We start from the raw sequence: 129,941 nt of genomic DNA on the forward strand, positions 1-129,941 counted from the left end.
TCTCGGAAGTAGAAATGGGAACTTCCATCCCAGTGTCCATGCTCTTCTTGGGAATTTGTTCCCTGCTCCAGATTCTGGTGGGCATCTTGCGCCCCATAACCTGTCAAAGGAAGTGTCCAGAAGGGAGGATTTCACAACTAGAGGTCTTGTTTTGATGTTGGTGCCCCTCCTCCACCAATCAACCATTTGGGAAGAAAGGGGACCATTCCCTTCTCAGCTCAATGGGAGACCCAGGCTGCTAGAGTCTAACTCAGAACTTGCCTTTATTTTTTTCTGTGGGGTGCAGTGCAGCACCGCTGCAGGGCCAGACTGAGTCCATATCACACGCACAGACTCAGGCCTGAGCCCAGGCCCAGGCTCTGTACGGATGAGGGTGTGTTCACCTAAGCTATGTACACACCTGAGAGCCAGCCACACCTCTGGGAGCCGCACTCTCCAGAGCAAAGGCATCAAGCCTGGCTCACTCTGAGAACTGGGTCACCTCTGCATCTTTTCTTTGCAGGATTCTGGGCCAAGCCCGCCACACTGTCACCTGGGGACAATCATTGCCTGCAGGAAGAGGGGTGAAGGGAGAGAGGTCAGTGTGGACAGAGAGGGACAAAGCTGGGGGTTAGAAAGCACTGACTTCCCAGGTGACCCTCTCTTTCCTTGCTGTGTGTTAGCTGGCCAGCCAGCCTAGTACCCATCTGTGTACACCTGCCTCCAGCATATCTGAGCTGTGATGACCCTCTTACCCAACCATCCTGCAGAGCCAGATGTGGCTGCCAGCTCAGGCAGGCTCCACTGAGGCCCGTGCTCTTTGCCCTGCCCTGCCTGGGAGGCCCTGCCCTCCATCCTTCTCATGCAAAGAGAAGGCCAAAACAAGAAGAAAAATGTGTGTAAATTTCCCATCCAGGTTTTGGGAGCCCTCTTCAGATTCTGTTTCAGGAACACAGAGGTAAGCAGTCAAGGGGTCCCTTTTGGGGCTACTGTGGGCTTGCTCAATCCAAGATGTACCTCCCAACTCCAGGCACCTTGAGCAGACCCTTTCTGCAACCATTTCAAGAACGTTTGCAAAGCTTTTTGTCCAGTCAGCCCAAATGCTCCTGAAACACAGAACTGATCTATGCAACCTTTTCCCTGATTTTGTAACCAGAGTGCACGTGCCCACACCCACTCTCACACCTCCACCAAGTGTTCCCAAGAAGAATGCTGTCCACAGGGTAAGAGGCCACCTGGGGACCTCTTTTTTCTTTCTTTTCATTTCTAAAATTCACACCTAGTGTATCCAGTTAGGACAGTAGCACGTGGGCCACAGCTCCTCTTGGTGAAGTGGTCCTTGGATGGTCAAATATCTCCTAACTCGGTACAAATAACATACTCTTTCATTTTTCTCAGCCAGTCACTTCAGGAATACCTTGAAAATACTGCAGGTTCCATTCTAGACCACCACAGTAAAGTGAATACTGCAATAAAACAAATTCTTTGGTTTCCTAGAGCAGGTAAAAGTTATGTTTCCACGATACTGCTGCCTGCTGTGTTGCAATAGCATTGTCTAAATTAACAATGAAAACGCTGGCTTAAAACTCAACATTCAAAAAATTAAGATCATGGCATCCAGTCCCATCACTTCATGGCAAATTGATGACGAAACAATGGAAACAGTGAGAGACTTTATTTTCTTGGGCTCCAAAATCACTGCATTGGTGTCTGCAGCCATGATTTAAAGACGCTTGCTCCTTGGAGGAAAAGTTATGACAAACCTAGACAGCATATTAAAAAGCAGAGATATTACTTTGCCAACAAAGGTCCGTCTAGTCAAAGCTATAGTTTTTCTAGTTGTCATGTATGGATGTGAGAGTTGGACTATAAAGAAAGCTGAGCACCGAACAGTTGATGCTTTTGAACTGTGGTGTTGGAGAAGACTCTTGACAATCCTTAGGACAGCAAGGAGATTCAACCAGTCCATCCTAAAGGAAATCAGTCCTGAATATTCATTGGAAGGACTGATGCTGAAGCTGAAACTCCAATACTTTGCCAACTGATGCGAAGAACTGAATGACTGGAAAAGACCCTGATGCTGGGAAAGATTGTGAAGGCAGTTGGAGAAGGGGACGACAAAGGAAAAGATGGTTGGATGGCATCACCAGCTCGATGGACGTGAGTTTGAGCAAGCTCCAGGAGTTGGTGATAAACAGGGAAGACAGGCGTGCTGCAGCCCATGAGGTCGCAAAGAGTCGGACATGACTGAGCAATTGAACCAAACTGGACTGAACAATGTACAAACCTTAAAGAACACTGTATTGTTCATCATCTGAGCCTTCAGCAAGTCATAATCTTTTTGCAATAGCAATACCAAAAATCACACATTACCATAACAAACATAATAAAAGTTGAACTATTGCTGGAATTACCCACAGACACAATGTGAGCAAATGCTGCTGGAAAAAAATGGTACAATGAAAGGTTACCACAAACCTTCAATTTGCGAAAAATGCAGAATCTGTGAAGTGCAATAAAGCATAGCACACTAAAACAAGGTACTCTTGTGTTTGAGGTACAATATTTGGCTTCCAAGTAAATCACACACACACACACACATTTTGGGGGAGAGTTTTATTAAAAATTAACAATGTCCCTGGCTAGCAAATAGCTCTTTGAACTTCTCAAGTTTTCTTGTCCCAGTCCCCTCCAGTGGATCTGGCAATTGCAAAGTCCACAGTGAGGGGACGTAGAGAGGACCTGGCTGGGGGTGAAAGTCAGCCCTGATTCTCAGGGTGGACAGGGGCCTGGGCTTTACACATAGAGGTGTTGAGAGACCCAGTGTGGTCAGGGCCCAGGAATGGCACACAGAGCTGGGGAAGTGCCTGCAGGTGGAGAGGGTCTGGCAGAGCAGGCTTTCTGAAGAAGGGGTTTCCACCGGTGCAGATGAACCAGCCTAGTGCCAAAGGCTGGGGAGGAAGGGTCAGAGGACAGAATTCCATCCAGAAGAGGAAGAGCAAGAGCAACAACAGTGGACCTAAGAGAGGGCCCCTGGCTGACAGGGGTGTGGAGGGAAACGAAGAGATCAAAAAAGAGAAAGAGCAGATGGAGAGAGGCGAGCTCCCTGTCCACCGAGGTAACCTGGATTCTGGTGGCCACGGAAAAGTTTTGGGAATGAGAAGCCCAGCCGCCCACTGGTTACCTGGCTTCATCACTTCCTCTCTGTGTGACCCTTGGCAAGCTAATTAATCTCTCTGAGCCTTGGTTTCCTCATTTATAAGACAGGGATGATTAAAAAAAAAAAAAAATCCCTGGGAGGATGACTGGAAGGGCTGGCGGAATGACCAAGCGGTAAGCGGGTGCTGGCACACCCTGCCCTCTCCGTAAAGGGGTGCCCCTTACTACCTTCTTTGGGAAGAGCTGGACACATCGCCTGGCGGCGGGTGATTCAGCTGGTAAAGTGGGTCAAATTAGCCGGAAGATTTTTCCATCCCAGATTCACACTTCCTGTGGAGACAGTTCCGAAAAGGGCAGGCGAAGGTGTTTGTAAACAATAAAAGTGCAATTCAAAGGTTGCCGCCGGCGACAACCAGCGAGGCTCCCGGCTGGAAGCAAGAGTCGTCTCTTCGCTTGGGGCACGGTCTGGATTGGGCAGATATGGACATCTTTCCAGTCTTCCCTCACTGTACAACACACACACAGCCCCTCTCACCCCCAACCACGTCCAGCAGCAACACCCAGGGTCTCTCTCGAGGGCATGCCACGTATATTCTCGGTGTCAACCAGCCGATGGAGCTGGAGGAGTGAGAGGAAGGCTGGGTACGGGGCTGAGGGCGGTAAGGGGCCTAGATGGATTCCAGCAGCTCCTAAGGAGAGTGGGGGTCGCTGGCCGGGGAGGGGCGCAGAGAGTCCAGGAGGCCGGGACGGCCAGGTCCACAGCGCCGCCTTCCCGGAGGAAGGCGGGGGCGGGGAGGAGGGAGCTGGAGGAGGCGGAGAGCGGAGGAGGGCGGCGCGCTACGAGGTTATTTGTGGTTCGCTTTGATCCCGAGGGGGAACCTGAAACTCTCACATTCCTGGCATAGCAGCCGCCTCCGGCGCGGGCCGACCCTGGGGCTGCGCGCTGGGGCTGAGCCGCCAGAGCGTCGGCGCCTCAGCCGAGAGCACACCTCTGCCGCCGAGCTGAGCTGAGCCGGGCCGGGCCGTCGGATTTGACCGCTCGGAGCACTCGCGGGCCGCAGCGGTAAGAAAGGCCTCTTGGCGCTTCGGGGAGCGCACGGGGCCGCAGAGACGCGCTCCAGCCCGGCCTTTTCCGGGAGAGGGAGCAGAAGCAGAGCGGACCCTGAGTCCTCCAGGAGCGGTGCGCCTTTGCCCGCAACCGGCGGGGCGAGGACAGCTCCGTCCGGGGGCGCCTTGCAGGTCCCCTGGGAGCTCTCGCAGGCGGCGCAGGTCCGCTGGGGCTGAAGGAGGGGACAGCCCGTGGGCAGATAGGAGTGGGTGTCTGGGAGCGCGGATCTGGGAAGGAGGCGCCGCTTGGAGCTCAAGTTGCAGGGCCTGGGGGCTAATTTGGTTTGGTGTGTGTGTTGGGGCGGGGGGGGGGGTGTTACAGGTGTCTTTCCTCCCTAACTAGCCCAAGAATTCCTCTTTGTCTTCCTTGGAAAATCCTCTCCGGAGCCACGGTCTGGCTCTCACTTAGAAAGAATGCAGCCTGCCGTCCAGCCCGGTGACGTCAGCGCTGGGGCATTTGGAAAACAAAGAGGGCTCGGGAGGGAGGGGGGAGGCGGATCCACGACGCTTAAAGACCTCTCCGGACCACGGTTACCGTCGTCCGCTCCAGGCGCTGCGGCGGCCGCAGGGTGCTCGTGGTCAGCCAGGAGTCCGGGTAGGGCGGGATCCCTGGCTGGGGTGCGATCTGACTTAAAGACCCTCGATTTGGTTCCTTGGGCCAGAGTGAGCCAAGGTAAAGGCCAGAGTTGTGTGGTTGCTTCGAAGCGGGTGTTTCAGAGAGCCCCGCGCGCTAGCGCAGCAGGGATGCACGATCCGGGTCGGGGGCGCGGATTTTAGTGACGGCTTAGCTGTGTGCATCTGAGAGATTTGACTGAGACAAACGAGGAATGAAAGGCGCGGAAAGTGTTCCCTGCTCCCAGGCACACTGTTGGGGGAGGAGGAGGGCTGGAATCTGTCCGGAAAACTGCATTCTCCGGTCCTTCTCGGCTGGAGTCAGCCCAGACAGTGTTTAAGTTAGGAAATGCCCCGTGGATGAAACGCTAGGGCCAACTGATTCCTGTTTGTTTTGCCTCGGGTAACTCTAGAGTCTTGCATCTTCTCTGTGAGTGTGTGTGTGTGCGCGCGCGCGTGCGCCCCGTGTATGTGTGTGCCCCCTGTGTATGTGTGTGTGGGGGTGGGGTGGGGAGGGATGATGGGGTCCCGGGAAGTCTGAACACCGAGATGTCCTCCAGACCCATCTCCCTCTCCCCAGTTCTGGGCAGCTGGGAGGAGGGAGTGGGTTGGGAATGGCTGCTCTGCCAGCCAGCCAAGCCCTAACTGGAGCCGGGCATTGGGGCTAGCTCTGTGGCAGAGGAGGGGCCACACTCCTCCCACTGTCCTCCTATATACACAGGACCTGTGGAGGTGTGGGTTTTGTTTGGTCTTCCCTGAATCCCAGTTTGGAGGTTTGTGTTGGAGAAGGCTGTGGAAAGGAAGCCAGGTGAGGCGGGCAGCCTTCCAGGCCATGAGCCACTGGGAGCGCAGGCTCAGAAGGGAACACCTCCCTCAGGAGACAGTCTCCCTGCAGCTTAGGCAGAGTCACCAGCCCCAGGTGCCTGCAGCTCCCGCACTCCTTCAGTCAACTCAAGCAGTCTTACCCATGTCAAGATGCTGAGTGCCCATCCTCTCGTACCTAGAGGACCATCAGGCACTTCCAAGGAGCAAGTGTGTGTGTGGCTGGGGTGGTGATCATAAAATCAGGGACAAACATCGTGCCACCCTTTCTTTCTCCTGGAGCACGTGCGCGCTGTCAGTGCACAGACTCTGTGCCTGGCCCACAAACCTTGATGGGTGGCACCTTTTCCCCTCCTTTTGCAAAACCACTCTTAGTGTAGTCTGTCTCATCTCTCATCCCTTATTCACCAATCCCGATGCATTTTCTCCTTCCTGTTCACCTTGCAGAGTGACTGCCAAGGTCATCCCATGACAGAGAGGGCTCAGCAGGGTAAAGGGTTGTGAGTTAGCTGTGCCAACGCCATGGTTCAGGCATGCTTCATGCTGTGGGGGCTGTTTGCCTAGGGCTTCTACCGGGCTGGTGCGTGCATGCATGCATGCTCAGTTGTGTCCAATTCTTTGCAACCCTGTGGATTGTAGCCCACCAGGCTCCTCTGTCCCTGGGATTTTTCAGGCAAGAATACTGGAGTGGGTTGCCATTTCCTACTCCAGGGAATCTTCCTAACTCAGGGATCCATCCCACGTCTCTTGTGTCTCCTGCATTAGCAGACAGATTCTTTACCACCTCTACTGGGCGGGACTCATGCTTTATCGCCTGTGATAAAGTAGAGGTGGTGCAGTGGTAAAATATCTGCCTGCTAATGCAGGAGACACAAGAGCTTAGTGTTTAAAGATGAACTAGGCCTGCCCTGGACTTACTTATCAGGCTCTCTGATGGGAAGCTGACTACAGGAGCCTGAGGTTCCTGGTATCTAGGTTCCTGGTATCTATCTCTAAGCACAGTAAGTCTCCATGAATGTGATTATAATGGCAGTCCTTTGCCAAGGATTTACAGCTCAGTGGGAGCTCAATAGCCATTGCCTCTTAATTCTCAACTCCATGAAGCTAGCATTGTTTCTGTATTTCCGATGGAGAAACTGAGGCTCAGAAGTTAGGTGACTTGCCTTAATCAGTAGGTTGCAGCATTGGCAGTCTGATGGGCATGTGTGCCCCTCCATCGCCTTTCCCTTAACCAGACAGCAATGGAAAGTCCCCGTCTTTCCCATGTCCTCCCACTAAGTGCTCTTCTTTCTCTCCTCCTCAGGTGCTCTGGGGCCAGGTGCCACTGGCCTTTGTCCAGGTGGGTGTGTGCAAGCCCAGGGAGCATGAGGACGCTGGAAGACTCCTCAGGTACGGTCCTGCACCGCCTCATCCAGGAACAGCTGCGCTATGGCAACCTGACTGAGACCCGCACGCTGCTGGCCATCCAGCAACAGGCCCTGCGCGGTGGGGCCGGGGCTGGGGGCACAGGAAGCCCCCAGGCCCCCATGGAGATCATGGCACCAGAGGACAGTCAGGTGCTGCAGCAGGCCACGAGACAGGAACCCCAGGGCCAGGAGCACCAGGGCACCGAGACCCACCTGGCAGAGAACGGCCTCTACCGCCTGTGCCCGCAGCCTGGCAAGGGCGAGGAGCTGCCCACCTATGAGGAGGCCAAAGCCCACTCACAGTACTATGCCTCCCAGCAGGCGGGGCCCTGGCCACACGTGGGGGACCGGGATCCCCGTGGGCCCCCGGGAGGCAGCCGGAGGCAGGATGAGGCCCTGCGCGAGCTGAGGCATGGGCACGTGCGCTCCCTGAGCGAGCGACTCCTGCAGCTGTCCCTGGAGAGGAACGGGGCCCGCACCCCCAGCCACATGAGTGCCTCTCACAGCTTCCCCCAGCTGGCCCGCAACCAGCAGGGCCCCCCAGCCAGGGGCGCCCCCACTGCCGAGGGCCCGGAGCCGCGAGGACCTCCACCTCAGTACCCACACGTCATGCTAGCTCACGAGACCACCTCTGCCGTCACTGACCCACGGTACCGTGCCCGTGGCAGTCCACACTTCCAGCATGCGGAAGTCAGGTAACTGCCCACCTTGGTCTTCAGGCTCTTGACTTCCTTCCAGTGTAGTTTTCCCAGGGTGAAGAGCCTCCAGGAGGCTGGTGAGCTCCAGAGGAAGGCCGATGATACCCTCTCCCTCCCAAGATGGGAGCTAATGCTGGAAGGAAAGAGGGATTTAGCCAGGGTCACGTGAGAACTTAGCAGCATCCCTTGCTTTAATTTGGAGACAGACACCATTGCTTAATTGGCTGTAGCCTTCAAGTAACTAGGGTCCTCAGAGGCTGTCAATTAGAGCAGGGGGCTAAAGGTTAGATTTCAGAAAGAACTTGCAAGGACTAGAGTTGGGAATCTTTCTCAAATTAAGTGGGAAGAAGGTGGGACCTCCTCTGGAGGCTTCTAAAAACAGAAGAAGTCTTTTCTTCTTTGCTGTCTGTGATTTTGGGGAGGCATTCTTAAGTGGAGGCAAGGAAGAAAGGACCAGATGGCCTCCGTAGAGATCACGCCTCTCCTACCCAGGGGCAGGAGCTACCCTGGCACTGCCATTCATTTTAGTTCATGTTATTTTGTGTGGTCCATGGGGCAGGAGCCTGGGAGAAGGTTCTTGTTCCAGGTGAGCCCCTTTATGTGGAGGCTCCAGAGTAGCTGCGGGAGTAGGGAACTCAGCTTTTAATTCTGAGAGCGAAGGGAAGCCTTTAGAGGATGTGATTTGGAGTCCCTTTTCAAAAAGGTTCCTCTGTTGCTTGTAGAGAATGGATTCTAGGGGCATGAATGGAAGCAGGGATGCCCAGGAGGGGCAGGAAGCCCAGAGAGTTTTCAGAAATAAGGTTCCTAGAAATGAGGCTCTCGTTTGGCCCAGGGCCTTCTCCTGAGAAGCTGGCACACGCCCTTTTCACACGCCCTTAATTCCCCCCGCCCCCCACCCCACACACAGGGGTCCAGGAAACCCCAGTGGAGGGGCCTGAAGCCTTTTAGACCCCCTTCCTCTGGTGCCCCAAGGTTCAAATCCGGTTTTCTTCATGCCTGCTGAGTCCTCGTTTAGTCACCTGCTTTGCAACCGTGCAGCCTTGCCCGGGAAAGATGCCTTTCTCTGCTCTCGAGAAATGAGTGACGTGATGGCTCTGGAATGGAGGTGCCAGAGGACTGAGCCTGTGGGGTTTTGCCAGCCTCAAGGCCCCCCTGCCTTACCTCCCTTCTCAGGGCTTGGTCCTGGAAGAGTTTCAGAAGCTGAGTCGTGGTTTCTTCTTTGGACCATGCTTATTGAGCCCTGTCAGGAAAAGATAATGTCGTGGAAAGGAAGTCGACTGTTTGCAGGAGAACAAAAAAAGTGTGTGTGTGTTGGGGGGGAGCAAGTGTGAAGGAAAGGAGGCTCTATTCTTTCTGAGAGCCCAGTCATCCCCAAAGAATGCCATTTGTGTCTGCCTGGCCCGGAGCAGGGGAGCGAGTTGGAGGGAACCACCCCGAGGTGCCACACTGAGCAGCACAGGGAGAGTTTGCAAATTGCAGTGGGGTACCCTCTCAGCTCTCACTGGAAGCTCTACCTTGGGCAGGAAAAGAAATACATCTGCCAGCTTCTCCTTCAGCTAATCTGGTGAAGATTGTTTGCTGGGCGGGACTTAGCTTTGGGTCTAAGAAGAGCAGGGGAGCTGGAGTCAGGAGGGGGAAGGATGAAGGGGAGGGATGAGGGGAAGGGCAGGCATGGGTTCTGAGGCGATGGATTTGTCTGCGGCTTCTGGGACTTTGGAAAGCTCCTGGTGAAACTGAGGCAGTCTAGTTCTCTTACATCTGGAGCCACAGGGCCCCAGAAAAGCTGTGTGACCTCACATGCTCCTTCCCTTGACGTGGGACCTTGAGGGTGAAGACCATGACATGGGACCCCAGTACCAGAAGCCAGGAGAGCACTGTCCCTAACCTCAGGCTATTGTAATAGTTCACAGGTGGCTCCTTCACCCTGGATAATCCACTCTTTGGGTCACATTTACTCTTTGAGCAGAGAATAGGCTGTGGTCTCCACTAGAAGAGACAGAGGGTGGGCTGTCACTGTGGAGATGCCCACTGCAGGCCCAGCAATCTGCCAGGCAGATGTGGCCCTGACAACGTGCCTGAGGCTAGAGACTCTCATCCTCCTGACTGAGCATGGTCCCATGCACCACGGACTCAAACACTGGAGCCAGAATTTGAATGCCTGATCTGTCAGACTCTGGAGCCCAGACTCAGCCTGACATCTGTCTCACCACTCTAACCTTAGCCACAGTCTTCTAAAAATGTTTCTTCAAGGGGTGATGGGACTCAAAATAAGAGGGAGAAGAAGCAAGTGTGCTGCGTGGGCAGGTGTGCACAGAGGGCCTGACACCAGCAGTGGGAACAGACACAGGGTAGGGGGCCTGGAAGGTTGTGAGTTTCAGTCATGATGAGTGTGACCTCCAGATTCAAAAAGAGCTGCCTATGGCTGGGACTATTCAGGCTGATCCCCAAAGCATGGGCCACAGGAGGCTGGGCATGAAATAAGTGTGCTGATGGTAATGCCCTGCAGCCCTGCTTCCCTGGCCCTTGAGGGTCTTGGGGACACCACGTGGAAAGGCCTTCCCCAGAGGTCACTGCCTAATGCTGCAGGAAAGCTGTCTGCCCGGGAGGGCTGGGGCAATTCTCTGTGGCTCCGTGGGCTCTGAGGACCGTCTCTTCTGTCCCCCAGGATCCTGCAGGCCCAGGTGCCCCCTGTGTTCCTCCCGCAGCAGCAGCAGCAGTACCAATACTTGCAGCAGCCTCAGGAGCGCCACCCGCCCCCACACCTGGCCGCCCTCAGCCCTCCTGGGGTGGAGGGCCCGGCAAGCACCCAGGCCTCTTTGGCCACCTCGGGCAGCACCCATCTGGCTCAGATGGAGACTGTGCTAAGGGAGAACGCCAGGCTGCAGAGGGACAATGAGAGATTGCAGAGGGAGCTGGAGAGCACGGCGGAGAAGGCTGGCCGCATCGAGAAGGTAGGCCCTGCTGAGGCCTCAGAGAAGCAGTGGGGGCAAGAAGGGAACCCCAACAGGGCTGACCAGGGAGGGGGCTGTCAGAAGGGAGGCAGAGGAGTCTGAAGGCTGGTCTGGCTGGGCTTCTCAGCTGCCCCTCGGGGCCTCCCTCATCCCTCCTACACCCCTCCCTGGCTGACTCCAGACAGCTGGGGAGCAGCCGGCAGAGCAGGCCCAGAGCACGAGCAGTTGCTGCCCAGTGGTGGTTAGAAAGAGCCCATTCACCGACTCCCTCATGGTCGCACCCTTTCCCTGCACACGCCCCCTCCCGTGGACACCTCCCACAGAGAGCCCTTTGTATCCCCCACACAACAGCAAGTCTGTTCCAGGCCAGCCCTGGTCACAGGGAAAGCCCCTCCTCTTGGCAAAAAACGAGCGACTTATTGGAATCACAGGCCAGCTAGGAGCACGTGCGGAACCTGCCAGCTGCCAAGTGGGTGGGGCATCAGGGGCCAGGCTGGCCCTGTGGGGGGATGGCTGGAGAGGCACATACTCCAGGCAGCTCAGGCTGGATCTGGTGCTCCCTTCTTAGTGAAGGGGCACCAGCTGTGCACTCAGCCTTAGCAGGTAGCCTTAGGCTTTCTGTGACTGTCCCATGGTCTCCAAGATAGGTCCACTACCCCCCCCACCCCCCACCCCCCACCCCCCACCCCCCACCCCCCCCACCGCCCAGACCATGGTTGGAGCCTCAGTGCCTGATCCTGGTCCATTGTGCTCAAATTTCTCACTAGAAGCCAAACAAAAGGAAAATGCTTCTTTCTGGACACTAGGCACCAGGAAGCTGCCCTCGGTCACCCTGGAGGCAGCCCCTTCCAGAGAACGTGGCCTTGTGTTCACTCAGGACCTTGGGACAGTTGAAGGGACCCTGGGTTGCCTGTTCCAGCAGTTTGGTCCCTCTCTGGAGGCTACAGGCTGCAGCCTGTCCCACTCAGGCTAGGTGGGTTTTCTGCTGTGGCTTTGTATCTTCTCTCTCACCCTTTCTGATGGAGAGTCAGCGATCAGCCCTGGCCTAAGGAGGGGACTTTGATGCCATTGCCACCCTGGGAGCTCTTCCTTTTCTTCAGCTCTTCTCTCCGCCTCTTGCAGCTGGAGAGCGAAATCCAGAGGCTCTCCGAGGCCCACGAGAGCCTAACAAGGGCCTCTTCCAAGAGAGAGGCCCTGGAGAAGACCATGAGGAACAAGATGGACAGTGAGATGAGGCGGCTGCAGGACTTCAACCGGGATCTTAGAGGTGAGGACCGCTCATGCAGGTGGAGGGGCAGGGACCACCTATGGACAGCTTGATTCCACTGTTCTAGGACATCACTCAGAGTCTCTTGCCTCTGCAAAAACAGTACAAATCAATTCAAAGGGGACTAGGCTGAGACTCCTTGGGGGCCACCTTGATAGAGAGATGCTTGTCTCTGTGTTCTAGACCTTGGGGCCCCTCCTGGAGCTCTCACCCATGTGGCCCAGGGTGACCTGGGGCTTCCCTATGAGCCCACCCCCAGCTTGGAGAATGCAGCCTGACAGATAGTTCCCTGGTTGGGGTGGGGGGGGGTGCACCTTGGCAGGCAGCTTCACCTGTACTCAAACCTTTTTCCTTAAAATGTCTTTTCTTCATTTGAAACAGAAAGATTAGAATCTGCAAACCGCCGCCTGGCAAGCAAGACGCAAGAGGCCCAGGCAGGCAGTCAGGACATGGTGGCCAAGCTGCTGGCTCAGAGTAAGTAGAGGGCCCACTCAGGAGCCCAAGCAGAGGTGTGGCTGGTGGAACCAGGACAGCTCCTCTTCTGCCAAAGCAGGGCTTGGAGTGTGGGTTTACTGAATGCCCACTATGCACCCATCCCTGGACTGGTCTCGGGGGAGGGGCGGCTTCCCAAGGGGAGCAGGATCTGGTTCCCTGTGTACTGGGAAGATCAGTGGGTAGAGGGACAGCTGGGGAGATGTGCTGACCGTCAGTTTGGTGTCCTTTAGAAGCAGTTGAGGAGAGCTGAGCACTCTGGAAACAGGTGGGATGAGAGAGAAGGTAGAGTCTGAGTCTCCCGGGGGGTGGACATGTGGAAAGCTGGGGAGCATGGTGAGGCTGGGCCATAACAAGTGTTGGCACCAGCCGAAAATGGAGCTTCATGAACAGGGCAGCCTAAAGAAGGAGGTCAGGAGGATCCCCTAAAAAGGATAGTCAAAGGCTTCTTGAAGAGCGGATGAGTTCATTGTTGACTGGCCCATGCACTCACTCATTTGTTCCCTAGCACAGCCGTGCCGAGCCCCTGGCAGGTGTGCAGCAGAGCAGGAACAGGTCAGGAAGGTGCCAGGATGAGGTCAAGAGAGGTGGGGAGCTTGAGGAAGGAGCAGGGTCTTCCCACCATGGATTCCAGGGAACAAGCATAGCCTGGCCCTGGAGGACAGTGATGGGGGGGGGGGGGGGCGAGGTTCCCCAGCACCCTGAGAGAGAGGTTTTGTGGGGTGGTAGGTGAAGCAGCAGCAGGATAGTTCCAGTGGAGGTGGAAGCAGTTTGAAGGAAGGGGGAACAAAGGAAGCCACTAACTCAATAGTAGGAAGAAGCTGTAGCCATCAGAGAGGCGGTTATTGATAAGCTCCTCCTGTATGCGCTTACTGCCTGCTATAGTGATGTTTGAGTGTTTGCAAAGGAGTGCACTGGGCCAGCTGGTGTCTGGGCAAGGGTGCCTTCTAGGAAGGAGGAACCCCTCCAAAAGCTTACTGAGCCTAAGCTAGATGGTTGGAGGTGTCTGGAAGCAGAGAAGCAACTTGAAGACTGAGCTCTGGCTAGCAGCACCTACCTCGTTCAAGCAGGGCTCAGGCCTGGACAGGGTGGCCCCCAGTGGTGAAGGGCTGAGGGTTGAGGATGGGCAGGAGGTAGCAGAAGATGACTGAGGTCTCTGGGAGAGAGGAGATGGTGGTAAGGGCTGGGGAGTGGGGATAGCCCTGGGGGGGTCTCCTCATTGTCGGGAGAGGATGGGTTGCAGGAAAGGGGCAGAATGGGGCCAGGCTTTGCCAAAGAAAGGAAGTCACGGAGGGTTCCTGGGAGAAGGCAGGGGAGGGGCCCGGGGCTGGCCAGCCTGGAGGCGTTTCCGCTCCCTGGGGAGTGAGGCTGTTCTTGGCTCTGGGCTGGAGCCATTAATCTCGTAGCGGCGGGTGACCTGGATGCCGGGCATTCCTGAGCCCGGGCTGTTCCGCTGCGCGCGCCTCCCCCTCCTCCCGCCTCCCCCTCCCCCCGCACTCCTGCCTGCGCCCCGCCCGCCACGCTGCGGGAGGAGGGACAGTGGGACAAAGGGACTGGGACTTGCTGGTGGGGCCTCGCTTCCCCCATGGAAGGCCTCCTGCTCCCTCCACTGCTCCCCAGCCCATGGCCCCACTCTGTGTCTCCCGAATCTGCCCCCACCCCAGCCTGGAGGCGGCGGCACCCAACCCCCAGAGTTTTATCTTGGTGGCTGGGGATGGCCAAGGTCTCAAGCCTCCGAGCTCTACCAGGGCCTTCAAAGTCAAAGTGTTAGTTGCTCAGTCGCTTACGACTATTTGCGATCCCATAGACTGTAGCCAGCCAGGCTCTTCTGTCCATGGGATTTCCCAGGCAAGAATAATGGAGTGGGTTGCCATTCCTTCTCCAGGGCACCTTCCTGACTCAGGGATCAAACTTGAGTCTCCTGCATTTTAGGCTGATTCTTTACTGTCCGAACCACCAGGGAAGCCACCAGGGCATTAGAGGTGTGCAAAGCAGCAGGAACCTTCTGGAAACCAAAGGCTGGGTCCTTGATACCCTCCCCAAGGGCTGAGGAAAGCCAAACTACCCTTCCTTGCTCCTGACATCCAGAAGCAAGAATCCTCAGGAAACCAGAATCCTCAGAGAAAATGTCTGTGGTTGAGCTCACCTTTTTTCCAGAGTCAGTGCTTGAAGGAGAGCGTGGCCCCTATCACCAGTGCTGTTTGCTTTCCTACTAGGCAAGCAGTACAGACTCCCAGCTCTGGTCAGGCCCTGCCCACCCTGGGCATCTGGCCATGAGTCCTGAGGCCTGGTTCTCCCAGCCGAGTCCCCCTTGGGCAGTTTCTTCTCACCCGAACCCCAGATTCTGAGGCTGTAAGATGGGACCATCTAAGACTGGGATGAGCTGCCAGCCTCCGGCTAACTCTATAAGCTGTCCATCTCTGTGAAGCCTCTCAGGACAGGGCCATTGTCTCTGGGTCCAAAGTCCCAGTCAGCACTCCTGCCTGCCCCCTCCACCCCATTCAGGTGTCAGGCCAGCTCAGGATGAGAGGCCCAGTGTTACTGAGTTTCACTAACTTTTCCCTTCACCCCAAGGAATGAGGTGGGCCTGGGCCCAGCCTTCAAAAATTCACAGTGAACCAGAGCTGACCTGGGTGGGCCTCCTTCTCTGCCCCAGGGCCCGTAATTCTCTTCTGTTCCAGAGTCTATACTGTCCTCTCTGATAGGTATTTACCCACACGTGGCCCAAAGATTAAAATTAATTAAAATGAAATAAAATGAAAAATTTGACTCCTCCCTGGCACTAGCCACATTGCAAGTGCTCACTGGCCACATGTGCCTAGTGGCTGCTGCCCTGCTTGGCACAGTGTAGAGCAAGTCCGTTACAGCAGAAAATTCCACTCTGCTCTGACAGTGCTGCTCTAGAGATGGTGCCTTTGAGTCCATCAGGCAGGCCCCATGACAGGTCCCCCTCTGCCTTCCAGCAAGGCAGGCAGCCTGCACACTAGGGGTGGGGGTGGGGGTGCCTGGTTTCACAGAATAAGCTCTGAGGCCTCTGACTACAAGGGCCTCACGCCATAGCCAAGCAGCCTGGTTCTTCAGAGGCAGGCTAACTTTGATCCCCGCCTGGTAGCACCATTCACCTCCTATGATTCCTCCTCTTTAAGGTGGGGATCACAGATCCCGGACTGTCATTGGAGGCTTCAGGGGAATCAGATGTGTAGATGCCTGACGCCTGGGGCAGCACACGGTGCTTCTTCCACTTGGATGATGACCACGTGACAGTCCACCTGCGCCTCTGTTTTCTCATCTGGAGATGGGCATTGCGGTTCCTGCCTGCCCAGTCTCTAGTATCACTATGAGCCTGGAGGGAAGTTGTGAATGTGTTTTGGAGATGGTGACACCCAGCGCAGGTGGACAGTATCTCGGGCTCTCTCCTGGCAAGGCCGTGTCCCAGCAGAGGAGCAGTGTGGCCCAGTCATCACTGCAAGGGCCCCGGTCTGACATTCCCGTTTGCTCAGGCCTTAGCCTGAACTTCAGTTTCCTGGCCCATACAATGGGGTTAATAAGGGTACCTAACTCCTGTGTTACTGAGAAGATGCGGTCAAGCTTGAGCAGCGGTCAGCACAGAGCGTGGCACATGGTGGGGGCTCTGTGGGGCAGTGAGGGAGCTGCCGTCCCTGACCGGGCCCCTCCCTCTCTCGCTGCAGGCTATGAGCAGCAGCAGGAGCAGGAGAAGCTAGAGCGGGAGATGGCACTGCTGCGCGGAGCCATCGAGGACCAGCGGCGGCGGGCCGAGCTGCTGGAGCAGGCCCTGAGCAACGCGCAGGGCCGTGCGGCAAGAGCTGAGGAGGAGCTGCGGAAGAAGCAGGCCTACGTGGAGAAGGTGGAGCGGCTACAGCAGGCCCTGGGGCAGCTGCAGGCTGCCTGCGAGAAGCGTGAGCAGCTGGAGCTACGTCTGCGGACGCGCCTGGAGCAAGAACTCAAGGCCCTTCGTGCACAGCAGGTGAGCTGGGAAGACCCCAGGAGCCCCTGTTGAGATCCAGGCCAAGCCCTCTTGGAAAGTTAGGACCACCTGGGCCAATCTTGCGGAAGTCCCGTCCTGGCCCATCAGTCTCAGCAGAGGCCTTGCCTCTTGGCCAGGTGCCGACCTCAGGGACTCAAGCCTTGGGCCTCTATCCTCAGCAGCAGCCGGGATTGGCGCCCTTGGACTTTGTCCCTTTCTCTGGAGAAAGTCTCTTAGGAGCTGTGATGGAGGGGACTAGCCAGCTCTTACATGTCTCCCTGAGATCGGGGGTGGGGAAGATAGTCGCCCAGATCCTGGGCCTTTATCCTCACTTTGGTCTGTGTAAATAGCTCTCGTGTTTACAGACCAGATAGAGTTCTGTCTCCACTCCTAGCCTCACCCTTCCCACAGAGGTAGGGTGACCAGAGCTCCTGGATTGCCGGCGTCCGTCCTAGTTTATACCAGTTTTCCCGTGTCATTAAGTCACCCCTTCCTGAGTTTGGAGGACAATGTATATGGTCACTATGCAAAAGCAAACCCAATCTCCTCTGCACCCTTGGCCACAGGATTTGGGGCAAGGCTGTGGGGCCCTGTGGCTCCTCTTTGTCTCCGGCTGGAAGCAGGCTATGCAGAGTGCGTGATGCCAGCTGACCAAGCACTGGCCTCAGTGAGATTCCTCACATGGCAGTGAGGATCTGCGGCCAACACACGCCACCCTCCACCCCTGACCACGGTACCCCTCTCTCTGCAGAGACAGGCAGGCACCCCCGGAGGTGGCGGTGGCAGTGGTGGGACCCCAGAGCTCAGTGCACTGCGGCTGTCAGAGCAGTTGCGGGAGAAGGAGGAGCAGGTGCTGGCGCTGGAAGCTGACATGACCAAGTGGGAACAGAAGTACTTGGAGGAACGTGCCATGAGGCAGTTCGCCATGGATGCGGCCGCCACGGCCGCCGCCCAGCGTGACACCACTCTCATCCGGCACTCGCCCCAGCCCTCGCCCAGCAGCAGCTTCAATGAGGGCCTGCTCACCGGCGGCCACAGGCATCAGGAGATGGAAAGCAGGTTGGACACTGCAGGCCGGGTATCTGGGGCAGGGAGTGGGAGTAGGGTGGGATTTGTCCAGCCCTTGCCTGGGCCTTAGGTCTTCCCTGGTGGCTCAGACGGTTAAGAGTCTGCCTGCAGTGCAGGAGACTGGGGTTCAATCCCTGGGTTTTGAAGATCCCCTGGAGAAAGAAGGAAATGGCAACCCACTCTGGTATTCTGGCCTAGAGAATTCCATGGACAGAGGAGCCTGGCAGGCTACAGTCCATGGGGTCCCAGAGTTGGACACGACTGAGTGCCTTCATTTCTTTTCTTTGCCTGGTCCTTAATCCATGATAAACACCCCTCACTCCGCCCAGCCTAACAATCCCTCCTACTTCTGAGCTGACCCCCTGCTTTTGGCCCAGCTGGCATTACAGGCTATTCTTTCTCAGAGGTGCCAACCGAGTCGTTGGTTTGCCCAGGAGACTCCACTCTTGGATGATACCCAAGGCTCCAGGCCTCTACCTGCTCCCCCACTCCCACCATGTAAATCAGAGAATTAGACTTTCCTACCCTACATGCCAGGTACCACCCCAGAATGAATGTGGCCTAGGCCTCTGGCCTGCGGGGAGCTGGTATTTTCTCTCCAGAGACAACTCAGAGGCCCCACAAGATTTCCATTTGACTTCTTCCTGGCTCAAAAACACAAGCAGTCGACTTAGCTCCCTTGATCAACAGCCCTGGGGATGGCCCTCCAGGACAGGGTTTGTGCCACTACCGTCATCAGATGAACCCAGAACCTACCCCTGGGTTTGCCAGTGTGGGAGTGGCCCAGCCTCTCATGCACTGGTAGTTTTCAAAGCATCCCATTGCAGAGCTCTGATGGCACTTCTGAAGGCCCCATCCTGGCCCCTACTGCAAGGCCAGGACACCCCAGCCTGGCTTTAAGGAAGGCTTTCCCTCCAACTTCCATGAGGCGGGGAGGGCAGAGGCCACAGGATCTGTGGGTCTGAAGATGTAAACATGGCCTCTCACCCCTCAGGTTAAAGGTGCTCCATGCTCAGATCCTGGAGAAGGATGCCGTGATCAAGGTCCTTCAGCAGCGCTCCAGGAAAGACCCTGGCAAGGTCACCCCGGGCTCCCTGAGGCCTGCCAAGTCAGTGCCATCTATCTTCGTGGCTGCAGCAGCGGGGACCCAGGGCTGGCAAGGACACTCCTCCAGTGAGCGGCAGGTGGATGCCTCTGCCCAACTGGCTGCAGGTGAGAGGAGGTGGGTGGGCAGCAGAGCCTAGGTTGTTCTCAGGCCTTTCCTTCCAGAACTGAAGCTTGGAGGAGCTAGGCGTCCCAACTCCTCACCCAGGGGAGCCGGCTTACACTCTGGCTCTAGTGACCTTGTAGCCCGCAGCTGTCCCCTGGTGTGACAAGGCAGGCTTTAGCCCCCGTTTCTGGAAATTCCACCACCCTGGTCCCAGCCACTCACTACCAAAGTTAAAATAAGCTTCCCCTGCAGAGGTACCTTCTGGGCCAGCACTTCCACTTCTCCTCCTAAGCAGACGCCACAGAAATCCAGGAATCCTTACTGTTTTAAGATTTAATCTACAACCTTTTAAGAAAGCTTCTTCCACTCAAAGCTTTTGGAACCCAATCCTGTTTAGAAACAGGAGTGTAATCAAAGTTCTTGTAAATCAAGAGCAACTAGCATCCCCAGGAGGTGTCTGTCGTTAAGTTAGGGTATTCTTCATGGGGGCTACAAATTGTGGACAGGGCAGTAACTGAAACTCCTGCCTTCCTAGCAGACAGGGCCCCGCTGGAGGAGCCTGTGGCTGTGGCTCCCCTCGCTGCCCACGCCAAACATGGGAGCAGGGATGGGAGCACCCAGACTGATGGCCCCCCGGACAGCCTGGAGCCTGACAGCCTTTTGGGGTGCAGCAGTGGCCAGAGAACAGCTTCACTGGGTAAGTCTCCAACTTTTGTGGGGCACTGAGGGCACCCTGGGGTGTGAATCCCATCCCGACTCATTGCCCACACTCCACGGGGTCCCTGCACAGGGAGGGTGAGCAGAATGTGGGACCTACCTCAGTACCGGGGGGAGAGCTGGTGGATATAGGAGTAGGAGAACTGGAAACCCTAATTACAAACAGATCTACCTGGAAGCCCTTTATCTCCTCTTAAGAAGTCTTCCTTAAACATCTTTAATGGCCAATCTGAGCAATTAAGATAGTGGAGCTTGGCACTCCCAAATTAGAAGACTTTGTTTTAAGAGTCCCGGAAGGAGAAATTTAAGAAGATGCCATTGAATGTGTTTGCTCTCTTTCACATTAACCTTTGCATAGTTGCCTATCCCTCACTGGCTCAGAAAACCACAGGCATGAAAAGAATGTGGCAGCCTCCCTCCCTCAGGGCTCTCCACCCTCCCTCCAAGCCCTCCAACCAGTTCCTAGTTATAAATATTTGCATCTTCCACTGGGGAGGCTGGTGGTCTGGATGGAGAGCTGGGGACTGGTTGGGCAAGTTATGGGGACCTGGGCAGCAGAGGTGGGAAAAGCTGGTGAAGACAGAACCTATCTTTAAAATGTTAAAAGCTGGTGAAGACAGAGCCTATCTTTAAAATGTTACCAGATTTAAAAGGGCAGTCTAGTAACCCTCGTTGCCCTGTGCCTGGCCTCTTATCTCTCCAGATTCTATTGCTACATCCAGAGTCCAGGACTTTTCCGACATGGTGGAGATATTGATCTGAAGGAGGTGGTGCCGTGGGGACTCTGAACCATTTCCTGCTGCCCTCTGCCACATGGCCATTCCATCAGGATGCTGCATGGGAGAGGGGAACTGTGAGCACCCGTCCCCCAAGAAGACCCTGTTCCTTAGCCCCATGCTCCTCCTGGGCCTATGCAGCATGAGGACTGGGCCTTTACCTGGCTTGCTGCCAGGGTAGCAATTGAAAGCTCAGAAGGGAGTAGTGCACCCACACTGCGCACTTGGGCAGGGAGGGAGGGGATGTGTTGATTTGGCGGCTGATTTCCCAGGATGGCTGCCCATGGACTCCAGGTGGACTGGTTTAATAGGCCTGGCTCAGTGTGGTCCCTCCAACTCCATCTGCTCCTCAGCTCCTCACTGCCTCCTGGGGATCACCCAGACCTGAATCTTGGCGGCCTGTTGAGCGTGTGAGTCCTGCAGAGGCCACAGCGTCACCCGCACTGTGGAGAGGACTGGGATGTGCCGTGCAGTTTGTACATAATTCCCTTTCTTGTGAAACAGAAGATTGAAGTGGGCTGCTTCAGATTCACCCCTCATTCCATGCTCCCAGCCCTGCTGCCTCGGTTCCTCCCAGCTATCTCCCCTTCTCAAGTCCTTGGTCCATGGATTTTGTTACTGCTTGATCCACGGGATACTGGCTGCTTTTTCCCCATCTTGAGCCCTGTTTGAAATGCCCAAGGGGCCTCACCACCACCAGCCTCTTGAAATGGCTCCACAGCTCCTGTCCCTGGGACATCTTGTCAGTTTGGTTATGAACCCTGAGCTAGATGAAGTCCGCCACCACAGATCTGCATGGTGGGCTTCCCAGCACCAGTTCTCTGAAAGGAAACTGGAGAGATGGCCTTGTTCTCATCAGTCTTTGTTCCCCCTGGAGGCACTGGGAGAGGGAGCTATGCTGGTGAAAACTAGTCCATGAGCTGTAAGACATGACTCAGATGGTCCTCTGAATGGAGCCCCTGTCACAGCATGGCGCCCTGAGGCTGGCTCCTCAAGCGCCAGTGCGCAGCACCCTGAAACAGGGCCAGCGCTTGGGAACTGGAGTGAAGTGTCCGAGGGCAGCCTGCCAGTAGCAGTGACTTTTACTTCTGGTCTTAAAGAGTCTCCCAACTCAGCCCCATGAGTGACTGGTGGGTTTTAGTGGTTTGTCTCGGCTGTTTTTAGTTCTCCTTGAGTCTTTGTTTTTGTTTTTCTTTTACTGTTTTTAGGTTTTTGTATGTGTTATTTTATTGCTATGGTTCCTCAAGTTTCCTTTTTAAACATTCGCATTTGCTGGACAATTGCATATTTTTTTAAAATCCCCCTACCCCTCTGTAAAACTGAAAAATGCATTTGGTTCATGTGCATTGTTTACAAAACAAAAAGAAAAAAAGAGAGAAAAAGGCAAAAAAATATTGTGAAAGAAAAAAAAAAACAACTTAATATATTTTGGATTAATATTTGGTATTTCTTTTTAAAGTATTTTTTTGTGCTGTGAACATTTTCTGCCAAAGACCATGATGTGTGTCTGTATGTTTAAGTTATCGTGAATATTTAAAATGTAAACATGGCCGTTTCGTTATGCCACCCTGTACCAGGATTGCTGCTGCATTCCACTGGGTATAACAGTATTTTAATAAAAAAAAAATTTTTTTTTTTTTTTTTAATTAAAAGCACTGTGTTTGTACAAGTGAGAGACTGCACTGAGGGGTAAAGGAGAGAGGGAAGGGACTTCGGGAGGGGGCTCCCATGTCAGTCACTGGACCGCTCTCAACATCGAGCTGCACCCCTACTTGTCCACGCTGTGCTTCTGGGCGCCTTGGTTCTTAAACACTGACCAGAGTATGTCCACAGGCTGCCAGCTCAGTAACTGCTGTCTCTCATAAGAGAGGAGTGAAGGGTGCTGGTTTCCATTTTCTGGTAGTGGGAAACCTTGGGGCAAGGCAGGTCCCTCCTTAATTGCAAAGCTTGGAGGATACACAGTGTAATCTCTTCAAGGATCCAAAATTCCTGTAAATTTTGTGAGGCTGCATGAAGAGGAGGGTTGGAATGAGGGTATGGTTGGCTTTCCACTTTCCAGAGAACATTTCTTTCAGTCTGGGAGGGTCCGGCAGAGGGGCACCCTCCTCAGGTAGCTTTGTCCTAAACAGCTTTGTTTGGCCACATGCTGTGGTTACTCCACAGTAGGCCAAGGTGTCCGAAGGTGGCTTTATCCTTCCCTCCCCCCACCCAGCACAGAGTCCTTGTCTAGGACCATTGAAGAGACAGCATTCTTCGCTGTGTGTACACTGGCAGAGGGTCTTCATGTGCATGACATAGTTTGGGGCACTGCCTCCTTCCCAAGCTGTGGCATTACCACTCCTGCCCCAGGCCCAGCAAAGCATACCACTCCAATCCACAAAAGAAAACCATCCTTGTATCAGAAACAAAGCCCCTTCCTCTGTGGGCCGGTTGGCACACTAAGGTTCCCCACCAGGATGTGGGCTGGCAGGCAATGGGCAGCCAGACAGGCCAGTGATGGGAACAGTCACTGCCATGGCCATGAGTGAAGTATTTTCAGGGTAGGTGTAGGGACTCGGCAGCCATGTTGTTTTTGGTTTTTGTTTTTGTTTTTAATTGGAGGATAATTGCTTTACCATGTTGTGCTAGTTTCTGCCATACAACATGAATCAGCTTTCAGTTCACTTTAGTTCAGTCGCTCTGCTGCTGCTGCTGCTGCTGCTAAGTCGCTTCAGTCGTGTCTGACTCTGTGCGACCTAATGGACGGCAGCCCACCAGGCTTCCCCGTCCTTGGGATTCTCCAGGCAAGAACACTGGAGTGGGTTGCCATTTCCTTCTCTAATGCATGAAAGTGAAAAGTGAAAGTGAAGTCGCTCAGTCGTGTACGACTCTTAGTGACCCCATGGACTGTAGCCTACCAGGCTCCTCTGTCCATGGGATTTTCCAGGCAAGAGTACTAGAGTGGGGTGCCATTGCCTTCTCTGGTTCAGTCACTCAGTTGTGTCCAACTCTTTGCGACCCCATGGACTGCAGCACGCCAGGCTTTCCTCTCTATCACCAACTCTCGGAGCTTGCTCAAACTCATGTCTGTCAACTTGGTGATGCCATCCAACCATGTCATCCTCTGTCATCCCCTTCTGCCTTCAATCTTTCCCAGCATAGGGTCTTTTCCAATGACTCAGTTCTTCGCATCAGGTGGCCAAAGTATTGGAGCTTCAGCTTCAGCATCAGTCCTTCCAATGAATATTTAGGACTGATTTCCTTTAGGATCAACTGGTTTGATCTCCTTACTGTCCAAGGGACTCTCAAGAATCTTCTGCACCATAGTTCAAAAAGCATCAATTCTTAGGCATTCAGCTTTCTTTATCATCCAACTCTCACATCCATACATGACTATTGGAAAAAGTTTTGACTAGATAGACCTTTGTTGACAAAGTAATGTCTCTGCTTTTTAATATGCTGTCTAGGTTTGTCACAGCTTTTCTTCCAAGGAGCAAGCGTCTTTTAATTTCTTGGCTGCAGTGACCATCGGCAGTGATTTTGGAGCCCAAGAAAATTAAAGTCTCTCACTGTTTCCATTGTTTCCCATCTATTTGCCATGAAGTGATGGGACCAGATGCCATGATCTTAGTTTTCTGAATGTTGAGTTTTAAGCCAGCTTTTTCACTCTCCTCTTTCACTTTCATCAAGAGGCTCTTCAGTTCCTCTTCACTTTCTGCCATAAGGGTGGTGTCATCTGCATATCTGAGGTTATTAATATTTCTCTTGGCAATCTTGAGTCCAGCTTGTGCTTCATCTGGCCTGTCATTTCGCATGATATACTCTGCACATAAGCTTCATCCGGCCCGGCATTTCTCATGATGTACTCTGCACATAAGTACACATAGCTTATGTACTCTGCACATAAGCTATATATATACATCCTCTCCCAGCCCCCCGACCCCACCCCTCTATGTCATCACAGACCACCAAGCTGAGCTCCCTGTGCTATACAGTGGCTTCCCACTAGCTATATATTTTATTCATGGTAATGTATATGTGGGGGCTTCCCAGATGGCACAGTGGTAAAAAAGTCCACCTGCCAATGCAGGAGACACAAGAGATACAAGTTCAGTCCCTGGGTTGAGAAGATCCCCTGGAGAAGGGCATGGCAATCCACTCCAATATTTTTACCTGGAAAATTCCATGGCTAGAGGAGACTGGCAGGCTACGGTCCGTGGGGCTGCAGAGTCGGACGCGACTGAGCGTGCACATAGTATATGTATGTCAACCCTACTCTCTCAGTTCATCCCACCCTCTCCTGCCACTGTGTCCATGTCTGTTCTTTACATCTGCATCTCTCTTCCTGCCCTCAGCATTCATGTTGATGAGTATCTGAGGCAGGATCCTAGAGATTGACCTCCTGAGCCAGCCTTACGTGCCAAAAAGAGATGGAACCAAACAGATAGAGGAATTGGGAACATCCAAGGACTTTTTAGCAACTTTTCTGATAGCATGGCCCAACACAAGGCACCCCATGTCCACGCTTCCACCCCAGCCCCCGCAGGCCACCTCCCACCAGGCAGGCAGCACAGATGCCCGTGTCTCCCTAGATTAGGATTTGCTGTGTGGAGTGTGAGTAGGTTGCCCTCCTCAGATGCAGGCCTGGTCCTTGGAGGTGGCCTGAAGAGCAGAGCCGCTGCTCCCATCTGCTTCTCCTGGCCACACCAGCCCACAGAAACATTTGCTAAGGTGTATCCAGGCAAAACAGCTGCACCTGTGTGCAAATAACAGCCTGGCAACGAGGTTCCTGTCCACCTCCACCTGCCCCCAAAAGAGCCCTGAAGGGCACCTCAGACCCAGTGCAGTAAGGCCTGATGAGGGCACCATCCCATCCCCAGCACCTTGGTCAGGGGCTTGCAAAGCATCTTTAGGGCCTTTTGCAAGAATTCAGTCCATCAAGAGTCACTTTAGTTTTTCCTCTGCATAGACCAGGCGGTCAAAGAAACCAGTGTACCTGGCATACATACATGTGTGTGTATATGAGTCTATGCATGTAAGTGCCTGAGTCTGTCCCACAGAGAAAGACACGAAGGACATCTATTTCTGGCTGGTGTCCTTCCTGGGTCACCACAGTGTCCAGTGACAGGGTCACCAGTTGGGGTGAAGAGCCATGTCTTCTCAGGAAAGGGTTTGGGCCAACTTCTCACTGCCATTTAAATACAGCCTAGGGATTTCCCTGATGGTCCAGTCGCTAGAGCTCTAAGCTCCCAATACAGGGGACCTGGGTTCGATCCCTGGTCAGGGAACTGGATCCCACCTGCTTCAACAAAGATCAAAGATCTTATGTGCTGCAACTAAGACCCAGAGCAGCCAAATAAAGTTTAAAAAAAAAAAAAAAAAAGAGGAAAGAAAGATAGAAAGAAAGGCAGCCTGGCAAAGCTGTGGAACAGGTGAGCCATGGGCTGGTGTGGGTGGGGGGAAGGGGGGCTTGCCCTGGGGAGGGGAGTGTCTGCCCACGTGCCTGGGCACCAGTGACAAGGGGGCCTGGGCCATGATGAGGCCAGTCCCTGAGTCCCACTGGTGTCTCTGCTGAGCTCTTAGAGGCCCAGTTCCTCTCTGAGGGACAGCTCTGCTCTGCCCGCCCAGCCCCCACTCAGCACCTTGGCCAACAGGGCTGGGAGCTCAGGAGGGGCCCCCACCGCCCCAGAGGGCCGGAAGGCTGCCTATGGGTGCTGTCCCAACCCTCTCCTTTCTCTCACCTCCGAGTTAATGGTTAACTCTTCCCTGTCCCCAGCAGTGTCGGCAGCAGGCTTAGAGGGCTTGGTAAATATGCCAAGATGGGGGCAGCAAAAGGGGACCCCAGGAGCCCAGAAGTGGCTGAAGCCCCTCCACCAGCCCCAGGGACCCAAGCCGGACAGGAACCTTGTCTGCGGTACCAGCTTCTTGTCCCCCAGCTCAGTGAGGACCCGGCTAGGATGTCGCAGTCCCTGAACACTTGTCCTTGTGTGTGATGCCTCAGGAAGCAGCCCAGAAAGCCCCAGCACCAAGCTGTGCCCTCTAGGGCCAAGCCAGCAGGAAAGTTCCACAGCCACTGAGCTCTCAGTATTCTTTGTTATTATTAATATGAAGATATAATTCACATGCCATAAAATCCACCCTTTCAAAGCATACAGTTCAGGGTATCTTATATCACAGCATCTGTTCTAAACCAGCAGTCAGCCATGGGTCAACACCAAATGCCCCAGCAGGGGACCATATGGACGCAAAGAGAAGTGCTGTTTGATCTGGTGCATTCATACTTGTCGGTTCCTTCTTCTCAAGACGACACTTTGATCTTTCTATAGCTGACAGTCTCCTTCCACTGGGCTGGCCCGGTGATTCCAACACACCTTCCCTGGGCTACAAAGAAGTCACTACCTGCTCTGAGCTGGAGCCCTCGGCCATCTGACACCCAGGCTGCGTGACAGACCTCCTGGCCTGAGATTCGGGCAGAAGACCTGTGAGCCCGAGCCCCCAGGCACCCACTGTCTGCTTAAGGTTTTCCAGAGTCAAGGAGCACTGGCAGGGGTAGGTCCAGTTTTGTGGGACCTGAAGTTTATATAATTTGGGGAGATCCTCTTTAGGAAGAAGAATGAAAAATGGCAAAGAGAAAGAGAGGTCTAGAGTCTTCGAAGGGGCTTGTTCAAGTGAGCACCTCAAGGCATAGGCTTCATTAACTTCCCAATCAATCTGCATCTGAGCATCATCACCTCAAAGAAATAGTGCTCTGGGAGGTGCCATGATTCAATTTGGGCTCATCCTTGTTCTCCCTGACAAAGCTTGGAGCTGGGGATCAATGAAGCTGCAGTTATTCCAACCCCAGGGCACAAGGAATGGCTGCTTCTGGGTCCCCTTTCTTACTGCCTCCCTCCCGCTGGGGCAAAGGTGACCACTACCAAGGGGCCTGGAGTTCCAGTGGGGAGATGTCACCATAGCTCCTGTACAACAGGGCTGACCAGCGTGCAGAAGACCAGACCCATGGCTGGTCCATGTCCACCTGCTGCTCTCACCCACCAAGCAGAGCTCCAGCCTCCTGCCAGAGTTGGTGTCGCTACGGGGTGGGGTGGGGACACATGGACATCTGCAGTTGGTTGGAGAGCCACGAGACTTGACGGTGCAGGGCCTGACTATCCGCTTTCGATTCTGAGCTGGCCAAAAGTCACGAGCTGTCCTCCGATAAACTCCTCTTGTTGAGTCCAAAGGCTCCTACCTGGGGCCACATTCCAGGTGTGGTTGGGCAACAATAGACAGTTCCCTGCCTCAATGTGGCTTCTTTTCCAGCTCCAGAAGGCCCTACCCCATCCCTCCTCTGCAGGCTTCGCTTGCTTGACGCAATGTTCTGTGGAAATCCTCACAGCTTGTTGCATCAGTGGCAAAAACACCAAAATCGTAACCGTGGAGTGACTTAACTGCACAAGCCACAGTTGAGGTTCACTGTGAAAAACTACAGCAACCTTCTCGAAAATAAAAATGATCCTCCTTCCCAGAGAATCTTCTCTAAGGCTTGGGTTCTCTGCCTCAGCAAAACTGACTTTTCTTTAACCTATTTCACGGTGAGTGACCTGGCCATCACTTCATTGGTTCATTCATTCATGTTACAGATGTTTACTGAGCGCCCTCCTTGTTCCCAGCACTGGGGTGGGCACTGGGGATCCAGGGATGAACAAGGCAAATTGTGTGTCCAAACATCCTTATGATCCCAGCACCTCTTTTATCATTATATCCCATCCTGAGCTGAACACAGGGATGGTCAAAGATGTTGACTAAATGAGAACTGGCTCCAGTCTACCTTCCTGGCTCTGGATTCCACCATTTTCCTTGCACACCCAGCCATACAAGCAATGGCTCTGTGGTTCCGAGGGCACTGTGGTCTCTCTCAGCAACGGGCCTTGGCCCACCCTATTCCATTTCTCTGGAATGCCTTTCTCATTTCCTTTCTCTTCTCTTGGACTGTTTAGCTCAAAAGCTAAACATCAAAACCAAGCTTGAGCATCACTTATTCCTGTAGCCTCCCCCTCCACAGCATCTGTGTGTTTCCCAGGACAAGGAAAGGGAAGAGAGGTGAAACCTGCAGACTGTGGGACCCTTGCTAGCAGACATTAGTCTGTGGCTCTGCTGGTCAAGAGGGAGCAGGTAAGAAGGTTTAACTGATGTTTTTAACTACACAGAGGTTCCTCCTGTTCCCGTGCTGAGGTCACAAGTGGCCCTGAACACTGCCTGGACATCCCCAGGATGTTTTGGCCAGAGGACCCATGCCCCCTCCTCCTGGGCCAGACCCACCACCATTCTGATGAGATTGGGTGCGTTCAGGGAGGTATGACTGTAGACAGTCACCCCCCCTCCGTCCCTACCCACCACCACCATTCTGGAGCTAGAGGAGGACGAAAAAGATTCTGTGGGTGGAGTCTCGGGGTCAGAGAAGGAGAGGTTGAGCCTGAGGGCTCAGGCCAAGGTGGAGGGGAGTAGCTAGGCAGGCAGCTATGGGTGTGTGAGCCCAGAACCAGCCCTGCAGGATGGCTGGCCCATGAGGCAGGCCCAGGCACTGCAGGCCACGAGCCCAGCCGTGGGAACAGCTGGTAGAACTGAACCTCGCCCACCTCCAAGAGAACTGCTCCTGCCTGGCCCTGCCAGCCCCAGGCTTCTTCTGGGTAAGGGCAGGGTGGAAATCTTCTGATCAGGATGGCAGCTCCCAGCCATGCCCTGTGATACTGAAGTCCCAATAAAACTCACAAGAGATCAGACCATAGCCCTGTGCTCATGGCCAGCAGGTAGGGATGGGGCTCAGGGAGCATTGCTGCCCTCCCGCCCATGTTTAGCTGATGACGCTTCACCCGCTCATTCCAACTCTGCCACATTCACTTATTCAACACATATCCATCAAGCCCCCACTATGTGCCAGACACTATTCTAGGTCCTGGGAGAAAGTGGGGAAGGAAGCAGACAAAGCACCTGCCCTGTGGAGCTCGCGTTGAAGCAGGGATGGGCTGAGAGGAAGACGAACAGAAAACTGAATACATTTTATAGAGTGTGTTAGAACAATGATTCTTAAATCCTCTGTGCAAAAAGCTAGTTTATTTTTTTTTCAATCTGCATTTTGATTTCTAGACAATGTCAAATTGCTACAGATTCTGAAGTATCTATAGACGTTTCTAAATGTTTACTTTCCATGTCTACACTCACATCTGCTCCTGCTGCTGGTCACACTGTATGAGAAGCTGACAAAGCTTTGGGAAAAACAGGAGGGCAAGAGAGATGAGTAGCTGAAAGTAGGGCGGTTGACTAATTTGAGTGAAAATCGCTCAGTCGTGTCTGAGTCTTTGTGACCCCATGGACGATACAGTCCACGGAATTATCCAAGCCAAAATACTGGAGGGGGTAGCCTTTTCCTTCTCCAGGGGATCTTCGCAACCCCGGGATCTAACCCAGGTCTCCCATGTCGCAGGCAGATTCTTTGTCAGCTGAGCCACAAGGGAAGCCCCAAAGGGGTGGCTATTGAGAAACTAATATCTGAGCAAAGATTTGAAGGAGGTGAGGGGGAGAGCCACACATGTGTCTGAAGTCTGGACTTTGGTTGAAGCCTTCTTGAGGGGTAAGGGGTAGAGGGCAGGAAGTGAGGGGGCATTATAAGGGAGGAAAATGGGGATCCCCACAGATGACCCTGAATCCTCACAGGATCTATAGCTCCACGAGTAGTGTCTCCCCTAAGGTAGGCCTGGGGTGATCCACACCCTCTCAGCATCCATCTTGAGCCCAGGAGGAGCCTCCCTGAAGCCACTGTGATCCTAATGGAGCACAGTTTCCCTGTAAATGATCTCCTCTCCTTTTTTAGGACTCTCTTCCTCCACGAGCCAGCTCTCCACACCAGCCACAGGACATTCTTTTGGCCAGGCTCAGTGCATCCACTTCCAGCTTTGCAATCTCCAGGGCTGCATGAAAGTGAAAGTGAAGTCACTCAGTCATGTCCGACTCTTTGCGACCCCATGGACTGTAGCCTACAAAAGAGGTGCTTCCAGCCTAGGAGGTGATCTGAGCCCCACTCCTGCGTCCACAAAAGTGCAGGGCCATGACTGCAGGAAAGGTTCTTCTGATTTGTTTCTGCATCTGAGCTCAGGGTATGTGGCAGTGAACACGTGGAGACATGTGGATATGTGTTCTCTTGTTGAACACACTTTCACACCCATAAATGCTCACCCAGTCATATATACACACTTCCACACCAAATACACACCCAGATTTGAAGTATACTCACAGGCTTAGCCACATGCACCTGTGCCCACCAACATCCTGCATAAACCTTCAGGTACACTAATGTGAGCATGCACACTTTTACACACACTCGAAGACACACACACACGCACAGTCTTGTGGGCCCACATCCATACCAACATGCACACCACAGACACACTTCCAGAAACGCACACATGCTCCCTGAACCCAGACCCACTCTTCTCCAAGAGAATTTCTACTAGGAGCAAACACCTGGAGTCTGCAGTGAGTGGCAGACAGACAGATGGGACAAAGTTCATCCATGTGTTCAGGTGGCCCTGCCAACACAGCTCCACAGGAGCAAACAGCAAGCCTGTCCCCTTACCACCTGGCCTTCAGGAGGACAAGGCCAAAGTGGGGTCAGGTTTGGGCAGGAGTATGTCAGAGCTCCCAGGAGCCGACTCAAAGCCAAGAGCAGACAGCCTATGCATTCCCAACATGCAGGTCACCATGATGTGAAGTGCCAGCCTACATTCTGGAGCCCAAGGTCGACTGGAACAGACCTAGGGAAAACCCAGTTGTCATGGGGAAGAAGGTGTTAAGTAGATGTTTCCTTTTATTCCAACCCTTTGGTTAGGTTTTGGGCTTCCCTGGTGGCTCAGAGGTTAAAACGTCTGCCTGGAATGTGGGAGACCCAGGTTCGATCCCTGGGTCGGGAAGATCCCCTGGAGAAGGAAAGGACAACCCACTCCAGTACTCTTGGTTGGAGAATCCCATGGAGACAGGAGCCTGGTAGGCTACAGTCCACGGGGTCGCAAAGAGTCGGACACGACTGAGCGACTTCACTTTCACTTTCATGCAGCCCTGGAGATTGTGTGTCAGGGGACTGGCACCCTGGTTGTATACAGTAATTTATTATTATGCATTTTTAGTGGATTCCTTAGAATTGTCTATATACAAGATTATATCATTTATAATAGAGATATTTTCACGTTTTCCTTTCCAATCTGGATGCCTTGCATTTAATTTTCTTGCCTAATTGCTCTGGCTACAACTTCCAGCACAATACTGACTAGAAGCAATGACAGTAGATATCCTTCTCTTGATCTTAGGGGGAAAGCATTTAATTTTTTACCATTAAGTATGATACTAGGTATGAGGTTTTGGAGATGCCTTTTATCAAGTTCAGGAAGTTCCTTTCTATTTCTGGTTTGTTGTGTGCTTTTATCATAAGAGAGTGTTAAATTTTATCAAAGGCATTTTCTGCAAATATTGAAATGATCATACAATTTTTGTCATGAAATCTATTGATATGGAGAATGACATTGATTTCTAGATGCTAAACTAAGCTTGCATTCCTGGGATAAATCCCACTTGTTCATAGTATACAATCTTTTTATATGGATTCATTTTGTTAGTATTTCATTGAGGATTTTCCCCTCAGGAATATATGTCCAGCAAGGCGGAGAAGGTGATGGCACCCCACTCCAGTACTCTTGCCTGGAAAATCCCATAGACAGAAGAGCCTGGTAGGCTGTAGTCCATGGGGTCGTGAAGAGTCAGACATGACTGATCGACTTCACTTTCACTTTTCACTTTCATGTATTGGAGAAGGAAATGGCAACCCACTCCAGTGTTCTTGCCTGGAGAATCCCAGGGACGGGGGACCCTGGTGGGCTGCCGTCTATGGGGTCGCACAGAGTCGGACACAACTGAAGTGACTTAGCAGCAAGGCTGGGGCCATATCATTGCAGTATTCCCAGTCCCTCAAGCAGGGCCAGGTGCAGTGAGTACCTACTGAGCCCCAAGAAATGAATGAAAAAATGAATCTATAAAGCATAGGATCTCAAAAGCATGAAGGCTCTTGTTAGAAATAGCGACCATTATATTATTACAAATGTCTGAATATGCATTATCCTTACAAATCACAGAGGCAGTGGAGACTATGAAAAATCAAAACCTAGAATGAAGCCCTTCCCATTGGGTGGCTTGGTCCATCAGTCAAGAGTACCTCACCTGGGGGCCCAGACTTAGGGGGGGCAGAAGCTTCTAGAAACTTATTCCAGAATCCTCCCTCCATGGGAAGTCCCTTCTCAAAGAAGGGAAACATGGCGAGGACCCAGGGTGGTGGCATATGTCCTAGGGCTGCCAAGAGCATATGCAAGGCAGATGAATGGGTATGCAGTGGACAGTGGGGTCTTATCCACTGTGATCCAGGTGGGTATTTCTGGATGCTGTGGCAGCCAAGCCTGTCACCACTCACAGATCTGGCTTTAGTACAGCTTCTGAGTAGGTTTTTAAACTCATCCTGAACACAGGGCTGGCATGTGGGTTAAATGAGATAATGCATGAAGAGCTCTTAGTTCTGGCATAGAATAGGCGTTTGGTAAATGGGGACATTGTTATTTCTATGGTCATTTTTTAAACTTTAAAATTTATTCTAGAAGGAAGTCCACTTACAGCCAGACTATCTTGTAGCTTTATTCTATTCATAATTTCAAAAATCCTCCAGTAGGTGCCACTTGGACCAATCTAAGACCAAAGAAAATGATGTATCCCCCACCTCACCACATAGGAGCTGTCATCAGGGCTCCACTCTCACCTCTTACCTTGACACAGATGAAGCCTTCTTCAAAACAAGCAGGAAAGAAAGTTTTTTTTCCTGTCTCACTAGGAGTTTTAGGGGAAAGGAAAGGTGCCCTTCTTTTTGCCACCCCCTTACCTGTATTGGCTGGCTTTTGACACACACCATAAGAACAGCCCAGTCACAACACCAAGGCTCAGGAGGGCACCAATGGAAGAAAGCAGGGCATGTCCAGAAAGTTGGGGCAATGGGCCCTGCCTGCCAGCTCAAAGAGTGGACCCCAAGTTCTTCCTTCTTGTGTGTTGGGAATTCTTCTCTGGATTCTGGCATCAGGCCTAAACTCCTTATCTCCCCCATACCAGTCTTATCAAAGCAATTCGGTGAATCTACCAGGAATGTATTTGCTGCCCTTTCAACAACCAGAACACTTGCAGAGCTGGCCTTGGGCCCTGCTCTTCCAGGAAGCAGAGCAGCATAATTAGCCAGGCCAGAGCTCCAGCCTGAAATGCCCCCAAGACAGGACCAGTAGTGCCCCTCTACCCAGGTGAGAGCTAAGGACCTTCTAAGGACCACATCCCAGATCACCTCACAGATTCTACTAATGGTGTGAACTCCGGGGTGGTCTCAGTCAACTCTGGCTTGAATGAAAGTACCATAGAGTTAGGACAGAAGTCTCAGGCATGGAGGGTTGGAGGAGAACAGGCCTAGAAAAGCCATGGGTGTGGGAATGAAGAGGCTACAGGTGACTATTTAGAGCAAACCTTCATAGCTAGAGAAGGTGCCAAGGTTGTCAACGGTGAAAAAGTGAAAATAAGTTCAAGGTCCAGCCATAGGATAGAGATAAGTAAATTATGATTCAGCCATGTAAGGGTGAAAACTGACAGCTGGGGCTGGAAGGGAAGGGAGAGGGAAGGGGTAAAGAGACAGAACACAGGATTTTTAGGGCAATGACACTACTCCGTACGGTGAATATGGATTATCTTATACTTGTCAAAACCCACAGAGTGTACAACACCAAGAGTGGACCCTAATGTACAACTGAGACTTAGGGTGGTCATGACGTATCAGTGTATGTTCAACAGATAAAAACAGGCATACCTCTGTGGTGAGGGGCACTGATAATGAGGAAGCTGTGTGTGGGGGTGGGGGCAGGGTGCATATGGGACATCTCTGTACCTTCCCCTCAATATTGCTGTGAGCCAAACATTGCTGTAAAATAATAAAGTCTTATAAAAAAAGTCCAAAACTCTGATAGCTCACAGGTTTCATTTGACTTTTAAGGAGAATGGGATTACTTGCCAACATTAAAAAGAAAATTTTTATGGAAAAAAAAAGTCCCGATGTCTAGCTTCTCTTGAACACCAGAAATTCTGGCGATTCTAGGCCCTCATTTCCACCTGGGAAGGCTTTTCTGGAGTAAAGAGTAGTGCTCCCCTCAACTGAGGAAGCATCTCCAGACGGCCAAGGTTCCTATCTGGCCAAAGTTAATCAGGCAATTTGGCCAAGGTTCCTATCTGGCCAAAGTTAATCAGGCAATATATATAGTCTCCTTCAGCTTTGGGAGTAAATCGCTTGTTCATGCTATTCCCTGTGCCTGAAACATCCCGTGAGCCCTGGTAAGTTGTTTTGATCCTGCAGGAATTTCTCAAATATCACCTCCCCAGGGCAGACTTCACTGACTGCCCCCGACTAAGTTAAGTCACTCTCTTCTATTCTCATTGCGTTCTTGTAAAACTCTTCACTGCTGTCATAGAAGAAGTATTTGTGACAACTCTCCCTTACAGAAGAATTCTACTTGCTAAATATAGAAGGAATGAGGAAATACAAAACTACTATTAGAACACCAGATCTCCATAGGCAAGATCCACCCCTAGATATTAACCTTAGTGGGCAAAAGTTAAAAGAAGAAACATGTTATTAACATAGTTTCAAAATTCTCTTCCAAAACCAAATTTTTATGAATGACAAAGGAGAAATAGAAAAATTGGAGTGGAGAAACCTGGCAGATTTTTAATGTATCTAAGTGAAAAAAAAAGATTGACATCCTTAGTAATAAGACACTGTGATCATGCACCTCCTGATACCACGCACAGAGAAGGACACGCCACCCCTGTGGCATCCTTTATGATCACATAAATTCAATCTAATTGTCAGAAAGTATCAGACAAACCCAAATTAAGAGACCTTCAAAAAGTAACCAGTAGTCTTAAAAAGTCTCAAGATCAGGAAGGACTAAAAACTGTCGCAGATTGGAGGTGATTAAGGAAAAATGACAACTAAATATAACATGAGACACTGGGTTAAATCCTGGAACAGAAAAAAAACAGAATAAGAATGTATGTACTAGATAGTTCAGTTCAGTTCAGTTCAGTCGCTCAGTCATGTCCAACTCTTTGCAATCCCATGGACTGAAGCACACCAGGCTTCCCTGTCCATCACCAGCTCCCAGTTGCTCAAACTCATGTCCATCAGTCAGTGATGGTATCCAACCATCGCATCCTCTGTTGTCCCCTTCTCCTGCCTTCAATCTTGCTCAGCATGAGGATCTTTTCAAACGAGTCAGTTCTTTGCATCAGGTGGTCAAAGGATTGGAGCTTCAGCTCCAGCATCCATCCTTCCAATGAATATTCAGAACTGATTTCCTTTCGGATTGGCTGATTGGATCTCCTTGTAGTCCAAGGGACTCTCAAGAGTCTTCTCCAACACCACAGTTCAAAAGCATCAATTCTTCCATGCTCAGCTTTCTTTATAGTCCAACTCTCACATCCATACACAACTACTGGAAAAACCATAGCTTTTACTAGACAGACCTTTGTCAGCAAAGTAATATCTCTGCTTTTTAATAGGTACTGAACCAATATGCAGGTGACACCACCCTTATGGCAGAAAGTGAAGAGGAACTAAAAAGCCTCTTGATGAAAGTGAAAGAGAAGAGTGAAAAAGTTGGCTTAAAGCTCAACATTCAGAAAACGAAGATCATGGCATCTGGTCCCATCACTTCATGGGAAATAGATGGGGAAACAGTGGAAACAGTGTCAGACTTATTTTTTCTGGGCTCCAAAATCACTGCAGATGGTGGCTGCAGCCAGGAAATTAAAAGGCATTTATTCCTTGGAAGAAAAGTTATGACCAACCTAGATAGCATATTGAAAAGCAGAGACATTATTTTGCCAACAAAGATCTGTCTAGTCAAGGCTATGGTTTTTTTTGTGGTCATGTATGGTTGTGAGAGTTGGACTGTGAAGAAAGCTGAGCACCGAAGAATTGATGCTTTTGGACTGTGGTGTTAGAGAAGACTCTTGAGAGTCCCTTGGACTGCAAGGAGATCCAACCAGTCCATTCTGAAGGAGATCAGCCCTGAGATTTCTTTGGAAGGAATGATGCTAAAGCTGAAACTCCAGTACTTTGGCCACCTCATGTGAAGAGTTGACTCATTGGAAAAGACTCTGATGCTGGGAGGGATTGGGGGCAGGAGGAGAAGGGGACGACAGAGGATGAGATGGCTGGATGGCATCACTGACTTGATGGACGTGAGTCTGAGTGAACTCTGGGAGTTGGTGATGGACAGGGAGGCCTGGTGTGCTGCGATTTATGGGGTCGCAAAGAGTTGGACACGACTGAGCAACTGAACTGAACTGAACTGAACTGAACCAATATTAACTTCTTGGTCTTCAAAACTATAATAATAGTTGTGGGAGATGTCAATATCAGGGGAAGCTGAGCTGGGTGATGGATATTTGAGAACTCTGCTTCATTTTGCAAGTCCTCTGTAATTCTAAAATGGTCGCAAAATAGAAAATCAAAAAAGTATTTGTGTATTTACTTTCTTGAGGCCTGTGTCCCCTGCTAGGCTGCAAACTTCACGAGGACAGGGACTGAGAACACTGGCATTTTCGTCACTGCACAGTTGCATGTGTCTGACACGCAGAGGGTATTCAATAAACACATGCTGAATAAACAGACCTATGGTTACTGACAGAAAAAGTCCATGGCATATTCTTGAGTGGAATACATAGGACACACAGCAGCCCGTAGAGTATGTCAAAATGTGTATAAACAAGGAGACTAAGGATTTACAAACCAATGTTGACTGTGGCCATCTCTAGAAGATAAAGTTACAGGTAATTTTTCTTTTCTTCTTTTTACTTTATTATATTTTCTAAGCATATGTAACTACTTCTATGTGCACCAGAACACACACACACACACACACACACCCTGCATCTTCATTTCAACGAAAGCCGTAAGCAACATGCCTGGCAGACCTGGAGCCATCCCTAGATGGCTGAGCAGGAGATGTGAGTGTCTGAGTCCCAGGTGGCGGTGACCCAGCTGTGCAGTGACTGCAGCCAGTGTGGAGAAGAGGTTTCCATGTGGATGACTTCTCTGCTTCTCAGCTTCTCAGTGTCTCAGCTTCTCTGAGTAGCCAGCCAGCACTCCCTGAGCAAAACCATTGATTTGCAAGTTTCACCATCATCTTCAGAAACGTGTGTTGCTCTTGGCTCATTCATTTATTCATTCACTCACGGATGCAGTGTTTAACTTTGTCTGTCCAAGGAAGAACTCTCCTCCTAGGGTCTACTTTTCAACCTTCTTCAACCTAGGCCCCCTGTTGTTGCTGTTGTTCAGTTGCCCTAATATAAACCACACGATCTTGCCTGGACATCATGAACAAGAACCCACAGCTAGACTCAGGGAGCCCCCGGGAGCAGGAGTGAGAATTCCACACTTAGGAAGGTTGGGTAAGTGGCTCCTCGTGGAGCCAGGTGGTCCCTGGCCCAAGTAGAGCCAGTTGCTCAAGTAGGTGAATGGGCACACGTGCCTGCAGGCTGAGAAGGTATTGTGGAGAACCTCCTGGGGGATCCTTACCACTTTGGTCAAGAGTGTGACCTGTGGGCCCCTTTAGCGGTGCACTGAGCTGGCGGCCGGTGGGAGCTGTGGGGCTGCACGGAGGAACCAGATGGGAATCAGAGTCATGGTCCTGGAGCAGCAAGTGCAGTGCACACAGGACTGAACTGAGTGCCGGCGCCCAGCCTTCAGGGCAGAGGAATACAGAAGTGGTTCACAGGTGAAGAAAAGTGAGAGGCGAGCAGTGTGAAGAGCAGATCCTAGGAAGAGGGCTCTTTCCTGGAAGTGAGGCTAGACAGTGTCAAGACTGCATCACAGGGGGCAAGGGTTTCCTGTCACCCTGCCCGCCTAGAGGGCACAGGGAAGGACGCAAGGCAGAGGATGGCGGGGTCAGATTGCATCTTAGGAGGAGCTAGAGACCCATTCTGCAGCCCGGCCATCCCCACTTCAAGGTCCACAGTGCTGGTCACCCTGGTATTTCTTTGGCAGCTCTGTCCCTAAGTTCCCAACACTGACCTACCAGAGGGCTGGGAAAGACAGCCAGGGGCCCCAGCGGGCAAGTTACCCATGGGAGATTCCCTGCTAGATACTGACCGTGGGGGCCACCAAGCCCAGGGTCACACGGACCTAGGATCCCCAGGCATGGGGGGAAGCGTGGCCCTCAGGCCTCACCCAGAATGGAGGCTCTTAGCAGGTCACTGACTCCCCAAGGCACTGGGCCTGGCCTGCATGCCTGCCCATCCCACCCTGCCTTCCTGCCTTGACTGCCCATTGGGCCCACCTTGCATAGCTAGAAGGCCCCAGGGCCCTGTCCTGCATCAACTTTGCCACCCACCTCCCACCCTGGCTTAAGGAGGGGATGACTGGGCCTTGGCTCCTCACCAACTTCCAGTGGCTCACTGATCCCATGCGTGTCAGGCAGTCTGGGCTGAGCTTCCTCCTCCATGATCTGCCAGGGATGCCCAGGCCCCATCTCAGATGAGAGCCACCCCACTGCCCCTCTGCACAGCCCCTGCTGGCAGAAACCAAGGAGATGCTCAGGGCAGAGGTGGGCTCCCACCCTTTCCCCTCTACACAGGCACCTCCCACCCAGCGCCCCCTTGCTCCCCATGACAGGCCCAGCCACAGTCTGCGGCACTTCCTCCATGCTCCTGGGAGGGGCTTCTCACCACCTGCTGCTGACACGGGGACAGGTGAGTCATCACTTTCAGCAGAAGCAGGCTGACATGGTCTCCAGCTCCTGCCGGAGGAAGGAGGAGAATTCGAGAACAGGCCCAGAGTGGGTGAGAGGGATTCACCAGTCCAAGCAGCATTTCAGCACCTCCTCTACTGTTGTGCTGGCCACAGATGGTGTGGCAGACCTGCCTCAGAGGAGTTCAAGCCGGCTGGAGGCAGCTGATTAAAAAAAAACACAACAGGTGGAGCAAGCATTCATGAAGCTGGTGAAGGGAAGCAGAGATTCTACAGGAACCCAAGGCAGAGACCCATGATCTGGGGGAAGCAGGAAAATCTCACAGAGGAAGAGTGGTTCAGCTGAGGCCTGTAGGTTGGACTGGCCAGTAAGAGAAGGGGTGTGAGAGCAGAAGGTGGGTGGCTGGGGTGAGAGGGGAGAGCTGTGTATGGGGGAGCCAGCAGCCATTCTACATGGCCAGAGAGCAGAGGGCCAAGGGGTACTAGATGGCCTGGAGAAAGGGAAATGCTGGCTGCCTAGAAGGGGGCTCTTTGTTCAGATACCCACTGGGTGGGTCAGAAGGGGGTTCCTGGACCTAATCCTGAGGACCATGCCCTCCAGAGCACTCCAGACCCCTGCTTCTTCCCTGTGAGTCCTAGACCATAACGAGGCTAGACCCACAGGAGCCCACAGTGCATCCTCCTGGAACTCCCAGCCAAACCTGGACTCACTCTCACTGACCACATGAGGAAAACTTATTCTGCTAATAGACATCTGAGGCTCAGAGCATCCAAGGAACTTGCCTGAAGTCAGGTGGTGGCATCAGGCAGGTGGTGGAAGGAACCCTGGGCAATGTTAATGGGCCTCACCCTTTGGGTCTCGCAGGCACACAGCAGAGCCCCTGGTCTCATCAACTTGAGAAGCATGGACTTCAACAACAACAGGCACTTTCTTGCAGGACTTTTCAGAGCCTTTAATGTGCTAATGGGCATAAGGGATGTAGAGCATGGAGAGATTCTGAAATGCATTTGGCACGGAATCCTTTTGTCCCTGCCAGAGCCGCTGTCTCCAAGGGGCCACCCTGGGGCCTGCTGGTCTGGACGGTACAGTCAGGGACTGGGCTCTGGAAGTCTCCCTGCCTTATGCTTTGTTTGCACTCATTTTCACTCTGGTGTTGTCCTTGTGTTTGAGAGACTTGGTACATGAACTTGGGCAGAGGAGAATGGGAAAGCCGGGCTCCCTGGGCCCAGCCTTCCACTCTGTGCGCACGGCCTATCTCTGGTTAGAGAAGGGACACTCCCAGATGGAAGAGCCATTCCAGGTCACCAAGGACACTGCCATGTTCGGGAAAGGTTTCTGGGAAGCGGCGACACTTTACGATGAGGGATGAGTGACGGGAGAGGAAGTGCCAAGGAAGAAGCTGCGGTGATGAGAAGCGGGGGAGAGGCTAGGAGAGAGAGTGCGTGCCTGTGCTTGGGTTTTGAAGGCTGTCATGAGGGACCTGGACTTGGATCTGGGGGTATCAGAACCACAGAAGGGGCTTGAGCTAGGGCTGACTCGATGGATCCACACACAATTCTGGCCTGGAATCGTTCCCAGCAGAAGGATGTCCAGCTTTTCTTCCTTCCATGGGCTCCTGGGATCTGCACCCCCATCATCCCCACCATGTGACCTCAGTCACTGTCTTTGACCCCCATCCCACACCTGCTGGAGTATGTCAGCTGTGACCCAGTCATGTCACCTCTGACCTTGGCCCCCTCCTACAGCCTCCTTGGCCTGGTGTCTTGGTCTCCATAAGCCCCCATGGACCAGAGGTGGCCTCCCATCGCCCTGGCAGAGAACTGTGTGCTTGGCTTTCCCAAGGTTCCTGCCCTAGAGAGCAGAGGGCCAAGGGGTACTAGGTGGCCTGGAAAGAGGGTGGCCAGGACAGCTCGGACCCCAGGAAACGCCTGCTTCCTGGAAGGCAGCTCTTTGTTCAGATGACATGGGGATGGGGTAAGTTTCCCTGGTGGCTCAGCAGGTAAGGAATCCACCTGCAATGCAGATGAGGGTTTGATCCCTGGGTTGGCAAGAGCCCCTGGAGGAGGGCATGGCAGCCCACTCCAGTATTCTTGCCTGGAGAATCCCATGGACAGAGGAGCCTGGTGGGCTGCAGTCCATGGGGTCGCAAAGAGTCAGACGTGACTGAAGTGACTGAGCACAGCACACAACAGCTCTGGGACACCACGGCATGTGGGCATGGAGAGAAGGCTGGGGATGGCCCCTGCTCCAGAGCACACTGGAAGGCATGCTCTCTATGGGCCAGCCCGCTCTTCATCCCAGCTTTCCTGGAGCCTGTCTCTGCCTCTCTGGGAAAGGGGCACATCAACCAGACCAAAGACTGGCCCTCATGTACTGGCACCCTGACCAGGATGCCAAGCACTTGCTTCACTCATAATAGGCAAATGCCAAAGGCCACCTGCAGAGATGGGGGAGACAGAAGATAGGGGCCTGAGAGACTCAGAATTCACTGCCCTGCTGCCCGCACCCCATCCCTAGGACGGTTAGGTGTCCATGTGGCTGAGCTAAGGCTGCTGTCCCCTCTGCTCTCTGTGCCAGAACAGGGGCGGGGCTAGCTCCCTCCAGGGCTCTGCATGACATCCTTTCTCTGATGGTTTAGGCCTTGGATGTGATTCTCCCTCTGTTACAGAGGGGTGGCTTTTCTGATTTCTGCTGGGTTCTAGGAGTGGGGTCATGGGGTCAGCTTCTGTTTCACAAGTACATGCACACAGACACACGTAATAACTGACACCCTGGAGCACTTTCTTTGGAATTCTCCTTCCCTTGGCTTCCTTGGCTTCCAAGAGGGGCTCAGAAGCCTTAGCACCTCTTGAACCCACTGAGCCATTCCCTGCTGGCATGTTAGGTATTTTTACAATTGTTCTAAAATCCCATTATCTCTTCCCTCTAGACAGCCTCTGTGACTGGTTCCGCCTGAATACGTGACTGGCCGCTGGCCACCCACCGGTCCCCTGCTGCCCTCGCTCCCAGGAACCCTGGGGCAGCGGAGAGACCTTTGAGTCTTCACATACTTCCCCTGCCTGCGGCCTGAGCTATGGGAAAAACACAGCGATAACAAAAATAGAAAAGAGCAGTCTGGACCACATGGGATAATTGTAAACACGGAATGACATTTCAAAGAAATACAGAAGTAAAATTATAGAGTGGAGACAAGCTCAGAGATAATTTTGCTCATTCTTTCTAGCCAGCACTTACCACATTAGTAATTTTATACTTATCTGTGTTATTATTTGCTTAATTCACTCAACAAATATTTACTGAACACCCATTCTATGCCAGGTACTAGTCTGGATCCTTGAAAAGCAAAGACACTGCCCTCTGGGTGCTTGCATTCCATCAGGGCGGGAGAGAGACTTACACCAAGGGTACCATTCACAATAAGTAAGCGAACAACAGAAGACATTAGGAGGTGGTCTGTGCTAAGGCAAGCAAAAGCTGAAGAGCCAGGAGAGCAGTGCTCAGGTGGGGGCAAGCGGTAGCCTTGGGTAGTCAGCAGAGGCGACCTCAGGGAGGAGCTTGGCAGTGGAAGGTGCCACTAGAACAAAGGCCTGAGCAGGGCTGGGGCAGTGGGGGAGGTACAAAGGAAGACACTCTATGGGTCTCGATCACCAGCTCACTGTAAGGATTTTGGCTTTTATGAGAACGAAGTAGGGAGCTCTGCAGAGGAGAGGGGTGGCTCAATGGGCCCTCACACTGTGAGAGCCCCAGAGAACCAGGATCAATCTGCGACCCCAGGCCTAGTGTTCAATAAATAGTAAACACCAGTGAAATATCCTATTTTATAGAAAAAGCACCTTATTCCAGGTATATGCAAATAGAGAATTCCCTGGTGGCCCGGTGGTTGGGGCCTCACTGCCGAGGGCTCAGGTTCGATCCCTGGTCAGGGAACTAAGATCCCACAGGCAGGGTGGCATGGCCAAATAAATAAATAAATATAAGAACACGAGGTGTTGGTATATGTACATATCTATACACACAGACATGTGTGTGTGACATACCTCTCCAAGCTTAGAGATGTGTCTAAAAGGTGCTCAGTGTACTGATGACAGTATCTCCAGGGAGGGGAGTATGGTTGTGATGGAGTAAAAAGGGAATTTTCTTTTTAAAAAATATTTTATTTATGTGGCTGTGCTGGGTCTTAGTTGTGGCATGCGGGAGCTTTAGTTGGAGCATGCAAACTCTCAGGTGCAGTGTGTGAGGTCTAGCTCCCTGACCAGGGCTTGAACCTGGGCCGCCTCCATTGGGACCTCAGAGTCAGCAACTGGAGCACGGGGGAAGTCCTGGAAATTTTCTATTTGAGTTCTTTGGCACTCTGGATTGGTTTTTTAACAATAAGAATGGATTTATATATTACTTACATTACTTAAAAATAAATAAGCTTAAGTTAAAAAAAAAAAAAACTAAACTAAATACCAGTGGAATGAATGAATGAATGAATTCAAGCCTGAGATCATGCCTCCACCTTTCCAGAGAGATAGGAATGTGAACAGAAATGCTTCCAATCTGGTCATTGTATCTGAGCCAGACATTCTGCTCCATATTATTTGAGGAGTTTTTCAAATTCTTCAGGCCCAGACCTCTCTCCAAAAGTCCCAATTCCTAGATTAGGGGCCCAGCACGTGCATGTGAAAAACTTCAATCTAGACCTTCCCAGATGCCTCCAACTCCTCAATATCTGTCATTACATCCAGCCCCAGGACACACATCAAATGAAGGAATAAATGTTCATTGACTGAACTCATGGATGTGCACGTGCTTGAAGATAGCTAATGAACTGCCCTTCCCAGTGTTTCTCTGGAGCTCTGACTGGCGGGACCTCTTCTCAGAGAGGGTTGCTGAGGAGTGGGGCTGGACTAGACACCCCAGTGCCCCCAAGAGCAAGGGAGCCCAGCCAGAGTGGAGGCTTGGAGGGAGGTGGCCATTCACTTCCCCTTCCTTGCAGGAGGGGCCACCCACATTCCAGAGACAAGGACCACATTCTTCCGGCAGGAAATGCCAGGGCTGGGAGGACTGTCCTGTCCACTCCTTTCCCTTCTTGCTTCCTCCCTCTTGGCCAGCTGCCAGCCCCGGGATCCTGGGGCCCCAGATCAGAGCATCTGGGTCTCAGATTCCTGGCCTCTAGCTTGCAGGTGTCAACTGGCAGAAATTTTTACATGTGAACAGTAGGTAGCCCCTTATTAGTTTCACATACTTGGAATAAGCATGGCCATTTATTTTCTCTTCCCAGAATTCAAAAAAGGTTAGAAATTCCACAAGGCATCTGACTCAACTCTATTTTCTCCTTTCTCTTGCTTTTCCTAGTACTGTTTATAGAGTAGCCCAAGAGCCTGAGTGTTCCAGCCCTGGGGGCTGTGGCCACACCTGGTGGCCAGAAGGAGCCCCATGACCCAAGTAGGGCCAGAGACCTGCCTGGTGCACCCCACCAAGGGGCAGCTCTGACTGCAGATGGTGATGAGCTAAGGGCCCAACACAAAAGTCAGGCAGCCTGGGCTGGAATCCTGCCACTTCTCAGCTTTGCAACAAATGAGTTACATCTCTGAGACTCATGTCTAAGATGGATGTGTCAATAGTTTCTTTCTCTGAAGGAGGCTGTGAGGATTAAATGAGATAATACATGGAGAACACTTCATAAGTAGTAGCTGAATTATTGTATATTTTTAATATTGAGCACCTGTCAGCTCAGTTCAGTTCAGTTCAGTCACTCGGTCCTGTCCGACTGTTTGTGACCCCATGGATCACAGCACGCTAGGCTTCCCTGTCCATCACCAGCTCCCAGAGCTTACTCAAACTCATGTCCGTCGAGTCAGTATGCCATCCAACCATCTCATCCTCTGTTGTCCCCTTCTCCTCCCGCCTTCAGTCCTGCCCAGCATCAGGGTCTTTTCAAATGAGTCCGTTCTTTGCACCAGGTGGCCAAAGTGTTGGAGTTTCAGCTTCAGCATCAGTCCTTCCAATGAACACCCAGGACTGATCTCCTTTAGGATGGATTGGTTGGATCTCCTTGCAGTCCAAGGGACTCTCAAGAGTCTTCTCCAACACCACAGTTCAAAAGTATCAGTTCTTCAGCACTCAACTTTTTTAAAGTCCAACTCTCATATCCATACATGACTATTGGAAAAACCATAGCTTTTACTAGACAGATCTTTATTGGCAAAATAATATGCTGTCTAGGTTGGTCATAGCTTTTCTTCCAAGGAGCAAGCGTCTTTTAATTTCATGGCTGCAGTCACCATCTGCAGTGATTTCGGAGCCCCCAAAAATAAAGTCTTTCACTGTTTCCATTGTTTCCCCATCTATTTGCCATGAAGTGATGAGACCGGATGCCATGATCTTAGTTTTCTAAATGTTGAGTTTTAAGCCAACTTTTCACTCTCCTCTTTCACTTTCATCAAGAGGCTCTTTAGTTCTTCCTCGCTTTCTACCATAAGGGTGGTGTCATCTGCATATCTGAGCTTATTGATATTTCTCCCAGCAATCTTGATTCCAGCTTGTGCTTCACTCAGCCTGGTATTTCTCATGATGTACTCTGCATATAAGTTAAATAAGTAGGGTGACAATATACAGCTTTGACATACTCATTTCTCAATTTGGAACCAGTCTGTTGCTCTATGTCCAATTCAAATTGTTGCTTCTTGGCCTGCATACAGATTTCTCAGGAGGCAGGTCAGATGGTCTGATATTCCCATCTCTTGAAGAATTTTTCACAGTTTGTTGTGATCCACACAGTCAAAGGCTTTGGCATAGTCAATAAAGCAGAAATAGATGTTTTTCTGGAACTCTCTTGCTTTTTCGATAACCCAATACATGTTGGCAATTTGATCTCTGGTTCCTCTGCCTTTTCTAAAACCAGCTTGAACATCTGGAAGTTCACGGTTCATGTACTGTTGAAGCCTGGCTAGGAGAACTTTGAATATTACTTTGCTAGTGTGTGAGATGAGTGCAATTGTGCAGTAGTTTGAACATTCTTTGGCATTGCCATTTTTTGGGATTGGCATGAAAACTGACATTTTCCAGGCTGATGGCCACTGCTGAGTTTTCTAAATTTGCTGGCATATTGAGTGCAGCACTTTCACAGCATCATCTTGTAGGATTAGAAACAGCTCAACTGGAATTCCCTCACCTCCCCAGCTTTGTTCGTAGTGATGCTTCCTAAGGACCACTTGACTTCGCTTTCCAGGATGTCTGGCTCTAGGTGAGTGATCACACCATCGTGATTATCTGTGTCATGAAGGTCTTTTTTGTATAGTTCTTCTGTGTATTCTTGCCACCTCTTCTTAATATCTTCTGCTTCTGTTAGGTCCATACCATTTCTGTCCTTTATTGTGCCCATCTTTGCATGAAATATTCTCTTGGTATCTCTAATTTTCTTGAAGAGATCTCTAGTCTTTCCCATCCTATTGTTTTCCTCTATTTCTTTGCATTGATCACTGAGGAAGGCTTTCTTATCTCTCCTTGCTATTCTTTGGAACTCTGCATTCAGATGGGCATATCTTTCTATTTCTCCTTTGTCTTTTGCTTCTCTTTTTTCTCAGCTATTTTTCAGGCCTCCTCAGACAACCAATTTGCCTTTTTGCATTTCTTTTTCTTGGGGATGGTTTTGATCACTGCCTCCTGTACAATGTCATGTACATTGTCATGTGACATTGTACAGGAGCACCTGTCATATACCCACTAATGTACAAAGTTCCAGAACCCTGAACTAAAAGTTCAGGGTCCACAGAGCCCTCCTCTTTGAGGAGACAGTCAGGGAAGCAGCAGCTCTGGGCTCCCTGTCATAAAATGGTTTTCAAGATAGAAGTGGGCTTAACCCTTTGCAATAGACCAGTTTCACAGAGGAAAGAGACCATTGAAAAGGCTTGGAAGATTGAATAGTAGCTCTTAAGACAGAAAGAAAGGATGTTACAGGAAGGGGAGTCAACACATCCCAAGACTCAGAGATGCAGCTGGAAGGCTGGGTTTGGAGATCCATGTATAGGAATCTAAAGTGGAAAAGGATGACGGTGGCAGAGGAGGTCATGAGATGGGCAGAGAAACTCACAGGACAGGTAGAAACCATCCTAGAAGGCCTCGGAGGCCTTGCCAAGGAGCAGTCCAGACTTCTTCCTGAGGGTACCGCCTTGTAGCAAAGGTTTCCTTCTAGGAAGATCTCTCTGCTGTAGTGAGAGGGAGTCAGGGCAGATACTGGAAGAGACAAAGCTGAGTCAGAATTGGAAGATAGATGCAAGAGGGCAGGGAGTGGCCCCCAAGCTTCAGTCATTCCCTGGCTCCTTCTTGGTATTTGACATATCTGGGTACAACCCCAACTATTATTAATGCAATGTTTCCCTTTGTGTTAGTTCAGTTTTCTGTCACTTCTGTTATACCATTATATTACTGCTTGAAATGAAACATGAATGTCCACTGGCCACTGGAAATAGTCTTTGCCCTCCGGGGCACCTGCTTTGGGAACCATGAATCTGGCTACAGCCCAACAGAAGAGAAGGGAACGGGATCATTTCAGTGTATGGTGTCAGCCGAGCTGCAAGAGATTGGTCCCAAACCCCTGTTTCAAACCCTACGGCCTTTATAACTTTACTTGGGGGCCAGAGGTAGGGTTGCAGCTCTGAAAGCAAAAACAAAACAGACCTCCCCAGTCCCTGGTGGTCTGGACTCTAGTCCTTCCTTATCAGAGCATGTGGGCTCCAGCTCTGCTTGAGCACAAACAGGCAGATGCACTTCTCTAAGAGAGAGAGCACCAGGCAGATCTAACGATGACTCAGTGGTGGAATTCTTTGTGGGTAATTGCAGGGTGCTGTGTTAGTGAGAAATATGCAGGGGGAGGGAGAGAGGGAGAGGAGGAAAGAAGGCAAGAAGGAAGGAAATGCATCATCTGATTTATCTTCACAGGAATCTTGTAAGGCAGGAATTTTTATGCCCATTTTACAGATGAGGAACCAGTCTCAGAGATAATAAGCTAACTGCCAAGGTCACTTCTAATGAGAACTATAACTAAGCCAATAGTTCAGATCTGTCTGACTTTAAAGCCACTCCTTTCTTTTAAAAGAATGATATCCATAATAGCCATGGTAGTCACTGTTATTTATTTAATCCCTTTTTAGTCTCTTCTTTTTGGTGTGTCAAAAATATGCATCTCTTCCTTTTATTCACCTAGCATTGTATCATGAACATTTGCAATGTTGTTAAATAGTATTTACAATAATGATTTTTACATGATCTGTCCAACCTGTGGACATATCATGATTCTGAGCCATCCCTGAACACTGAGGTTGTTTCAACATCTCAGAATTATCAATTCTCCCCACCCTTTACCCTTCCCAAGTCAGACTCCCCTGGAATGAGTCAGGACTCCCCCCTGCCCTACGTCTGGAAGGTTATGTAGGTCACTGGGGTCCAGTCATACCTGCAGTGGTGCAGCAAGGCATGCTAGAGCCTCTCAGAAGGTGAGAGCAACTCAGAAAGTCAAGTCTTCTGCCCCCCTCACAATCTGCCAAGCACTGCCACTGCCCCACCCCATCAGGTCACAAAAGAGGGTGCTGTGAACTGGGCAGGCCAAAGGCTGTTCCAGGTGGCTTCTTAATGCAGTGAAGGCAGCTCAGACATCCCTGGGATTCTCTAGGCAAGAACACTGGAGTGGGTTACCATTTCCTTTTCCAATGTGTGAAAGTGAAGTCGCTCAGTCATGTCCGACTCTTCATGACCCCATGGACTGCAGCCTACCAGGCTCCTCCATCCATGGGATTTTCCAGGCAAGAGTACTGGAGTGGGTGCCATTGCCTTCTCCGAAAAGGCACCTGAATTACCCCAAAATAGGAACAGAAGCCAGACCTCTGCAAAAAGCCTGGGTCATTACTTGGTCCTCATTTTCCTGAGAGGCTCTGTCCAGAAAGTTCTCTGTTCTCTGACCCCTTGGAGAACACACCACATCCCAAGCTGGCTCCCTAACAACTCCATGATGGACTCTCAAAGCAGAAACACTCTTGGCAGGCAAGCAGATGTGCACACTGCCTAAGGTGAAGGGCCTAAGATCACATTTTCAGGATGCTTCCCTGCTTTATCTGTTTGCAAAGCAGATATTTGGGGAGGTTGGGCTCAGAACTGCTTCTCAGTTGCCAGCCCCATGGGAAATGGCTCGCATTCTTAGCATAGCTGGAGGACTGTGAGGCAAGGGAGCTGACTGCATATGACTGCCAGGAGGCTGCTCCGACCAGACCCGAGGAAGATGAGCCACCAGCTCGGCATCCTCTCTGCCTGGACTGGTTCCGGTTTGGGCACGCTGGACATTCTTCCCAAGAAGGCAGGGTAGTGGGAGGTCTCTAGGGGGGCTACGTGGCTATCGCCATCACTGAAGCAGACCCAGCACTGAGAGGGCTTTCAGAGGTCAAGTTCTTCATGCCCCTGCCCAGCGCATACACCAGTACCAGCAGCACTGACCTTCGAAGTTGCTCACCAAGTGTTAAAAAGACTGGCTTTCTTGAGCCAGTGGGATTTCAATGTGTTCTGGGTGTGTTGCCCTTTGCATTTTTTTCTTTTAACAAGGAACATGTATCACTTAAAAACAAAATCAAGGTTACTTTAAAATAAATAACTAGATAAAAAGGCTTCTGAGCTAAGGCATTTCATCTCTCACCTCGATTGTAAACCCCAGCATATAGCAATCTCTCTTATCAGAAAGTCATGACGTCACCCCTCTGCGCCCTTTCCCGCGGTTGCTTGGACAGCGGATGAGCTGCTGAAAGGAAGCAGGGCAGTGGCCTCCGTGGCTCGAACCTGGGACTGGCGCCCGGTCCTCACCTGGCATGCTGACTGGCGGCCACCAGCCACACCTACAGAATTCTCTGAAATGAGGAACAGCATTCTTGAGACCACTGAGTGGAGAGAGCCTCAAACGGCAAGCTGGAGTTTATTCAGGCCCTGCTCCGTGCCAGGAAACACAGGGAGAGAAACCCGCTCTGGCACCACCTCGGTGGTCCAAGCCAGACCCCTGCCCAGCCTGTGAACGTAGACGTGTCTGTGGGAAACCTTTCAGGAGGGCTGTCCTGGGAGCTGAGTCCCCGACGGCTGCAGCTTCAGGGCTTCAGGAAGCCTCCAGGGGAGAGGCACTGAGGGCAGAGGGAAAGCCCAGCAGCTCACAGCCTGTTCGACAACCGTGACTGCTTACCGTGAAGCTGGTAGAGAAATATTTCTGGGAACCAGGTGTGTGAGTTGGATTTAAGCCCCGGGCCCCTCCCTGGAGTGGCCACTGTCCAGGAGGCTGAAATGAGCGGCATGCCTCAGAAGTGCCAGCAACAGGTGTGTGCCTGCGGGTTGAAGGGCTGACAGCCTGCACTGCCTGAACTGCTGTGCAGCCCAGGTGCTCAGCCTGCATCACATTTTCAGGATGCTTCCCTGCTTTACACACCATACATCACCACGATAGCTTTCTAAATTCCCAACACCTGGGCCACACCCCAGGCCAATTCAGCCAAGCTCCTTGGAGGTGAGACCCAGATACCAGCATTTTTTCAAGCTTCCAAGTAATTAAAATATTAGCCATGGTTGACAACCAGTGCTTTATAGAGATATCTGATGCATCCCAGGCTCATCAAACAAAATAAGCAGGGTTCTTCCTGAGTCATTCATGGAGCCACTGTCTCCTGAGAGGCCCTCCTCGCTAAGAGTGAGAAGACAGTCACTCTTCAAAACCATCTCAACACCCCCCCTCCTGTGGGAGGTGCTCCCCGGCTGCCTCCACTGTCCCTCAGGACCTGTGTCACCTACCACACATAGCCACTGGTTGACTGATATTTGCTATGCCCACAAATGGGGCAATCTGTTACCACGGGAGCAGGTCATCGGTTGCATATTATGCTTCCTGGTAACCCACTGACCTTCCACCTACCACCGTTCATCACCCATATTACATGCTCAGCAAGTGTTTTCAGGCTGACTTATATGCTATTGCATTGTAACATTTCAGGCAATCTTGGTGGCGAAATTTGACACAAATTAGTGGTTTTAATGTTGATCAATGATTGTGGCTAAGGAGGAAACAGGGGTGGCCCACAGCGAATGAAAATGGGAAGAATGGCCAAGAACTGCCTGTTAGACTGTCTTCCAGGAATGAATGTGTAATCCATATAACCCAACTCGCATGTGGTCCAGGCTCCACACTGAGAAGACGTGGCAGTTCTGTGGGTTAGTAGGTAGGGGAGAGAGGTTTTCTAATTGAGAGCTCTGTGAATATTTACTGCAGTCTCTTAAGGAAATTTGAACATGGCAAATGGAAGCCACACTTTTCTATCTCCTTTATCTCTTTCCCTGGAATTCACATCTGAGGAGCTGATATATCAGCTTGGCCTTAAAGGGTAGAGACAGAAGGAGAGGGTGTTTCAGGCAGAGAGACTAATTGGGTTTTTCAGACTGGCCAGTGGTCCTGTGACTGTGGAATGAAGGATGGGGGTGGTTAAAAAGTGACTGGAAAGGAGGAGCATGGCCAGTGTATGAAGGGCCTTGAATTGCAGGTCAGGCAGATGAACTCCAGGTTTTAACATCCAAAGCTTAAGGCCAAGATGTAGTATAATGGGTCACTCTGGCACCATGCAGAGGGTAGGACGCCAGTCAGGACATGACAGCAGGCCCAGGAGAGATGGCTGGGCCAGAGAGAGGCTGCCCATGAGGGCAGCACGCTCAGGTCCTCCTGTGGCTGCTGGGGAAGCCTGTTCTGAGCCCCACATCCTGCATGATGTGTTCTCAGACCTGGGGCCAGTGATGGAGGTGCTCCCACATTCCTTACTCCACAGACCTGTCCAGAGGTCCTGGCCTACCTGGTCAGTCACCCCAGACCTCTGGTCTGCCAGCCACTCCACACTGCCTCTCCAGCCTTTGAGCTGAGGTCAGAAACCCCCGCCCAGGTGTTGGCAGACCCAACTGTCTTCAACCACAGGCCAAGATGTTTGCTTTATGTCCAATCCGAAGGACACTTACAAGTCACCACCAAATAGAAAACAAACAAATCTTTAGACTTAGGTATGAAATGCATTTCAGTGAAATTTTTTAAACTGAGGAATAGGTCTTGAATTCTAAAGTTTTACGTCAATTTTTACCAGAAAATTTCAGGAGTCTGGACTGCAAATGTTTTCCAGGGAGCTGATGCTGAGATAGAGTTAGGAATGCAAGATGATTTATAGGGGAAGTGTGGCAGAGGAGATAAAGCCTCTAAAAGAAGGGAGAGAAACACGATCGGAGCTTCCAGACTTCAGGGCAGACCTAGCATTCTCTGCCAGCCCACCAGGGGCCAGAAGAGCCCAGGGTTGTCCAGGGTTGGTGGGGGAAGCTTGAAAATGCCTGGGCCCTTGTACCACCACCTCGCTCAGTCGTTTGCCAAGGCCACCCCAAGGAGACCTTAAACTTGTTCTGAAAATTGGGTGAACCCAGGAGAAGTCCACAGTTCTACAGCTTTGAGCTGACCATAGCCTTGCCACCAGACAGTCCTTTCTTGAAGAGACATCTCTGCATCTGCCATGGAGTCCCTCTTCCTCCCATTTGCTGGTCTGAGTGGATCATACCTGAGGCCTGGCTTCAGTCTCCACAAGCAGTCCATTCAATCTCGCCATCACCTTCCTCCCCTCCTCCGAGAATCTGTTTTGTCTTCCCCTCCCTCCACTTCTCAACACCGAAGGCTTTTCCTTCATTCACCTCCTCACAATATTCTGCCCCAAATTTGCCACATGCAAAATCAAAAGATGAACAAGTACCTGGGAAATGCTCTGTGTAACTGGAATCACCGAGAAATTCATCCTCCCAAGATATAAAAAAACTCAACAAAAGTCATAGACATAACCAAACAGAAAAATGAGCAAAAGATATGAATGGATGGCTCATAGGAAAATAAGTATGAATGGCCCTTAGATGAAGAGATGCTCAACCTGACTCACAGTAAAAGAAATTCAAATCATGACTATACAGAGACACCATTTTCACCTATCAGATTGGCAAAGATCAAAACATCTGATTCAGCACAGCGTTGGCGTGGAGATAGGGCACTCACTGTGCTGGTGAGAATGGAGATTGGTCACACTGTTCGGAAGGTGATTTGGCAACAGCCTCCTAAGTGGCAAATTCCCATGATCTTCAAAAGGCAGTAGAACAGAACAATTAAGAGAATGAACTGGAGTCCCAGAAATTTGGTTTGAATCTTAGCTGTTCAGGTAGCCTACTTTTCTGTGCCTCAGTTTTTCTCATCTGTAAAATGGGATGATAATAGTACCTACCTTTGGAGATGCTCAAGAGAATTAAAATATATTAGTAACTGTAAAGCACCCACTCTAGTGCCCCACTCTTAGTAACTGCCATGCAAATGTTAACTAACACTATTATTTATTGACCCAGCAATTTCACTGCTAGGAAATTATCCTACAGATATGCTTGCACATGTGCTAAATGAGTACACAGTGTATTCACTGCAGTATTGGTGCAGCTGGGAAGAAAACTGCAAACAACCCAAATGTCCTTTAAAAGACTAAACTGATTGGTGCATGTGTAGAATGGAATACCATGCAGATGCAAAGAAGCTCCTTTGTACTGATCCCGTGTGTGCAGGATACTACCATAAGCTTTTAAATGAGTTGTATAAGCGCAAGTCCAAATACACTTATCCACAATTTTGAAATTCAAAACTCTCTAAAAAAAAAAAGCTTCTGTTCGTTTTAGGAAATTTGGCACAAATACATTTGGTAGCAAAATTTGAACTGACTTAAGGCTGATAACATCTCTTTTATTAAAATCTTCATGTGTTTTATCACAGACTCTGCTGGGGATGTGACATATACACATTACCTTTGTAAATTCTGAATTCCGAAATCTCAAACTCATCTGCCCCCAGGGGTTCCGGAGAAGGAAGTGTGGATCTTCTCCAACCCTTTTTCCTCTTTGAAGTATCTCTTTAAGAATACACAAGAAACTAGCACCAGTTTGCTCTAATGAAGAGCTTCTTGGCTGTGCTACAGAAATGTGAGGGACATCTCACCATGTTCAAATCCAAGAATGTGAAGAGTCTATGGATATCCTACTTATTCAAGAAACAAATAAATGCCGTTGAAGACTTCCTCAGCCCAGGCTGTCAGGCCACCTTACAGCCTGCCTGCCCTTTCTCTGGCATGTCTGTGGCAGCCTGCCCAGAACTCGGACCTGGGAATCGGGGCTGGAGAGTGGAGGCAGGTGGGACAGGAGCCTCATCTCTGACTCAGGGTGCTGCCCTAGGCAGGTGGCGAGGCCTCCTCCCTAGAAAAGTGGAGATAATGGGAGTGACTCAGCGTCAGGCACTGTGATGGGCCGATTGGCAGGGAAGCCAGGTCCTTCACCAGCACCCTGCTGCACACCTATCCTCTCCCAGAAGGGCAAGAGCCACTCTCCAACTCCATCGAACACTTCCTAGCAGAGACATGGTGTGAAGGCCTCCAACCCAGCTGGGAGCAGCAGGGTCCTAAAAACTGAGGATCAAGAACACTACCCCAGACACACAGGAAGCTCCCAGCAGCCCTGGTTCAGGGCTGAAGATTCTGAACAAGATCCTGCATGTGGACGTGGTAAGGGGATAGTTTAATACATCCAAGACCTGAGCGTGCAGCACAGGACAATGCCCATGGCCTGGCAATGAGTGAAGATGCAGACTGCAGGACTATACATGTGTATGGATAGGGCCAGTGTTCATTCCAATCCCAAAGAAAGGCAATGCCAAAAAATGCTCAAACTACCGCACAGTTGCACTCATCTCATACGCTAGTAAAGTCATGCTCAAAAGTCTCCAAGCCAGGCTTCAGCAATATGTGAACCATGAACTTCCAGATGTTCAAGCTGGTTTTAGAAAAAGCAGAGGAACCAGAGATCAAATTGCCAACATCCGCTGGATCATGTAAAAAGCAAGAGAGTTCCAGAAAAACATCTATTTCTGCTTTATTGACTACGCCAAAGCCTTTGACTGTGTGGATCACAATAAACTGTGGAAAATTCTTAAAGAGATGGCCATACCAGACCACCTGAGCTGCCTCTTGAGAAATTTGTATGCAGGTCAGGAAGCAACAGTTAGAACTGGACATGGAACAACAGACTGGTTCCAAATAGGAAAAGGAGTACGTCAAGGCTGTATATTGTCATCCTGCTTATTTAACTTCTATGCAGAGTACATCATGAGAAACGCTGGGCTGGAGGAAGCACAAGCTGGAATCAAGGTTGCTGGGAGAAATATCAATAACCTCAGATATGCAGATGACACCACGCTTATGGTAGAAAGTGAAGAAGAACTAAAGAGCCTCTTGATGAAAGTGAAAGAGGAGAGTGAAAAAGTTGGCTTAAAGCTCAGCATTCAGAAAACTAAGTTCATGGCATCCGGTCCCATCACTTCATGGCAGATAGATGGGGAAACAGTGGAAACAGTGGCTGACTTTATTTTTCTGGGCTCCAAAATCACTGAAGATGGCGATTGCAGCCATGAAATTAAAAGACACTTACTCCTTGGAAGGAAAGTTATGACCAACCTAGACAGCATATTCAAAAGCAGAGACATTACTTTGCCAACAAAGGTCTGTCTAGTCAGGCTATGGTTTTTCCTGTGGTCATGTATGGATGTGAGAGTTGGACTATGAAGAAAGCTGACTATGAAGAATTGATGCTTTTGAACTGTGGTGTTGGAGAAGACTCTTGAGAGTCCCTTGGACTGCAAGGAGATCCAACCAGTCCATCCTAAAGGAGATCAGTCCTGGGTGTTCATTGGAAGGACTGATGTTGAAGCTGAAACTACAATACTTTGGTCACCTGATGCGAAGAGCTGACTCATTGGAAAAGACCCTGATGCTGGGAAAGATTGAGGGCAGGAGGAGAAGGAGACAACAGAGGATGAGATGGTTGGATGGCATCATCAACTCGATGGACATGGGTTTGGGTGGACTCCAGGAGCTGGTGATGGACAGGGAGGCCTGGCATGCTGTGTTTCATGGGGTTGCAAAGAGTTGGACACGACTGAGTGACTGAACTGAACTGAGCTAAACTGATGGATATCCCATATATATAGGATATGATATATCCCATCTATATGTGTGTGTGTGTGGTATATCCCACATATGTGTGTGTATCCCACATATATAGTGTATGATCTATCCCATATATATATACATGGTATATGTATACATATATATCTAAATATAAAATCATATATATAGTCCCACCCGTAGATGGAAGAAGGGAGAGGGGAGAAACTAACAGAGCAAAGATGTTAGTGTGTTTATAAAAGAGGAAAAGTAAGTGCCAGATGAGCAAAGTAAAAGCCGAGTGCCAGTCCGGAGAGACCTGCCCACCAGAAGCTTCCTGGTTTCTCAGAACACGGGCACTGCAGGAGGGACTGGAGTGGAAAGCAGGGAACCAGCAGTGAGACCCTGCCTCCCTCCCCACTAGCAGCAGGCTAGCTTCTCTCTCACCCAGAGCAAACTGGGAAGTTAAACCCTAGGGACTCCAGATTCAGGGGGCACCAGGGCATGACAGAGGGCAAAGGGGGATCCAGCACTTAAACAGGGCATTGGATGAGAGTCCAAGTGTGAAGGAGGAGCCCACAACCCCTTTCCCCTATATCCCCAACCACTATCACCAAAGGCAGATTATATCATTCTCAAAAGGGACTAAAAAGCCTTAGAGGAAAGACCCACAGAAACTGACTCCTGGGGCTCCCCCAACAGACCCTTGAATCCCCCATCACTCTCCAGTGACGCAAAGCTCCAGCTAAGCACCCAGTGAGAAGCTCATGCACCACAGCAAAAATAGACCCTGCTTGCTGCAATGAGAGAAAGCTCTCGCACAGCAGGGAAGACACAGCTGACAAAAGTTAATTAATTAATTAAATGTAAAAAAAGGCAGAGTAAAGCAGACAACAGATAAGGCACAGAGGAGAAGAAAACGTCAATAAAAATAATAAAGTGAAAGTGATGAGAAAATGGCTTCTGCTAAATTAGATCAGAATATTTTTTAAAGACAGAGAAGAAACATCTTAGAAATTAAAACTGTGATTCTAAATAAAAACAGATAAGATTTAATAGGAAGATTTGGAGATGAGAAAATCATCCAGAGAGACTAAAGAAAAAGGACAGGAGAGAAAAAGACAAGAAAATTTGGAGGCTCAGTCAGAGACCAATGAGCAAAGGAAGTACAGAGGAAATGGAGAGAAGGAAATGATGGGTAAAAATATCACAGGAGAATTTCCTTGAGCGGAAGGATGCGTGTTAAGTGCTGTCAAGTACCCGGTGCAGTAAATGAGGACAGGCTCACCGCAAGACAAGCGGTGCTGAGATTTCAGAATAAGGGGCAAGAGAAGATTCTAAAGGCTTCCTGCAGGAAGAAAACAGGTCAACTACAGACAAACAAGAGTCAGAAATGGAGGAGGGCTTCAGGAAGAGCCAGGTTTGATCAGTGGAGGAGGGCTAGCTCAAGAATTCATTTTTTAAACAGGTTGAAACTGAGATGCTTCTTCAGATGTCGCATAGTGCAATTTTTTCTTTTCTTTCTTTCTTTTTTTTTTGGTAGGATACCTTCCCATAACCTTTATAACAACCTATTACATATCTTGTCTCTATGCCATACTTGTCTCTATGCCTAGGTGTACACACATCTACAAAGTGTATATACATGTATATATACACACACATCTACATGTATACATACATGCACAGATATCCATATGTAGACACACACATACACAAGCATATCCACATGTGTGAACAAGTGACAGCAGAGGACTGTGCCTTCAGACCTCTGACTGTAGTGTTTGCACTGAGGCCAGGCTTCCCCAGTTGCTGAACTGTCAAGGCAGGGACACTGAGGCAGACCTATTCTCAGGATTCCATACCCCAGGAACTTGGGACTTTGACTCAAGGACACCCATCTGAGTTGCCAAATCTTTCTTTAAAATGCACCTTACCAGTCTCCTTCAGTAAACTCCCCAATTTTCACTCACAGGAGTTTTTCCCAATAAACTTGAAGTCTAATACTGTTTTGGGGACTGACTCTTGAAGGACCCAAACAAAGCATACATATAACATATAAGCATGAAAGTGAAAAGTGAGAGTGAAGTCGCTCAGTCGTGTCTGACTCTTTGGAAACCCGCGGACTGTAGCCTACCAGGCTCCTCCGTCCATGGGATTCTCCAGGCAAGAATACTGGAGTGGGTCGCCATTTCCTTCTCCAGGGGACCTTCCCAACCCAGGGATTGAACCCCGGTCTCCCACATTGGAGGCAGACGCTTTAACCTCTGAGCCACTAGGGAAGCCCAACCTGGTTATATAACATATAAGCACACACACATATATATATATATATTTTTTTTTTTTTTTAAGTTGTTGTTTCCCCTAAATGCTGTAAATGCTTTTCTTCATCTTGCCTTTCTTATTTATCAATGCCAACAAAGGTTCGTCTAGTCAAGGCTATGGTTTTTCCAGTGGTCATGTATGGATGTGAGAGTTGAACTGTAAAGAAGGCTGAGTGCCGAAGAATTGATGCTTTTGAACTGTGGTGTTGGAGAAGACTCTTGAGAGTCCCTTGGACTGCAAGGAGATCAACCAGTCCATTCTGAAGGAGATCAGCCCTGGGATTTCTTTGGAAGGAATGATGCTAAAGTTGAAACTCCAGTACTTTGGCCACCTCATGCGAAGAGTTGACTCACTGGAAAAGACTCTGATGCTGGGGGGAATTGGGAGCAAGAGGAGAAGGGGATGACAGAGGATGAGATGGCTGGATGGCATCATTGACTCGATGGACTTGAGTCTGAGTGAACTCCGGGAGTTGGTGATGGACAGGGAGGCCTGGCGTGCTGTGATTCATGGGATCGCAGAGAGTCGGACATGACTGAGCGACTGAACTGAATTGAACTGAATGAAAATTCATCATGGCGTTTCTCTATTTCATTCTTTTAAATGGCTGCACAGCTTTCTTAGATGTGGATGTACTTACTCAACCTACAAATAGGCATTCACTTTGATTCCATGGACTATGGAATAACTTGATAAGTGCTACAATAATTATCATCATCTTGTGCAGATATTTGAAGACAGATGATAAAGAATAGATTGGCAGTCAAAATATATTTATACACATATAATTTATATAAGTCATAATATATCAAATTGCTAATTTTATATAATAATTTTTAATTGATACTGACAGACTGATCTTTTAGAAATGGTATAAAAATGAACATTTCTTCTAATGATGTATGTGAATACTCTTTCTCTGCAGGTCCACAAGCAGTAGCTATTAATAATAATTTTCATTTTTATTTTTGGGTTGATTTAACTACTTTGCTAACTACTAAGTGATTTTTCATATCTTTTGACTCTTTAGAATTGCTCTTGAATAAATTGCTAATATTTCTATTTGATCATTTATCTTTTTCTTGTCAGTTTGTAAAAACTCTTTGCTCCCTTTGTTCTGGTTTATAAACCAGGACAAATCTATCTGTTGTCTTTGTGTTATCTTTTGCCACGCAAAGTTGTAATCAAGTCAAACATGTTCATCTTTTCTTTCATAACTTCTGGGTTTCTTGCATTTGATAAAGCTTTCCCCTACCCTAACTCTTCATGATCCAAGAAGGCTGCTAGAGCTCCAGCCATCCTATCCCATAGCGCAGGCTGCAGTATGGAAAAAGAGACCAGAAGGGCGTTCCATCTCTCTTTGAAAAAAATTTTCCAGAAATTTCTACACCATAATTCCACTTACATGTTATTGCCATAACTTAGCGATATAGCCATAGTTAGCTTCAAGGGGAGCGTTGTCACAGCCATCTTTGAGAAATGCAATCTGGCACACCCACACTGAGAAGCAAGGGTGCCCTTTTTTCATGGCATTCAGTAGACAAGCAGAGACCACACACTGCTAAGAGTAGCCTAGAGCCTAGAAACCTGTTTCTTAGGAGAGAGAGAGCGCGCCTCTCTTTTGGCTCCACAGGTACCATGCGTAACACAGTCAGACTACTGAGTCAGGAAGGTCTCAGCTCTGAGGCTTGTGCAAGCATAACCCCAGGGTGGCCACAGGCTCCAGAAGTGACACCTCTGCCCCAGGGCCCTCGCCCCTCAGTGCCCTCCCCAGGGGGCGGTCAGAGGTTTGCGGCTGCGTGAGGAATAAGCAAGTTTGCTGGCATGAAGGACTGATGGCTTCTGAACTCTGGGAAATACCACCAGGCATTTCCAGACAGACGGGGGCCTCAGAGAATTACTTATGATTCATGCCAATCTGTGGGGTGTGTCTGTGCCAGAGAGAAAAACATGACACTGGAAATACTTTCTCATTCCCTTACTCAGTCCCTCACAAGCCCAGAGAGGGCCAGCCATATCCACCCAGATATTTCTTGCAGGTTTTCTTCCTACAGTTATGCTCTCAGTTGAGAAAGCATCAGTGGAAGAGGTAGGTCAATGCAGGAACGGCTGGCCAAGAAGAAGAAAGGCTAAGAGGTTTCTGTTTGGAAGAAGCTGGGAGGCAAGAGACCCAGCACACAGGGCTGTTGGTGATTAAAATCCCAGGAGGGCAGCATGCAAGGGCTGGTTCCACCAAGCCCCAGTGGGTACTTTTCTTCGAGTCCCCCCACCTCACTGAGCTCAGCCTCCTCATCTAGAAAGTGGGAGTGGTAATCCTGGCTCAGCCCTCTTGCCAGCATCGAGAAAGGGGCTGACTGTACAGCCTGTGCTCTGCTACAATTCTTTTGTTTTTTGAAATATCTTTAATTATATAAGTATTACTGTTAACCAAAAACAAAAGCACAGACAAACAAAAAGAAGGCCATAAGAGAGAAAATAAAAGAGAAAGCAATTAACATCTTGACATATGCACTTAGAGTTTCCATTTGTTGTTCAATCGATAAATCATGTCCAACTCTTTCCGACCCCATGGACTACAGCACACCAGACTCCTCTGTCCTCTACTATGTCCCAAAGTTTGTTCAAATTCATGACCATCAAGTCAGTGATTCTATCTAACCATTACATCCTCTGCCACCCCTTTCTCCTTTTGCCTTCAGTCTTTCCCAGCATCAGGCTCTTTTCCAATGAGTCGGCTCTTGGCATCATGTGGCCAAAGAATTAGAGCTTCAGCATCAGTCCTTCCAATGAATATTCAGTGTTGATTTCTTTTCAAATTGACTGGTTTGATCTCCTTGCAGTTCAAGGGACTGTCAAGAGTCTTCTTCAACACCACAATTCAAAAGCATCGATTCTTCAGCGCTCAGCCTTCTTTATGGTCCAACTCTCATATCCTGGAAAAACTATACATGACTACTGGAAAAACCATAGTTCTGACTATAGTTTCCTGTCCTAGATATATTTTTAACAGGACCATACTTTATACGAAAAGTGAAAGTGAAGTCACTCCGATGTGTCCAACTCTTTGTGACCCCATGGACTGTAGCCTACGAGGTTCCTCCATCCATGGAATTTTCCAGGCAAGAGTACTGGAGTGGGTTGCCGTTTCCTTCTCCATACTTTATATTTTATATATGGTTCTGTAGCTTATTTTTCACTCAACAATATATCATGAGTTTTTTCTATGTTGACAAGCAAACTTCATGAGATATTTCAATACTTGTATGATATTCTGCCATTGCTGTATTCAGTTCTGAACCTGTGATCACTATTACTGATTCTTCCTTTCCCACATGGCCCAAATTCCAATGTGGCCCAACACAAAAATGTTACTAATTCTGTCTTTATTTAAAATGTTACTAATTCTGTCTTTTTTTAAAATTCTACTATTTTGTTCACCACGGATTGATTTTTATTTTTTAAAAATATCACATTAAAACATTATTCATCTTATTTATTTTTGGCTGCAACGCATCTTCATTGCTGTATGCAAGCGTCTCAGTGTGGTGACTTCAGTTATTGCAGAGTGTGGGCTCAGTGGTTGCAGTTCATGGGCTTAGCTGCTCTGCAGCATGTGGTATCTCCTGGACCAGGGATCAAACCCATGTCCCCTGCACTGGCAAGCAGGTTGCCAACCACTGAACCACCAGGGAAGTCCCCTAATATTACTCATCTTGATTATGGCATCTTCCCCTAAGATTATTTTCAATGTTTCCAGTTCATCCAGTATCCACCACAGTGCAGGACACATCGTAGTGCTCAATAAATATTGAAAGAATGAATGAATGAGTTGGTGGCAAAAGGAAACTCTACACCCAGCTGTGAGCGTCTCCCTCGCTGAACCAGGAGAACCAGGAGCTCGCTGACACCAGGATGAAGGCCTGCTGGCCCTTCTCCCGAGGCGCTGGAACTGTGCTCTGCCCCTGGTGTGGAGCTCTCTCTCCAAGGCAACAAGGGATTTTCCCAGCCCTGACCAATGTGTGGAGTTTTAAACTAACAAAACCAGAGCTCAGAGAGGAAATTCTAAGAACGTGAAGTAAGTCAGAAGAGCAAAGGTGCGTGTTTATTTTCCATCGACTGCTTGGGCCTCTGCCTCCCTTCCCCCACCGCAAAGACTGGGGAAGGGGTCCGGATTCGGATGTCAGCACAACAAAGCTACAGGAAACCCATCTTCCGGCGTTTGCCAAGGAACAATGCTGGAGAGGCCATTCCAAGGCCTGCACTTTTCCTCTGTACAGAAGAATTTAGGTCCTGGAGGATTCCTGGGAGGGAGGCTCAGGAATTTCTGAATAAATGTTCTTGTTCCATCACTCAGGGACATTGGGGATGCACTGGCTATGATCCCAGTTGGCCTTCGGTACTCAGCTCCATTCTGACCCATACTAGGTGGGGATCTAACCGTGGGTTTGGGGCCTTGGGCCCACCCTGCAGCCTATCAGCTTGAGTCTGGTCATTGGCCTCTTTAGTCTCTATCTCCCAGCACTGCTTTCTGTTCTCTCCCCCTTCAGCTCTTATCTGGCTCTTATCACTCCTTTTCTGGACTCCTGCCCAAGTGCAGCCTTCCTGGCCCTGACCCTCCTATCCTCACTCATAGGCCATGTTCCCACAACACACCTCCAAGCGAGGCCCTTCTCTGCTCCCAGTCCTCTGCACCCACAGCACCAGGTGCCTTAGATGTTTCCAAGGAACTTTGTGATGACCAACCACACCGGGCTCATCTCCCGGTGAATCAGGGAGGGCGCTGAAAACCAGCCAGTATTTACTGAGTACCTACCAGGTACTAGGTGCCATCTAGACCCTTTCTGGGCTTTATCTCACAATACTCCAAAGCATCATGTTGAGTCTACACAGGTCCACTACTGTGCCTTCTGTAAAACAGGGGCTCCATAAACCAACCAATGTCATGAGTTCAACGGAGGTGAAACCCGGATCCTTGTTGTGACTCAGCTGGTAGTCTGGCAGCTGCTGATGGTGGTCTGGTAGGCAGGCTCAGGGGGCTGTTTGGATCACATGCTTTTCCTTCAGGGGTTTCCCCGGTGGCTCAAGAAGTGAAGAATCCACCTGCAATGCAAGAGACGCAGGTTTGATGCCTGGGTCTGGAAGATTCCCTGGAGGAGGACATGGTAACCCACTCCGATATTTTTACTGGGAGAACCCCATGGACAAAGGAGTCTGGTGGGCTGTGGTCCATGGGGTCACAAAGAGTCAGATGTGACTGAAGCAACTAAGCATGCATGCTGTTCCCTAAACCCTCCAAACACAAGGCTCCCTCTTTCTAGAACGCGGTTCACCCATCTTTTGGGCTAACTCCTATTGGCGTTTCAGGTCACTTGGCAGCTTCCTCCTGGAAGCCTTCCAAGATCTCCCAATCTGGGTTATTCTTTTATGTTTCCCAACACCCTTGGCTTCTTCCCTCTCTGGGTGTTTCAGCAACTGTCTCTAGAATCTGAATGTCAGCTCCTAAAGGACAGGAGGTGCCTTGTTCACCTCTGTGCCCCCAGAATTTAGCTCAGGGACTGTCACAGCTCAGTAAATATTTGGTGAATGAATTAAATGCTTCAGTTCAGCCGCTCAGTCGTGTCCGACTCTTTGCGACTCCATGAACCACAGCACGCCAGGCCTCCCTGTCCATCACCAACTCTCAGAGTTCACCCAAACCCATGTCCATCGAGCTGGTGATGCCATCCAACCATCTCATCTTCTGTTGTCTCCTTCTCCTCCTGCCCTCAATCTTTCCCAGCATCAGGGTCTTTTCCAATGAGTCAGCTCTTCGCATCAGGTGGCCAAAGTATTGGAGTTTCAGCTTCAACAACAGTCCTTCCAATGACCACCCAGGACTGATCTTTAGGATGGACTGGTTGGATCTCCTTGCAGTCCAAGGGACTCTCAAGAGTCTTCTCCAACACCACAGTTCAAAAGCATCAATTCTTCGGTGCTCAGCTTTCTTTATAGTCCAACTCTTTCTTTATAGTCCAACATGACCACTGGAAAAACAATAGCCTTGACTCTTGGATATTTAGTCCCTCCCTGGCTTGTCAAAGAGCACCTGATCCCAAACTAGATCTTCTGCTTTTCCCTTCCTCTCTTCAACCCTTACCAGCCACAGTATGCCCTAAAGTTGGCAAATCTAGGGTCTGAACTCTGTCCCTTGAGGCTGGTGGATTCCATCTTCCCTTCCACCCCTTCCCCTGCCTTCTCCGTGCCACAGTGGACTACATCGGGTTTCCCTTCTTTTCTAAACCACATCTGGTCTCAAAGCACGCTACCCTGGGGCTGGTGTTGAGTCCCCGCTGGCCTGGCAGCCGTCAGTACCCTGTCCTCCAGCCGGACGTGTTACAGGTTCTGGGGGGTGGCAGAGAGGGGGCCCTCCCCCGAAGCCGCTGCCAAGCGTTCTCCAACGGGAGGGGACCGAACTTCTGCGTTTAGGGCGCGCAGTGTACACCCTGTTCACATTTCTGCGCAGACAGGAATGCGGACGCGGGACAAGACAAAGGCCGCATTCCTCGGGTTGGGCGGGAACACGGCCCGGGCCCCGCCTCACCAGCCCCGGCTCCGCCCCCAGGCCCTGCCTGCTGGACATTGGACCACAGCCTGAGAGGGCGCCCCCTGGCGGTGCCGGCGGCCAGAGGCGGGACCCGGGGCCCTGCCCTCTATTCCCGGCCCCCTGCCCGTCCTCCCCGCCTCCTCCCCGGTTCTCCAGGCCTGAACCCAGCCCGCCCTTTGGATCCTAGAATCCCCTCCTTTATCTTCCCCGGGAAGCTGCCTGCTTCCGGAAACTGATTAGGACTCCAAAGCGCTTTTGGTTTTTGTTTGTGCTGCCAGTCAAATCAGAAGAAAGGAATGGCTCCCCAGAGCCTTCGCAAAATCCTAACTCCGGGGTGGCTTCCTCTCCTGGCTTCCCATCCTGTCCCCAGGGAGCCCGTCTTGACCTGCGTCTGATGGGTGCCTCTGTGGGAATTTCCCACCCGTGTGTGCGGTCTCCTCCCAGCTGGCCCAACTGGCACCATCAGGGCCAGAGACCAAGATGAAGGGCCTCACCCCTGCCGAGTCACCTCCCACTGCTCCACTAAGGGCTTGGGGAAAGAAAAGGTGGCCCTAAGTTGAAAGCTGTGAGAAAATGGGCCTGAGTCTGTAGGTCTGTACCTTGGCCTCTACTGGAAAAAGCACCACTGCCTCATAGGAAGGATCCCTGGGAGCCGAGGCCCCAAGAAAGTGGAAAGCCACTGGGCTGAGGGTTTCCACGATGGTGTAGGAACCTAACACACACACAAACTGCAGTAACCTCAAAACATCACCGAAACAGGTAAGCAAAAAAAGGGCTTATACCCAGAACCAGGACTGGGCTATACCTGTTTAAGTCACCCTCCAGGGTCTTGAAGAAGAGAAGTGTGTGCTGTTTACTCACTTCTGCCTGAGGGGACAGGCAGCTTGTTTCCCCAGATACCTGGTCAATGGAATGCTGGACAATGCCAGGAAGGCATGGGCTCACACCCAACTTTCTCAGCTTGTTGTAGGTATCTTTCTTAGTGGGAAAGAAGTTGCACCCTCACATTGTTTGCATATGGAAATTTGCATGTTTATCAGCCCATTACCGGTTAGGTACTCACCCTGTAGTTAAAGTGACACCTGAGCAGCCAGTAATGAAAGAAGGCATGCCTGGAACTTGCATTGCTCACCATCAGAGAGGGTTGTGAATGTTGCCAGGAAAGATGGGAAAGCGGAAACCAAACTCTCGTTGGCCAGCACCTCAGCTGTAAGAAAGGGCAGGGCACAGGGGCACTGGATTGGAGCTTGGCCTTGATTGCTAGCTTACCTTGACCTTGAGAGCTGGCTTACCTTGCTCAGTTGTTTTCTCAGCCTCTCAAGGGAGGAAAACACTGTGGTCCCTTTTTACCTGGCCAGGAGGTAGGCCCAGAGTGGTAGACAAGGTGGCTGGTGGCCCTGCAGCTCTGGTTTGAGATGGCAGCCCCAGCTCCAGGTCTGCCTCTTCCCCTGACACAGAAAATGGATGTTCCAGACTGTCACAACACCCCAGCAGTTCCTTGAATGGCAGTGCCAGAGCTCTGTCTCGGTGGAGTGTGAGGAGCTTGAGGTATTTCTGAAGGACGCAAAAGACCCAGTGATGAGTCTATTCACTTCACAAACCTGTGAAGAATGCTCTGTTCTTCACAAACTGACTCAGGACCTACCCCAGGAGACTTACCGTCCACTGAGGGAGAGAGATGCCAATCCATCCAGTACAGTGTGATGTGATGAGCAGCAAAGCAGAGGAAGGCTGGGCAGAGCATGGGCAGGAGGGTCTTATTTGTGGGAGTGGGAGGTGGAAGGGATGGATGGTGGGGAGGTGAGGGGGTTGGAGGGAGGCTCTGCCAGAAGTTCAGTTCAGTTCAGTCGCCCAGTCGTGTCCAACTCTTTGCGACCCCATGAATCGCAGCACACCGGCCACCCTGTTCATCACCAACTTCCGGGGTTCACTCAGACTCATGTCAATCGAGTCAGTGATGCCATCCAGCCATCTCATTCTCTGTCGTCCCCTTCTCCTCCTGCCCCCAATCCCTCCTAGCATCAGAGTCTTTTCCAATGAGTCAACTCTTCACATGAGGTGGCCAAACTACTGGAGTTTCAGCTTTAGCATCATTCCTTCCAAAGAAATCCCAGGGCTGATCTCCTTCAGAATGGACTGGTTGGATCTCCTTGCTGTCCAAGGGATTCTCAAGAGTTTTCTCTAGTTCAAAAGCATCAATTCTTCGGCGCTCAGCTTTCTTCACAGTCCAAATCTCACATCCATACATGACCACAGGAAAAACCATAGCCTTGACTAGACGAACCTTTGTTGGCAAAGTAATGTCTCTGCTTTTGAATATGCTATCTAGGTTGGTCATAACTTTTCTTCCAAGGAGTAAGCGTCTTTTAATTTCATGGCTGCAGTCACCATCTGCAATGATTTTGGAGCCCCCCAAAATAAAGTCTGACAGTGTTTCCACTGTTTCCCCATCTATTTCCCATGAAGTTACGGGACCGGATGCCATGATCTTTGTTTTCTGAATGTTGAGTTTTAAGCCAACTTTTTCACTCTTCTCTTTCACCTTCATCAAGAGGCTTTTTAGTTTTTCTTCACTTTCTGCCATAAGGGTGGTGTCATCTGCATATCTGAGGTTATTGATATTTCCCCCGGCAATCTTGATTCCAGCTTGTGCTTCTTCCAGCCCAGCATTGCTCATGATGTACTCTGCATATAAGTTAAATAAGCAGGGTGACAATATACAGCCTTGATGTACTCCTTTTCCTATTTGGAACCAGTCTGTTGTTCCATGTCCAGTTCTAACTGTTGCTTCTTGACCTGCATACAGATTTCTCAAGAGGCAGCTCAGGTGGTCTGGTATGGCCATCTCTTGAAGAATTTTCCACAGTTTATTGTGATCCACATAGTCAAAGGCTTTGGCGTAGTCAATAAAGCAGAAATAGATGTTTTTCTGGAACTCTCTTGCTTTTTCCATGATCCAGCGGATGTTGGCAATTTGGTCTCTGGTTCCTCTGCCTTTTCTAAAACCAGCTTGAACATCAGGAAGTTCACGGTTCACGTATTGCTGAAGCCTGGCTTGGAGAATTTTGAGCATGACTTTACTAGCGTGTGAGATGAGTGCAATTGTGTGGTAGTTTGAGCATTCTTTGGCATTGCCTTTCTTTGGGATTGGAATGAAAACTGCCCTTTTCCAGTCCTGTGGCCACTGCTGAGTTTTCCAAATTTGCTGGCATATCGAGTGCAGCACTTTCACAGCATCATCTTTCAGGATTTGAAATAGCTCAACTGGAATTCCATCACCTCCACTAGCTTTGTTCCTAGTGATGCTTTCTAAGGCCCACTTGACTTCACATTCCAGGATGTCTGGCTCTAGGTGAGTGATCACACCATCATGATTATCTGGGTCATGAAGATCTTTTTTGTACAGTTCTTCTGTGTATTCTTGCCACCTCTTCTTAATATCTTCTGCTTCTGTTAGGTCCATACCATTTCTGTCCTTTATCAAGCCCATCTTTGCATGAAATGTTCCCTTGGTATCTCTAATTTTCTTGAAGAGATCTCTAGTCTTTCCCATTCTGTTGTTTTCCTCTATTTCTTTGCATTGACCACTGAGGAAGGCTTTCTTATCTCTTCTTGCTATGCTTTGGAACTCTGCATTCAGATGCTTATATCTTTCCTTTCTCCTTTGCTTTTCGTTTCTCTTCTTTTCACAGCTATTTGTAAGGCCTCCCCAGACAGCCATTTTGCTTTTTTGCATTTCTTTTCCATGGGGATGGTCTTGATCCCTGTCTCTTGTACAATGTCACGAACCTCAGAGGGAGCTCTAATTCTTGCCTCTACTCTAGACTCAGTATTGTGAGGCCATCATGCATTGTGCTGCTGCTGCTGCTAAGTCGCTTCAGTCATGTCAGACTCTGTGTGACCCCATAGACGGCAGCCCACTAGGCTCCTCTGTCCCTGGGATTTTCCAGGCAAGAATACTGGAGTGGGTTGCCATTTCCTTCTCCAATGCATGTAAGTGCAAAGTGAAAGTGAAGTCGCTCAGTCGTGCCCGACTCTTCGCGACCCCATGGACTGCAGCCCAGCAGGCTCCTCCGTCCATGGGATTTTCCAGGCAAGAGTACTGGAGTGGGTTGCGTTGTGCTAGATTTTGCTAAAGAATCTCCATGGATTTTGCTGGTCACACGGTTAGATCGGCCAGACTTTAAAGCTTGAGTTCTGAGGTCACTTTCTAAAGATGAGTGACTTTGTATTTCCCTCTGGACCTGTAATGGGATATGGTTTTAGGACTGAATTTGCCCCCAGAATTTTCTGCTTCCCATGGAGTTACTTGAAGCCAGCATCCACTTCACTGATGTGTGGACTGTCATCTCACTCCCTTCCACCCTGTGAGTTTAATGTGTGCAGCAGAACTGGGCAGTTCCCATCCTGTACATTTAGGTGGGTGATTGACCTCCTGTGAGCCTCATTCCACCCTTGGGCTTAAAATCAACAGAAGGCTACCAGGTCCTACCTATCCCATATTGAGAAAAATGAATTCAGATCATAAGCCCTTTGGAAAACTACAGTTTTCAAAAATATTATTATGTGGAGTAAAGTTTTTAAAATATGAGTGTGCTTTAGAATCATCACTTGGTGGGAGTGGGGATGAGGGTATATTTTAAATGCTTTTTTTTCCAGTCCACTCACAGATTCTGAGTCAGGAGGCCTCAGGTGGGACACTGGATCTCCATGTTTCCAAGTCATCCTAAAGAATCCTGATGTCATCAGTCCTTGAACTGCACTTGGCTGGGTTGGGTCTTAGTTGTAGCACATGGGCTTGGTTTCTCCACAGCATGTGGGATCTTAGTTCCCTGACCAGAGATCAAACCCGTATCCTCTGCATTGCAAGGCAGATTCTTAACCACTGGATCACCAGGGAAGTTCACCCTGATAATAACTGATACAGGTGACCATGCATCCATGAGTCCACTTAGAATGAACTCTCCCTATGTCAAGATTTGGACAAATCCCTTGATTTTTTTTTTTTTTTAAATCTTATGCCCTTGAAAGGAAGTACATGTGGTCTGGGACTGAGGGGGAAGCCTCTCCACTGTGCACGGTGTCCCAGAAAGTAGGTCTACTCCAGTGAGCCCAGAAGAGGGTCACCCACAGAAGGCTCCCATTTCCCCTTCCTCCTCCTTCTGTTACAGGAATTGGGCACTCGTGAAGCAGACCAAGAACAAACAAAACCCACCTGATTTGAAATGCCTCAGCAGGAATCAGAACCAAACCCCAAAGTGTCATCGTTCCAATGAGTGGCCTTGAGCAATGTCAGCAACAGTCTTACAAAACCCAATGCTTAGGCCCTTGGTCCACAGCAAACCCTGAGAACCGTGAGGCCAGGAATGTGGCACTCTCAGCAAGTGGCACACACTGGGGATCTCTAGGCCCTTTTGATCTGGTCCTCAGCCTCCAAACATGCTTTTGCCTGTACCCTTGATATGCCATGTGGCTGTACTCCCACCCCTAATACTACTGACATCAAGGCCCAGGTATGTTTGCTATTATAGCAGAGCTCCCTATAAATTATAATAGACATCATTTAAATGGTTTTGACAGGTTTGGGTTTGGGAGAATGATGTCTTGTCAGATCTGAATGGTTTGTCCTTGTTTTTATGTCACATACATCTAAGGCCTCATACGAGGAGCTGAGTGACAGCTCAGTCATTTCTCTTTCTCTGGGTCACCTGTACAGGTATCATTTGTGTTACCTTCAGACTCTGGTTTCTTTCTAGGGAATTATTAAAAGCTACTTACCCATACTATAAAGACTTTGGGTAAAGTACATAATACACTCTATAAGTTCAGCCTAACAGGGACACATAACCCCTGTCACACATGCTTTGCTGACAAAGGGCTATTTGACATCCATCCAAGTGAGAGACCCACCACCAATTTGGATATCAAATGTTAGTGAAACTACATTCTTTCTTTTAGATTCAAAGTATAAATAAATACATAAACTAGTATTTTCTCCCTGGACCTCCAACAGATCACCATGAATACCCCAATTTGGAGACCAGGGGTCTAACTGTGGATTCTCCCACCCCAGGGGCCCACATCTCTGAAAGCCAACCTTCCTCTTTCTGGAAGAGAACCTGACACTAGCCATGCCCCTTGAAACCACTGGCAAGAAATTGCAAGAGAGCAGAGGCATCACATTCTCCAGTTTAGACATCTGCTGTACCATCCGCAATGGTTAACCTCCACGGCGCTCCCTTTGTCTACCTGGGTTGCATGCAGCCTGAAGTTTGTGCTGAGGGCTGGTCTCCGAGAGTCTGGGGGACGCCCTTGGGCTCACAAGTCCAAGCCCGGTGTGTGTTCTATAGAGGACGAACTGGATGAGTCTGGAACTGCGGCCGGGTTCCTGACCGGAGCACGGGGAAACAGCGGCCCCTGGTGGTTGGGACACGAGTGCCTTAGAACCTCAGCATACCTCCTGCTGTTAACACTTGCTGAACCCCGGCTGTGGTGTTCAAGTCTTGTGGTGCAGTTAATCGCACAGACACGGGCAGGGAAGACCTGGCTCTCTCTCTGTGTTCCTCTGTGTCCCAGGCAAATTAACTTCTCTGAGTATTGGAGTTGTTGCTAGGAGTAAATGAGATGCTGAGTGAAAAGTAGGGAAAAATACTAAGCACATAGGAAGAACTGTGCTGTAATATCATTGATTGATGTGAATGCCTCTAGACATTTAAAAACACTTGGAAAATATCTCTGGGGGAAGCCCTGGAGGGAGATGGGAAACCATGAGCAGGAACTCTTGTGTTTCTGTGCTAAGAGACACAAATGAGCAGTGACTGTCCTGGGCAGTGATGGTGAGCATCAGCTTCTGTGTGTGTGTGTGTGTGTGTGTGTGTGTGTGTGTCTGTGCAAGCACAGCTGCAGTAGAAAGGCAGAGAGCTCTGGAAGATGCTCAGGGTTCCTTCTGAGGCGGGGGCGGTGCGTGGGGGAGCAGTGCTGACAAAGGGGAAGCCAGTGTCACCTATTCCTCTAATCACACTGTAAGCTCAGCTCTGAGAGAGGATGGGGAGTATTGAGTCACACAACAATTACTTATTGGTCACCTACTATGAGCTGGGCAAGGTTATCAAAATGAGCCAGGACACAGGACGAGACACAGGACACTTTCAGATAGAGATCAGGGCCAAACAACAGGGATGTCAGTGGGTCAGTCTAGACTGGTGGCCTGGGGACTAATGATTGCATTCCCTGCAGCCATCAGGACAGAATCCTGTAAAGTGCACAAAGCCAGACCAGGCAGAGTAAAGACTTCTCTGCTCAGGTGCCCTGCCAGAAGTGTGTCACTGCCCAGCATTTTTGGAAAGTGCTGGGGCCTGCACAATCCAGATAAAGCCAGGGGAAATTCTGAGGTGCAGTCTTTCAATTACCCCTACCTCATCTCTGGGGTTGCATTCAGCTAAAATTTGGTTCTGTTCAAAACTAGCAACTTCTGAGAGTCCCCCTGCCCACCTGCAGAAAGAAGGGTTTGCTGGTGGAGAAAGGAGGGGCTGGTGTCCCAAAAGAGATCGCCAAGTCCTAGTGAGCCCTTCTGGGCCCCTCTTGGTCCTCCTACAACTCATTGAATAAAATTATATCAAAATTCATGGACCGCTTGTTACTGTGCTCCCCATCCTGCCTCCAAATTACAAACTTCTAACATGCCAACAGCCTTGAGAGGTGCCCTGAGCTCACATTGCTTAGGGTTTATATTACTTATTAAACACCTGTTCTGTGCTGAGCAGGGGTAGGAAAGGAAGGTGCTGTGGTCAGGGAAGTGCTTTGCCCAGGTTAAACTTCCCCCTCATCATGACTTGGTCTCTCTCTGCTCCACTTGTCCCATCCCATTTGCCCAGCTGGAGACATTAAGGGCTGCCTTTGGTTCACGTCTGCCTCCACCAAGCATGACTCATCACATACCCCTCTACCCTCAACATACCATTCTTAGATAAATGCAACCTCGCTGGAGCTAATATGAAACACTGACACTGCTATAGGGTTACAAGCCCTCCTGTAAAGGTCCGGCACAGCTATTCAGCTTGGGCATGGGCTGGTGTGGGAGAGGGATCGGGAACCACCCCCCATCGAAAGTACCATGTCTGTAGAGACACTCCGAGTTCAGACAGCTGACCCCTGAAGCTCCAGTTCCAGATTGCTGTGGATCTGTTTTCCCCTTCCTAGGCCCCAGGAAGAAAAACCAGGAATCTGTTTCTTTCCTGACTCTCATTCCTCCCCAAGAGCCCTGATCCTGTCTTTCCTGGTTCTGTCCTCAAACCTCAAGAGGGAGAGAAACAAAGGAAGGAGCCATTCCATGGAAAAGGGCTCTTCCAAATTCAGAAGGCATTTGCAGTTTTTTTTTTTTTTGGAGGGTTTAGAAGGCTTTGGTTAAAGATGTATGTAGGCTCAGAGAGCTCTATGAGTGCTCTGTGACAACCTAGAGGGGTGGGAGGTAGGCTCAAGAGGGAGGAGACATATGTATACCTATGGCTGATCCATGTTGATGTATGGCAGAAACCAACACAATATTGTAATTATCCTTAAACTAAAAATAAATTTTAAAATGACATGAATGTAGGGCTTCCCTGGTGCTCCAGTGCTTGAGAATCTGCCTGCCAATGCAGGGACACAGGTTCAACCCCTGGTCTGGGAAGATGCCACAGGGCCACTAAGCCCAGGCTCCACAAGTACTGAGCCTGTTCTCCAGAGTCCAAGTTCCACCACAAGAGAAGCCACTGCAATGAGAAGCCTGCTCACTGCAACTAGGGAGCAGCCTCCACTCACCACAGCTAGAGAAAACCTGTGCATAGCAATAAGGATCCAGTGCAGCTAAAAATAAAACTCATTAATTAAAGATGCATGTAAAACTAAAGTCAAGAAAAAGATTTTTAAGGTAATTATTAATTCCAGGGGAAGCAACAAAAGAAATATAATAATAATGTACACTTTAACTCAGCCATGAACTACACTCACATATTTATCTCAAAAAGCAACTAATATATTAACCAAAAGTCGGGCACAACTGTTGCAGCAGGATGGAGAGAATGGGGGAGATGGTAGTACGGTTAACTCTTCATCTTCCATGACAGGAAATCAAGATAAATGTCTGGATTGAGAAATACAAAGAGTTAAAAAATACAGAGATACATACCAAAAAAAACACTGCTAAAATGTTCAGGAAAGGGTATCAGGAGTAAGAAATTGCAGGACAGTGCTATCTATAAACTGGATAAACCACATTTTGTTTATACATTTTTTTAAAAAAGCAAGCTGAATGTTGGCGAGATAATGGTGGACAACATTTTCTTGAAGGCAGAGTGAAAAGACCAACAGTTGGAAAATGTGAGATAAAAATAAAATGCCACAAGGACGAGTGTAGATGTGAGTATACAGGGGAAAGGCAGAGGACGCAGGAGAGAGGAGACAACTGGAGAAGGCACAGAAGGACGCAGGTCACCTGAAGCCAAGGACATAGATAGGGAACCAGGAAAAAGACATTCAGAGGGCCAGTAAACACAGGAAATGATACTAAGCCATACACTCAGCCGAAGAAACTCATGTGAAAGCAACGATACTGTCACCTATCCAGACTGGCAGTACTCAGAGAGCCTGATAATGCCTACTATTAAAAAGCTAGCAAAGAATGAAACACTCTGATAACCTGCTATTGAGAATGAAATGTACAAATTTTTTACAGGGCAAATTGGCACCAAAAAAAAAGATCAAAAAATAAAATGTCCATATTCATTATTCCAGCAATATCACTACTTGGAATTTATCCCTTGCATATAGTCATTAAAGAATGTCAAGATACCTTTAGTCATCCAGTGTTTATTATAGCATTGTCTGTATAGATATAAAACTTGAGATTATCTAAATGTTCATCAACAAGGTACTGGCTATGTTAGCGAGTCCAAGCTCCTACTCTTCACTTCACGACAGGTCAATAAATACAGAAGTTGTTAGGGCAAGGAATAGTGACTTTCCAGAAAGCCAGCAGGCTGAAAAGATGGTGGACTAGTGTCCCAAACGACCATCTTACTCAAGTTAGAATTCAGATTTCTTTTATATTAAAAGAGCTTCCCTGATAGCTCAGCTGGTAAAGAATCCGCAAGCAATGTGGGAGACCTGGGTTCGATCCATGGGTTGGGAAGATCTCCTGGAGAAGGGGACGCTACCCACTCCAGTATTCTGGCCTGGAGACTACATAATCCACTGGGTCACAAAGACACAGACAGACTGAGAAACTTTCACTTTCACTTCACCTTATTTTAAAAGGGGGGGAGGTGTAGTTGGTTGTTACAAACTCCTTGGTGCTGGAATCCTTTGTTCTTGTTGCTGTCTGCCTAAGTCAAGTCATGATGTTTATGTAAACCTGCAACAAAACTAATGTTATTTTCTGTTCTGCAACTTTTTATCTCTCTACTAACGGAAACACGTTACACCTTTGAAAGTCAGAGCCTTGAGGATGGGCTATCCTGTATGTTTCAGGCTATAGGCAACATCCTTAACTTGTGGGGAAAGCAGTAGAATACAAAGATTAAAGTAAAAGAAACAGATCCAATATGGAGTCGGATTTGTTCTTCCTTATCACAGTTAGATCCCTGAGGGAGTGAAGTGAGGGAGAGCTGATTGTGTTAAGTGCATGCGTTGTGTACTTTCCAAAAGTGAATTCTATTCACCAGTAGAAATATTTTTTCCTGGAAGGATGGACTCAATGAACCAAGGAAAAAGGAGAGAGGGACTGCAGGTGAGGCCTGAAAAGGGCTGTGCGTACATGCTAAGTCACGTCAGTCATGTCCGACTCTTTGCAACCCCATGTACTGTAGCCATCCAGGTTCCTCTGTCCATGGGATTCTCCAGGCAAAAAGACAACTGGAGTGAGTTGTCATGCCCTCCACTAGGGGATCTTCCCAACCCAGGGACTGAACCCGAGTCTTTTGTCTCCTGCATTGGCAGGTGGGTTCTTTACCACTAATGCCACCTGGGAAGCCCGAAGAGGGCTGGAGCTTTCATTTTTATGCAGTACAGAACTGTTTTGCTTTTTGCAGGACATTTTATTGTGTTATGCTTTTTAAAAATGTTAACTGTGAACTTGCCTGGTGGTCCAGTGGTTAAAAATCCACTTTCCAATACAGGGGATGTGGGTTTGCCCTGATCAAGAAATTAAGATCTCACATACCACAGGGCAACTAAGCTCACATGTGGCAACTACTGAGCCTGTGCACCTCAACAAAGACCTGCCAAATCGCTTCAGTCGTGTCCGACCCTGTGCGACCCCATGGACTAAAGCCCACCAGGCTTCTCCATCCATGGGCTTCTCCAGGCAAGAACACTGGAGTGGGTTGCCATTTCCTTCTCCAAACAAAGACCTAGTAAGGCCAAATTTTTAAAATAAATAAATAAATGTTAACTGGAATTATCTTCATGTTGCTATTATTGTCATCTTTATTTTCCTCATAATATATTTTGGTATTAAACCAAATAAAATGTTTTCTTTTGGATTTGTGTTTTTTTTTTAAGGGTCCCACTAAGGGCCAATGAAGATGAATAAAGAAATAACATGTTAATTGCACTTGGGTAAAATTTCAGAACTTAAAGCGTAAAGAGAAAAATCATATACTCTTCCAGAAAGAAAAAAAAAAACAGGTTACATATGAAGAAATGCGATTAAGTCTGACATCAGATTTTGCATCAGGTTTTGAAATAAAATTAATTTGAATCTGGAACTCTACAGCCAACCAAAAATACCACCAAAAGGGAAGATAAAAATAAAGACATTTTCTGAAATCCAAGGAGTCAGAAAAGGTAACATTAAAGAACAGCCAGTGAAAAATATCATTCAAGAAAATGTCCCACTAAAACAAAATAATTCAAAAAAACAGTAAGTGAGATTTTAAAAATAGAAGCTGCATGTTGGAAGAAATATAAACAAAGAAAAAAAATAAACAGATACTCGTTTTGGAATTGGATCTCTGGAACATTCTTCTTTGACCTACAGATGTTTAGAAGCTGAAGGTTATTTTCTTCTTTAGAGCTCCACTCATGCAACCTGACTCTCTGGCAGATAATATTTACACAATTGTAACATCAGAATTACATGTTGTAATAATGGTATTTAATATCTTAGATTCACTCTCTAGACAAAACATGTAATGAAATGAACAGAACAGAAACCTTGACAAAGTAAAGGGGAAATTTTACTTCGCTGAAAGCCAGGGAGCTAAATTCCTTAAATTCCTTTAGCTGCAATTAGTATATCAAAGCCAGGCCTGGTTGATTAGGGTTTAGGGTTCTGTTAAAGAGCACAGGCCAGATGTAAAGGAAGTGGCTCCAGGGCTGTACTGAAGGTGTCTTAACTTCCTCAGAGCAGATTGTCTTCATCTCCTCCCAGCTGTCACTGGCATCATGTTGTTAGCTTGAATCAGCCATAGTGTGAATATTTACACGAAAGATATGGCTGATTCTATGCATTTTTACCTCCTAGAGAGGCCTATGGTTAAACATTTACCAGCATATCCCTGAGCAGATGGTGAAGGCCACAAGGGTAGATGAGTTGGGGGAATTAGTGGTGTTCTTAGTGAAATTTTTTAAGATAGGAGTTAGCAAACTTTTCCCTAAAGCTTCCAGTGAGTAGCTGTGCTGAGTCGCTCAGTCATGTCTCACTCTTTGTGACCCCATGGACTGGAACCTGCCAGGCTCCTCTGTCCATGGGGATTCTCCAGGCAAGAACACTGGAATGGGTTGCCATGTCCTCCTCCAGGGGATCTTCCCAACCCAGGGATCAAATCCTGGTCTCCCGCATTGCAGGTGTACTCTTTCTGAGCCACCAGGTAAGCCCATGAATACTGGAGTGGGTAGCGTACCCTGTCTCCAGGGGATCTTCCCAAGCCAGGAATCGAACTGGGGTCTCCTGAATTGCAGGCAGACACTATACCAGCTGAGCTACCAGGGAAGCCCTTCAGTGAATAGAACCATCTCAAAACGATTCAGCTTGGCCATCACAGCTCAAAAGCAGCCATCAGTCAGTTCAGTTCAGTTGCTCAGTCATGTCCGACTCTTTGCGACACCATAAATCCCAGCATGCCAGGCCTCCCTGTCCATCACCAACTCCCAGAGTTCACTCAGACTCACATCCATCAAGTCAGTGATGCCATCCAGCCATCTTATCCTCTGTCGTCCCCTTCTTCTCCTGCCCCCAATCCCTACCAGCATCAGAGTCTTTTCCAATGAGTCAACTCTTCGCATGAGGTGGCCAAAGTACTGGACTTTCAGCTTTAGCATCATTCCTTCCAAAGAAATCCCAGGGCTGATCTCCTTCAGAATGGACTGGTTGGGTCTCCTTGCAGTCCAAGGGACTCTCAAGAGTCTTCTCCAACACCACAGTTCAAATGCATCAATTCTTTGGCGCTCAGCCTTCTTCACAGTCCAACTCTCACATCCATACATGACCACTGGAAAAACCATAGCCTTGACTAGATGAACCTTTGTTGGCAAGGTACTGTCTCTGCTTTTCAATATGCTATCTAGGTTGGTCATAACTTGCCTTCCAAGGAGTAAGCGTCTTTTAATTTCATGGCTGCAATCACCATCTGCAGTGATTTTGGAGCCCAAAAAAATAAAGTCTGACACTGTTTCCACTGTTTTCCCATCTATTTGCCATGAAGGGATGGGACCAGATGCCATGATTTTCGTTTTCTGAATGTTGAGCTTTAAGCCAACTTTTTTACTCTCCTCCTTCACTTTCATCAAGAGGCTTTTTAGTTCTTCTTCACTTTCTGCCATAAGAGTGGTGTCATCTGCATATCTGAGGTTATTGATATTTCCCCTGGCAATCTTGATTCCAGCTTGTGCTTCTTCCAGCCCAGCATTGCTCATGATGTACTCTGCATAGAAGTTAAATAAGCAGGGTGACAATATACAGCCTTGATGTACTCCTTTTCCTATTTGGAACCAGTCTGTTGTTCCATGTCCAGTTCTAACTGTTGCTTCCTGACTTGCATACAAATTTCTCAAGAGGCAGGTCAGGTGGTCTGGTATTCCCATCTCTTGAAGAATTTTCCACAGTTTATTGTGATCCACACAGTCAAAGGCTTTGGCATAGTCAGTAAAGCAGAAATAGATGTTTTTCTGGAACTCTCTTGCTTTTTCCATGATCCAGTGGATGTTGGCAATTTGATCTCTGGTTCCTCTGCCTTTTCCAAAGGCAGCTTGATCAGGAAGTTCAGGGTTCACGTATTGCTGAAGCCTGGCTTGGAGAATTTTGAGCATTACTTGACTAGCATGTGAGATGAGTGCAACTGTGTGGTAGTTTGAGCATTCTTTGGCATTGCCTTTCTTTGGGATTGGAATGAAAACTGACCTTTTCCAGTCCTGTGGCCACTGCTGAGTTTTCCAAATTTGCTGGCATATTGAGTGCAGCACTTTCACAGCATCATCTTTCAGGATTTGAAATAGCTCAACTGGAATTACATCACCTCCACTAACTTTGTTTGTAGTGATGCTTTCTAAGGCCCACTTGACTTCACATTCCAGGATGTCTGGCTCTAGGTGAGTGATCACACCATCGTGATTATCTGGGTCATGAAGATCTTTTTTGTACAGTTCTTCTGTGTATTCTTGCCACCTCTTCTTAATATCTTCTGCTTCTGTTAGGTCCATACCATTTCTGTCCTTTATCAAGCCCATCTTTGCATGAAATGTTCCCTTGGTATCTCTAATTTTCTTGAAGAGATCTCTAGTCTTTCCCATTCTGTTGTTTTCCTCTATTTCTTTGCATTGATTGCTGAGGAAGGCTTTCTTATCTCTTCTTGCTATTCTTTGGAACTCTGCATTCAGGTGCTTATATTTTTCCTTTTCTCCTTTGCTTTTCGCTTCTCTTCTTTTCACAGCTATTTGTAAGGCCTCCCCAGACAGCCATTTTGCTTTTTTGCATTTCTTTTCCATGGGGATGGTCTTGATCCCTGTCTCCTGTACAATGTCACGAACTTCATTCCATAGTTCATCAAGCAGTCTCTCTATCAGATCTAGACCCTTAAATCTATTTCTCACTTCACTGTATAATCATAAGGGATTTGATTTAGGTCATACCTGAATGGTCTAGTGGTTTTACCTACTTTCTTCAATTTAAGTCTGAATTTGGTAATAAGCAGTTCATTATCTGAGCCACAGTCAGCTCCTAGTCTTGTTTTTGTTGACTGTATAGAGCTTCTCCATCTTTGGCTGCAAAGAATATAATCAATCTGATTTTGGTGTTGACCATCTGGTGATGTCCATGTGTAGAGTCTTCTCTTGTGTTGTTGGAAGAACAACACAAGATGGAGAATCTCTATACAGTCAGCAAAAACAAGACCAGGAGCTGACTGTGGCTCAGATCATGAACTCCTTATTACCAAATTCAGACTTAAATTGAAGAAAGTAGGGAAAACCACTAGACCATTCAGGTTATATTCTTTGCAGCCAAAAGCAGCCATAGACTACGTTAATGAGCATGGCTGTGTTGCTGGACAGCCCCTGAGCCACACATTAATAGTTTGTCAAACCCTGGACTAAGATAAATACCCCAGAAGGGCAATTCAGATTGACCCAGAAAGTGACACAGCACTCACAACTGTAGGGAGCAGGCTGCCGTCTATGGGGTCACACAGAGTCGGACACGACTGAGATGACTTAGCAGCAGCAGCACGTATTTGACCTAGAAGTTCTTTCTCTGGCTCCCCTTGGCCTCCAAGTGGCTTGAAGGATTCAGAAATTCCTGTATCCCAACAGATGCAGGAACACAAGGGTGCTGTATCAGATAGGATTAGGTTTGGTTTATAGCAGCTTAAACTGTGGAAAATTCTTAGAGATATGGGAATACCAGACCAACTGACCTGCCTCCTAAGAAACCTGTATGCAGGTCAAGAAGCAACAGTTAGAACCAGACATGGAACAACAGATTGATTCCAAATTGGGAAAGGAGTATGTCAAGGCTGTTTACAGTCACCATGTTTATTTAATTTATATGTAGAGTACATCATGTGAAATGCTGGGCTGGATGAAGCACAAGCTGGAATCAAGATTGCAGGTAGAAATATCAATAACCTCAATATGCAGATAACATCACCCTAATGGCAGAAAGCAAAGAGGAACTAAAGAGCCTCTTGATGAAGGTTAAAGAACAAAGTGAAAATGCTGGCTTAAAATTCAACATTCAAAATCTAAGATCACAGCATCTGGTCCCATCACTTCATGGCAAATAGATGGGGAAAAAATGGAAACAGTGACAGATTTTATTTTCTTGGGCTCCAAAATCACTGCAGATGGTGACTGCAGCCATGAAATTAAAAGACACTTGCTCCTTGGAAGAAAAGTCTTGACTTTTAAACCTTGACTTTGTATTAAAAAGCAGAGACATTACTCTGTCAACAAAGGTCCATGTAGTCAAAGCTATGGCTTTTCCAGTAATCATGTATGGATGTGAGAGTTGGACCATAAGGAAGGGTGAGTGCTAAATAATTGATGCTTTCATACTGTGATGCTGGAGAGACTCTTGAGAGTCCCTTGGACAGCAAGGAGATCAAACCAGTCAATCCTAAAGGAAATCAACCCTGAATATTCATTGGAAGGATTGATGCTGAAGCTGAAGTTCCAATACTGTGGCACCTGATGCAAAGAGTTAACTCATTGGAAAAGACCCTGATGCTGAGAAAGACTGAGAGCAAGAGGAGAAGAGGGCAACAGAGGATGGGATTGTTGGATGGCATCATCAACTCAATGGGCATGAGTTTGAGCAGACTCAGGGAGATAGTGAAGGTCAAGGAAGCCAGATACTGGGGAAGACTGAAGGCAGGAGGAGAAGGGGATCACAGAGGATGAGATGGTTGAATGGGATCAATGGCTCAACGGACATGAGTTTGAGCAAGCTCCGGGAGTCAGTGATAGACAGAGAAGACTGGCCTGATGCAGTACATGGGTTGCAAAGAGTCAGACAGGACTGAGTGACTGAACTGAACTGAACTGAAGGAACCCTGGTGTTCAGCAGTCCATGAGGTCACAAAGAGTCAGACATGAGTGAGCAACTGAACAATAACATAGTAGATTAAAAACACAATTTAACAGTATCTTAGAGCACTTACAGATTTATTCTCTCATATAAAAGCATTGAGTTTGGCTATTCAGGCTGGTAAAGTGTGAAATACCAGATCCACCTGATCTTTTCTCACCGCCAGTCCTAGGCACAGCTCTCATGGCCACGATGGCTGCTGAAGCCCTGCCATTATATCCCACATCCATCAGGCAGGAGGAGGAGAGCAGAAGGGGGCAGCCCTCCACACCCTCAGGGGACCCTGCACTCAGAGGGGCCCATACTCAGTTTAACAAGATGGTGGACTGTTACTGTTTTAAAATCTAACTCATGTTCTCTTTGAGCTTAGGTTTTGTAAATGCGATCCAATGGGACCAGGGAAAATGTCCATGAGCAGAGGAGACCAGTGTAACGTGCCATCGCCCACTGCAGCCTTTGTTCTCACAAAACATAGATAATGCCTGCCATGTAGCTTCCACAACGCACTTACCTTGTATTCTGACATGCACTCGGAAGGACCTCCATGCAAGCATTAATTTAATGCTCTGTGTTCCTATTTTGAATTTGTATTAATTCTACCTTTGAACGTGTGCTTTGTGAGTGAAGTCCAGTAGGACAAAGGCTGATGTTTAGTGTGTGTGTGTCTTTCATCTGCACATGTGCCAGGACTCACAACATGTGGGCTTTTAGCAAGACTCCAAGTGAGTACAGGTAAGGGTGTTTCGATCTGTGAGTGAGTGAGTGGGAGCCCACAGCCCTGAGAGGCCATGCTTTCCATTGGAATTAGAAGTTGCTTCAAATGCAGGAAGAAGGCCATGGTGTTTTAGGCAACACAAGAAACCGAGGAACCCCTCCATATCCTTTCTGACTTGTGTTACTTCCCTATATCATTTAGTCACTCACTTTGAAAATGATGACAGATAAATGATAGGGTAACCCAGAGTTCATCTGATATTCAGTCCTTTAATTATCAGTAAGGTGAAGGCAGAGAATGTTGGTGCCATGTGAGCATACCAAGATGTAAAATTAAAATGTTGTCTTTATGCAACATTTTCACTGTTTGTTATAAGTAAAATACAAGTGCATGCATGATCTATGAAATATAAGTTGCATAATTTCTGTGATTCTTGTATATGAGTTAAATGCTCTTAAATTTTTTATTTAAAACTGGCATTGTACAATTGGAAGATGAATGGTAAAATTCATAGTAACAGTATAAAATTTTATTTTTTTACATAAATATGACAATAAATATTGAATAAAAAAACACCATGATGAATCAAGAAAGAGATTGCAAAAGAAAGTAAAAATGATATTTTAGTACTTATGGTGGTACTTTGAAATTTTTTTTCATTTACTAATTTATTTTTGTTTGTGCTGGGTCTTTGTTGCTCTGTGCCGGCTTTCTCTTCATTGTGGAACACAGGCTCTAAGTGCTCGGGCTTAGTAATTGTGGTGCATGGACTTAATTGCTCTGAGGCATGTGGAACCTTCCCGAACCAGGGACGGAACCCCTGTCCCCTGTTTCGGCAGATGGATTCTTATCCACTGCACCACCAGGGAAGTCCTGTAGTAGTACTTTTATTCTAGATTTTTGAACAAGGGGCCACTGGGTCCTGCAAATTCCAGAGCTGCCATGGAGCACATTAGCCCTGGTTGTTATATGGCTTGGTCTCAACTCCATGTCAACTGCCAGGAGCCGATGCCCCTCTCCTCAAAGAGAGTAGCAGAGGTCCAGAGGACCTGGTGTGTTGAGGGCCTCCCTAAACTTCTCGTTATAATAAGGACCCTTATTTACCCAAATTCCCAGACAGCATCTTGAGGAGAGGAAGGGCAGGACAGTGACTGTTCCAAAAGACTGGAAACCAGCCACACAAGGGATTTCAGCTCCAAATAGACTGAACACTCAGACTGAGAGGAGACTGTTCCATGTGCAGAGCTGATACAATGTTAGAGGAAGCCCAGGCTTCCCCCTACACAGTCGGGTGGCACTGCCAAGGAAGACCCTCATCTTCTTTGCAGATCTGAAGGGCATGTGCACTTATGCAAGCCTGTTACCCTGGGTCCAAGACATTTTCTGTTTGAAATACACTCCTTCCTGCTCCTCTTCCCTCACTCCACCCCTCGTCCTGTAACCCTGGTCACCTGGCTAATTTCTCACCTTTCTATGCTCAGCTTAGTATCTCCCCCTGGGAAGCCTTCCCTGACACCCCACCTCACTGGCCCCTCCAATGTTGTAACCTGCCCATCTGGGTATCAGAGGAGCAGTTTGAATGACATCAGCCTTCCCTGACACCCCACCCTCACTGGCCCCTCCAATGTTGTAACCTGCCCATCTGGGTATCAGAGGAGCAGTCTGAATGACATCAGACACAGCACTCGTCTTGGAGCCTTCCTGCTGTTCCCTTATCCTCTTTGGGGCTTCCCTGGTGGCTCAGCTAGTAAATAAGCCGCCTGCAACGTGGGATTGATCCCTGGTTTGGGAAGATCCCCTGAAGAAGGGAACAGCTAACCAATCCAGTATTCTGGCCTGGAGAATTCCATGGACTGTATAGTCCATGGGGTGGCAAAGAGACACGACTCAACAACTTTCACTTTCACTTTACCCTCTTTGAGGCAGTTTCTCCATATGCAAGATGGGGTAATCATACCAGACCCACCCACCTTATTGAATTTTTTAAAATTTAGCTTGTGAATAGGTTCTGCATATGCCTAGAACACAATTCAGAAGGTGTATAAGGACACATAGTAAAAAATCACTCTCCTCCCCACTTCTCTCCTCTTGATTCCCACTTGTCTTCTCCAAAGACAATCCTTGTCACCAGTTTCTTTAGCCTCCTTCCATAGACATGTGTGTTAAGTGTGTTAAGTTGCTTCAGTTGTGTCCGACTCTTGCAACCCCATGGACTGTGGCCCACCAGGCTCCTCTGTCCACGGGTTCTCCAGGCAAGAATACTGGAGTGGGTTGCCATTCCCTTCTCTAGATTCCATACACATACCATATGTTTTACAGCAAATATATTGTCCACCATCACCTACGTAGCACTCCAGGGTAGGAGAATGCATAACCTGCCTCTAACTATGAGGAAGCATCAGACAAATGAGGAATATTTTGTCTTTTTAAGCAGCAGTCACAGAGCATCAAAATCACAAAACAAAGAAAGGCTGTGGACATGTTCAAGAATTAAGAGAATGGTAGATTAGATAAAAGCACTGTATTTGTGTTAAATTTACTGAAGTTGGTAAGTGTACACAAGAAGGGGAAGCAAGGCATACATGATAAAGAATATGGGGTAATCGTTAACAATAGGTGAATTCAGGAAAACATTGATGAATATTTTTATTGTATTTTTATTTTTGCAATTTATGTCTACATTTGAGATTATTTCTCCTAAACACTTCATATTCATATTTGTGGGTTCAAGTATTTGCAAATTCTTTTACTCGCTAAACTTTATTTGGAGCCCCAAATCAGCACTTCAGGCACTCACACAGTCATATGCAGACGTGCAGAGCAGGGACAAATCTGTGTTGTCCAACACGCAAGTCCTCACCTAAAGTCAAACAAAGCAGTCCCCTGCCTCCCTGCTTCAGCTCTCAGCCTGTAAATAAGTGTCCTCTTTGCACTCTATTTAGTGCCATGTCTTGCAAAATTTTGTGTTTTTGGTTGACAATTTGTTGCATAAAACTGCCTCCAATCTTACTGCTGAAGAGCTGTCTAGCATTCCTGAGCACACAAGAGAACTTTGATGTTCCTTAGAGAAGATACAGGTGCTTTTAGATGAGCTTTCTTCAGGCATGAGTTCTAATGCTGTTGGCTATGAGCTCAATGAAAATGAATCAACAATACAAATTACATAAAATGTCTTTAAACAGAAACAGTAAAGTTATATATACGTTCATCAGTTGATGAAAATATTGTGAGCAGAGATTACAGGAACCTAACCCTGCATCTCCCCTGGGAACCATAGTTCAGTATCTGTTAATTCAGTGTTTGTGGTAACTTTATAGAACATAACTACTATGAGTAACAAGAATCAGCTGTTTCTATGTCTTGTATTTCCTACACCAACGATAGAATACAAGATGCACTGTTCTGTACTATATGAATATATTTAACAATATCCATAGAGATCTTGCTATTAGTTTGCATTTGTTCTTTTTTGGGGGACCACAAAAAATCTGTATTTTTATACTGGGGAGAGGGAGTAGAAAAGAAAGTAGCCCCTATACTGGGCCCTATTCAGTGGGAGCGTCTTGTTCCATAGGGCTAAGGAAGACTTTGAGGAAATAAAAGTTGTTTGGAAAAATCCAGGGGTAGTTGCTTTGTCGGAGAGGGCAATGGCACCCCACTCCAGTACTCTTGCCTGGAAAATCCCATGGATCGGGGAGTCTGGTGGACTGCAGTCCATGGGGTCGCTGGGAGTCGGACACGACTGAGTGACTTCACTTTCACTTTTCACTTTCATGCATTGGAGAAGGAAATGGCAACCCACTCCAGTGTTCTTGCCTGGAAAATCCCAGGGACGGTGGAGCCAGATGGGCTGCCATCTATGGGGTCGTACAGAGGCGGACACGACTGAAGCGACTTAGCAGTAGCAGTTGCTTTGTATGTTGTGATGGGTAAAAGGGATGAAGTGTGAAGGCCCCTCACACCCTCCATCTTGCTTCAGACTATGTCCTAGAACCTGGGGGCAGAGAAAGTGCCACTTTCCTTCCTGCTTCTTGGGATTGTTGACGGCCGTGTAGTGATAGAGAACAACAAGCAGGAAGAGAGACACACCCAGCATGTTGGCAAAGATGGGGAGCTGCACATCCGTGAGCATGCATATCAGTGGGGTTCAGCTCCAGACATGGTCTGCACACTAACTGGAGGTAGGAAACCTGGACTGGAAGTTTGCAGTGCCCTGCATTCATTCTTTATCCATTCTTTTTTTTTTTTTTTCAATCAGGTGAACAAAACATGGTCTATGGAGATCAGCCTCTTTTTTCAGCCACCCCAGTGCTCACGCAGTGGGCCCATATAACCAGCTGGCCACAGTAGGGGATTTTGTGGGCGTTTGGGGTTTTTTGGTTGCTTTTTTTTTTTTTTTTTTGCTGTTGTTCATTCTTTTGAACAGATGCCTGGGATTCACCATATGAGTGTTTCCTAATTGGTCTGACTAATCTGATGCTGGGAGGGATTGGGGGCAGGAGAAGGGGATGACAGAGGACGAGATGGCTGGATAGCATCAGTGACTCGATGGACGTGAGTCTGGGTGAACTCCGGGAGATGGTGATGGACAGGGAGGTCTGCTGTGCTGCGATTCATGGGGTCACAAAGAGTCGGACACGACTGAGCGACTGAACTGAACTCAATCTTCTAGTGACAAACATTTGTGTTTCATCTTTTCAAAATGTCACAGTCTTGCATATAGTACTTCCGTGGCATCTCCTTGTTCCTGGGATAAAATTTTAAATCCTTACTTCTCAGTAGTTAAGACCAGGTGTTTCCAATGCAGGGAGCGAGGGTCTGAACCATGGTCAGAAAACTATATCCCACATGCCACGTGGTGTGGCAAAAAAAAAAAAAAAAAAAATTTAAAGCACTTATTCATGACCTGCCAGACAGTCTCACACCGCGTGCTGGTATCAGCAGGTCTCCCCTCCAGCCTTCTTTCACCCCTGGTTTTATCCACACTGCCTGCTGCCACAGTGCATGTGCACAAACTTTCCTCATGGGACTATATCCCTTGGCCTGATTAACTATCCTCTTCCTTGAAACCTCTGTCTCACAGTTTTTGTTCACCAATGTGTTACCATGGGGACCTGGCACAGAATCTGGCATGGAGAATATATTCAATACACTCAAGTTAAACAATGGAAAGAATGAGGTGGGAGGCAGGCCAGGAGGGAAGCCAGCTGGTGAGAATTATGTTTACGTGGCTCTCTTTTGACCAAACACTTGGTCTTAAATGCTTACTAGAATGAAAACTGCACAGCTGACTTATCTCCTGTCAGGCTCTCAGCTCATTAGTGCCGGAGTGATTTCTGTTGAACTAGACATGTAATGATGCTGGGAAGTCAGAAAGCCCTGCAGAGTGACCCTGAGGAGGTCACCATACCTTTCTGTGCCAGTTCCTCCCCATGAGAGGAGGTGATAATGTCTGGATCTGCCTTGTTGTAAGCGAAACACGTAGGCACATCCCAGGGGCTCTCTTCTCTCCTTCTAGCTCCTGCCATCTATTGGATTTTTCCATCATCTTAAGATATGGAAAAACTCCGACAAATTTTAGAGTTTTAGATGTGTTAACTAACGTGATAATGTTAACTGATGTTAATGTGCTAACAATCAGTTCAGTTCAGTCGCTCAGTCGTGTCCAACTCTTTGCAACCCCATGAATCACAGCACGCCAGGCCTCCCTGTCCATCACCAACTCCCGGAGTTCACTCAAACTCACGTCCATCGAGTCAGTGATGCCATCCAGCCATCTCATCCTCTGTCATCCCCTTTTCCTCCTGCCCCCAATCCCTCCCAGCATCAGAGTCTTTCCAATGAGTCAACTCTTCACATGAGGTGGCCCAAGTACTGGAGTTTCAGCTTTAGCATCATTCCTTCCAAAGAACACCCAGGGCTGATCTTTAGAATGGACTGGTTGGATTTCCTTGCAGTCCAAGGAACTCTCAAGAATCTTCTCCAACACCACAGTTCAAAAGCATCAATTCTTCAGCACTCAGCTTTCTTCATAGTGCTAACATTAACTAATAACTAATGTGTTAACAACTTTTTCCATAGCATCTTAAGATATTATGGAAAAACTAACAAACTTTTCCACCAACCCAATATAAAGCATTGCCCCTGTCCTTTAAGGACAGGTGGCTCAGATGGTAAAGAATCCACCTGTAATGCGGGAGACCTGGGTTCGATCCGTGGGTTGGGAAGATCCTGGAGGAGAGCATAGCAACCCATTCCAGTATTCTTGCCTGGAGAATCCCCATGGACAGAGGAGCCTGGTGGGCTACAGTCCATGGGGTCGCAAAGAGTCAGACACTGACTGAGCAACTAAGCAAAGCACACCATCTTCAAGGTATCCTCAACATATTGACTCAGAAGAAAAGATTTGAATACAAAGATCCAGTGACAAGTCACCATTCCCCCACAGGCTTTCTCCTACTCTCCCTCCAGCCAAGAGATGCCTGCTGGCATCAAGCAAAAGGGAGGGGTCCAAAGGGGAGGGGTCCAAAGAGGAGGTGTCTTAGCCCAAGTGTTTTTCCACCTCCCCAGGGGCAGATTGCACATCCCTGAGCAGGGAGGGGCAGAGCATTGTCAAGGCCATCACCAGGCTTTTGGCTCATTTCCACCTTCGAATGACTGATTCTATTCTCGTGGTTTCTCTAAAACTGTGTGAAACTTGTGGTTAAACCCACATCCTTCCCCTCTGCCAAAAGGCCCCCAGTCACATCCTCCCAATGACCACCACCACTTTTCTTGTTTTTGTTTGCAAAATGAATCCAACTAGCTCACACAGAAGGTCTGAGAGAAAGAGGGAGTAAGTATACACAGGGATCTCATACACCCTGAATCCAACCAACTCCTTGTCCCTACCTACCAGCCTCCTCCCCAGTATGAAGCATTCTCATCTCACCTGGTTTCTTGCAATATCCCTAGCTGACATTCCTACCTTAACCTTTGTGCAGTAAATCTTTCTCCATGTATTGGATTGCCAGATAAAATTTAGGACACTGAGCTAAATTTGCACTTCAGATAAACAAAAAATAATTTTTTTAGTATAAATATGTCACAAATATTATATGTGACACATGATAGATACACTGCTACTAAAAATATTCATTAATCTGAAACACAAATTTAACTGGACATCATGAAGTTTTATTTGCTAAATCTGGCAACCCTACCCATTTAGCAATTAGAGTCATCCTTTTAAGATGCAAATTAGCTCCTATTATCCCTCCACCCAAAATCCACCAAGAGCTTCCCATCTCTGAGCAAAGTCGTTGCCATGATCTGCCTTCCCCAATACTCCTTTTGTCTCATCCTCTACCACCCACCTCCTTGGCCACCCAACACAGCCACCCTGGCTTTCTTGTTGCTAGCTCCTTCTCCTTCTTAAAGTTTTGCTATCTCAGTGATGCCTTTTCTGACCATCCTTTAGATAAACACTGGAATCACCCTACCTTCTATCACCTCCCTGCTTTCTCTTTATCTTTATACATATATCTTTATACATATCTTTATACATACACAGTTCACATATGTATTGGTTTGCTCTCTTTTCTCACCAAAAAGCATGGTCCATGAAGGCAGGCCCTGCAGTTTGTTCAAGCTAAGTATCCCACCTCAGTGGGCATTCAGTAAATATTTGTTGAGCCAATGATGAAACCCAAGAACAAGAAGCACGGCCAGGAAAGTCCCAAAACAAGAGGATTTGGTTTTGTTTCCCTTTCTTGGCAGCCTGCTCTAATCTTTTCTCCACTTACTCATCTTGCTCAAGGCCCCCTTTGGACACCTTCCGTGTTTCACCAGGACTTCTCAAGGGTGCCATCACAAGACTGGGGCAATCTGATTGGCTCAGCTCACCTCCCTTTCTCTCTCTCTCTTTTTCTTTCTTTATCCTTTTCCCCCTCTTCCCTATCTCTCTTTGCCGCTTATGTTTTTAATATTTTTAATGAATGAGTAATATTTCTAAACATATACTTTATTTTCTTTATGTCAAGGGTGAAAAGGAGTGATTTAGGGGCTCTGTCAGTTGAGAGCAAATGCCACGAAACATCTTCCTTGTGTCCCTACCCAGGCTCAGGTTCCCCACAGAGAGTCACTGGTGCTCTGGTCTGTATTAGCCAGAAAAGGACAGCCTTTACTCTGGTAGCAAACAGCCTCAAAATCTCAGCCATAAGAAGTAGAAATTTACTCCTTACATATGATGTACATCTACAATGAATTTGCAGGGATTCTGCAGTCCCAAGTCTAGGAACCCAGACTAATAGAGGCTCTTCTGAATTGCAGCAGGGAATTAGAGGTGGAGGAATCCATACTGGCTCTTCAATGGGTCAGCCCAGAAGTGAGGGCCAGCACTTCTACTTGCAGACCTTTGTCCAGAATTGGTCATATAATTGTGGAGGGGCTAGGAAATGTGGGCGAGCACAGATATTTGGTAAGAAGCAGATGTCTCTCCCTAGGCACCATTTTGGGAGGGGAAGAGAGGCAAAGTGGGTGAGAAGCCTGTTCAGACATAGACGTTCTTCTACTCACCCACTGCAACTCCTGGAGCTCTGGAAACTCAAATGAACCCCAGCCAGTCAAGAGGAATAGACCAAATATGAGCCAACTCTAAGCACTTGAACCAGGCCAGATGGCGGTGAGAAAATAAGATGATTTTTCTGAGTAATGCAGGCTCCATTTTCTGATCCCGTATCTGCTACAAAAAATTATTGGATCATCTTTCATTTTTTCAGCACTGACACTTTTCAAAGAGCTTTCTCTTCCATGTGGGCATCACAAAAAGGCAGAAATTACTACCTTTTTACCAAAGAGAAATTAGAGTCTCAGAAAGGTCAGGAGCTCATAGAGGTGTAACTGCAACTTGAGCAGTTATATTTGTCTCTGCCTGGTCCAGTGATCATCATCACATTGTACTTCCTTCGAAGGACCAGCATTGGGGAGGGAAGAACACAGCTGGTCCCACACAGGTCTCTGCAGCCACACCACATACATGGGAAACCATCACTACTGCCTCCCTCTCATTCATAAACAGGTTAAGACACAAAAATTAGGTAAAAGTTTAGCTGTGTTCAAGAGACTGAAAGTACGTTACCCTGTGGATGATGAGGAACAAAAGTGTGATGGATTTCCAAAGCAGAAAGATGAAGGAACTTTCCAAAAGCCACACTCTTTCCATGCATCCCAGAGAGTTAAACTTTAGAACTGAACAGGCTGGTTACAAGGAAGGCTGCCCTGGGTTTGAATCCTGGCGCTGCCACTAACCTGCTAAGTAAACTTGAACCAGTGAGAGTCTTCCTGAATCACAGTCTCCACAGCAGTACAGTGATCATCACAGCATCCCCTTTACAGACTCTTGTGTGGACATAATGTAAAGTGAACCTATATGGTTCTCAGCGCACAACTGGCATTTGGTAAAAGTTGTCTGTTTAGGGAACACATAGTTTTCCAGGGCAGGAGCCCATTGTGCCCCCCTTTACCTGGCAAAGCAATAAAGCTATCCTTTTCTACTTCCAAAAAAAAACAGTTGTCTGTGTAGAGTTTTTGGGTGGGCTGAGAAGAAGCCCGTGGGGTCCTCATGCTCAGAGAGAAGAACAGAAGGAGCTAGAGGACAGGTGCACCCCAGTTTCTCTTCCTTTCACCCTCTCTTCTTCCTTATCTCACACTACTTTTAAAGTCAGTAGAGAACAATTTTTTTTTTTAAGTTTAAGAGTAAAGAAGAAAAAACGCAAAAAAACTCACAAAACCTCATGACAGTAATCCAAATGTCTTGCTTTGTTCATACTTAAGAGTAAGTTTACATTCTCTAAATACTGTGTTTTGAGATTTTTTCTATTTATGTTGTCCCATAGGTTTAGGATAGCTTGTGCTCCAGTATCAACCCCCAAATCTCAAAAGTTTAAAATAATAAATGCTTATTCCTTATTTTGCCATGTCCCCTATGGACCTGAGTGACTCTTGTGCAACTATCTGCCATGGGGTGACTTAGGGATGGAGACTATTTCAACCTTATGGCCCCTCCATCTGAACACATGGTCTTCTTCTTGACTGTTATGAAGAATCGTGGAATTTGCTGTATGGCTCAGGAAACTCAAATGGGCTCTGTATCAACCTAGAGGGGTAGGATGGAGAGGGAGATGGGAGGGAGGTTCAAAAGGAGGGGATATATGTATACCTATGGCTGATTCATGTTGAGGTTTGACAGAAAACAACGAAGTTCAGTAAAGCAATTCAGTTCAGTTCAGATCAGTCGCTCAGTCATGTCGGACTCTTTGCAACCCCATAAACTGCAGCACGCCAGGCCTCGCTGTCCATCACCAACTCCCAGAATCCACCCAAACCTATGTCCATTGTGTTGGTGATGGCATCCAACCATCTCATCCTCTGTCATCCCCTTCTCCTGCCCTCAATCTTTCCCAGCATCAGGGTCTTTTCAAATGAGTCAGCTCTCCGCATCAGGTGGCCAAAGTATTGGAGTTTCAACTTCAACATCAGTCCCTCCAATGAACACCAAGGACTGATCTCCTTTAGGATGAACTGGTTGGATCTCCTTGCTGTCCAAGGAACTCTCAAGAGTCTTCTCCAACACCACAGTTCAAAAGGATCAATTCTTTGGCACTCAGCTGTCTTTATAGTCCAACTCTCACATCCATGCATGACTACTGGAAAAACCATAGTCTTGAATAGACAGACCTTTGTTGGCAAAGTAATATCTCTGCTCTTTAATATGCTGTCTAGGTTGGAGAAGGCAACGGCAACCCACTCCAGTACTCTTGCCTGGAAAATCCCATGGACGGAGGAGCCTGGTAGGCTGCAGTCCACGGGGTCGCTAAGAGTCAGCACAACTGAGCGATTTCACTTTCACTTTTCACTTTCATGCATTGGAGAAGGAAATGGCAACCCACTCCAGTATTCTTGCCTGGAGAGTCCCAGGGACAGAGGAGCCTAGTGGGCTGCCATCTATGGGGTCGCACAGAGTTGGACACGACTGAAACAATTTAGCAGCAGCAGCAGCAGGTTGATCATAACTTTCCTTCCAAGGACTAAGCGTCTTTTAATTTCATGGCTGCAATCACCATCCACAGAGATTTTGGAGCCCCCAAAATAAAGTCTGCCACTGTTTCCACTGTTTCTCCATCTATTTGCCATGAAGTGATGGGACCAGATGCCATGATCTTAGTTTTCTGAATGTTGAGCTTTAAGTCAACTTTTTCACTCTCCTCTTTCACTTTCATCAAGAGGCTTTTTAGTTCCTCTTCACTTTCTGCCATAAGGATGGTGTCATTTGCATATCTGAGGTTATTGATATTTCTCTCAACAATCTTGATTCAGGCTTGTGCTTCCTCCAGCCCAGCATTTCTCATGATGTACTCTTATCTTTCAATAAAAAAAAAAAAAAAATCATGTGTGGGATCTTAGATGCTTAAGCCCAGCAGAACACTATCACTTCTAGCCAAAAGACCATATCTTAAGGCAAGGCGGGGTGTCGAGAGGCCTGGGCAGTGCAGTCTTCCTTGTGTCCAAGAAGGAAACTGAGGGTATTTGTGAGACATCTTTTCAACTTTGTGTTTGCTTGACTTTTCATTCATTGCACATTCTATCCTTTACAGTTGGACATTTAGATTGCTTGCAATTTTTCAATACTATAAATATAATCAGAGCTTCCCAGTTTCACTATGTTTATGGTTGGGACCACACTGGCACTGAGACTGCCTTTTTGCAGATGAAGGCCACCACCCACCCACTCAGGCAGAGCCTCAGCTCTCATCCCCACTCATCTAGATTAGCCCCATGTCCCAAAGTCCGCAGGTGAGTGAAGACCACTCAAATTTGTCTACTCCTTCAGGAATATACACTGAGTGCCTGTTGGAGTTGAGGCACTGTGCCCGACACTCCTGGGTATACAGCAGAAAATCAGGTGAAGCCCCCGCCCTCATACACTCCATTCCTGAGTCCTCTGCGCACATCACCTCTGCTGCTGGGAACCTCGCGGAGCACTGCTGAGAGCTCTGTGCCTTGACAGAGTGGAGTGGGTAGGAGAATGTTTCTCTCTCTGTGGCCCATGGCACTTGACCATGTAGGCCCTGAAGCTGTGTTGTTTGGATGTTGTGAGCTCACATGGCCCTTTGTTAATGCTTCTCTTTCTGTTTTTTCCACAAAGAGTCAAAACCAGTGAGGCAGCCAGTCCCAGGGTGGCAGAGACTCAAACCCTCTTGTCCCTCACGGTCCTTATGTTTATCTCCCTCTTACTCATTCTTCAACCAAAATCCCAAAGCTGCCATATACATCAACTGATGCAAGCACACACTCTGGAGAGGAAGGTCCCCTGACGCCACCCACCATTATGGATTCTGGGACAGGCCATCCAGAACCTTCTGAGATGTCAGTAACACCCAGTGGACATCACCAATAACAGCTTTTTTCTTTGTTAGATTATTTCCCTAAGATAAATTCCCAGATGTGGGATAGCTAGGTCAAAGTATTAAAATATTTTTTGTGGTCTTGATTCAAGTTGACAAATTATTTTCTGAGATTTATGTGGTGATAAACACTGTCTGTGATAATATCAGTTCTTTGCACTATCACCAAGATTAGGAATTATTATTGTTATAAAATATTGTTAGTGTGGTGAGAAAAAGCCATACTTTTTCCTTGTTTTAATTTGTATTTCTGTGAATACCCCAGGTTCTAATTTTTGCCACATTTATTTATAGCAGTGTTTATACTTATGTGATTTGTCACTGCAGATGTTGCTTTATTTATTTATTTAAGCCTTAATTTCTTAAACTGATTTTTATGAGTTCTTTATATAACAAAGATGTTATATCTTAGAGCCTCCACCCCATTGTCCTTCTTCTGGTCTTTTTGCTTTCTTATTCTGGTTATTTTATTTTCATTGTTTTTGTTGAAGTTCAGAAATTTTAAATTTTAATTTATTCAAATGTGTCAGTTTTTTCCATTGTGGTTTCTTCTTTTTTCTTTTCACTTCAAAGCTTACAAATATATTTCCTATCCAGAAACTTGATCAATATCTGATTCTATTTTCTTCTAATTTGTTTTCTATGGTTTGGTTTTAATTAAATAATTTTTTTCCTGGGCATGTACTTAAAGAAAACAATTAAGAAGCAATAATACACATTTCTTTAATAAACATTAAAGAAAACAATTACGAAGCAATCCATGCTCAAAAAATTGTTTTCTTTAATGTTTGTTCAATTTATTTAAACTTAAAAAAAAGTTCCCTCCTTTCTCTTACCCTCCACACCCCACCATATCTTGCAACCACCAGTCTGTTCTTTGACCTTGTTTTTGTTCTGTTTTGTTTTAGATTCTGCATACAGTATAAAAGAGATCATATGGTGTTTGTTTTCTTTTCTGACTTATTTTACTTAGCATAATGCCCTTCAGGGCCATTTCTGTTGCTGCAAATGGCAAAATTTCATTCTTTTTATGGCTGAATAATATGCCATTCTGTATATCCCACAGCTTCTTTATCCATTCAGTTAGGATGTTTCCATAACTTGACTGTTGCAATAAAGCTGCAATGAACTTAGGGTATGTATGCATTTTTGAATTATTGTTTTTATTTTCTTCTCCATTTATTTTTTAACTAGACTTAGAAGGGATAATAAGCCTCTCTGCGAGGTAAGGAAACTTATTTGGGTGTTTAATTCTAAACCCAATCACTGAGTCTTAGATTCTCATTGGTTTGAAGGATTAGCAGTAATTCTGTCCCTTGTTTTAAGCAAACTGAACTATAAAAATATTAATTCTTCCAATCCATAAACATGGAATATCTTTTCATTTATTTGTGTCTTCTTCAACTTCTTTCATTAATGTCTTATAGTTTTCATATATGGATCTTTCAGCTCCTTGGTTAGATTTTATTGACAGGTGTTTTATCCTTTTCAATGCAGTTGTAATGGAATTGTTTTCTTTTTTTTTTGGAATTGTTTTCTTAATTTCTCTTTCTGATAGTTTGTTGTTAGTGTTTGAAACACAACAAATTCTGTGTATTGATTTTGTATCCTGCAACAGTACTGAATTTGTTTATTATTTTTAACAGTTTTTTGATAGAGTAGTATTTTCTATACACAGTATCATGTAATCTGCAAATGACTTCCCTGGTGGCTCAGATGGTAAAGCATCTGTCCATAATGTGGGAAACCTGGGTTCAGTCCCTGGGTCAGGAAGATCCTCTGCAGAAGGAAATGGCAACCCACTCTAGTACTCTTGCCTGGAAAATTCTACGCATGGAGGAGCCTGGTGGGCTCCATGGGGTCGCAAAGAGTCCGACGTGACTGAGTGACTTCACTTTGACTTTCAGTCTGCAAATAGGGACAGCTTTCCTTTTTCTTTTCCAAGTTGGATGTCTCATCTCTTTTCCTTGCCTAATTGCTCTTCCTATGACTTCCAACACTCTCTTGAATAAAAGTGGTGAGAGTGAACACCCATTTCCTGTTCTTGATCTTGGAGGTAAATATTTCAGTGTTTACTGTTGAGTATGATATTAGGTGTGAGCTTGTCATTTAGAGCCTTTATTATGTCTCCTGGAGGGAAGCTTTACACATGTCTGGTTTATGCAGCTGATGCCCAGGGGACACTCCTTCATCCCCTAACTATGGAGGCTGGAGGAGCTTGTGTTCCTGGGTCCTATGGGAACATGGAAATTGATGGGATAGTCCTTAACAAACTATCATGTCTAGGACACAGTATAGACAGTGGACTGAGACACAGCCACCATTCTTTCTGTGAATGGAGACCATTTTGCTTATCCTAGAGCTTCAAACTGAGGAGAAGCCTTCAGGTTTGGCTCGCATTTAGTGGCCTACTGAGCTGCTCTCAAGGAACATAGGCTGGGGACACCATCTTGGTGCTCTCCCTCTGCTTTGTCTAGCTTTCTGGTATCTCCCAGAAAAGAGCTTAAACACTCATCTGGAGCCCACACAGTGGACACCTCTGAATCATGGCTCTGGTGGCCAATGGGACTTATCCTTGAAGCCCCCCAGGACTATATATATTTGCATATTTTAAAAGCTGCTGCCTGAGGGTCCAGCTTCCAGTCAGCCTGAACCTAGGTGCTGAGATCCTCCACATTAGGACTGACAGGTTTTGGCACATCCTCAACTACTGGGAGAAGCAGCAGCAACTACTGGGAACTATTAAAAATATAATAGGCTGCCTGGACAAGCACAGAGGTTTGAGAGATAACCAGGAGCTGAGACAGGATTGAATAACAAGTTCATCTCCTACACAAGCCTACTGCTTTAATATGGGAAGAAGTGGTTGTTTCCTGTACAGAAACCAACAGAGAGTCAAGCAAAATGAAGAAACAGAGGAATATGTTCCAAATGAAAGAATACGATAATGATCATAAAGATACTCATTGAACTGGGGAAAAGAAAAGATGAACACAGTGAGAACTTCAACAAAGAAATGAAAAATATAAGAAAGTACCAAACAGAAGTCACATAGATGAAGAATACATTAAAGTGGTTTAAGCACAGACCAGATGGAGCAGAAGAAAAGATCAGTCAACTCAGGGACAAGGCAGTGGAACTTTCTCAATCAGAATAGCGAAAAAGAAAAAAGAATGAAAATATATGAAGATAGCTTCAGGAGTTTATGGGACAACATCAAACAGACTAACATTTACTTTATAGGGTTTCCATAAAGAGAAGAGAGAAAGGGGCAGGCATCTTATTTGAAGAAATAGTGGCTGAAAACTTCTCTAATTTGGAGAAGAAAATAGACATCCAGATCCAGGAAGCCCTGAGAGTTCCCAAAAAAGATGCTACCAAAGAAACCCACACCAAGGCACCTTATGATTAAAAATGTCAAAGTCAAAGACAAGGAAGGAATTTAAAAGAAGCAAGAGAAAGACAGCTAGCTCTATACAAGGGAACCCCCATAAGGTAATCAGCAGATTTTTTTTTAGGACAAATTCTGCAGTCCAGAAAATGCAGAAGAAATCTTCCAACCAAGAGTACTCTTCCCAGCAAAGTTTTCATTCAGAATTGAAGGAGAGGTAGAGTTTTCCAGACAAGCAAAACTTAAAGGAGTTCATCACCACTAAACTAGACTTATAAGAAAAGTCCCAAACAAACACTTAACTTCACACCATAAGGAAATAGAAAAATAACAAATGAAGCCCAAAGTTAGTGAAAGGAAGAAAAAAAAGATTAGAGCAAAAACAATTTAAATGAGATTTAAAAGACAACAGAAAAAATTAATGAAACCAATAGCTCGTTCTTTGAAAAGATAAACAAAATGGACAAATCTTCAGGTAGATTCACTGAGAAAAATGAGAGGACTCAAATAAATAAAATCAGAAATGAAAGATATGCTGTTACAACTGATACCACAGAAATACAAAAGACCATAAGAAAATAGAACAATCATAGGCTGACAAATTGAATAACCTATAAAAATGGATAAATTCCTGAACACATACAACCGATCGAGACCAAGTCATAATGAAATGGAAAATTTGAACAGACCAGTTACTAGCAAGGAGTTGAATCAGTAATCAAAAACTTCCCATCAAACATAAATCCAGACCATATGACTTCACTCGTGAATTCTACCAAACATCCAAAGAAGAATTATTAACAATGCAAATCCTTCTCAAACTCTCCCCTCAAATAGAAGAGGGTGGAACTCTTCCACATTTTACGAGGCCGGCAGTACCAATTATCAAAACCAGACAAGTATGCCACAAAAAAGGAAAATTATAGGCCAATATCCCTGATAAGCATAGATGCAAAAGTCATCAACAAACTATTAGCAAATCAATGTCAACAACACATTAAAGGTATCATACACCATGGTCAAGTGGGATTTATTCCAGGGATGCAAGGATATTTCAACATCCACAAATCAATCATGTGACACACCACATTACCAGAATGAAGGATAAAAGCCATACAATCAGCACAGGAGAGGCAGAAAAATCATTTGACAACGTTCAACATCCATTTTTGATAAAATCTCTCAACAAAGTAATTATTGAGAAAATATTTAAATCTTTCATACAAATGAAACTTACTTTTAGTCATTTCTTCTTTCAACAGTAGAAGTTGTTAGACTTTCTACTATTCCTTAAGGCAAATAAATAAGAAGTCTGAACAAAAGTATCTCAGGGAATGTAAGGACTGGGGATGGGCCTGGGAATTGGAATCTTCTTTAGCTTTTCCAGCCATTCCTTTGCATTACTGGTGAATAAACAAGGGTTGGGAATGGCCCATCTGGTCAACCCCTTTTCCATCAGAGTCCCTTCAAAAGAATAGAGTAAACACCAATTATTAAAATCCTTTTTTGTTGTTGTTGTTTTTGCATGTAACAACTACCAGACTGAGGGCCAGTGGAGGGAATGGAGGGTTAGAGTAGATGCTTTTATTTCAGGATTTGTGAGATTTTATTCTCAAGTTGTCTATACCAGTAATGGTTTGGGGGGTTTCTGTCACAGACCAATATTGTAATTTAAATCATCATTTACCAGGTCTCTATATTGAGAAGTCTGTGTAGCTGGAACCCCCAGCAAAATCTTTTAAAGTGGAGGTGAAGTAGTGATGAGCCCAAGAAGTTGAGAGAAGGAGGCAAAGATTTAGTTACAAAGAACAAAAACTCACTTTGATTTTTTGTTTCAATTGAAGGTGGAGAAGTGACTTACTGCTAATAGAGAACGCTAATAGATCTTTCTAATCACCAATAAAATTTTATTGTAAAAGTCATTGGGATATATAAGGGTAAATAAAGTCCAGGTTGTATAAAGGAACTCACTCTCTTTGCACCTAAATTTCCGTAGTTGAAAAACAGATCAGTTTGGGATCCTATCACCCCTCCATTTCAAGAATAAATGGAAATGATTACATCACATAAAACCCTGGAGTTATATACATTCATTTGAATACTTAACCTTTGTTAAATTAATTAAACCTCTGATCATATTTTTCACATAATTTGTCCTTTGAAAATGCTGTTGCTGAAACAACCCAAATATCCCTCAATAGGGGACTGGGTATATCCCCACAAAGGAATACTATGGCATATGTAAAGCCTAATCATAAATACTGATATATTCTGCTACAAAATGATCTCTAAGATACATTGTTAAGTGGAAAAAGCAACATGTAAAACAGTGTGTAAAGGAATACTATGACACCGTTAATGCAAAAAAGCAAAATGGCTGTCTGGGGAGGCCTTACAAATAGCTGTGAAAAGAAGAGAAGTGAAAAGCAAAGGAGAAAAGGAAAGATATAAACATCTGAATGCAGAGTTCCAAAGAATAGCAAGAAGAGATAAGAAAGCCTTCTTCAGCGATCAATGCAAAGAAATAGAGGAAAACAACAGAATGGGAAAGACTAGAGATCCAATGGCAACCCACTCCAGTACTCTTGCCTGGAAAATCCCATGGACGGAGGAGCCTGGTAGGCTGCAGTCCATGGGGTTGCAATGAGTCGGACATGACTGAGCGACTTCACTTTCACTTTTCACTTTCATGCCTTGGAGAAGGCAATGGCAAACCCATTCCAGTGTTCTTGCCTGGAGAATCCCAGGGACGGGGGACCCTGGTGGGCTGCCGTCTATGGGGTCGCACAGAGTTGGACACGACTGAAGCAACTTAGCAGCAACAGCAGCAGAGATCTCTTCAAGAAAATCAGAGATACCAAAGGAACATTTCATGCAAAGATGAGCTCGAGAAAGGAGAGAAATGGTATGGACCTAAGAGAAGCAGAAGATATTAAGAAGAGGTGGCAAGAATACACAGAAGAACTGTACAAAAAAGATCTTCATGACCCAGATAACTACAATGGAGTGATCACTGACCTAGAGCCAGACATCCTGGAATGTGAAGTCAAGTGGGCCTTAGAAAGCATCACTATGAACAAAGCTAGTGGAGGTGATGGAATTCCAGTTGAACTATTCCAAACCCTGAAAGATGATGCTGTGAAAGTGCTGCACTCAATATGCCAGCAAATTTGGAAAACTCAGCAGTGGCCACAGGACTGGAAAAGGTCAGTTTTCATTCCAATCCCAAAGAAAGGCAATGCCAAAGAATGCTCAAACTACCGCACAATTGCACTCATCTCATACACTAGTGAAGCAATGCTCAAAATTCTCCAAGCCAGGCTTCAGCAGTATGTGAACCGTGAACTTCCTGATGTTCAAGCTGGTTTTAGAAAAGGCAGAGGAACCAGAGATCAAACTGCCAACATCCGATGGATCATAGAAAAAGCAAGAGAGTTCCAGAAAAACATCTATTTCTGCTTTATTGACTATGCCAAAGCCTTTGACTGTGTGGATCACGATAAACTGTGGAAAATTCTGAAAGAGATGGGAATACCAGACCACCTGATCTGCCTCTTGAGAAATTTGTATGCAGGTCAGGAAGCAACAGTTAGAACTGGACATGGGACAACAGACTGGTTCCAAATAGGAAAAGGAGTACATCAAGGCTGTATATTGTCACCCTGTTTATTTAACTTATATGCAGAGTACATCATGAGAAATGCTGGACTGGAAGAAACACAAACTAGAATCAAGATTTCTGGGAGAAATATCAATAACCTCAGATATGCAGATGACACCACCCTTATGGCAGAAAGTGAAGAGGAACTCAAAAGCCTCTTGATGAAAGTGAAAGTGGAGAGTGAAAAAGTTGGCTTAAAGCTCAACTTTCAGAAAACGAAGATCATGGCATCCGGTCCCATCACTTCATGACAAATAGATGGGGAAACAGTGGAAACAGTGTCAGACTTTATTTTTCTGGACTCCAAAATCACTGCAGATGGTGACTGCAGCCATGAAATTAAAAGATGCTTACTCCTTGGAAGGCAAGTTATGACCAACCTAGATAGCATGTTCAAAAGCAGAGACATTGCTTTACCAACAAAGGTTCGTCTAGTCAAGGCTATGGTTTTTCCAGTGGTCATGTATGGATGTGAGAGTTGGACTGTGAAGAAGGCTGAGTGCCGAAGAACTGATGCTTTTGAACTGTGGTGTTGGAGAAGGCTCTTGAGAGTCTCTTGGACTGCAAGGAGACCCAACCAGTCCATTCTGAAGGAGATCAGCCCTGGGATTTCTTTGGAAGGAATGATGCTAAAGCTGAAACTCCAGTAGTTTGGCCACCTCATGAGAAGAGTTGACTCATTGGAAAAGACTCTGATGCTGGGGGGAATTGGGAGCAAGAGGAGAAGGGGACAACAGAGGATGAGATGGCTGGATGGCATCACTGACTCGATGGACGTGAGTCTGAGTGAACTCCGGGAGTTGATGATGGACAGGGAGGCCTGGCGTGCTGTGATTCATGGGGTCGCAAAGAGTTGAACATGACTGAGTGACTGATCTAATCTGTTACTTTAAGAAAGAGGCAAGAGAAGTATCAGTTCAGTTGTGCCCAACTCTTTGCAACCCCATGGACTGCAGCAGGCTGGGCCTCTCTGTCCATCACCAACTCCCTGAGCTTGCTCAGACTCAGACTCATGTCCATTGAGTCGGTGATGCCATCCAACCATCTCATCCTCTGTCATCCCCTTCTCCTCCCAAGAAATATGGCCTTGATACTTCTACGTATTTGATTATATGATTTTTTTTAAAAAGGAAAAAATAGAAGAGGAAACCAAAAAAAAAAAAAAAAAAACCTAAAAAGAACCTGTGTTCTTTGGAGAAACTCCTAGGGCAGGAATGTGCAAGATGAGCCTGGAATGTCTTGTGATACCAGACAACAAGGAAGCTGTCAGAGAACCCTGGATTTGTGCCGAAAGGACACAACAGCTAACAGGAAGGACTTCACCACTAACCAAAGACAAAGCAATCTGGATGTAAAAATAAACAAAAAGGAAAAACAAAATATGTCTAAGGAAATAATGATGTGTATACTTGATTGAAACACAATAAGCACTAATGAGTTCATTACAATATTAAAAATAATTTATTGGTCAGATAAGTGGATGCTAGGAAACCAACTCCTTATTTTGAAAAGTGGTAATGAAAAGGAAAGAATAGAGAATTTATTTTGCCTTTTTCATACAAAACATCTTTTAGTGTCACAGAGTAGTAGACGAAGGAGAATTTTCCAGCATAAATTTCCAGCTAATACCTGCAAAGCAATGTGGTAACCAGCTTCCACAATGGACCCCAATGATCTGGTCTCATTGTGCAGTCCCCTCCCATATTGCAGCAGGGTTGGTCTGTTTTATCAATAGCTGCTGCTGCTAAGTCGCTTCAGTCATGTCCGGCTCTGTGCGACCCCCTAGACCATAGCACATAGTAGAAATGATAGTGTCACTTCTGAGATTAGATCAGAAACAACTTTGGCTTCCATCTTGTTTCCTCAGTCTCCTTTCTCTCTCTCTCTCTCTCTCATTACTCACTCTGAGGCAGCTGCCATATTGTGAGACATTCAAATAGACTATGAAGAAAAATGCTCGCTAGGTGACGAACTGAGTTATTCAGTCAAGAGCCAGTAGAAACTAAACCCTGCCGACAACCATGTTATTGAGCTTGAAGGAGACCTTCCAGCCCCAGTTAGTGCAACCCCAACCAGCAGATTGATTGCAATGACATGTTGTTGTTCAGTTGCTAAGTTGTGCTCAACTCTTTGTGACCCTGTGAACTGCAGCGCAGCAGGTTCCCCTGTCCTTCACTGTCTCCCAGAATTCACTCAGATTCCTGTCCATTGAGTCGGTGATTCTATCTAATAATCTCATTCTCTGCCGCCCCTTTTTCCGTTTGCCTTCCATCTTTCCCAGCGTTGGGATATTTTCCAGTGACATGAGAAACCCTGAACCAGAACCACCCAGCTAAGCCACTTTCAGATTGCTGCCCCATGGAAGCTGTAAAATAATACATGTGTGTTGTTTCAAGCTACTAAATTTGGGGATAATTTGTTATGCAGCAGTAGATAAGGAATCATATATCTGTACTGACTAACGATCAATAACTACTAAAATCACAGCTGCAAAGCTAAGGGGGAGCTTCATAATAGATGGATAGGTAGGCAGACAGTATCTGAAGTTAGTAATCTATTTTTTAAAAATAACTGGATCTTCTAAAATAAATCCCAAACATTATATCATTTCACCCACTGATCAGTCTTAATGTCACACAAAAAAAGATATGATGCAATTAGAAGTACCCAACACTACCTATGAAATATTATTGCTAAAAAAAGTTTAACCTGAATTTAATTAAGTCCCATCTACAAGTTTACAGGAAATACAGAGGAAATGTAGAAAACTCTACACATAAGTGACTTGATTTCTTAAAAAAAAAAACACATCCCTAAAAGAGTGAAAAAAGAGAATCGAGATAACCCTGCAATGCGTAGACTCTATTCGTCAGGGTTCTCCAGAGACACAGAACCAGTAAGACACATATGGGAGGAAATTTATTCTATCGTTTCACCTGATTATGGAGGCTGCCAAGACCTGTGTCTGCAAGCTGGCGACCCAGGGAAGCTGGTGACATGGTTCAGTTTGAGTCTGAAGGCCTGAGAACTGGGTGGGGGCAGGCGGTGTGGGGCGGCGGTGTGGGGCAGCGGTGTAAATCCTGATCTGAGTCTGAAGGCCCTGAAGCCAGAGCGACATGTCTAAAGGTATCTCAGTCCAAACAGAGGGTGAATTTGCCCTTCCTCGGCATTTCTGTTCTGATCAGGCCCACGATGGATTGGATGATGTCCACCTGAAATTGGCAAGCGTGATCTTCTTTTCTCAATCTGCTGAATTAACTGCTAATCTCTTCCAGAGACATCTCACAGACACACCCAAAAATAATGCTTTACCAGCTCACCTGGGCACTACTTAACCCAATCAAGTTAGCACAAAATTAACCTTCCCATGAACCCTATTTGGAAATCAACTCAAACAAACCATCGGTAAAAGACATTGGAAGACAACAAGGAAAATGGAACATGAACTAGATATACAGTCACGTTAAGGAATTATTCTTGATTTTGTCAGGTGTGATTATGGAACCGTATTTTGTTGTTGTCGTCCTTATCCGTAGAGATGTATACTGAAGAATTTATGATAAAATTAAATTGTGTGATGCTGGAATTGGCTTTGTGCATCATGAATTTTTTTGCATTTTGATTTTTTAAGTGTTTCATAAAATATTACTTACTTTGATTGCTGAATTTTTCTGGCATGCCCGTAAGTGCCCAAAGTAGTTGCCTCACTCAGTGACTCTAGTCCTGGTTGCGTAGAGACTGAATGTAAACAAGGCAGTCAGCATGCAAATAACACAGCTGCAGAATGTGGTGAATGCTGTAAAGACAACTGTGTGGAGAGTCATTAGGGAGTGGGAACGAGAGATTGAGAGAGAGACAGTGTGTATGTGTGCATGTGTGTGTGGATGGTGTTGGGTAGTGGGGGCAGAGAGGGAGTCAGGGACAAGCTTTCCAAGGAGATGATAGAGGGAATTCAGGATATATTTTCAGGATGAAAAAGATGGGATTTGCCCATGGCTTAGGAAAAGGAGGGGAGTAATATGTAAGAAAAGGGATTTCAGCTTCAGGAATGTCAACCTGGGGTACGCTTTACTGAGGTGAATGATTCTACAGAGGAACAGAACTTAAGGGAAACCAAGCTTGACTTAGAATCCTGTTAAGTGTGAGCTCCTTATCAAAGACAGAAATAGAGTGGGAAAAGGCACTGATAAAGGCAAATCCTGAACTCAAGTGGGAAGAGTAGAGCAAGAGATAGAAATCTGGCTGAGATCACTTGTGGAGATTATGTAAATAGAGGAATGGGAAGGGCACAGATCTGAACCCTCTTTACGCTCCTTACGCTTCAAAGTCAGGTAAGCAGAAAGAGACAGCATATGAGGCTGAGAAGTAGCATCAATGAAGCAGGAGGGAAATAAGGAAAGCCTGTCTCGAGGAAGAGCTGTATGAAATGCCACTGAGAAATGAAGTCAACAGATAAAAGAGAACCAGTCCTTGGCTGTGGAAACAGGCGATTTCTGGTGACCTGGCAGGGGCAGTTTCCGTTGAGTGCAGGGTTAGAAGCTGGACTGAAATGAACTGGCAAGGAAATGAAGGCAGTGAATTTGATAAAGTATTTGCACAATCCTTCAGGGATGGAGAATAAGAAGTGGCTTGGAAGAATCACGTTGGGACATAACCCACAGCCCCCATGTCTGTTGCCTACCTCCAGTATTTTGCATTGAGTACAGTTCTGGTTCGGGAAGCTGTGGAGGTTTCATGAGTATGGATTCCTTTGTGTGAAGATTATAAAGAGAAAGGAAAAGAAATGTAAACTGTTTTACATTTTGTATATGATTTTTAATACATTATCTTTTAACCAGCCATGACAGTGGCAGAGGAAGATATTAGCTAAAAAATGGTAAGTCTAAATCAGGGCATGAGTATTTTTAAAGTAAGAATCCTCTTAAGGCAGGGGACCAAGTGAGAGGTGAGGGTAATGGAACCCCATACCTGGGCAGAGGTCTGACAGCAGAGCCTGGGGGTTTGCCTTGAAGCATCCAGATGTGGGGCCCTGGCTGAGTGAATATACCCTTGGAGCAGGCTAACCTGAGATGGAGCAGCCTTGGGAATAGTCTCCCCATCTTAATTTTGTGAGCAGTGCCCCATTGTCCTCTCGCCTTCCCACAAGAGCATAGCCAGGACTGTCCCTGACATTCTAATCACACATGGTGGATGGAGGGCTCCTTCCCTCATCAACAGAATGGAAACTGAGAAGCGAAGTAGGCGGCATCTCTTCTCCCCACTGCATCCCCCCAGTTCTCCAGTGGAGATAGCAGAGAGATGGTGCAACAACAAACATCCATTTGAAAAGCCACCAGCCTCTTTTTTCGTCTCTATGTATTTTGAACTAGCCTTCAAGGGGGAAAATTGCTGCTCTGGGAGGTGAGAAAATGTATTTTGCATTTTAAACCCTAAACCCAAGGTACCAGGCATGACGTTCTTGATATTCTTCGGTTTGAAGTATTCTAAATAACTCTGCTCCTTATCTCAACCAAACTGACCTATAAACACGCCCACTTCTCTGAGCCCTGCTTGTTCTGCTCCTATGGCTTTTAAAACTCTCCCCTGGGACTTGGGCAAGACCTGCTCAGACAGGCCTAAGTTTCTGTCTTTAGACAAGGGAAAGAGACATTCATTTAATCAGCAACTTTGGCCACACTTTACCCAGAGGTATATCTAGAACACACACAAATCCATCTCCAAAAGCTTAATCAGACAGACAGCTTTACTGAATATTTTTCCAAAAAGGGCAATGAGGGGAGATCATGCCACTTACCACAGCAGTCTCTCCTGGTCCTCCTCTTGGAAGAGGGCAAGGCGTCTCTTTCACAAAATGCCCTGTACCCAGTCCACTGACCCCGGCTCCTCATCCCCCCACCCCACCCCCAACCATGCACACTTTCTCAGTGGAAGGGCCTGGCCTGCTCTCAGCCTCTGTCACTTTCCTCTCCACCTCTCACCCCAGCAGTCCTGACCAGTCCTGACAAGATATTTCCTGCTCTTGAGTGTTCTTGCTCAAAAGGGATGTGTGGGCCCACTGTTTCCAGTGACAGGACTCCATTTTGATCACTGAGGTCCCTTGCATGCCTGGGTGTGAAGTCACTGCTGTCGTGTCTGACTCTGTGCAACCCCATGGACTGTAGCCCACCAGGCTCCTCTGTCCATGGATTGTCCAGGCAAGAATACTGGAGAGGATTGCTATGCCCTTGTCCAGGGAGATCTTCCTAACCCAGGGATCGAACCCTCATCTCTTATGTCTCCTGCATGGGCAGGGGGGTTCCTTACCTCTAGTGCCACCTGGGAAGCCCCATAATATTAGTTTCCTATTGCTGTTATAACAGCTTGCCCAGAACCAATGGCTTTAAACAATGTAGCTTTACTATCTTACAGTGCTCTAGTTCAGAAGTCATAAAAGGGTCTCAGTGGGCTTTAATCAAGGCGTCAGTTTGGCTGTGCCCCTTTCTGGAGGTTCTGAAGGGGAATCTCTATTTGCTTTTTTCAGCTTCTGGAAGCTCCCTCATTCATTGGTTTGTGGGCCCCTGCCATCTTCAAAGCCAACAATTGCATCACATCAACCTCTGCTTTCATCACCTATCTCCTTATCCGATTCTGGCTCTTCTTTTGCCTCCCTGTTCTTCATGTAGAGCCTTTCGATTACACTGGGCCACCTCAATTACCCAGGGCATTTTCCTTATCTTAAAGTCAGCTGACTAGCAACCTTTATGCCATCTGCAAACTGAATTTCCCTTTGCCAAGTAACATAACATAGTCACAGTTCCTGGGAGTTAGACCATGGGCAATTTCAGTCTACCACAGAGCTCACAGGTCGATGTGGCTGGGGGAAGGTTTTGGGAAAAAGTCCCCTCTTTCTTTAGCCAAAGACTTAGACTCAACTCCAGTGAGTGGCTAAGGGACTGAGACCCTCAGAATAAGATCCTCTGGAGAAGGGAATGGCAACCCACTCCAATATTCTTGCCTGGAGAATTCCACAGACATAGGAGCGTGACAGGCTGCAGTCCATGGGATCACAAAGAGTCAGACACGACTGAGTGACTAATATACGCTTGGTACTTGAATGTCTCTCCCATCCCCAGCTTAGGGCCAGAATCACACTGAATTCTTCTCACTGACTCAGGGAGGAGGGGAAGCATCGTCTCCCTGGGGCTCTGATAGGCAAATGAGGAAATACTGGATAGTCACTTGTTTTGATATGGTAGTATCTATCACTCCAGATCTCACAATTATGTGGTATGAGATAGTCTCCAAAGATGGCTGTCATTAATTCTTCATCTCCCTAATGCACATCAGATGTGGAGTCAAATTCCCCTGCTTGCACTGGGAATAGTGACTGGCTTGACCAATAGAATGTGGTGGAAGTGATGTGGTGGGTGTTTTGAGGCTAAGCCACAAGGCTTTTGCATGATCCTCTTGGGCATTGATTCTTGGAATCCAGCTGTAATTACGTGAGAGACCAAGTCATGTGGAGAGGCCAAGTGTAGACTCTCTGGTTACTAGGACCTGCTGAGCTCCCAGCCAACAGTAGCATCAATTACTAGCTACGTGAGTGAGCCCTTTGAACAAGATGCCCAGACAGGCCTTCAGCTGACTCCAGCCCTGGCTGCTATCTGAACACAAGGGTATGCAAGGTCCTAAGTGAGAACCATCCTGTTGACCTCAGTCGACCCCCAGAATTGTGAGCAATAAAAGCACACTGTTCTTTTAATCTGATAAATTTGAAGGTAGGACTGTTACAAATGCAATCGACATACAGGGTATCCTGATATCCCTGCAGAACCTAGACCAAGTCTGAGCAGTGTACCAGATGACAGGGAGGCTACTGAAGCTTGCCAGATATCGGTGAATAAGATATTAAATGTGTGATCAACACATAATAGGGACTAAGTGCCACAACAGATGGTCAAGAAAGGCTTCCCCAGAGAAAATGAGATTTAATCTGAGTCTTGAAGTCTGGGTAGACCTTAATAGATGAAAAGTAGGGATAAAAGAGAATATATCTGAAAGAAGTAAACTGGACAAAAATAGAAGGCCAAAAGAACAAAGCGTACATGAGAAATGTGAGTTTACTGAAAACACTCATCTTTCAAGATTTCAGTTTAAAAGTGCCTCTACCAGGCCCCCTCCTCCTCTTTCTTCTATTTCCCTCCTTCTGTGTGTGTATATTTAGTCGCTCCAGTTGTGTCCAACTCTTTGTAACCCTATGCACTGTAGCCCATCAGGCTCCTCTGTCCATGGGATTTTCCTGGCAAGAATACTGAAATGTGTTGCCATGCCCTCCTCCAGGGAATCCTGCATTGGCAGGTGGATTCTTTACCACCTGGGAAGTACCACTTGGGAAGCTCCTTCCCTCCTTCTACACAAATTGACCTGAGGTTTTCATTTTTATCATAGCACTAGGAATATTTTAAGCTACTATTTTTTCTTTCAAACATTCCTGTTGTGGTTAGGGTAATTGTCTATATATATATAAAAAAGTTCCCCAAATAGGGTGGCTTAAATTATGTAGATGTTTATTTTTCTCTGCTGTGTAACAGTTATGAGATGAGACCTGCTCTTCATGATGATTCAAGGACACAGCTTGTTGCTCTGCTAACCCCTCAAGCAATGTCATTAACTGCACGCTAGAAACTTGGTCACCACCAGATCCAGCTCCAGTGAGTCTGGAAGAAGGAAGAGAGGTGTAGGAGGTGAGCCAGATGTACTGGACCTGGAAGAGGCAAACATCACTTCCCCAACATGCCCTTGTAAAGAATAGGTACATATGGCCTCACCCAAGCCCAAGGCAGGCTTCCCAAGTGGCTCAGTGGTAAAGAATCTGCCTGCCAATGCAGGAGATGCGAGTTTGATCCCTGGGAAGATACCCTGGGAAAGGAAATGGTAACCCACTCCAGTATTCTTGCCTGGAGAAGTCCATGGACAGAGGAGCCTAGCGGGCTACAGTCCACAGGGTTGCAAAAGAGTTGGACATAATGACTAAACAAGAACAAACAAGTCCAAGGCAGGTGGGGAAATGTGGCCTGGCTGGGAAGCCATATAGAGCTGTATAGAGCCGAAATTCTATTACTAGTGGAGAAGGGGATTTGAGGCGGGCAGTGGCAATCGTGCCCCAAGGGCTCATCTTCCCCTGAGTCTGGGAGCTCCGTGAGGGCAGGAACCACATTGTCCTCATCTCTAGTCCTACCACTGAGATCACTGCCTGACCCAGAGCAGTGTGTTCTGTCCATGCCTGCTGAATGGATGAAGAGTTGCCATAGCCTAGGCTGGATGTGATGAAGGTGTAAGCCATTGCGGGGAGCCGAGAAAGAGGACAGATGTGGAAGAATGTAATAGGGAAATGCACAGGGCCTGATGAATCTTGCCAGAACAGAGAGCTGTTAATGTTATGATCTTTTGTCATCTAAGTTGACAGTTCTTTGGCCCGAGTTGAAAGGACATGAACTAAATACCTCACTTAACAGAAATTTATTGAATGCCTTCCAAAGTTAAGAAATTCCTCAATCATTTCAAAATCACTTTAGGACAAAATATAACTCAAGCAGGGTTCTTATTCTACACTTCCCTCTGCTACTGTTCACAGGGTAGAGCAACAGACTGCACATCAGGGCTTTCACGTGGTTGCTCTTACACACCATCAACAACACCTTTCTTTGCTGACAGTGCTCCCCTCACCCTGCCCCTGACAAGCAGATGTGTGCCCACTCACTGATGTCCAGACACCAGCTGCTTTCTAGAAACCAGGCTTTGTGGCTATAGGCACAGTTTGGGTGTGTCATTCTTGAATGTCAGCGCAGGTTTGGATCAGCACAGACTGAGTCTGAATTCAACTCTGTCACTTACTACTGACTTTGGTCAAGTTCTACCACCTGTTTAAATCCCAGCTCCTTTACGTGTAAAATGGGATTGTAATGGAGCTTCATCACCGGGTGTATGAGGATGAGGTTCCAGGGGTAAAGCACTTGGCCCTTAGTGTACACTCAATGGATATCTCTTAAACTGTTAGGACAATAGGTTTTCAGGCCCCTGTGGCCTCTTGAGTCAGAAGATATTAACAGGATGATGAAAATAATAGCCAAGTGTGGCCATTGCAATAGAACCTTATGAACTTCTTGAACTGGCCTTATTTTCTGATCTGATGACTCTGTCCTGGCCTTTGAAGGATGAGTTAATCCTGACCCATGCAGTCCTAGCCCATGACTTCGAAGCTGCATTTGGGATGACTATCAGGTTGGAGCTCAGAGAGTCCTCTTCCCTTCCTCTGCCTGCTGCTTGTCCAGCAGAATCTGGGAACTTTGCTTATCAGCACAGTCACCATGCAAAGAGAGAGACGAATCCCTTTTTTGGTCTCCTAGGCTTCTTGGACCCAGGATGTTGTCAGCTCCTGATGTCCGATGATCTGTGTGCTCGCTCAGAGACGACATAGTGGCAGCTCCGGTCAGTGGCACATCCCGTTCCATTCACAGAGCCCCGCCTCACCCTTCCTTCACTGCTAAGGATCAGGCCTGTCCCTCTCTTATCTCCTGGGAAAGGTTAAGCCCATCCTGGCCCCCAGGGGTAGATGTCTCTTTCCGAAAAGACCGGTTCTCCCCCGCTGTTAACCTGTGACTCAATACAATCTACTAGAAGCCTGCAAGTCACTCTTGGGCCTGCAAAATGTGGGGCCCCACTTATGACTCACTTGTGATGTCATCCTGCTCACTTATCTTTATTAGAAGGCAGAAGCTCCACCTGGGCAACTGCAATTCAGACACTGAGTCCACAAGCCTTCACTTCTTGGAGGTGCCCTGCCCTCCAGGGCAATGCTCCCCTCCCTCTTTCCCTCCCCACAGCAGAATCCTGTTGGGGGGAAGACTGTTCCATCACTTATCACCCTTGCTCTCCCTCTGTGACTCTGTCTCCCATCACTGTCCTCCTCCAGCACACAGCTCTTTTTGTGGAGGTGGAAGAAATATGTACACACACACACACACATCATGGAAACCAGTTCTCCAAGTCTGTGCAAACTTTCCAGACTGTTTTGTCTCCTGTCCACCAGAGAACAGAACCTCTTTGAAACAATAAGCTAGGGCATCTGCCATTCTTGTGGCTGGCTGGCTTCTGGTGGTGGCTGAGGGGAGTGAACCTGCTATTTGATGTCTGTGTACCACAGATTAAGACTTCATGTTTCATCCTGTCTCATGAGTTACACGGGTTTTTACTACGCAGCTGGAATGAGGTCTGCCGGGCTGCTCAATTCACAGGGTGAGCATAACTGGTTCATCATGTTCCAATTCACTTTTCTTTATCCCATTTCAATCTTTCACTTCAATTTTTTATCAAAAGCCTATATACATATAATTTTAGAAGTCAAGTAATTATCTAAAACTTTAGAAAAACAGCAGTCTTCTGGTCCCCTCTCTTGTCCTCTAGTCTCAGTCTCACTTCACAAAGAACTAATTTAAAAAAATATTTTCCTTCACATTGCTAAACAATGCAACTATATTGCTAATTCTTGACTTTTCAGCATTATTTACTGATTTTGAAGTATGGGAATTAAAAGAATCCTGCACATACTAACTCACCCTCCTTCCATCAATATTTAGGATTTACATGATTTTGACAATACTAGTCACAGGTGAGCCCTATAGTATGCTCTAATTGTTTTTCCTTTCTTTTCTTTCTAAAGTATTTACTTACTTATTGGCTGTGCTGGGTCTTCATTGCTGCGTGAGCTTTTCTCCAGTTGTGGGGAGCGGAGGCTGCTCTCTAGCTGTGGCGCTTGGGCTCCTCATTGCAGTGGCTTCTCTTGTCACAGAGCCAGGCCCTAGGGTGTGTGGGCTCGGCAGTTTTGGTTCCCTGGGCTCTGGGGCACCAGCTCAATGGTTGTTGCACACCAGCTTGGTTGCCCCACAGCATGTGGGATCTTCCTGGATCAGGGATTGAACCCGTGTCTCCTGCATTGGCAGGTGGATTCTTTACCACTGAGCCACGAGGAAAGCCCATCTTTCCTTTCTTGGCTAACATTTTGTCTTCCTTGGATTTAATAATTGCCCCTTTCTTCCTTTGTTTAGTTTTCTATGTACTTACCTCTAAGTCAATGTCCTCTTCTTGCAGACTTTGCTCTCAGACCCTCTATCTCATCTTCTACTGATGCTTGGTTGACAGACGTGTGGGGCACACCTCCGTTCTTGGCTTCCCTGGCAGCATTCAGCAAGCCTGACACACAGTTTTTACTGGACTGTACTACTACTCTGCCAATTCGCCTCACTCTCTGGTCACTCCTCCTTGTCTGTGGTTTCTCTTCCTCTCCTGTCCCTTACATTAATGTGTCCAGCATTCATTTTACCTCTCTTTCCCCCTCACACTACATAAGCTTCCCAGACTCATCCCATACTAATTGCTCTCGCCTGTCCTGCCACAGTAGGAAAAACCACTAGACCATTCAGGTATGACCTAAATAAAATCCCTTATGATTATACAATGGAAGTGAGAAATAGATTTAAGGGACTAGATCTGATAGATAGAGTGCCTGAAGAACTATGGACCGAGGTTCGTGACATTGTACAGGAGACAGGGATCAAGACCATCTCCATGGAAAAGAAAGGCAAAACAGCAAAATGGCTGTCTGAGGAGACCTTACAAATAGCTGTGAAAAGAAGAGAAGCGAAAAGCAAAGGAGAAAAGGAAAGATATAAGCATCTGAATGCAGAGTTCCAAAGAATAGCAAGGAGAGATAAGAAAGCCTTCCTGAGCTATCAATGCAAAGAAATAGAGGAAAACAACAGAATGGGAAAGACTAGAGATCTCTTCAAGAAAATTAGAGATACCAAGGGAACATTTCATGCAAAGATGGGCTCGATAAAGGACAGAAATGGTATGCACCTAACAGAAGATATTAAGAGGAGGTGGCAAGAATACACAGAAGAACTGTACAAAAAAGATCTTCATGACCCAGATAATCACGATGGTGTGATCACTCACCTAGAGCCAGATATCCTGGAATGTGAAGTCAAGTGGGCCTTAGAAAGCATCCCTATGAACAAAGCTAGTGGAGGTGATGGAATTCCAGTTGAGCTATTTCAAACCCTGAAAGATGATGCTGTGAAAGTGCTGCACTCAATATGCCAGCAAATTTGGAAAACTCAGCAGTGGCCACAGGACTGGAAAAGGTCAGTTTTCATTCCAATCCCAAAGAAAGGCAATGCCAAAGAATGCTCAAACTACCGCACAATTGCACTCATCTCACATGCTAGTCAAGTAATGCTCAAAATTCTCCAAGCCAAGCTTCAGCAATACATGAACTGTGAACTTCCAGATATTCAAGCTGGTTTTAGAAAAGGCAGAGGAACCAGAGATCAAATTGCCAACATCCGCTGGATCATGGAAAAAGCAAGAGAGTTCCAGAAAAACATCTATTTCTGCTTTATTGACTAGGCCAAAGCCTTTGACTGTGTGGATCACAATAAACTGTGGAAAATTCTTCAAGAGATGGGAATACCAGAGCACCTGACCGGCCTCTTGAGAAACCTATATGCAGGTCAGGAAGCAACAGTGAGAACTGGACATGGAACAACAGACTGGTTCCAAATGGGAAAAGGAGTTCGTCAAGGCTGTATATTGTCACCCTGCTTATTTAACTTCTATGCGGAGTACATCAAAGAAACGCTGGGCTGGAAGAAGCACAAGCTGGAATCAAGATTGCTGGGAGAAATATCAATAACCTCAGATATGCAGATGACACCACCCTTATGGCAGAAAGTGAAGAGGAACTCAAAAGCCTCTTGATGAAATTGAAAGAGGAGAGTGAACAAGTTGGCTTAAAGCTCAACATTCAGAACGAAGATCATGGCATCTAGTCCCATTACTTCATGGCAAATAGATGGGGAAATAGTGGAAACAGTGTCAGACTTTATTTATTTGGGCTCCAAAATCACTGCAGATGGTGACTGCAGCCATGAAATTAAAAGATGCTTACTCATTGGAAGAAAAGTTATGAGCAACCTAGACAGCATATTGAAAAGCAGAGACATTACTTTGCCAACAAAAGTCTGTCTAGTCAAGGTTATGGTTTTTCCAGTGGTCATGTATGGATGTGAGAGTTGGACTGTGAAGAAAGCTGAGCACCGAAGAATTGATGCTTTTGAACTGTGGTGTTGGAGAAGACTCTTGAGAGTCCCTTGGACTGCAAGGAGACCCAACCAGTCCATTCTGAAGGAGATCAGCCCTGGGATTTCTTTGGAAGGAATGATGTTGAAGCTGAAACTCCAGTACTTTGGCCACCTCATTCGAAGAGTTGACTCATTGGAAAAGACTCTGATGCTGGGAGGGATTAGGGGCAGGAGGAGAAGGGGACGACAGAGGATGAGATGGCTGGATGGCATCACTGACTCGATGGACGTGAGTCTGAGTGAACTCCGGGAGTTGGTGATGGACAGGGAGGCCTGGCGTGCTGTGATTCATGGTGTTGCAAAGAGTCGGATACGACTGAGCGACTGAACTGAACTGTCCTGCCACCTCTGCATGGATGGTTGATGGATGGATATGTCTCTTCCTCAGTTTTTCTGCTAAGCTCAGGCCCACATTTCCACTGGCTGATGGGATGTTTCTGCCAGGGTGTCCTGCAGAAACCTCAAACTCAGCATGTCCCAAAACAAAATCACTATTTCAGAACCTAAATGTATTCAAAGCCTATTTTTTATCTGTGAAACTGTGGGAAAGTGACTGCATTCTTACCTGGAAAATTGGATGATACTGCATTCCTTAGAGGATTAAATGGTCTCATGTATCATGATACATATCAAGCACTCTTCAGGGCATCTGACATGCTGCCCATGCTCAATAAATGGCCCTGATTATTAGTAGAAGCAGAATAAGGAGAGGATGGTGAGGAAGGAGAGTGTTAATATTGCTGTCATCCTCTATCTATCAAAATGGCCCCACCATCACCTGTTCCCAGTCCAAACACAGGATTCATCGTTGGCCTCTGCTTCCTTCCCATGACCTTACTTACTCTATCACAAAGCCAATTGATCATATCCCATAAATATGTCTCACATCAGGTCCCCTGCTCCCATCCTCACAGCCTGGCTCTGTTCAGGCCCAATCATCTCTCACCTGCTCTGCCAGGAAGACCCTGCCACCTGGCTCCCCAGCCTTTGAGCTTACATTTCACTTCTAATCCATCCTCTAAATTTCACCAAAATGATCCATCTGACACTCTAGTCTGATTGTCACATCTCTCCTAGGCATATTTCAGTAATAATTATAATTATAGCAGAGAGGGCGGAAAGCTAATATTTAAAATCATAACAGGGTGCAGCTGTGTCTTCCCCCAGGCGTGCATTCCTCCTGCATACAAGGCTCTTCATTTGACTAAACACCTGGGTGGATGCAGAAGGTGAACAGTTGAGAATAGAAAACAGAGGGGTAGTTAAACCCCTCTGCAGAGGAAATACGCCAGAATCAGGAATTAAAAGGTATCTCGAGTGGGAAGGGAATTGAGGACAGCTTTTGAGTCAGGGGGAAGCACGATCTCACCAACTCATTGGGTGCCCGGACAAAACTGGACCTTGGTGGGACTGGGGCTGTCACGTAAAGACCAGCAGGGTCTCAGGATTTGGACCATTGTGTGATGGTCTAGAATTCCCATTCCTCCCTCAACCCCACTGCCCTGTACCTCACATCTCTAATAACATTACATAAACACCGTGCCCCAGAATCCTGCTAACGGAGGAAAGGATTGGTGCTGTCTGTATCTGCTTGGAACAGAGAACTGAGAGCAGGGTGGAGAGTGAACGTGGAGCCTGCAGATCCTAGGGACACAAGGGCACTTTCTGTGGTGGGGTGTGAACCTGAGTGGAGGCAAAGGTGGGACTTCCAATCAGTGACAATGAATCCGAGACAGCGTCACAGCTGTCCTGTGTGGTATCCTCCCAGCCCTACCCTCTCTGGGCCAGGCAACCAGCTGGGAGCTTTGCATGAACAGCCTCCTTTCCTCTCCCCTGATGCAGAATTGCTGTTACTGATCTATTTGCAACCACAAATCTACCACGAATCTTGCCTGGGAGGTCACAGAGCTGGAGGGAGTCAGAGCCAGATCTGTCTCACCATCACTCAGTGCTCTCTCCTTGATCTTCGATAAACTCTCCGCTCCTCCCATAGGTCCCAATTTTCTGTGACTCAATAAAAAGACAGGTTCAGTTTCAGGTCTGTATAAAGCAATCAAGTCTATCCATCTCATTTTGCACATTGGAAGAGGTTGTTCTGAGGAAGCATGGTGACCCTGTGAATCAGGACAAAGTTCCTTTTCATTTCAAGCCTGTGGTCCTTTATACCAGTTTCCCAAACATGGTCTGTAGAACTGATGACGCCAATAGGTGTACTGTGAGAAAGCATCTTGTGATTAAATTGTCTGGAAATTACTGAGTTCAGTAAAGCTCACCAGGACTTCTCACCATTTATTACATTAATGTACATTTTAAAGTTTATTTATTGAAGTATAGTTGATTTACAATGTGTTAATTTCTGCTGTACAATAAAGTGGTTCAGTTATACATATACATGCACATTCTTTTTAATAGTCTTTTCCATTATGATTTAAAGTTTGGTGGGACACTATAAACCTCTTACCAAGCTGATGTATCATGGGACAGAATTCTGGCTTTCCTTGCAGAAAAGCATGTACTTGTCGGAAATGCAGGCACTGCATTAATCAGGGCCTTTAGGTAGTGCTAACTGATCGCCCGGGGAAGGCAATGGCAGCCCACTCCAGTACTCTTGCCTGGAAAATCCCATGGATGGAGGAGCCTGGTGGGCTACAGTCCATCGGGTCGCTAAGAGTCGGACACGACTGAGCGACTTCACTTTCACTTTTCACTTTCATGCATTGGAGAAGGAAATGGCAACCCACTCCAGTGTTCTTGCCTGGAGAATCCTAGGGACCGGGGAGCCTGGTGGCCTGCCGTCTATGGGGTCTCACAGAGTCGGACTCGACTGAAGCGACTTAGCAGCAGCAACAGCAACTGATCGCCCATTATATTTCCTATAGTAAGAATGAGGAACCTCCATAATCCTTCAGGGTCTTGTATATTTCCTGATAAAATTGGGGAGAGACAGATGCCAAAGAGAGAGGATCTTCTGAATAAGAGAAGAAACTCCACGGGCTTTGGGAGAAATGCTGTTGCTGCTAAGTTGCTTCAGTCATGTCCAACTCTGTGCAACCCCATAGATGGCAGCCCACCAGGCTCCTCTGTCCCTGGGATTCTCTAGGCAAGAACACTGGAGTGGGTTGCCATTTCCTACTCCAAGGCATGCATGCATGCTAAGTTGCTTCAGTCGTGTCCAACTTTGTGCGACCCTATGGAGAGCAGCCCGCCAGGCTCCTCTGTCCATGGGATTCTCTAGGCAAGAAAGAGGAGTGGGTTGCCATTTCCTTCTCCAGGGAGAAAGGATAGAATCTAACAAAAAAAATCTGAGTAGAATAAGGCCAGATCTAAAAACCCTATCAGATAAGGACTGCTCCACAGTACTCAAAGTGCAAAGATGAGATTGTATACTTTTATTTTTCTCAAACTTATAATGGTCAGCAAGAAGTCTTGTATTAGTCATGTTCAGCAACTCTGTCCTCTTCCCTCTGGTCATATGAGAAGCCCAGGCTTGTCTAGACCAGAACAATGGGGAGAGATGAGCCTCTGGTCATAGTAAATGCTTATGAGGGTCACTAGTGTTACTCCTGTGTGGTACAGAGTTGGACTTCAGCTTGGACTAGCCCTACAGCTCCAGGCAGGACTAAGATGGGCCTCCCAAGGCCTTCATCACAAACAGGACTCAGTTACAGGGCCCCTGTGGCAATCAGGGTCACCGCTCAGTGGCCAAGACATCCAGCCTCCTCACAAACCCTGAGACACTCCTCCTCCTCTGTTCCAGTGACGTTTCTTGGCAACCAATCCCTTCTTCTCTGGAAGCCCTAATCTAGCCCCCACCTCTACTCCTGATTCATCCAATTTAGCTTCTTTAACCAAGTTCCTGAGAAAATAGGTCTGGTAGCTCTTTGGGGTTCAGGAGAGCTAGGCAAGCCTTAAGCACACTGGAAGATGTTGTTTAAAGCTATCATGAGCTAAAGATCCTCTTGAACATGGGGGGAAGAAATGCCTTTTCTTTCTTTGGCTGATTGAATCCATAGCAGATACCCCTGACAGCATCATTAAAAGAAGAAGGAGGAGGAGGAAGAGAAGAAGAAGGAAAAGGAGAAGAAGAATAAGACATTTTTCCAGAATAGGTCATGTCATAAATACACTGCTTATTTGTTATGATTACATTTGTGAAAGGGCTAGAGACAGCATCAGTAAATCAATGAAGACAGGGAAGGAAAGTTTACTTCAGTGAAATCTTAGCCCCAGTGGAGCTTCCCTCTAAGTGGAGCTTCCCTCTGCATGGAGCTGGGAGAACCATGGAGTGATTCTGATACTTGAGTGAAAATGACACCCTTCCATTTCTGTGGTGACATGGGTACCTGGAGACTGTCACATGGCAGAGCACAGGAGACAACATGCTGTGACATCAACAACAATGAGTAATCACAGAGGTCTTCGGGCAGAGAAGGGGATAAGAACAGGAAGACTGGCTGCAGTAGCTAATTTTATGTGTTAACCTGGCCCAGCAGTCGTGCCCAGCTCTTTGGTCAGACAGCAATCTAGATGCTGCTGTGAAAGTACTCTTTAGACGTGACTAACATTTGACTGTGTGAACTTGTAATAAAGCCGATGACCTTCCGTCATGTGGGTGGGCCTCAGTCTAATCACCTGAAGGCCTTACGACTTCAGTTCCATGAAGAGGGAATTTGACTGCCAGACGGCAACATAGAAATTCTGCCTGAGTTTCCAACCTGCAGATTTTGGACTCAGGGACTGGATAGCAATTCTTCTCTGAAATTTCAGAATGTGGGCCTGTCCTACAAATTTCAGAATTACCAGCTCCCACAATTACAGGACCAATTCCTTAAAACCAGTCTCTCTCTGTCTCAGTCATAATACACCGGCCTATGCTCTTTTGAACATACTCTACACTGCTGCTGCTGTTGCTGCTGCTGCTCAGTTGCTTCAGTCGTGTCCGACTCTGTGTGACCCCAGAGACGGCAGCCCACCAGGCTCCCCCGTCCCTGGGATTCTCCAGGGAAGAACACTGGAGTGGGTTGCCATTTCCTTCTCCAATGCATGAAAGTGAAAAGTGAAAGTGAAGTCGCTCAGTTGTGTCTGACTCCTAGCAACCCCATGGACTGCAGCCTTCCAGGCTCCTCCGTCCATGGGATTTGCCAGGCAAGAGTACTGGAGTGGGGTGCCATTGCCTTCTCCGATACTCTACACGAGAGAGTAATAATTAGAGATGAGAATGGAAAAAGGCAGTAACTTGGTGCACATATCTTCTGTCCCTTCACACATTCCCAAATCTCATAAAGTCATGGAATAAGATGTAGAGAAGAAGGGGGTGGGAAGGGGGGAAATCCATAATGGCACCAGAGAATAAACATTTAATTATTGAATTACACTCTTTTTTGGGAAGAATTATACAAAATTATTAAGGCAAAGGAGAATATGTTTACGTGGTTTAAAATTCTAAAAATTACCAAAGGATGTACAATAAATTTTCCTTCCATCACTACTCCTGTTCTCCAGGCAATCAATATGGTGGTGTGTGGTGGTGGTGACGGTGGTGGCGGTATGTGTGTAACCTCCCAGATCTATATTATGCATATACAAGCATATAAATTATATTCCATTGCCCTTTTTTTGTACAAATAGTAGCATACTCCACATATTGCTCTGCATCTGGTCTTACTCATATACATAGATAAACAGCCTTCGCATTTTTCTTTATACCCACATAACCATGGGGACCCACCATAGCCTATTGAACCACTGCCTTGTTAATGAACATGTTTCCTAATTGTTCGCCCTTATGAAATAATGCAGTGAACAACTTTGGCACATATTACTTCCTAAGTGTGCAAATATATCTTTAGGTATCAGATCAGATCAGACCAGTCGCTCAGTCGTGTCCGACTCTTTGCAACCCCATGAATCACAGCACACCAGGCCTCCCTGTCCATCACCAACTCCCGGAGTTCACTCAGACTCACATCCATTGAGTCAGTGATGCCATCCAGCCATCTCATCCTCTGTTGTCCCCTTCTCCTCTTGCCCCCAATCCCTCCCAGCATCAGAGTCTTTTCCAATGAGTCAACTCTTCGCATGAGGTGGCCAAAGTACTGGAGTTTCAGCTTTAGCATCATTCCTTCCAAAGAAATCCCAGGGCTGATCTCCTTCAGAATGGACTGGTTGGATCTCCTTGCAGTCCAAGGGACCTTCAAGAGTCTTCTCCAACACCACAGTTCAAAGCATCTTTAGGTATAAGTAGTTCCAAAGAAAGAGAAGGCAATGGCACCCCACTCCAGTACTCTTTCCTGGAAAATCTCATGGACGGAAGAGCCTGGTAGGCTGCAGTCCATGGGGTCGCACAGAGTCAGACACGACTGATCGACTTCACTTTCACTTTTCACTTTCATGCATTGGAGAAGGAAGTGGCAGCCAACTCCAGTGTTCTTGCCTGGAGAATCCCTGGGACAGAGGAGCCTGTTGGGCTGCCACCTATGGGGTCGCGCAGAGTCGGACACGACTGAAGCGACTTAGCAGCAGCAGCAGCAGTTCCAAAGAAAAGCAAACAGAGGTAAGAAAGCCTTCTTAAGTGAACAATGCAAAGAAATAGAGGAAAACAAAGAATGGGAAGGACTAGAGATCTCTTCAAGAAAATATGAGATATCAAGGGAATATTTCATGGAAAGATGGACACAATAAAGGATAGAAATGGTAGGGACCTAACAGATGCAGAAGAGATTAAGAAGAGGTGGCAAAATACACAGAACTATACAAATAAGGTCTTAATGACCCAGATAACCACGATGGTGTGGTCACTCACCTAGATCCAGACATGCTGGAGTATGAAGCTGAGTGGGCCTTAGGAAGCATTACTACAGAAAAAGCTAAAAAAAAAAAAAAAAACAAAAAACTAAAAAAAAAAAAAAGAAAAAGCTAGTGGAGATGATGGAATTCCAGCTGAGCTACTGAAAATCCTTAAGGATGCTGCTGCTAAAGTGCTGCACTCAATATGCCAGCAAATTTGGAAAACTCAGCAGTGGCCACGGGACTGGAAAAGGTCAGTTTTCATTCCAATCCCAAAGGAGCGCAATGCCAAAGAATGCTCTACTATACAATCATGCTCATTTCACAAGGCAGCAGGGTAATGCTCAGAATTCTTCAAGCTAGGCTTCAACAGCATGTGAAAGAAATTCCATATGTACAAGCTGGATTTAGAAAAGGCAGAGGAACCAGAGATCAAATTGCCAACAAATGCTGGATCATAGAAAAACTAAGAGAATTCCAAAAAGCATCTACTTTTGCTTCACTGACTACACTAAAGCTTTTGACTGTGTGGATCACAAGAAACTGTGGAAAATTCTTCAAGAGATGGGAATACCAGACCACCTTACCTGCCTCCTGAGAAACCTGTAGGCAGGTCAAGAAGCAACAGTTAGAACTGGACATGGCACAATGGACTGGTTCAAAATTGGGAAAGGAGTATGTCAAGTCTGTACATTGTCACTCTGCTTATTTAATTTATATGCGTCATGTAAAATCCTGGGCTGGATGAATCACAAGCTGGAATCAAGATTGTCAGGAGAAATATCAACAACCTCAGATATGCAGATGATATCACCCTTATGGCAGAAAGTGAAGAAGAACTAAAAAGTCTTTTGATGAAAGTGAAAGAGGAGAGTAAAAAAGCTGGCTTAAAATTCGACATTCAAAAAACTAAGATCATGGCATCTAGTCCCATCACTTCATGGCAAATAGAAGGGGGAAAAGTGGAAACAGTGACAGACTTTATTTTCTTGGGCTCCATAATCACTGCAGATGGTGACTGCAGCCATGAAATTAAAAGATGCTTGCTCCTTAGAAGAAAAGCTGTGACAAACTTAGACAACATATTAAAAAGCAGAGACATCATTTGGCTGAAAAATTCCATATAATCAAAGCTATGATTTTTCCAGTAGTCATGTATGGATGTAAAAGTTGGACCATCAAGAAGGCTGGGTGCCAAACAACTGATGGTTTTGAACTGTGGTGCTGGAGAAGACTCTTGAGAGTCCCTTGTACTGCAAGGAGATCAAACCAGTGCATCCTAAAGGAAATCAACACTGAATATTAACTGGAAGGACTGATGCTGAAGCTGAAGCTCCAATACTTCGGCTACATAATACGAACAGCCAACTCATTGGAAAAGACCCTGGTGCTAGGAAAGATTGAGGGCAGCAGGGGAAGGGGATGACAGAGGATGAGATGGTTGGATGGCATCACCAACTTAATGGGCATGAGTGTGAGCAAACTCTGGGAGATAGTGAAGACAGAGGAGCCTGGCATGTTGCAGTTCATGGCATTACAAAGAGTCAGACAGAACTTAAGTGACTGAACAACAACAACTAGCTTGTCAAAGAATGTGTGCATTTGTAAACTTGATACACAGCAGTTAAAATGTCTGCCTTGGAGACTTGTGATTTTCTTTCCCATCAACCATGATTAGAGAGTCTGTTTCCCCATGCGGTGAACAGCAGAATGCTATCAAACTGGTAAAGACTAATTAATCTAACAAGTTAAAATATAGTATCTCAGTGTAGTTTTAACTGGCATTTTTCTTATTTATGGTTGAGTTTAAGCATTTTAATATACTTCCAAACTATTTCTGTTTTTCTTTGAATTATCCATTTCTTTATCTGCTTTTGTTGAATTGTAGGTATATGTGTCAGTCCTTTACCTGGGATCAGAACTGTAAAGATTTTTCCTCAACTTGTTTTTCACTTTTAAGTTTCACTTATGGTAGTTCTGTTATCTGGAAATACTGATATCTTTTACATGGATCAGAAAAATTGAGAAATTTGAGCAAAGACAGAAAGCAGATGTTATCAGGCTTCCCTGATGGTCCTGTGGTTAAGAATCCACCTGCCAATGCAGGGACGTGAGTTTGATCTCTGCTCCTGGAAGATTTCACATGCTGTGTGGCAAATACTGAGCCTGTGTGTAGCAACTACTGAAGCCTGCCTAGAGCCGCTGCCTGGCAAGAAAAGAAGCCACCACAATGAGAAGCCTGGGTACCACAACAAAGAGCGGCCCCCACTCTCTGCCTCTAGAGAAAGCCCACATGCAGCAACGAAGACTCAGCACAGTCAAAAATAAATAATTAAGTAAGTAAGAAAAAAGAAAGCAGATGGTACCAAATCAAGAGAAACAAGATTAGAGAAAACTACAGTGAAAAATCAGAAAAATCCTGTTTTGGGGGTGGGAATGGTTGGTCAACAGATCAAAGTTCAGGGTCAATGGACCCAAGGAATGGGAAACTCTTTGGGTCAGTATCCTCAAGGATATTTCATCTGAAGCAACAGGGTTGGTGGAAAGTTCTGTCAGCTCCTCTTGTGCTGAGCTGGGGTTAACACTGGAGCCAAAGAGGCAGAGTGATGTCTAGGCAGCAGGTGACATTCATGGAGACCTCATAGCAAAAGATACTCTCGGCAGAGGCACGCTCTCCTCCCCAGAACCTGGGCCTCAAAAACACGGGTTTACAAGCCCAAGGAAGAGAAAGCTGTCAAGAGTCAGGAGTTATCTGAGGAAAGCCAGTACCCTAAAAGAAAGCAGAAAACTCAACAAGAAGAAAGACTGATGTCGGGGAGAGACTGGGAGCAAAGAGAAGAGCTTAAATGCAGATGAGCAGTTGCTTCAGAATGGCTAAGCACATGAGATCAGGAATCAAACTACCTGAAATCATTTCCTAGCTCTATCACTTTCTAGGTGTGTAGATAGCATTGGCCAAAGTACTTAATTTGTGCCTCAATCTCCTAATCTATGAAATACCAATGTCATAGGAGGGATTCCCAGGTGGCACATTGGTAAAGAATCCACCTGCCAATGCAGGAGACACAAGAGACATGGATTCCATTCCTGGGTTGGGAAGATACCCTGGAAAAGGAAATGGCACCCCACTCCAATATTCTTGCCTGAAAATCCCCATGGACAGAGGAACGTGGTTACAATCCATGGGGTTGCAAAGAGTCGGACACAACTGAGCTGTTGAGCATGCATGCAATGTCATAGGATTATTGTGAAAATTAAATGAGATAATCCATGTCAAAACACTCACTTGGTTAAGCAGCTAATAATAAGTGCTCAATAGATGCTAGATGTTCTTTTATTATTGTTATATTATTATTAAACAAAAAAACAAGGACTGGCTGTAGTAGAAAAGCAATCATTTGAGAATTTGTAAATTAAAATCAAATTTATGGTAATTTTTAAATGAAAAAGATGAACTGAAACAGACACAGACACAGATAAAAAGGGAATTAGAGATAGACATTCTGGCCAGTATACCCAAGAGGTAAGAGATGGCATATCATGGGCCCAGCCCATGACCTCCCCTCCTATCCCTTCATGGAGGCAGAGCCTTGGCTGGCATGTCTGGGGAGTGAGGAGTCAGGGTGGAGATTGGTGTTTCTGGGGCTAAGCTTTTAGCAAGCATGGCCAAGAGTTTGCTTACCTGTGGAAGGACTGAACAAATAAACAGATACATTGCAGTTAATGGGAATCAGGATACTTACTGTCAGAGCAGCCTTAGTCGCTCTGTCATGTCCCTCTTTGAAACCCCATGGACTGCTGCCCACCAGGCTCCATGGAATTCTCCAGGCAAGAATACTGGAGTGGGTTGCCATGCCCTTCTCCAGGGGATCTTCCTGACCCAGGGATCGAACCCAGGTCTCCTGCATTTCGGGAAGATTCTTTATCATCTGAGCCACCAGGGAAGCCCAGTGTCAGAGAAGGGAATTACAAATAAAGGATGAGGAAGGAATTGTATAAGAATAGAATCAGAGGTATTGATACAAATTTGTAGATTTACAGATTTTTTGCATGCATACACACATACATAAACATGCTTATTTCCTTACTCTGCCTCCTCAGAGGGCCTAGAACCAATTATACCTCAGTAGCAATAAGCATACCTAGCTCCCCAATTTTGGTTTCTGAATATCATTCTCCACAAAAGGAACTGGGGCTCCTAAGCAAAATGGACTGACTTCAGGATGAGGACAGAAAAGTACAAGAGGAGATAAAAATATTTGGTTGTTCCAAAAAGTAAAAAAAAAAAAAAAAAGCTCAACTGATGCTGGAGACATGCCAAAAGACAAAGGCACCAACTGAATGGGCTTTCATTGGCCAAATCTCAAGTCTCATCAGATATATGAACCCACACTGATATAAATAAAATTTAAAAATAAATAAGAGACAAGGGAAAGGTCTCCATTAGGGCTGAATGCCAACTAAATAAGGAAGGTATAATAAAGTTAGAAAGTCATCAATCATTGGCAGGGTGATCAAACTAGTGAATAAATACTTGATGAAGAGCTAGAGGTTTACACAATCTCCAAGTGTCTCCTCCAAATTTCTTACTAATAACAAAGGAAAAAATAGTAACTTTACAAAAAAGGAAATGTATCAAACAATATATTAACCAAGTGATAAAAGTTAATATGTATATATATGTGTGTGTGTATATATATATATACTGTTTATATGTTATATTTATTTCTCATTGGTTCTGTTTCTGACTAATACAATTGATTATAACAGGTTCTGTTTCCTAATAAAATTGGTTATAACAATTGAGAGTGGAACAGTTGGGCTTCCCTGGTGGTTTAGTGGTAAAGAATCCACCTGCCAATGCAGAAGACACTGGTTTGATCTCTGGTCAGGGAAAAATGCCACGTGCCGTGGAGCAACTAAGCTCGTGCATCACAACTATTGAGCTTGCGCTCTAGATCCACGGAGCCTCAACTACTGACGGCAGAGAACCCTAGATCCAAGGCTCTGCAACAAGAGAAGCCACCACGATGAGAAGACCTCTCACCGCAACTAGAGACTAGCCCCTGCTCTCTGCAACCAGGTAAAAAAGCCTATCCAGCAATAAAGACCCAGAAGAGGCAAAAAGAATAGTGAAACAGTCAATAAACCAATATCATGTGCCTTCTGATATGATGTACAGAGAATATATTATTTCAGTGATATTCCTGCCAAAAATGTGTAACCTGCATCTAATCATGAGGAAATAGCAGGCAACCCCAATTGAGGAACATTAAAATACAAGAAATTCAGGCAAAAGAAAAGTTGAGAAACATTTCAGATTAAGGATACCAAAAAGATATGACAAGTGAATGCAACATGTGATTCTGGATTGGACCCTAGACCAGGAAAAACAGTTATAAAGATTTTGTTGAGACAGTTGACAAAATTTGAATATGGACTGTGGATTAGAAAATAACACTGTACAAATGCTTAGTGTCTGTATTTTGAAAACTGTACTGCTACTGCTACTGCTGCTAAGTCGCGTCAGTCGTGTCTGACTCCGTGCGACCCCATAGACGGCAGCCCACCAGGCTCCCCCGTCCCTGGGATTCTCCAGGCAAGAACACTGGAGTGGGTTGCCATTTCCTTCTCCAATGCATGAAAGTGAAAAGGGAAAGTGAAGTCGCTCAGTCGTGTCTGACTCTTCGCGACCCCATGGACTGTAGCCCACCAGGCTCCTCTGTCCATGGGACCCTCCAGGCAAGAATACTGGAGTGGGGTGCCATTGCCTTCTCCATGGCTATATAAGAGAATATTCTTGTTAGGAAATGCACAATGAAGGACTTAAGGGTAAAGGGGTATGATGTTTCCAACGTATTCTCAAATGATTCAGAAAAAATATATATTTTTCTATTAATATCTATCCATCTAGGAATGACAAAGGAAATGGAGCTGAGGATTTCCTGGGATTTTTTAAGGACAGTAGATTCAAGAATCACAATAAATTTCAAGCAAGATAAATGGAAAGATATCCACATATACATGTATCCTAGTGAAACTGTGGGCTTCCGAGGTGGCGTTAGTGGTAAAGACCCCACCTGCCAATACAGGAGACAAAAGAGATGTGGATTCGATCCCTGGGTCAGAAAGATCCCCTGGATGAGGGAATAGTAACCCACTCCAGTATTCTTGCCTGGAGAATCCCATGGACACAGGAGCCTGGTGGACTACAGTCCACAGGGTCATAAAGAGTCTGACACGACCGAAGTGACTTAGCAAGCACACACACTGAAACTGGAACACCACTTTAAAAAGCTCTTAAACAGCCATAAAGAAAAGACAGATAATGTGTTAAAGTGGCAGTGAGAGTTACAACTGACTTTTCAAAGCAATAATGGAAACAGAAGACAGGTAAGGAAGAATACCAGAATACAGGAGATCCCTGAGGGTCCCCTTAGCCGACTTTGCCCTGTGAATAGGGGCAATGGAAGACTGTGACGGCCCAATCCAACCCAACTGACAACTCAGGCCGGCTTAGTAATGGCCAGTCCTTGAGGAGTGAAGGTTTGGGTCCCCCTACCAGATAAAGAGCCATGACCAGCTGAGGTGTTGGCAGAAGGCAAAAGGAACACAGAATGGGCAGTAGAAGAAGGTAGTTATAAATGCCCAGCTACAGTCATGGGACCAGCTATAGAAAT

General features: G+C 47.2%; 1 protein-coding gene and 1 long non-coding RNA gene across 6 annotated transcripts; one reads left to right on the plus strand and one right to left on the minus strand.

Moving 5' to 3' along the window:
* The first annotated feature begins 3,992 nt into the window (after positions 1-3,992).
* Positions 3,993-21,891, plus strand: AMOTL2 (angiomotin like 2). Of its 4 annotated transcripts, none has more exons than XM_019962163.2 (10): positions 3,993-4,201; positions 6,983-7,780; positions 10,449-10,734; positions 11,857-12,001; positions 12,383-12,475; positions 16,183-16,478; positions 17,230-17,537; positions 18,541-18,758; positions 19,292-19,453; positions 20,177-21,891. In XM_019962163.2, the coding sequence occupies exons 2-10, from the start codon at positions 7,044-7,046 to the stop codon at positions 20,233-20,235; spliced, it is 2,304 nt and encodes a 767-aa protein (XP_019817722.1). In that variant the 5' UTR covers positions 3,993-4,201; positions 6,983-7,043; the 3' UTR covers positions 20,236-21,891. The 4 variants fall into 4 exon arrangements, with proteins under 4 accessions (XP_019817722.1, XP_019817738.1, XP_019817727.1 ...); XM_019962179.2 differs by having other exon boundaries at positions 3,994-4,201; positions 19,295-19,453; XM_019962168.2 differs by lacking the exon at positions 3,993-4,201 and adding an exon at positions 4,786-4,918.
* A 40,632-nt stretch (positions 21,892-62,523) lies between these two features.
* On the minus strand, positions 62,524-106,024 carry LOC139184541 (uncharacterized). Of its 2 annotated transcripts, none has more exons than XR_011568047.1 (2): positions 105,949-106,024; positions 62,524-63,543 (listed from the first exon to the last, which is right to left on the minus strand). It is a non-coding gene; the product is annotated as an uncharacterized lncRNA (long non-coding RNA). The 2 variants fall into 2 exon arrangements; XR_011568048.1 differs by lacking the exon at positions 105,949-106,024 and adding an exon at positions 64,173-65,058.
* Between the last annotated feature and the right edge of the window lie 23,917 nt (positions 106,025-129,941).

The sequence above is a fragment of the Bos indicus genome, chromosome 1, assembly GCF_029378745.1.
Source record: "Bos indicus isolate NIAB-ARS_2022 breed Sahiwal x Tharparkar chromosome 1, NIAB-ARS_B.indTharparkar_mat_pri_1.0, whole genome shotgun sequence".
Classification (NCBI taxonomy): Eukaryota; Metazoa; Chordata; class Mammalia; order Artiodactyla; family Bovidae; genus Bos; species Bos indicus.

What these genes read in the sequence shown, in the direction of transcription:
- AMOTL2 (XM_019962163.2), top strand. Translation starts at nt 7,044, where the DNA reads ATGAGGACGCTGGAAGACTCCTCAGGTACGGTCCTGCACCGCCTCATC. An exon ending in TTCCAGCATGCGGAAGTCAG is followed by an intron (nt 7,781 to 10,448) that starts GTAACTGCCCAC and finishes TCTGTCCCCCAG; the next exon opens with GATCCTGCAGGCCCAGGTGC. An exon ending in AGGCTGGCCGCATCGAGAAG is followed by an intron (nt 10,735 to 11,856) that starts GTAGGCCCTGCT and finishes CGCCTCTTGCAG; the next exon opens with CTGGAGAGCGAAATCCAGAG.